This window comes from Drosophila nasuta, chromosome 3, assembly GCF_023558535.2.
Source record: "Drosophila nasuta strain 15112-1781.00 chromosome 3, ASM2355853v1, whole genome shotgun sequence".
NCBI lineage: Eukaryota > Metazoa > Arthropoda > Insecta > Diptera > Drosophilidae > Drosophila > Drosophila nasuta.
Window position 1 is genome coordinate 30,715,602 of NC_083457.1, and position 106,993 is coordinate 30,822,594.

General features: G+C 38.9%; 7 protein-coding genes across 12 annotated transcripts; 2 read left to right on the forward strand and 5 right to left on the reverse strand.

Moving 5' to 3' along the window:
* Positions 1-7,218: 7,218 nt before the first annotated feature.
* On the reverse strand, positions 7,219-11,080 carry LOC132788163 (uncharacterized). Its single transcript, XM_060795493.1, has 5 exons — positions 10,362-11,080; positions 9,893-10,300; positions 8,761-8,797; positions 7,699-8,450; positions 7,219-7,636 (listed from the first exon to the last, which is right to left on the reverse strand). Exons 1-5 carry the CDS (start codon positions 11,078-11,080, stop codon positions 7,219-7,221), a joined length of 2,334 nt encoding a protein of 777 aa, XP_060651476.1.
* LOC132790578 (uncharacterized) lies at positions 8,845-81,510 on the forward strand. Of its 6 annotated transcripts, none has more exons than XM_060799148.1 (14): positions 8,845-9,053; positions 32,001-34,201; positions 47,172-47,479; positions 54,352-54,526; positions 64,019-64,151; positions 64,237-64,380; positions 64,558-64,758; positions 72,408-72,476; positions 73,608-73,717; positions 73,820-74,034; positions 76,072-76,210; positions 76,286-76,391; positions 76,468-76,630; positions 79,099-81,510. In XM_060799148.1, the coding sequence occupies exons 2-14, from the start codon at positions 32,484-32,486 to the stop codon at positions 80,349-80,351; spliced, it is 4,734 nt and encodes a 1,577-aa protein (XP_060655131.1). In that variant the 5' UTR covers positions 8,845-9,053; positions 32,001-32,483; the 3' UTR covers positions 80,352-81,510. The 6 variants fall into 6 exon arrangements, with proteins under 6 accessions (XP_060655131.1, XP_060655130.1, XP_060655132.1 ...); XM_060799147.1 differs by lacking the exon at positions 8,845-9,053 and adding an exon at positions 17,459-17,796; XM_060799149.1 differs by lacking the exon at positions 8,845-9,053 and adding an exon at positions 17,460-17,796 and having other exon boundaries at positions 79,117-81,510.
* LOC132790580 (odorant receptor 59a-like) lies at positions 12,109-29,466 on the reverse strand. Its single transcript, XM_060799153.1, is given in 5 exon segments — positions 12,109-12,171; positions 12,173-12,524; positions 12,586-13,543; positions 29,123-29,211; positions 29,312-29,466. Coding segments are annotated over 3 exon segments (1,134 nt in total). The 5' UTR covers positions 13,305-13,543; positions 29,123-29,211; positions 29,312-29,466.
* Positions 50,279-52,876, reverse strand: LOC132792682 (odorant receptor 59b-like). Its single transcript, XM_060802129.1, is given in 4 exon segments — positions 50,279-51,296; positions 51,350-51,707; positions 52,102-52,547; positions 52,550-52,876. Coding segments are annotated over 4 exon segments (1,200 nt in total). The 3' UTR covers positions 50,279-51,227.
* Positions 57,465-57,940, reverse strand: LOC132793141 (uncharacterized). Its single transcript, XM_060802827.1, has 2 exons — positions 57,809-57,940; positions 57,465-57,752 (listed from the first exon to the last, which is right to left on the reverse strand). The coding sequence occupies exons 1-2, from the start codon at positions 57,924-57,926 to the stop codon at positions 57,574-57,576; spliced, it is 297 nt and encodes a 98-aa protein (XP_060658810.1). The 5' UTR covers positions 57,927-57,940; the 3' UTR covers positions 57,465-57,573.
* A 9,733-nt stretch (positions 81,511-91,243) lies between the features above and the next one.
* LOC132790854 (uncharacterized) lies at positions 91,244-92,190 on the forward strand. Its single transcript, XM_060799592.1, has one exon. The coding sequence runs from the start codon at positions 91,443-91,445 to the stop codon at positions 92,022-92,024; it is 582 nt and encodes a 193-aa protein (XP_060655575.1). The 5' UTR covers positions 91,244-91,442; the 3' UTR covers positions 92,025-92,190.
* A 13,414-nt stretch (positions 92,191-105,604) lies between these two features.
* LOC132790140 (uncharacterized) lies at positions 105,605-106,533 on the reverse strand. The gene is made up of 2 exons (XM_060798583.1): positions 105,856-106,533; positions 105,605-105,795 (listed from the first exon to the last, which is right to left on the reverse strand). Exons 1-2 carry the CDS (start codon positions 106,447-106,449, stop codon positions 105,697-105,699), a joined length of 693 nt encoding a protein of 230 aa, XP_060654566.1. The 5' UTR covers positions 106,450-106,533; the 3' UTR covers positions 105,605-105,696.
* Positions 106,534-106,993: the final 460 nt, after the last annotated feature.

A 106,993-nucleotide genomic window follows, 5' to 3' on the forward strand; every position in this document is an offset into this window, starting at 1 on the left:
ACTGTGCTGAACTGGCGAAAATGTCCCGCAACTTGTTGTTATTTATTACAATTGAGCCAACGAATTTATTGGGTCATTTGCACGGCGATTCATTTTAATTGCGAGCCCATTAAAATAGATGAGCCAAATGCGATTTAGAGCGCAACTATCAAGATGTTGTTCAACTGATTAAAGTCAAATTCAGATCCGAGATCCAGCTGCTGCTTTTGTTCTCACCTAAAATAGAGAAACGTTCTCGCTGTCGTCTTAAATCAAATTTGAGTTTAATTCACAGCATCCTGCATAATAAATTTCCGTCTTCTTACTCGTATTCTCTTCGCACTGCGTCTGTTTGTGTGTGTCACTAGGCAAGGACAATAATTGTTTGAAGGCGTACGTGATACTATTTGGGTAAAAAGAACGAACTACCACCTTAAGACAGAAGACAGAAGACACAAGACCCACTCGACCCAACCCGGAAATGTATGAATAAACGAATGATTTCCAGGCATTAAATTGCGAACGCAGATGAATGCGAATGCGCATGGAAATGGAATTGAGATTGGAATGGGAGAATGAGGCGCAGATTGTGAATGTGTATGCCACATGTCGCATGCCACATGCCGAGGTGCTTCCAAGGGTCGTGCACACGTGTAACCATTTTGCCAACTGAATTATGGTCACTTGTGTGTTAGCCACAATCAACATGGCATTACAACTGAGTGCCTCTCTCAGCCAGATCTTTGTCATCGTCTTGTCTTTTGCCCCGTTTTGCGATAAGCGCTCAATCTGCTTGATGTGACCACAGCACATCAAAACAACTGTGCAACTGTTCAATTTGGCCAAGCGGAAATATTGTGAAGTGTCTCGAAAGAAAGAAGCAGCAGCCGCAACAGCCACTTGGCTGATAAGATCACAGTCATCACACAGCATGGTAATCTCTCGTCTGCACGCTTCTTACGATTATTATTTTCATTTTTGTGTTGTTTTTTTTTTTGCAGTTTGTTTTATGCGGCACGCAATTTTTTATAATTTCCGCCAATGACCTTAACACAATCGCCAAGCAACAACAGCGTCATGTTTTTGACTTTGACTACGTGTAGCTGCGGTTTTGTTTGCTGGCTTCTCTGTCATCATCTCTGTGCAATCGACAGCCAGCACGCTGTTTACACTGGCATTGAAAATGCATTTTCATCGGCCAACGACATGCATGTAATTTGCAATTAATTGGCAAATCTGGTGGCTAAACATATACCAACAGTTGGTGGGCCTCTAATATTGATTGCAATAAGCTCTTCTACGAAATTTATAACTCAATAAACATTTCAAATACATAGTTGCAAAATGTATGCTTAAACGTGACTTAAAGTTGTACCACAAAAACTATGCTAATGAATATTAAATAATATTTTAAAGGTATTTTATTTGCTTATTAGCAGCTTTTCCTTCGCGAATCAATGCTGGTATACTTCTCTCCCTTTGCGCAGTGACGCAATATTTGTTAATATCAATTAAGAAGCACGAAAGTTGAATATGTTAGAACACTTTTCGTTCATTGTTTAGCGCCATTCGGAATTTGGCAAAAGAGGTGCGTGTGTGGCTTTGTTTTGTTGTTTGTTTATGAGCTCATCTGCTGGTGACATTTGATGATCACAAAATTGCTTTTAAATTACCCGCACGTTGACATTCAAGTAATTTAACGTCATTTTTGGTTTTTGGGGTGAACACAGCTTGCCGTCGAGTAATTTCCGAGTAGTTGTGGTACTCTCTGCCTCTATACAAAGTGTAATCAGAGACAACATCAGTGTCAAGGTTAGCAGGCTACGGTTGAGATTTATTGCAAAGTTTTCATGGTACTTTAATTGGATTTCATCAGAAATTGAATGTCAATTTTTATCAATGTATGCATATTGAAAAAAGTTGAAATGAAATTTCAATTCTACAGTTTTACAGATTTCAATAAATTGAGCTATTTAAATAATTCTACTAGTCGAGGGAATTTTCATCATTATTTGGTTGCAAGGAAAACAAAGCAAAAAAAAAGGTGCTGCCATTTCGATGGCAGCCCATGGCGATAATATAAATAAATGCACACAAAAATCAACAATACCTCATGGTTCATATGAGAATTTACCGCAACCGATGATGCATTCAATCGAACACACACTCACACACACACACACACACAGAGCATATTGAATTCAAATTGATAAAAATAAATGAATAGCGATAGAGGTATGTGAAGCATGGTTTTGGCCATTGGCCATTGATTGGCCACTATTTGGACAGAGGATGAACAATATAGTCACTCTTTAAGCCGATGGTGTGTGAAAACTTGATGATACAGGAAAGCAAATATATAACGAAAATGAAAATGGGAATACGAATTGCAACCGCAATTTATTGTGTGTGATTTACGAACATTTTTGTGCTGTGAGTATCACTTATTTCACTTAGATGTGCATTCATTCCAATTTAGATTCACATTTTGCTACTTTCATTTCCTTTACGCATAAAATGCTGCCTACTTTTAGGCAGCAATGTTTTTGCTACATTTTGCAAATTTCATTTCTGCTGAGCAAAAAATGTTGCATACTTCTATGCAGTCATACTTTGATACTTTTGTTTGCGCAAACAAATTATAGAAAATAAAGAATATCGAAGCATTTACACTGAATGAACGGCTCAACACATCGCATGTTGTTGATGGGCCAACAAATCAATGGGTGGCTCTATGGTTAGGCGCATGGGTTGAAAGGGCACGCCTCATTTAACTGAAAATCACATTAAAACGCGTTAAAAACACATTAAATCACACGTTATCAAATTCATGGGTGGCACCCATGTGTGTGTGTGTTGGCCGATGCGTGCACGCCTCCATTTCTGTGTGTGTATGTGGGTGCGAAACCCATGGGTCGAATTGTGCCTGCCAGCGGGGCTGACAATATGTTCAAATCCGTGTAAGCTACAGCAACGCCCGCCAGCTGGGAGAATCTTCGTCATCAACATAAACGGCTGTCATCGGCTGGCAACGTATTTGAAATTTCAATTGTAGCGTTTGCCTTACGCAAATCCGCCAATTTCAATGAAGGCGTGCATGTGAGCGCTGCGGCGACACGCCCTTACGCCTCCGCACTTGTTCCGTCCATTGAACCATTTAGCCATTCACTCATTCAGTCATGCAGGCGGCAGGCAGTAGACAGGCAGACAGTCAGTGTTTGACTCATTCATGGCCCCGTGGTACGTGTAATAATTGCCCCATGTGGCAGCCACAATGGCAACGCCTCGTATACGTAATTCTGTAATGCACGCAAGAGAGAGAAAGAGAGAGAGAGAACGAGTGGTGTATTTATTTTGATGTGATGTGCGTATTTGTTATTGACATTTGCATATGCCTTGGGCCACGTTTATTGTTTCTGGCTTTGTCTGGCTTCGCTCTCTCGCTCGCATCGTTACCGTTTTCGTTTTTTTGGCTTTTGTTTTTGTTGTTTTTTTTCTGCTTTATTTTTTATTATCATTTTTTACATGTGATCAACGGAAAGTGCAGTTGCCTCGTAATCACCACATTTAAGCAGGCGAAATTTATTGCAATCGTTTAACTGAACATTGTGTAAATCTGTTTGCAAAGTTTTTCACAAAAACAAGCTCAGATAAAAGCTCTTAAGTGTGGGCGTAATTATGTTTGCCTCTGCCCCGCCCACCCTTTGCCACTGCCACTGTGCTTTTGCCTGTAATCGTAATCCTCTGCCAAAGCCCAAAGTTGACATTCATTTGCCACAAGTGTATCTCTGTGCGACTGTGTGTAAATGTGAGTACTGGGAAAGAGTATGAGCGGGGAAGGAAGCAGGGGAGAGCTGAGGTTGTCTGTGCCGTCAAGTCAAACTAATTTCGACCTTTTGCCGCCAAAATCTGAAGCGAAAACGAGTCAAGTCAAGTCAAGTCCTGAGTAGAGTCTCATGCAAAATTGAGTTTGTTATGCGCCAGGCACAAATAACACTCATTAGACATAATGAGTTATACTCGTAACTGGTCGTTGGACTATATTTAGATGGCTCTTTAGCGGCCATTATGCGGATGGTGTTTTGGTTTTTATCGCCAACGCCCAGGAACAGGAACTGAATAACTACTACTGTCCTTGCCTCGTCTCGTATTCGCATAGTGTTCGTAAAGTTTTCAGCTATTAATACTCGGTCAAGTTGAAGAAGGAGAAGGAGGTGGAAGAGGAGGAGGGGCGCTTTAAATAGATTCTACCTCGTTGTAAGTAAATAATGGGAGAGGCGTTGGGGCACCACAAATTGTTTGACATTTGGCACTGGCATTGGCTGTCAAGCCTTTTTGCCTTTGCCTCCTGTTATTGTCACTTGCCAGCAGCAGTTTTCTGTTATTTTTGACGAAGTTTTCCGTCACAGCAGCAACAGCAGCAACAACAGCAGCGGCAGCATAAGCAGGACGAACTTTTGTTGTTAATTCGCTCAAGTTTCTGGCAAGTATTTACGTGCCCCAAGACCATCCAACAGAGATGGAGACTGACTGCGACTGAGACGAGCCGCATAACCAAGCAGGCGGTTACAAGTACCACGAAAGTTTTACATGTTAATGGCATAGTTTAGGAAAATGTTTTCACTGTCGCCGTGTCGCCCCACTTCGACTCCCACTCTTTAATCCTCATATGTATATGCTAGCATCTTGTATTTGTCTCTCTGGCTTACATTCCTCTCGTGCTCTCTCGTATTTCCTTAGAAATTAACTTTCACTCGCCACATTGAGTCGCAGCCACATAATGTGCCATTGCCGTCGCCAACGGCTACGTTAAGTGACTTTCTTATGCCGGTTGTAAAATTTCTCGCTTTATATGGGTTTCAGCCTACATTCGAAGCTATGTCTTCTGTCTCTGTCTCTGACTCTGACTCCCAACAACTGTGGTTAAATATTTTTGCTACTATCCAAATCTAGTAATTTACTTGAGTACATTTCTCTGCGCCGACGCCGAGGGCCATTCCGAAGGCCATCAAAGGCAATATCATCATGTGGAGGAGGAGCTAGAAGGAGGATGTCGCATATTATTGTAGATGGAGGGCCTTTGGCATCCCAAGTTAAGCCGTTGACAAAAAGTTTTCGGGGCAAATGCATAGTTTGCGTATTTTTCGATTTGCTTGAAATTTGACAATGTGCGCCAGAAAGTTTTTTGGATCCGCATCTTCCACAGTCATAAGGAAACTATTAATTCCATGCCAAAAAGTTGTAAACTATTTGCTTGTGCCCCAAAGGCGCTCGCTCTCCCGCTTGCTCGCTCAGCTTACATCGTTGCTTACTAATTTCATTCTATGTTAAGTGAAACCAAACAAATCTTTAAATTTAACTTCCCGGCTTATTTGCCTGTAATTTATTGGGTCTCACGTGTAGCTTCCCTTTGCTTTTGCAGACAACCTCATGTCCAAGTTAAGTCCCATCAGGTGAGAGTGGCCACTTGTGGCTGCCACAGCAACAGCATTAGCAACAGCGACGCTGCCACTTGCAGCAAAAGTGTATTAACATTTTTCCTAACAGAAAATTGCAAGAAAAGGAAAACAACTTCAAATAGGATGAGAAATTACCAGCCAGGAATACGACGAAGACAGGAGGAGGCTGAGTTGGGAAATGAGCTGTTGCACGTAGTCGATGCGATGGGAAGAGGATGAGAATGGGCCACTTGAGCTGAGTAAGTTTTGCAAACTAAATAAAGTGACTTGCTGGACTTTTTTTCTTCTTGTTGTTGCTGCTTTCGAGTAACAGTTGCATGACTTATACAGTTGGAGAGCGACAGATAAAGACGCTCATGATGATGATAATCATGTTGGCGATAATGATGCTCGTCTCGACAGAGTGGCGACAGAGTGTTGCAAGCTCAAATAAATGATACAAGTGGCAAAATACAATTTCTGAGTGGTTGGAAACAGCTGAGTCTGCTTAATGTTTCAGCACGGCCGGTGGACTATGGACTGGCAGCAGTCCAAGTCGGAGACGTCCTGGAAGACGGCATTGGCTTAAGCACAAAAGTAGTTTCATTGCTAATTTGTGCGTTGTGTGTGCAGCAGCAGCAGTTTTTGTGTGGCTTCCCTTGATTAAAAATTAAAAGAGCTCTCATATTTCCTTGAGCAAAATCAACTGCTCAAACTCCAGCCAAAGCAGAAGGCGGTGAATCTAAGCTACGTGCTTTGCATACGTCTACGCAATGCGAAATGTAGTTTTAGTTGAACGCGTTTCACTTTGCCTCGCCTTGTCTTGGTCTCTTCAGTTGTCTTGTCGGTCGATATGTGTGTGTGTGTATGTGTGTGTGTGAGCGCACTAAATGTTTGTTGTTATAAATTCAAATCAACTTAGTGCCGCCTGCTGCCGTTCAACATCATCAAATCGATTTACCCCAGAGAGTCCCACACTCTTAAGCTCTTCCATTCAGCGTGTTCTATGCTGACCATTGGCTATAAATTGGTAGATTGGTAGCTTGGCCCTTTTTGCCAGCTGCTGGGCTTTTGCCCATTTTACTGTTAGACACGCGCCTTTTGGACCGCCTTTTACAATGTTGGCTTTGCAGATTCAACATGACTTAGTGCCGACTTAAGCGCATTACGGCCAGCTAAGGCAGAGAAAGCCTTTTAATGTTTTATCGTTGTGCAAATAAATAAACGACCGCCAAGCCAAAAATGGCATAGCAACATAGCCACGCGCGCCTTCAGCGTCTTCAACATCAGATTCCCAGCGCAAAATTTGCATTTCCGACTCAATTAGCCCAAAACTCCAGCACACGTGGCGTATACGTATTGCCCTAAAGCATTGCGAGCGGCAGAAAAGCCATTTTCAAATCAATTATCATACAAAGCTCGTATTGTTCTGCTGCTGCTGCTGTTATGTTGTGTTGTGATGTTGGTTGTTGTGTTGCTCTTTGCTGCAGCATTTGAGCAATCTCCTCACGGACATACATAACATACAATACACCATTCGACGCACCGGAAGCTAATCGGTAGCCATTTTGTGTATGTGTGTAGCTGCAGGATGCTAATTGGCTTCCGCTGTGCCATTGTGCGCAGTCTAATAGCTCAAATTCGCTATATTCTCATATATCTAAGTGAGGTGCATTCGGCACTCCATGAAGTATTTTGGCTTTTAAGTGAGTGGATATATTATATGTGAAAGAAAGGTCGAAATATTTTTAGAAACATTAATACACATTATTTGAATAATGTACTTCCATAAAAATGTTCCTTACGGGTTTCGCATTTGCAGTAGGATTGTGAACAGAGAATAGGCAAATTTAAGAGTAGAGAAAAAGGTGTCCACATGGATGCGAAGCATTCCACCAGCCATGGCAGTGCTCCGCTTTAGTGAACGTTCGACAAACAGCATCAGATTCCTTTTGAAGCTGCGACTCTGATCCATCCAGTTGCAGCTAAAAGCTGCATACGGAAGCTTGCCAAACCAAATCTCATTGTCCGTGCCGTAATAGCAGGTGGGAAAGATTTCCAAAGGCATTGCCATGGCGTAAATGACAAAATAAGCACGAGTCATGGGAGCAGTTATAAAGAACAACACTCCTGCAATGCTCACGCAAACGTTTACGGCACTCACAACGATTTGGATAAGCATTGGCAAGGACATGAAGGACTCCAGGGTGTGGAACAGTCTGCAACAACAACGGTATCCATTAGAAGTGCGCAATTGCCATTGAATGCTGTAAATACCTACTCTAGCAAGTGTTTGTGATCCGCTATGCAGTTCTCCAACTCAATCTGAACCGCAGCATCCTCTGAATCATTCAATCCCAGTTGCTCCACGCGTATGTAGAGCATTTTGATGTGGGCTGAGATAAGACACAACATAACGACGGGATAACAATCGTTTACATAGTTTTGCATCAGTTGATAGACTGAACCAAGCATCTGATAAAAATTAGCAATGTAAAAATTGCGATTAGAATTTCGCCAATCGAATGGAAACCAAGCGGGATTCAAGAGTCCGCGTCCTTCTTGCATTAGGAATCCCAACTCAGCGGAGGCGGCACTAAATATACAAATGCCAATGAACACATAGAGAATTACATTCAATTGGATTTTCAGACGATGATATATCTTCATTTCAGCTGGGTGTTTAACATGCGAATCCAATTGCACAAGAAGCTTTTCCATTCTCGTCACTTTATCAAAGTTATACGTGTATATAATGAACTTCAAGGAGCAAGCAAGGCAAGTGGCAAAGAACGTGAGGTTTCTGATGTCATCCGTGAGATTGCCGTTACGAAAAAGGGTTATACCCAAATGCAGAGGATTTCCAATGGTGATTAAAAGGTGCATTATGCTGTTGTAGACTATATAGAGTTTTATCCATGTCACTTGACGATATGCTGGGCCAAGTATCCTCCAAACGGTCCAGTGACTCCGAAAGAAAATCAGACTGTCGATTGCCATGTCGTTGTCCTGCAGCTTTTGTTCTACTGTTAACTCAATTTGTGGTTGGCGTCAATTTATATACATCAGCCCCATGGTGTGCCTAATAATATTAGTGTTAAAAATTTAACACGTAATTGACCAAAGTGTTACATTGACACATTAATATTTAATATTGCTCATTATTAATACATATGGGTCGACCAATGATTTTCTCACGCTAATAATAACCGACATCAACTATGGCTGTGGTTTTAATTTAAATAACTAAGGAGTTACAACTATCTGTGAAGCCCTGGCTGTGAAATGTTCGATTAATAAATATTTATCGATGCGCCGATGAAAATGTATCAGTAGTGTTCACATCGAAATGCAGACGTGGTGCTCTCTGGCGTTGCCACCTGGATCATATAATAAAGAGTTGCCAGTACTTTTGGAATTTCTCGGCGTTGCTTGAAAATGTTGCCGCAGTAATTAATAATAACATCTGCTAATATTCGACAATTCAATACAACTTTTATTGATGCGGAACATTTTACCTGCCATCGGTGTGCTTCAATGAACACTCAACAAACAACATCAGCCCAATTGCAGCTGAGGGCTACACAATGAAGTTTCCGGATCCAAAGCTCAGGACCTGCTGTGCTGTAGTAACAGGTGAGATATACTTACAAACATACATATCATATGTATTTGAAAGAGAACACCCATTGGGAAGACAACACGTTTCACTCATCCACTCTTTGGCTAAGAAGACAACTGTCGGAATGCCATTCACGATTGGAATCAGCAGGGCATAGAAAATGAGAAATTGCAAAGCTTGAAGAAGCCTACAGTTGTTTAAAAATATTCTTTGTGCACCTTTAAAATGCTACAACTTTAACAATTGCTAAGGATTTCCTATCAACTCTGAATCGCCCATTGCATTAAATCTAAAAGATTATAAACTTTTATAGAGTAACTTGAACATTTTGCTAAGATTAGGCATAACATTATGAGCGTATAAAAATCAATTGCAAACTGATGTATCAGAGTACAACACATTTCGATAAATGGATAAACGTTTGCTATGTAAAAGGTAGATGTAAAATTGCGTCTATTAAATATAAAACAGACGAAATATTAAAGACCAAGCACAGACAGAAATATGAGCGATAGTTGGGAAATAACATTCAAAGCTATCAAATATAACATACATACAAATATAATATAACGTACATATACTAAGAATTCCAAAAAAATGTAGACAATAAGCACTGGTCTCCATAATGCCCCATGAGTTTTAAAGTAGCTTCAACTGTGGATGTCTCTAACTTTGTTCAACTTTCCGTATTTTATGAAGCTATTTTTCAATAATGCTTTCATCAATGATATCTCTTACGTGTTCCTATAGTTCAAAAGTGAGTTCAAGGTGAGGTTTCTATAATTTCGTAAGTTTGCTTCTAACATAGACATGTCTTAAATATCAGTAATAACATTAATAAGTTACAATCTACTTTTGCATTTGAAGTAGGATGGTTAAAAGAGAGTAAGCAAATTTAAGAGTTGAGAAAAATGTATCCACATGGATGCGAAGCATTCCACCAGCAAGAGCAGTGTTCTTTTTGAGTGAACATTCTACAAAAATTCGTAATTTCTGCTTGAAACTGCGACTCTGATTAATCCAATTACTGCTGAAGGCGGCATAAGGAAGTTCTTCAAACGATTGCTCAGTCTCCGTGCCGTAGTAGCAAGTAGGAAAGATCTGTATAGGAACACCCATTGCGTAGAATAAGAAATATGTCCGACCTATTGGTTCAGTGACAAAGAACCAAACAGCTGCGTTGGCAATGCAAAGGTTAATTCCCGTTACAGCAAACTGACATACATACAGTGACATAAAGGATTCCAAGGTTTGAAATAGTCTGCAATTATGAATTAATCCATTAAAATTATGCAATATGAGCATCATTTAACATATATTACTTAAGCAAGCGTTTATGGTCCGTAATGCAGTTCTCCAAATCCTTTTGAGCTTCAGCATCTGATGGATCATTGAATCCAATATTTTCCAATCGTCTGTAGAGCAACTTGATATGACCCGAGATCAGGCATAACATCATAGCGGGATAACAATCGTTGGCAAAGTTCTGTACGAGATGATAGCTAATTCCCGTAACCTGATAAACATTAGCGACGTAATAGTTGAGAGTAGAATTTTGCCAATCAAATGGAATCCAAGCGGGATACATGAGGCCTCGCTCTGTCTGAAACAAGAACGATAACTCCGCAAAAATTCCGACTATCAAATAAATACTAGCAAATCCATACAGGATATTTCGCAATTGTCGTCTCAACTTAATGTAAATGTCCGTTTCTTCCTCTCCGTTAATTCGCAAGTCTAATAGCTCGATTATTTGCTCCATTTGTCTAATTTTATAGAATTTGAGTACGTAAATTGCCGATTTTAGGGTTCCAGCGAAGCAAACGGCAAATGTCGTTAGGTTCTTTATATCATCCGTGAGATTTCCATTGCGAAACATTGACATGGCCAGATGGAATGGATATCCGATGTTGAATGCTAGATGCAAGGTGACAATGTTGATGATTACCATGGGTTTCCAATTCTTATATTGGGCGTCTAGTCCTAGTATCTTCCATACTATCCAGTGAATCTTAAAATAACTCAAACTGTTGATGTCCATGTTATTTTGCTGATGCCTTCTTAACGAATGAAAAGAATTACGTTAATCCCACTACTTTTATAGACACACAATTATATTTAGGCTGCGCTATTAAGTAATTAAATTTAAATGGAAGTCCTGCTCAATTATTGATACCGTCATTTCGAGGATATTTTCTCTTTCCAATCTAGGAACTTGCGAATTTAAAACGGTATTCTTGCAGATGGAGACATTCAGTTGGAAATAGAACTTGTTCTGTCTAAAATTATCCCAATTGCTAAAGCAATTATATTTATTAAGTTTGATAGCAAAGTTGGACAAAACAACAAAACATACATTTCTTATTGTGTACCTAAAGAGAAATTTAAAAAATTGCATTTTAAATTCACATTTTGCTTTATTTTTAAGCATTTTGTCGTAAATTTCAATTTAATTATTAATATAGTGTTTTTGTGGAAATTTTCCATTTGCCATATGGATGTTTATAAAAGCCAAATCGTGATATTAAAAGAAATATACAATTTTCGTATGAAATTATCGTGTTCTTGAAGAGCTTAAAAAGTCAATTATTTTTGATGACGAATTTATACATATGTACATATGTACATATGTATGTAGTATATGTATATGTGTATGTAGTATTTAGTTGTTTGAATATCTCAACATTATGCGTTTTCATTATATTTGTAATTAGTGAAGCAGATTCGTCATTCGATTCAATTGTTGATGAATAATACAAAGCTAATAATTAAAGTTGTTAAGATCTTGATTTCATACATGTATTTCAATGCAAGTTTGATATATTTTCTTAAATTCACTTGTCAATGTTCAATTGACTTTGCCTAACCATGTTGTATCCTCCTGAACCTATTTTGTTTAGTCAACAATTTTACACAATATTGCTAAAAAAAAAAAAATGACAATAATAAAAATTGAGTGCAGCAATTAACAATAATTTTTTTACCACCCGATTTTTTACATATTTAAATAGAAAATATTAAAACTTTCATTCAACATTCGGCTTTCAATTATTTCAACTTTATTGCAGTTTACTTTCCCATTCGTAGCAAAATTGTAAATAGAGAATAGGCGAATTTGAGGACCGAAAAAAAAGGTGGCCACATGAATGCGAACCATGCCACCAGCCATGGCTGTGTTTTGTTTCAGCGAACACTCCACAAAGAGCATCAATTTCTTCTTGAAGCTGCGACTTTGATTTACCCAATCGCAACTAAAGGCGGCATAGTGAATTTTTCCAAACCAAAGTTCAGTGTCCGTGCCGTAGTAGCAGGTGGGAAATATTTGTAAAGGCATCGCAATTCCATAGAAGAAAAAATAGGCACGATTCATTGGCTCAGTCACGAAGAAAATGAAGCCGGCAAAGCTGACGCAGATGCTTACGGCAGTCACAGCGATCTGAATGAGCATGGGCAAGGACATAAACGATTCCATTTTCCTGAAAAGTCTGAAAATATTTAAATCAAATATGAAAAATGTAACAAATATGGAAAGTATTTAAAACGCACTCTATCAATCGCTTGTGATCCGTGATGCAATCCTCAAGTTCACGTTGATTCGCAGCATCGTCAGTGTCTTTTACGCCAATCTTTTCGAAACGTTTGTAAAGCATCTTGGTGTGAGATGAGATGATGCACAGCATCACAGCGGGAAAGCAATCACTGCAATAGTTCTGCATCAGTTGATAGCTTACGCCAACAATTTGATAAATGTTCGCAATGTAATAATTCCGAGTCGAGTTTTTCCAATCCAATGGAAACCAGGCAGGATACATAAGACCACGTTCTTCTTGATAAATGAAGGACATCTCAGCGAAAATGGCAATGGGTATATAAAACGTAATAAAGATGATTAGAATGTTTCTCAACTGTGCTCTTAATTGACTATAGATGTAAGTCTCGTCCTTTCCACTGACTCGAGCATCCAATAGCTTCAACAATCCCTGCATTTCGTATACTTTGTCGAAATTGAAAGTGATAATTGTAACTTTGATGGAGCAGGCGAGGCAGGTGACAAAGGTCGTCAGATTCTTGAGGTCATCCGCAAGTGTGTCGTTTTTGAAAACCGACAAACCCAGATGCAGTGGATAGCCAATGCTGACGAGCAGGAATACCATCAAAGTGTTGATTAAGTAGAGTTTCTGCCATCGAGCCTCTTTATATGCCACTCCTAATATCGTCCATATTGTCCAGTGACTTCTGAAGTAGCTCAGACTGTTGATAATCATGGTGTCGTCTTTTTACTTATGAGTCCTATTACGATTTGTCTGCCTTATATACAGGTATAGTGTCCACTAATTTATTCAAGAAAATTACATAATTATAATTATGGTTTGCGTGGTCGCATCAATTATCCGTCCAATTATTTAATAGGCACCTGCGTTGACCACTCGGAATTCAAATTGTTTTTTCTTTATAAGTATGAGAGCATTATTGCTTCTATATTCCAAAAAGTTTTCTAGTTATTCTGCAAAATCAAAATTAGATTTTAATTGAGTTTGTTGAATATATTTTGAATTTTAAATACCCATTTTCCGTGCTATCAAACTGCATGTAGAATCGTTTGCTCTAAGCTTATTACTATACGTGTGTGTGTGTTGACAAAGTGGATATTAAGTGGTAGAGATATGTACATTTTGCTAAAAATTTGCATCCAAAGTGCATGGGAGTAGAAATGCATAAATAAAGCACATTTTACGGTTTTGCATTTTGGCGACGCGTGTCAAATGGCAGAAAAATTCTATTCATAATTGATATGATATGACATGGCAATATATCTAATACGAGTATGTCATGAATGAGCGCTTAGGCTTTGTTGCGCATTTTACGTATTTATTTTAACTGTATGGCAAATTTACGACTCGATGCTCGAAACTCTCCCCTATATGTTATATGTTAATAGTCGATATGTCCATGTCCAACGATGAAAAAGTAAAAAAGATAAAGTCGAATGTTCGCGACTGTGAGATGCCCGCTACATATTTTAAATAGAACCAAAACATTGCGGTATTCATTTTAAAATATACCGAATTGATATAACACAAAATACTAAAAATATATTTGGTATAGTACTAGATTTAAAATATACCATAGAGTGCGAAATATACCAGCTCTTTCTCTTATAGTCTCTGAGATCGAGGTGCGCATATGGACAGTCTCGGCTGTCGACGCTGATCAAGAATATATATTATATAACATACTTTATGGGATCGGAGATGCCTCCTTCTGCTTATTACATAATATCCTGGAAGCATATATACCCTTCTAACCTAGCGTAGCGGGTAAAAACATGTAAAAAGTTACGTTGCAGTTAATAACTCGATGGTGGAATTGCAAAACTAACGTATTGACTGACTGACTGACTGACTACTAAGCCCGGAAAAGTGAGGATGGGTCATGCAATTAGCACATCAGATACACAGACTATGCATGTAAAGTCACACAGTATGTGTGTGAGGCAAAAACATGATGCTATTTTCGCGACACAGTCATAAATTGTTGCATGCATATCAGAAATTGCCAGCAAAAATAGTTTTCGACTTTGTATTTTTGCGATTTTTAAATAGTATGTTGTTCGCTTTTTCATTTTCCCTTTAATTATTTACACATTTGCTTCATTTTATGTGAAATTTTAAGAACACTTTGCAACTTTGTTATCACAATGATGGAAATTTAATTCCCACTGCTAATGGTTTTATTTTTATTTAAATTATAATTTAACAACATAAAGTTTACTTGTTATTTTATGACAATTATTGTTTTTTTTTATATTAAAATATGATTATGGTTTTATCCGACACAAAAGCGAATGTATTTATTCCTGAGGTTCGTTGAGCTTTCTTCATATATTTATGTGTTTTTATAAGAAATATACATTTTTTTTAATACTAACAGTTCATTTATCAATTCTTTCCACTTTGCGCATTTGATAATCTTCATAATTAAATTTTGCTTTTACTTTTACGTCAGGGTTTTACTATGTCTATTTGATATTTTAGATAAGTTGCAAAAACTTAAAATTACCGATAACACTTCAATATACAATATTCTTACATTTCAATATTATTCTACTTATATTAAATGATAATTGTATAATCGTTATAGAGTAAGTAACCTTTTTTGGTAGTTTATTTGAGGAGAGGAATATAAAATTTTATTTTATTTAAAAAGAGTCGAAGCACATTTAATTCCAGTTATATATATATGTTAAACTTAAACAATTTTAAATATATCATAATCAATTGTAATCTCAAATAAATAAGAATTAATCTGTAACTCTTTAATACATTTTAAGGCTATTTAACTTATGTTAATTAAGAATTTTATAATCTAAGTTGAATAAGAACAGTTCTATCAACAGTTATCAAAAGTTGTACTGAAAGGAAATTGAAATTTATTTTTTAGAGACGTGGAATATTTAATACCCGTTTATAATAGATAAAACTTAAACAACTTGAAATAAATGTTATTACTTTTTAAAGTAAAATAAATATTAACTAAGCTGCAACTCTTAAAACAATGGCTCGCCTCCAGAACGTGCTTGGCCTGTGGAAGCATGCTGCAAGAAGATGGCAGCATTGAATGCGAAAAGTGTGCAGTGCATACTCAACTATGAAAATCGCAGCAGCAGATGCCACAGCGGCGTGTTTAAGGGAACGAGGGGAATGAGAGTGGGGGAGGGGCCGGACAGCTGTCAGCAAATGAGCTCGACAACAATGTAATTATCATAATTAAAAGGCTGCCCCTGTCCTTAGCTGGCCTTGTCTAACTTGCGCCAAAAAACAAACGGTCACAGCGGCCGCAAATTTGCTATTAAAAGTAACCCCCACACCGCAAACAACAACAACTGCAGCAACAACAACAACAAGGAGAACTGTGAGAATGGGGGCAAATATGAAGGGTCGCTTCTGCCGGCATCTGCGGGTCTGCAGGTGAGCTGCATAATTGAACTAGTTCGCTAATTGTACGACGTTGCTCATTAATTGCGACTGCAGTGAAGCTCATTTAGTTGTACTTTTCACCCTCTTCCTCCTCTCAACCATCTCTTTGGCTTCACCCTCGTGCATAGCTTTGTGCTACTTACTAAACTTGATGCAACTTGGGGCATTCACACTGATTAAATCATCGTTGCAATTATTCATTGCATTCGCACAAAGCGAATGCATATTTTTCTTTTGTTGTTGTTTGACTGGCTGCTGCTGCACTTGTGGACCATTCTTATCAGCTCTTATCAGTCGAATCCACTATTCACCACATTGGTTCATCCTTATCAGCTGCGACTTGTGTCGCCGACAGCTCTGCGCATGCTCTGGAAAAGAGAGTAAAAGCAGATTCCGAAAAACATCGCATTCGAATGTTTATTTAAACTCTTTACTTAGGCGAATTTATTTGAATTCAAGTTAATTCGGTTTAACATGCTAAGTGAGTAAATTATACGGAAATTGCGTTGGTTTTGTACCAAGAAATATTCTTTAAATATAGCTGAAAATATTTTCTTTGCTGGCTTTAATTCTTAGCTATTATAAAATTAATTAACGAATGTAAAATATTGAGTGGAACTTTATTTTAAATCTTCTAAAGAGCAGGGCTTATTTTAAGTTTAAATTAAATTTAATTAACTGTACAATATTTAGTTGACTTCTTTAAGAATATCGTAGTTTGTAATTCTCAGTATTTTGCACTGAAAAGTGCTTCTTGGAACCTTTATATTATTTAAGGAATTGTAATTAGTAATTTAGTAGAAAGTTTTCTTTTGAGAATCATTACTTTGTTTTATACTTTGCTTTGAAATCTTTATTTAAGTTGTAAATATATTTGTTCACTGTTTTAATAAGTTTTAAAAGCTACGCTTTTCTTAAAGATACTTCCTAAAAATGCCTAAAGTTCCTAAAATTCTTTCTTGTTTAGTAAAAGCTACGCAAGTTTATTTAATTTGATTTAATTTTCGACAAGTTTTCTTAAACTATAACTCAATAGAGCAGCCTATGGAAAGCTGAAGTTAAACGCACGCAACAGTTTATTTTAAAGCCTTTTGTTTGTTATCAGTAGCCAATAACATCGCACTTCCAGTGTAATCAGAAACATCGCCAAATCCTTGCGAGAGTGAGAGCGAGAGAGAGAGAGAGAGTCTGTGTCGAACTTACTAACCTGCCTCAATAACCTGCCCATTGCACGGGCTTTCACTTTTCGACTGTTCAGCATTCGCAGTTGCTCCACAGACCCAAATCGTCGTGTCCGACCGAGTGTTCGAGTTCGTGTCGTCGCCTCGTTGCTGCTCTTCGCCTTTCGCTGTGGTGAATTCAATCGCCCGAGTTTTGCCGTAAACGAATCTCGGACTTAGACTACGGTTTATGATTTGCAGTACGTTTCGAAACGCGTCGCGTTGTGGTTGTGTGCCACTCGAAAGGGATCCGAGAATCCAGCGTTTAAATCTGAATCAGCCTGAGGCTCAGGCCCCCTTAAAATAGACCAGATCAAAAGGGGCGAGCCTTTAAACTGGAAATCAAATCAAATCGAAACGCCGTGCCAGTGAATTAATTGAAATTAAAAATTGTGGAGATAAAACAAAAGAGAAAGTGTAAATGGCGATGACAATGCCTAAAGATCGATCGTGATAATTGAATTAGATGAAATCAATTCAAGTGTAGTTTCTCATTAAATACATGTTGCAAAAATAAATTCGAGTGCTGGCAAAATAAACGAGTTTAAATAAAATCAGTGGTAAGTAAAGATGCTCGATGGCAAGTTAAATAAACCGTGAAGAACATTTAAATGCTGAATAAATAGTGCTTTCTCAGATGGATGGAAATGCATACAGCATAATCTGCAAAAGTGTGAAGCACCTTTGTACTGCCTCGTTAGCTCTTTGATCCGTTTTGTAAAATGCTCTGCTATATTGATTGATCCATTTGCATAAGCAAATATTATGGTAGTATGTTATGTCCAACGCAATTCATTTTTGGACGCATCAAGGTATGAGTAATGCAATTATTCTGGCAATGCAATTAAATACGTTCTTTTGGCTTAAAGTGCGGACATGTGTTATGAATGGTTATTGCAACATACAAGAGGAAAATAACTGGTAATAAAATAATATCCTCCTTCTGGCATCTGAGCTGAACCCAATTCATTGAGCCGTACATTTTTAACGGAGCGTGCAAAAAGCGTTGTTGCTGTCCCCATCGGTTGATGGTGCTGCTGCTGTTGGTTGCTGCTGCATGTTGCATCCTGCTGATGCCTTTTTGCCGCACGCCTAGCTGAATAGCGTTGTTCAGGTTTCGATTCAATTCAATTACACTGAAAGCTTGTTCGCTTGTAAAAAAAAACATGTTGAAATCCCAGACAATATGATTTAAGAGAACACAAGTAAAAAAAAAATATATTTGTATGTGGAGGAAGCAATAATCTTGCTCTGTGTCAAGTAGAAACTAATTTATTATGAGTAGCAGTATTCATTTAAGGCATGGTGTTGATATCATTTATTAGTTATATTTCAAAATTAAGAGCAACACTTCTTTTGAACATTTTGCTGTATAAAATCCTTTGTACTTCAGAACCTTTCAGTGGCAAATAAGTTCTTTAATTAACTCAATTTTTGCGCAAGTGTTTTTATTTTTTTTAATTATATATGCGAGTGCTTGTGCTTGCATATTTGTGTGCAAAAATAAAGTTAATTACTTGCCAAGTAATTGTTCGAGCTCGAGTTAAAAGGAGAACTTGATACAATGGCCACTCTTCCAGCTGCACTTTGAGTGTCGCAACCGAGCGCCGAGGCACAAAGTGAAACGAAAACGCAGAGTTAATTTTCAAGAGGCTGGCAAAGCCAAAGTCAGGGCCAAAAAAATAAAACCCAGACCGGATTCTCTCTCTTTCTGGGTACAGCTCGAGCGTGGCAAGTCAATTAATTAGGCAGGCCCGAGACAAGCGAAAGGCATTCTCCCAAACAAAACGCAGTCAGTCAAAAAGTCAGCACATTAAACCGAAAGCAAAGTTGGCATCACAGCAGGCGATAGATACAGAAAACATGGAACATGAAGCATGGAATGAAAAAATATACCCCATACGCCACGTGGTCCCTAGGGCGAATCGAGAAGCTAACTGTGTTGTACCCACAATGGCACAATGGACGCTAGACGAAGTGTGAAATTGTATTTGGCTGCCGTTGAGTGCGTTGCCAACTTTTGCTCTGTCTTCGCATTCCGTTTCGTTGTTAGGTAAATTAATTAAACTCTTTTGTTTGCTCAAAATTACAATTAACGCCTAATTAATTCCGCAAATTCGCAAATTCTTTCGTCAGCCCGAAAGCAGTCGATTCCTCCACCAAAAAAGAATGAAGTTCTCGCGCTTTCTGGCTGCTAGCCAAAAGAAAAATGAACGACAAAAACAACAACGAGGAAGTCGGAAATGGTCATATTTAATGTCATTAAGCGGATTTGTCTAACTGTGCGTTTAATAAGTGTGTGCGTGTGTGACTCTGAGTGGGAATAGGAATAGGGATAGGAATAGAAACGAACATTCGCACAGAATAAATAATTATACGCTTCATTCGTCTTAATTGTTTCCGTTGTTGCTGTTGCTGCTGCCACTGATTCTGATTATGGTTTTAATTGCGAGCGTTTTGTTGCACGCACATCGTGAATGCGAACTATGCGGTACCTTAACATGCCCCGGGCCTAATTCTCCCCTCTCTTCCTTTGCATACAAATGAGTGGAGGGAGGAGGAAGAAACGCTTTAGCTTTAGCTTTATGCATGCAAATTCTGTCGAGCTGTGCAATTTCAGCAAGTGGCTGACCTCATCTTCACTCTGCGCTAAGCATTTGCATTTCCGCAGTTTTTTTTTTCCATCTTTTCCCAGTTTTAGCAAGACATTTCAGAGGTGGCTAACAGCAACATGAATTGGCAAGACAACAAACAGCTTTCCGAGAAAAGTTACTAGAAAATGTCCGAGCTGCCATTTGGCAGTTGTTTTCGGCTCCTCGCAAAATTGTGTAAAGTTTTGCTGTTGAGCTTAGCTTGAAGTCCGGCAATAAGTTATCGCTTTAATATGTTTAAAAACGTTCAACAATCTGACAAGCAGTCGAAAACTTTTTGAGCAAGCGCCTCAATGTAGGCAGCACTTCAGTTTTCAGTTTTCAGTCTTTAGTCCTCAGACTTCAGACTCCTCTCGGTAATTTGATGAGTTACCTGACCCTCTGCCCCCTACTTTTTGTTTTGCACCTGCTGCTGCCGGTCGAAAATTGTTTTGTATTTGTATTTGTGTATATTTTGCCTGTCAGGGTCAGTAGCAGAAGCAACAGCAGATTTGCATAATTATTTCATAACTACTTAATCGCACTAGGCAGAGGCATTACGTATACGCCACGTGGCGTTGCCACAATTTAATTATTATTTTATGTAAGCGCTTTATGCGTCGCAACTGTTTGCATAGGCAAATGTAATTAAAAACTCAGGTAAATCAGCTAGCCGAAGAACATGTTTAATTCAATTTAACTGGCCGCAAACATTTCGCAATTAACTTAATGCCCACTAATTACAGAAGAGAGAGAGAAAGAGACTTCTCCTGTGTGTTTCATTAGCGAATGAAAACTTCAGATTCGTTTTTTCGGATGTTGTTGTTGTTGTTGCTACTACATATTATGCTACTATGCAATTTACTGAGCCAAATCGGATTATGTGAACCGCAACCACTCTGCCACTTTCGCTGCCAACTTGTGGAATTATAATTTTTTGACGAATTTTCTGTGCAGATTACTGAACAAACAGCACACTAAGGACACACACGCACATAACATATATTGTTAATGGAAAGTGAAAAGCCGGACAGAAGTTGTCGTTATTCATCAATTAATTAGCAACAATTCGACGAATCATTTGATCCATCGACATTACCTGAATTGGCCTCGTTAATGTTTATGGTACGCGACAGCCGCAGAGTTTCGTGTAATCAATCTAATTGACTGAGTACATCGATTCAAGAGCCAGCCCCTGGCCACCAATTAAAAATCGTAAATTTCATTTAAAGAGCGCCGTAAAGTGGACTCGAAGGTTTGGTCAGCTGGCGGTTAGCTTGGCACGCCTTGATTGTTAAACGATTTAGTTATTTTGACGCCACCATCAATTCGGACTCGGTCTCGGTCTCCGCCTTTGTCCTCGTCACGCCACAACAAGCCCAATTAGCAGTATGCCTCAAAGTCCTTTTCACGTGTGTGTGGTTGCTCTTTGGCTTTACACTAAATTAGTTATGATTGCTGCGTGTTAATCATTAATTAACTGGCTTGATTGTAGCCCCTAGCAAAACATTTCTATTATTAAACGGCTCCAAATGCCATTGCGCCCAGTTGATGGACAGACCACGTTAAGTGGACGCCCATAAGCCCATCCATCAATTACAGCTACAAAACAGCTTCGTTTTGCTTTGCTTTGCTTTACTTTGGTTTGGTTTGGTTTGGCTTCGCTTTTGCTTTCGCTTTGATGTGGCCAATTGTTAGGTAATTACATGTACATCAAATGGCAACCTTCATCAATCATCTGCAGAAGATTGAGCCCGCAAAATTTCAATTCGAAATTATACTAGTTATGTCTGCAGAAATTGCCATTCATTTTTGATGTGTTCAAAATTAATAAATGTCGAAAGAAAAGAATGTGCCCACAACTTTTATCATTCATAAATTTGTCGTAGTTTTATATATTTTCTTTAAGAATAGTTAAACAAAATTATGCTTTAATTTTATCGTTTCAAATAAGTGCTAATAAGTTTTGGCAGTTAAATTGAAGTCAAAGAGAAATGTGGAAGCAAACATTGATTCATGGAATTTCCTGAGCTGTCGAACAAAACGAAGTTTGACCCTTAAATTATAGCTGAATTCTTTTATGTGGAATGTTTTTTTTTTTGTTTTGTTTGGTCCCCTTTCGAATAATTCTGCGAAAGGCATCCATTGTCGTCTGTTGAATGATTTTTACGTATTTTTTTAGGTGAGCTTTTCCTTTTGCCTTTTCTCCTTAGTTGTTTTTTTGGAGCAGGTGATTTGGGTTGCGTTGAGTATGTTTATGGCTTGGGACTTTTGTGGCAGCACTGTGATTGAACATCATGGCAAATAGCAACAGTTCCCACAGAGAGTCTTATGAAAACAAATGGCCAACAAACTAAGGGTAAGACAGAGACCGGGTAGAGCAGAGGAATGGGCTTTATTGCCCTGGCGTCGAAGGACGTGGATAGTTTCTATGGTTGCGGCTGCAGTTTTGGTCTGAAAGTTGTTTGGCCAAGTGTCGTTACCAAGTTTGATGCACGGAACACTGTTGTCGCTTTGTTCGCTGCTGCTGCTGCAAGAGTGAATTATGGCGACAGTTGTCAGTTGTGTTGGGTCGTGCTCTGTTGCTGTGTTGCTGTGTGTTGTGTTTGCTTTTTGAGGAGAGGCAGAACTTTTAAGCTGCCTCTGCCACTGCGAAGAAGAACAAAGTGCAGCATTGTCTGATGGCACGGTTGCTAAACTCTTGGCGGCTGCCAAGCATGTCATTTATCAACACACGGTGCGATGCCTTAAAGCCTTCGTCGCCATCGCTGTCAAGTGTCAAGGTTGAACTACAGACGGCAACAACTTAAACTTTCACTTATATATGAATGTAAATGCTTGGCCTGTGTGTGTGCGAGTATTGTGTGCAGTGCACAAAGAACAACAATAAATGTGACGCGACTGTAGCACAACGGCCTCACTGGCTGACAATTCATGCGTGTGCTTCTGCGGTGACAATGGAGCCCACAGGCCAAACACAGTGTCACCTTCTCCCCTCCCTTCCCTTGGCCGGCCCAAAAATGATTATTCCGTCAATTCTTGCGTGCATGACGAGCTGCTGCCTTTTGTGCTGTGGCTGCTGCTGTCCCAGTGTTTATATTATTTAACGTTTGCCTTGCCATTCAGTGAGCTCCGTAATGCTGTCATACTCGTAGTCGATGACATCCACGGTCTGTTTATTTTATGTCCTTATTGTCAGCGGAGTTTAGCATGGCCAACGATCGCGACCAGGCGGCTGTGTGTGTGTGTTAATTTACGACACGGCCGGGCGATAAAAGTGAATCCTAATGGACGCCAACTTTATCATGTTGAAACCATCCTTTTTTGGCTGTTAATGTGCTCAGCTCGGGGATGAGTCACATACATCAATATAATTGTGCTGCACTTGACACAAATACAACACAAACACACTCTCACTCTCTCTCCCTTCTATGCCTGCCACATTTGCTATGCATTTATGAATATTCAATTTACACTGACTTACACACATACCCACTTCCTCACACTCACTTGGCTGTTTCATGTTCAAGGTCTCACGCTGACGGCATGCCAGTCTACCAGTCTGCTTGCCTGTGCCTGCGCCTGCCTGGAGCATTGATTGACATGGGCAGGAAATTAAAATCAGCCATTTTGCATGCGCATCCAATTTGCGTTGCATACTTTAAGGCGCAGCAAAAGCGCTGCGACAACAAATTCATGGCGAAATGCTCAACATTTTCTATTAAATATCGAACACAAAGTTGCGCCAATTCACAGCGCGCAACAAAAGCCATTAACCAATTGGATACGATTATTTATACATGCTCTACAATGTGGTAGACAGCTAACACACACACACAAACACACACGCAGTTGGGCAGTGAACACAATTTAGTTGTGCGGCATGTAAAAAACTGTCAGAGCTACCGAAAAACGTTGCCATAAATCACGCCGGGGCACTGCGAGAGAGATCGAATATTTTGTGAGCGGAAGTGTTATTGATGAGCGTTTTACTTTTGTTATTTCCGCTGTCGTCTGCTTTAAAATTTTCATGCGGTTGTCGGAAAATGCTGGCGTCATCACACCAAACTCACACTCTAGCTATGTGTGTGTGTGTGTGTGTGTACTTAGAGTGTGTATGCGTTGTGTAGTCCTTAGCATTGTTTGCCGATAATTTACTTAATAGTTTGAGTTCGGCTATGTTTGTGCTTACGCGCGCTATTTGATTTTATTTCCATCACACACATACACATACAGACCACACATACACACACACATACATAAACCCAGGGGGTATTTTTGCATGTACACATTGGCCTTCAAATAAAAAGGCAGCCCGCTTTTGAAGGATTTGGTGGCTGCTGCTGATTTTGACTGTCGAAATACGCAATACGCATATCTGCTTGGTCAATAAAGTGCGACGTCATGTTTTATATTAGCCAAGTGCCGTTGTTGTTTGAGCCTCTCGAGCTCATCAGTTTCGCCAGCAGCAGCAGCGAACCAAGCGCGCGCCTGGTCTGCCATAAATTAAGCCGAAATTCCATTTCACTGGCTTTTGGGCATTTGATTTTATGCCATTTTGTAAACTTCGGCTGTTGGCTTTCGGCTGTCGGCAACGTTGCCGCCGACGCCGCCAATTTATGGCTACACACTTTCGACTTTAAGTATGGGCTTTGTTTTTGGCGACTTGGTAACATTTTAGACAACAAACGCCGCCTGCAGCTCAATAAAAGCTCAACTTGTGGTGTGTTCACATGGCGTATGAGTTATGTTCAAATGTCCAAACAATCAAGTGACGATACATTGCTAAAGCGTTTAGCTAATGTAAACTATTATTGAATAATTTAACATTTAATTATTTAATTGAATTGCAATTTCCTGCCAAGTTTAAAGCGTGATTCGTTGTTTGGTTTTGCCATTTATGCTCAATTTACAGCAGCCAGTGCAATGGACACAATTTGCAGGCCATAATGAGACATTAGGATGTTGCATGTGACAGCAACCGCAAAGCTCTCTTTGACAGCACCGCAACATTGAAGCGTGAATTTTTGCTCATTTTAGAATAATTATGTGCATAATAAATGAGTGGCGGTTGTGGTTCTTATGGTCTCTGCTCTGTTTATCGCGCAAATTTTCAAACATTTTTAAATTAATATTTGTTACTGCGGCCAATGCGACACAAATTGGACATGTGCCACAGACACAGCTTTTAGCAATACTGCACAGAAAAAAAAGAACTCAAATCAAAATTTTGGTCTAAAAAGTGCGTCAATAAGATGAAACTCCCTCTTAGAAACTATATCTTGAAAAACTGTATATCAATTTCTATGGATCTACATAAAAAGAAAAATAAAGAATAAAATCTTTAATCAAGATTGTTTGTATGGCAAAATTGAGGATTATTCTTAAATTAAGATCGAAAATCTACACAAACATGTAGATTGTCCAATTTTGAAATTCAAGATTAAAATTAAGTATCAAGATTGGAAAAACTTTAAAATTGAACGAAGAAGGCAAAAGCTTAAATCAAGATCAAACAATGCAAAGCTTAGATTGTTTAAAATAAATCAAAAAGTTTTTTTTTATATATTTTGTAAATACATTAATGTATGTTATTTATTTTTTTTCTTAATATTACTTTACAATCATAAAAACAGGTTAAATATTCAAACCGATCTTAAATCAAGATTTTTCCAATCTGAATTTTTTTCTCTTTGTGCATTTTGCAGACTAATGTGGTCTTATTTTAAGAACACAATTTTCAAGACAAATGGTCTTGATTTTAGAAATTGGTCTTTATCTTCAGTGAAATAATTTCAAAAATTACAATTCTGTTATCCGCAATCGGAAAACAAGCTTCGCAAACGTTTTGCCACATTTTCTAATGAGCTGCTTTGAGTTGGCCAAAGGCGAGCGCATCTAAGCTGCCTTACTCAATAATCTAGTGGCTGGACTAGAGAGTGTATGATAATAATAGCCAACAGCTGATTGCTTAGAGGCTGACTAATTGAATCTCTATGTGTCACACATGCTACAGCGACACGTGGCTTTTAGCGGGGAAAACCCTGAAGGATTGCCACCGCACGTTGCCCAAGCAACGCCGGAGGAGCAAGGCAAAGTCTCTGCTCTGTGTTGCTCTGTTGGCTGTGCCACGTGCAGAGGGGCAGAGGGGGGCGGTAGACATTGTTGTTGCGCTCTGGTAATGCCAGTACTAAATATCACTCGAAATAAACAGCTTGCCGCTGGCTTAGGCTTATGTTTAGCTTTGGCTTTCGCTTTCGCTTTGAGTTCCAGTTTGAGTTCGAGAGTTTGAGTTTGAGTTTCCGAGTATAGGTTTAGGTGTAGGTTCTGATTTAGGCGACTGCTCCATTTTATTGTCATTGCGCGTTTAACATGTGGCACGTTCCACTTGCCTCTGCCTCTGCTGCTGCTGCTGCTGCTGCTGGAGTCTGTAACGCAGGATACGGTTTGTGTATTTGTTTGTATGTGTGTGCTCACAATTTATGCGCTCACGTATAAATAGAATTGATTTTGCTTAAGCATCGCATATTTTACCTGCAGCCAGTGATTTAATGGCTGGCGACATAATCTGCCATTTGGCGCTCAGCTTCGTTGGCATCACGTACAACACACACCCACACACTCGTACACACATTTGCACACTCGCACACACATACATGAACATCGTTTTGTTCTTATCGCTTTGCCCGTAAGCTCTGCCAAAAATCCAAATCCATTTTCACCAAATTCCATTATGCGAATGCGGTACACGGTAACAAGAGAAAAGAAGCGAAACCTAGGCAGACATCACATCACCAAGTGTGTGTGTGGAGTACGGAGTAGTAGTATGCAATATGTTGTCCCCTGGAAAATTTTCTTTAGAAAACGGAAAGCAATTATGTAGAAATATTATCTCAGTCCCGGCACGCTCCTTAAGTGAATTGTCCGCGTTGAGTCGATTGTTTTTATTTCGCTCTCAAGTGTTCCCGCTAACATCTAGGCAAAAAAATAAAAGGACCTCTCAAGTACTCTTGTACTCTCATGTCTATAACGAGCTCTTTATCAAAGCTATTTCCCCACATCTTATTCAAAAGAAAAGACCTGCTGATGATGATTGATGGTTGGAGTTGACTTGGAATACATTCCAGCCAACAGTCGAAATATTATTGAGGTATATTAAATATGCGTGCGATGTTGTTGCTCGAACTTCAGGCAAATGCCAAACTTAAGCAAATAAATAGGAAATATTCGACAAGGGGAAACTCCCAAGTATTATTAAATTAAATAATGCTTTTAAGTTGCCAGCGATAAAAACAGAAAGCGCAAACAAATAAATAACTTCAAAATTGACATTTCAATCAGATGTTCTCAGATTTAAAAGACAGACAAGATTATGAATTGTTATGAAGTGAAATTTTTGGTTGAAATCTTAAGAATTTTTAATAAACTTTAAAACCAGCAAGCGAACTCAATTAGCAAAGAGCAACTTTAGAGCTTGAATGTCATGCTCTAATCAAAATGTATAAAATATAGTATATTTTATAGTATGTATGTAGTATATGTGTTTATACTGTGGCAGTTTATTCAGTTTATGCACACGTGCTTCTTTCCATTTTGCATTTTTGCGTTGCAAATATTTTGCAGAGCGTGGAAAACACGCTCATAAGAAAATCAACTCGAATCGCACTCTCTCTCTCTCTCTCTCTCTCTCTCTCTCTGGCTCGTTCGTCATACTAAAAGACTCGAGAATTGCCCAAGTGGCACATAATCTGTGCAATTTGTGTGCGTTTTATGCGATTTTTGTTACTAGCATTAGTGGCCATAAAGCACACCCCGTGGCACATACAACACACAGTGTGTGGCATGTGTGGCAGCATGTGTTTGTCGCACTGTTTGTGCAACATTTATATGCAAATTGAGAGCAGCCTTAAAGCACAACATGCAGTCGTCGATGTCGTCGTTTCCTTTTTGTTGTACGCTCAGGTATTACACACCTACACAAATACACACACATATAAACACATATGTATGTATGTATAAAAGTCGTAATTTAGTTGCAACATTTCTGACACCACACAAATCTCCATTAACTTTAATGCTGGCAAAGATGAATTGAAGAATTAATCATTTCTCTTGTTACAGCAAAATTAATAAATGTTGGCCAAACAAATTGGGCTTAAACAACATTAAATTCATTTCGCAAAGGTCTGCTTCATTCTCCCTGTCTGTCTGTCTGTTTGCTTCTCCGTCTGTCTATGTATCTCAAGGATGTTCCTATTTACCTGTATCTCTGTCTGCTGATTGGCAGTCAGCCATCAAGCATCAGCCATAAGGAAGGCGAAAGCAGCATCAGCAGCAGCAGCAAAAGCGAAAAAAATTATCCAATTTAAAAGTCAAATGTCATTTTTTGTTTGCCGCCATCGCCATCGCCATCACATTATGTGAGTTACCTAACAAAGGTGCTACTGATGCCGCTGATGCTACTCCACTCCACTGCCACTGCTGATGATGAGTTGACGAGGTCGAGAATGAGGATAAGTCTGAGGTATGCGTCAGCACATCTACGAGGGGCTGTCAAAAAAGTTCTCGTAGCAGCTTTGGCTGGCAAGAAACACAACTTTTCATACTCCCCTCGCATGTGCAGGTGACAAAAAAAGAGAAGAAGAAAAGCTGTGTGTAAAAGTGTGACTTTTCCCGACTGTCGACTGGCAAGAGACATTTCATTTCAATGGCAACGGCAGAAAAATTACGTGAATTTCATTTAACGTAGCAACTTTGTCACCAAAAACATCGTTCGGAAGGACGCGCGTTGCCTACCACGTAAATGCGTTGAGTTTGTTAATGTGTTTGCATAAATTTGAAGCAACAAGGAAAAGTAAAAACTTGTCTTGAACAACCAGAAAGACTATATGGAAGCTAAGAAGGTTGTCTCGCTGGGTAAAGTTTCGGTTTTGGCATGAAAAGCGCAAAGCAATCCGTTCCATGACAAACTTTTATGATTCAATTTGTTTTGCAGCTTATGCTTAAAGGGGTTCGCCCTTTTAAACCGTGCATAGACAGAGGCACTGAGGCATTAATCAGACCAAGCGATGTGAGACACACGTCATACTCAGGCTTGTCATGTTTGTTGCACGGCAAAGTCTAGTTTGTTGCAAGCTCTCAATTGTCGCACAGCTTGTGCTAAAAATGGACAGAAACGCAAAGGCAAAGGTTAAGTGCACGACTTGCCACCATTGGGCTTTTGGTTTTGTGTTTGCTGTTTGCTGTTTTTAGTTACGTTCGGATCAGCCACGTGTTGCCCTTGTCGCAGTTTTTCTTCCTTTCGCCTCGTCGTAATGCATTAGCGCTGTGTGTGTGGGATTTCCACTTAGCCAAGTCAAATCGATGGATGAGAGAGGCAGAGGTTTGCGAATGGGGAATTGTTAGCATCTGTTGCGCTGTCAATTGATACCGTTCATATACTTACCCAGAATCTCCACCTGATACTAATAAGCCACACGAGAGTGCCAAACTGATTCCTGCTGTCTTTGATTGTTTTGCAACTTTTGCTCTTTTCTTTGGGACTGACATATCCCTGGCTTTGGGCGAGTTGCTACTGCCGCTGGCTGCGTCATGAATATACGAGTATATCGAATAAGTCGAATTTCAATTTATTGTTTGATTTGTTTGTCTTTCAGCCAGTCAGCCAGCCAGGCAGCCTGAGAACATTTTGCTCTTTGCCGTGACAGTTGGCTTTGCCTTGTCGAGTTGAATGTTTGTGCTTGAAAACAAGTAGAAATCAAATATTTATTACTTTCTTTGTCTGCCACGGGAATTCGGACAAGATGTTTATGCGCTGTCAGTTCGCGATATTCGCAAATGTTAAAGGCAAATTCATTCCACAGTTGTTTTTATGTCTTAGTTCACAAGCTTTGTTTTGTCGCTGTAAATTTATATTTATAAAATGGGTAATATTTTGAACTTTTCTTGAAATGTCATATAAATATTTTATATATTGATTTCATTATTTATTAAATCTTTTAAAATTTTTGATTGTTATTTATGTGACCTTTGTTTTTCTTCTCCAAATTTATATTTATTAAATGCGCAACATTTTAAACTTTCCTTGAAATTTTATAGATTCTTATTTATGTATGTTATATGGCCATTATTTATCCCATCTAAATTTATATAATTTTATTTATATTTATATTTTTTTATCAAATTTACGGCAATATAAATTTTGCTTCATTGATTTATATATATTTTAAAACATATTACATTTTTTTTAATTCCTTATTGATATTTATATGATAATTGTTTTGCTGTTTTGTTTTTTTTTCTGTCAAATAAAATTTATAAAATTCGCAACACTTTTAACTTCTTTTATTGTAAATGTCACATAATATTATGTATATATTTCTTTATTTATTAAATTATTTCAAATTGTAAATGGAAGGTTCTTTAAACTTTTTTTTCGCTTATTCAAATGTTTATTTAGCGATTTCCGGTCTTTCATTAGAAGCGTTATCTAAATGTCTATGAACTTGTAGTACTTAAAGTTTGCTTACGCCTCTATTTGCTGTTGCTTTCACATAACTCGGACACTATGTTTTTTGTTGGATTTGTTGGGGATTAGCGAGTTTATACTGTATAAACTGAGCACACTCTTCAGCACTAAAATTGGGTGTCAATTTCTCATGTTGGTGCAAAGTCCCTTCTCTATTTATTCTACACACTCACACTCACACACACTTGTATGTGGAAATTGGTGTGTATGTGTATGGCATGTGTATTTCCGGCTGCTGTTGCTTGTGTCGTCTTGGCGCAATTTTTATGGTTCATAAAACCCGAAATTAGAAACTGCCGCCTTCCACTCACACAAACACTCACACACACACACAGACATGCACACAGAGACATACTTTTTATGCTGTGTTCATCCGACTAAAGCGTGAAAATCTGGCAAGTCCACTGTGAGCAAGCGAGATGTGGGGAGCAGCAGCAGCATCAGCCACGAAGTGGATTTTCTTATTAGTATTACATTTAAATGGCATATAATTTGTTTGCGTCATAATATTTATGTGAGTGCTACCCCAAAGGAGCATACTGCACACACACACACACATACACACACACAGAGCTCTACTTTGTATTTTGTATTTTGTTGTGCTGTGTACATATTTATGTTCACTTGGCTGCCGCTTCAGGGTCCCGCTGATGATGTCTGACAACGTCCGTCGGCCAAATTCGCATTTGTAACCATGGCTTTTGTGGGTTGGCGACGCAACGCAGCGCTGCGAAATCCCACCGCGAAGCAAAAATCACGATTTCGTCTTCTTAGAAATTGTATACAATTTGTAAGTGCCTCGCTGACTGCTTGCACTATGCAGCGCACACGCGGCGTATGCGCAATGTTGTATTCAAAGTCTGTCTGTGAGTGTGCTTGGGCGTGCACCAAGGGAAAATAACAACAACAACAACAGCTAAATCAACAGCAAGAACAATTTGCTATTTGTCTTAAACGGCGTTGCTCTTGTTTTCGCTGTGTTTGCGTGCGGAAATTTTTAATTGCCGCTTTAACGGGGAGTGGCCAAAATGGCTTTCGTTATTGTTGTCGTCGTTGCTGCTGCTGCTGCTGTTATTTTCGTACGTTTTGTTGTCCGCGTTTCCGTGTTGTTCTTTTCCCTTTGAAAATGCCACTTGTCCTGTGTGACTGCCCTTTGCACATAAAAAATACGTTTTCTTTACATTGCCATTTATTTTCACATACACACATACACAGGGTAGAAAAACGATAGACATAGAGATTGAAAGAGCGAGCAAGAGTGTGTGAGAGAAAGGGAGCAGACATAGTCACAAAGGAGCACGGCACGGAGATGTCCTTGAGCTCGTCTCCTTTCAGAATGCCAGCATAAGAACAAGTTAAGACCGAAAATAAAAAGAAGCAAAGGAAGAAATTCGCATAAATCAAAGCAAATATTTTGCTTACGTTTTGAAATCCAAATAGAGCTCCTTAGGCACAAACCCAGCTCCGCTTCACTCGCAGTACCTTAGGCTTAGTCCTTGGCCTGACTCACCCCTCATCATCATCATCATCATCGTCGCAACAAAAGCGCGCATTCAAAGTTATTCAAAGGCTAATCATTGGATTCTTGTTCTCTTCTTCATTGCAGCATCAAATTGACATTGCAGCAGCAGCAGGAGCGCCAAAGACAGAGATTGATATTGTGGAAACAACACGAATTTGACTTGTGCAGCTGAAGAACGATTGAAAAGGGAAGGAAATGAGCTCAGCAGCCACGAAACTGGTGCCCCAGGCTCCAAGTGGGCCTTTGCCTAGTAATGGCGGGCGCCAAGTTTACGCTTTGCTCTTTGAAGCTTGAAAATTCAACAGCGGCAACAACAAGAATCCCGAGCATAACTGCAACAGGAAGCAGAACAACAGCTGGCCAACAGTAATATGCGCTGGCAAAGGTAACCAAAATTCGTAGAAGAAAAACGAACGTAAATTGAAACGAAACGCAGATCACAAAAGAAAAGCGAAGAGAGCTGAAATTGATACCGTAATAGTCACTCAACCGTGAACAGCCCAGCTCCATCAAGCCATCGGCCAGCATCACAGCAGTCACAGTCGATAGTCGTCGACTGGCAGGGAGATGCCGCTGACAATGCGGCGGGCTTGGACCCATAGACTGTTGCTGTTGCTTGTGTTGCTGCAGCTGTTGTTGTGGCCGGCACGTTGCGAACTGGCAACGGAATCGAGTGTTGCACCGCAGCCGGCGAGAGCTCGAATCAAAACGAAAGCGGAAAGCATGGCATCAAACGTTGGCGACAGCTTCAACATACGCCATGGTCGCTCTAGGGCCCACATGCTGCACAGCAGCAGCCCCAACAGCAACAGCACACGCTTGACGCTGGTCAGTGATGCTGCAGCTGGAACTGGGGCTTTTCCCTTGCCATTGCCAGTGCCCACACAGCAATCGGGCACAGGCGGAGCGACAAGTCCGCCAGTCACGCATAAAATTCGCAAATTGCACAAGAAGAAAATCAACGAGGTGATACGTAAAAGCGTCGACAAGAGCCTGGGCGTGGTCAGGCCGGTGAAGAATCATCGCAGTCTCGCCGAGGCCGAACATCTGCAGGGCCGGCCCACAGATGTCGACGATGCGGACGATGATGAGACCGCGGCGGCACTCGATGAAGTAATGCAATTGGCGGATGAGATTGATTTGGAGAACTCATTAGTGTCAGCCTACCAGAATGTGGTTGCCGATGTGCCAGCTCAGTCCATGCTGCTGGCCACCGAGGCAACGGGACTCGGCATTGACATCGACACTGAACCCACAGCAACCAGAATGCGTGGGCAGAAGCGGAGTGACAGCGACAGCATCACAGCTCGACAATTTGTACGCGGTGTCAACGGTGATGATGCCAATTACGAGGATAGCGATGAGGATGATGAGCTGCTGCTGTCAACAACTACTGCTACGCAAATCGCAACATTCGCGCCTCGTCCGGCTGCGTGGCAGCTGCAGCAGCAAACTCGCAATGTGGCCAGAACACGTCTGCTGCCAGTTATGCAGAGCAACAGCAGCACTACAACTGCCAGCAGCAAAAACATTGCGGATGTCTCATTGAGAACACCTGTTCTTAATGTTAATGCGCCAGTTCATAGCGGAGACAGTTCACTCGATTACCGCCTCGATAAAATAGACTCTCGCAACGATGTCAGCAATGTGGACGACGACGAAGATGACGATGATGTGGATGCAGATGGCGATGAAGATTCGGATATAGATGCAGATTCAGCTGCAGATTCGCAGGCGGATGAAGATGTAACCGAGACGGAAACAAGCAATGCCGACAATAGCACAGACTTTGCCATTGGCCAGTGGCCAGCAGAGTCGGAGTCGGAGCCAGAGGCGAAGGCACGCTCGCAGGCCAGCACAAGCGAGGGCATTGAGATGAAACAGATCAACTTTAACTATGAGTCCGAAGCGGAAGCTGAAGCGGAAGTGGAGAACGATGCCGTGCAGGACACATCCGAGGTGACCATGGACGATGGCTATCCGCCGGAGGTGCTAATCGATGACAACAGCAAGCAGCTGGTGATTGGCGATGTCGAGAGCGATGCCGATGGCGACGATAGCGTTGATTCCAATCAAATAACAGCCGATGTGATTAATGCGCGCGATAGCAAAATTGACTTGGTATCCAAGTTTCTGCAATACATTGAACAGCAGCATTTGATGGGCTCGAACTGTGTGGCCGGGACTTCGCTCAATCTGGGCGAGGGTGTTGTTGACCGCTATGCCCAGGATCGATTTCGTGTCGAGGCCGAGGTGGCCGTCAATCGGGCCAATATGTTGACCAGGTGAGTCAAAAGTCAAACTTCCTTCACACACAGACACACAGACATACTTATTATTCACATGACAAACTTTTCCAATCGAAACTTGGCTGCTGGTCGAGTGTTCAGCCAAATGGAATGGCCACTGGCCATTCAAATTGTTTGGCATATGTATTCGGGCAATGTTTGTAGCGTGGGAGTCAGTGGAATCCATGGTCGTCGGTTTCATGATCCAAGCATCGATGTATTGAGCTTTAATCACAAGAGCAAATGTTGCAGGAGAAGGTTTTTTTGACGTTTGCTTCCATTTTAATTGAATGACAAATATCGTGGTAACTATTAGTACTTTTACTTTAATGTTTGCATATTTTGTTTAAACCAAACAAATTTCAAATATTAACAAGTAAGAAAGCTACAGTCGAGTGTGTTTGACTGTGAGATACCCATTTTAAATAAAATCAAAACAGTGCAGTATTATTTTTAAAATATACCAAATTAATATACCGAAAAAGTACTAAAATATACCAAAGGCCATATGTATATCGATATAGTACTATTTTAAATAAAAGCAAAACAGTGCGGTATTATTTTTTAAATATACCAAATTAACGTACCACACAATTACCAAAATATACCAAAGGCTATAGTTTATGTTTTTATATAATACTATTTTGAATAAAATATACCACATTAATATACCTCACAAATACCAAAATATATCAAAGGCCATAATTGGTTTTTGGATATAGTATGTTACTATTCAAAATATGCCTTAGAATGCAAATTGTACCAAATATACAGATAAAGAATATATAAAATATACATGGGGTCGGAGATGTCTCCTTCTGCCTGTTACATTCTACTCTTTGGATGGCAGGTATGCAAATCGTTAAAGTTGCTGCACAAAAAACTATGTTTAACTAATGATTTTTTATTTATTTTACATTTATAAAATCTAAAATAAAATGCATTTATTCAATAATGTGTTTACAAATAATGTAGAAAATTGTATTTATTAGCAAATACAAAACATTTTTTTTTTAATAGCATTAAGTTTCAATAGCAGCTGCAAACTTTATATGCAAAATATTTACATTAAAGCAAATGTTTCATCCAATTAAATATGGAATTTAAAAACGATACTTTTGAACAGTGGCAATTTTAGCTGCTGATTTTCCTGAATTTTGACAAACAGACTTTTATTATCCTTTTTGCTGCGTAATAGGAGCAACAAGTCCTGGGGGTGGACACTAGTTTTCACAACATTTGGCATTTTGCAGATTGGCAAAGCAAATACAAAGCAAAAAAAAGAATAAGCTAGAAAAAAGTTAATTGCGTATGCGTGATATACAAACAGGAGAAGAAAAGTTAGTTTGCGGACAATTAAGCAGAAGCACAAAGATAAGTAATTAGTTGTTTATATATTTAAGTTAGTTAGTTAGTGCAGACACAGAATAATTCCTTTTTATTTGTTCGTGCTCAAGTTAGCTCAGCGCACAGAGTGGACTACAATTTTGATAAAAGTTCAATTACTTAACCGAACTGTGTAACAGAAACCGAGCACCGACAACTGAGAACTAAAAGCTGAAAGCTGAGCGAATGGCCATTGGTCATCTAACCAACGAAAAAAAAAACAGCAAAAAGTTGGTCAAAACGAAAGCAAACGCAAACGCACGTCATGGGCCAAGGGCTTTGATTTACTTTGACAACCGCAACAATGGCAATTCTTCTGGTTTTTCTAGGAATTTGCAGCTGTCGCAGTGTGTGCGTTTAGTTTTTGTTCATTTCGCCAACGATTTCAGGCGTATCCCTGGCTCCGGCTCTGGCTCTCTCTTTGACAATCTCAAGGACATGCCATTTTCATCCACTCTCCGTCCCCCTTAATGCTCCACCTCTACCTCAACTGCTTGCTCTAGTCCAATATCAACCAGCAGGCAATGTTGAGGCGACATTTGTTCATCTCTCTTTTGGGCATTCAGCCACAATAAACACGAAAGTTTCAGCTATCCGTGCATAGACACAGACTCAGACACAGACAGAGACATTTTCACCACCGATACAGACGCAGACAGGACGCATATGTGGGCTACTGTCCATTACTTTGGAGCACTGTTGCTGTAGCCACCTGCATATAGCTCTAATTGTAAGTGTGTGTGTGTGTGTGTGCATGTGTGTGTGATCATATCGATGTGTGTGTTTGTTGGACATTGAATTTATGTCTCTGTGAAAAAGTGCTTCAACTTTTTTCTTCCTCTTTGGTTCGGTTAGCTTCGTTTCTGACAATATTAAAAAAAAAAATAGAAGGAAATACTATATATGGAGAGATGAAGAAAAATGTGAGCTAAAGAAAAGTCATGCATTGACATGTTTTTTCTTCGATTTGCCTTGATTGTTGCTACATAATTTTCTAGTGGCGACAAGAGCTTTTTTCGCTCTAACGATGAGAATCAACGTTGTTGGAGTCCAATAGCATTGATTAGAGGACGCTCAAATCATGGCCATTTGTTCGGCCAAAGTAAAAGTAATTTATTAAAAGCCGGTCGGATACAAACATCAGCAAATGCCGAAAGAAAAACGGAAAACATGACAACTTTCGTTAAGGTAAACGATATTTAAATACCCTAAGAAATTATCGAAATAGAATTGACTTCAATATCCTAATGGATTGTCCTAAGTTAGAGCAGTAAATTACCACGTAAATTTAAAATTAATCGGAATGTTTTCTTTTCAACAACAAGTAACATTTGAGGCGATGAAAACATAATAGCTTCGTCGGTCAAAGTACAAAGAATGTGCTGCAAAGACAAGCTGACAAATTTAATGTACATTTGCTGCCTGTCAATAAAACACAAATAAACAATTAACCACGCCGACAACATGACAAATTAAGTGGATCGTGAACAGAGGAACGACAAAAGCGACAGAACAGAACAAAACTCTGAATCGATTGGCCTGGAGAGCAATAAAATGGCAAAGTGCTGTTGCTAACGTCAAATGTCAATAAATTAAATTGTGTGCTGGCTTTCGGAACAGGATCAACATTATTGCATTTAGTGTCATATGTTAGACGTTTGTTTTCATTACAACTGAATACCCAACGCCGGTATTTGTTGTTGATGTTGTGTGTGTGTGTGTGTGTCTGTGTGTGTAAAATGTTGCCCTCGGGAGTTGTTGCTGATACTATGTACTATATTAGAGCGCATTTCTATTGACGTATATTAATGCCCAAGGCTGTCATGCGGCAGCTGTACTAGGATCAGGCAGCTGGGCAACTGATTTATTCACTCAGGGTGCGGGTCAATTTCAAATCCCTTGTTCATAATACGGAGCGTGGATATTCATCAGTTATTTTAATCAGTTCTCGATAGGTCGCCAACGCAATTTATTTCATGTGCAAACATAATCAAGGACTTCCTGCCTTGCTCTGCCCGGCTCAGCCCACGCGGCACTCGAAAGTTTTGTTCTTCGAAGGGCAAACTAGGGAAATCGCACCCCGCAAAAATGTTGCCGGAGATATGAGATATTGGAGTATACGTGTAGAGAGAGCCGACGGCTGCAAAGCATCCGGCGTAGACAACAGTCATTACGGAGCCAGACACCGTTTGGAGGAGGCGCTGCACAGTGGGCTAAAATACCGGGGTTTTTGCAAAGTAACTCAATTTGATTTAAATCGTGTTTATGATTTCCGCTCACACACAAAGTTTTCTCATTTCCTTTAATGCACACAAATAAATCTGATTACAAACTAAAATTTATTGCATATTAAGTTTTGTTATTTTTTTTAAATGTTTTGTTTTAGGATAAATTCATATATCATTGTAAATTAAATCATCATTCCTTGATTTCCAATTGAAATGTTTCCTTTTTATTATTTAGCAATTTCAATTCCACAAGTAAATGTACAATTTCTTAAAGAGATAAGCAAATTTATTTGAAATTTAAACATCATTTCTTATAGAGATGTTTTCTTTTTAGTGCTTTTCATTTCCTTTAACGCTTACAAATAATTTTGATTTTATTGCATTTAAAATTCTATTATATTTATTTTAAACAAAATAGGGTTTTGTATTTAAACAGCTTTGTGTAATTTTAAATAGAGATGTTCATTTTTGCTTACAATTTTAATTTTACAATTGAATGTCACCATTTAAGTTTCATATAGTTTCCAATAAACATGGCTTCCCTTTATTTTTGGCAAATACAATTCTCCAAATAAATGTCAAATTTAATTTTATTTATATCAAATAAAGTATGTAAATAATATATATACAAATTAGTGTATACTGCATTAAAATGTCATTATATTTAAACACGTTTTGTTTGATGTCGATTTAAATGTATCTAACATTGTGTAATTTCCAATAGACATGTTTTCCTTTTGTTTTTGTCTAATACAATTCCCCAAATAAATGTCAAATTTAATTTTATTTATGAGCTCAGGTCAACTCTAGTTACGAATGCATAATGAAATAATATTTTATAGATATTAATTAAATAGAACACCAGCGTTTGCCCTTTGGGCACCACGGTGCCTTCGATGGTGTGAGTTTAGTTGAATACACGTACCGACAAACTAATTGAAGTTATTGTTTTGTGATACATTGTTATTGTTGTTGTTGCTCGCCATTGTTGTTGGGCGTTCAGTTTTTGTGTCTAAGCATTTCCGTTTATTTGTTACGCAAACAAAAACAAGAACAGTTAACAAAGCAAAACAAAACCCAGCAAACAACAGCAAAGGGAAGACGAAGTGCAGACAACAAAGTAGAAAGAAAGGTGGCAAAAAACACCGAGAAGAGAACAGAAGAGGGAAAGAGAGAGGGACGCTGGCAGGAAAAACAATATCAATTCAAGTCGAAATTACGAGCTTCAATTGTTTTCTTGCCTTGGCCACTTTTCTTCTAGTTTTCCGTGAGCGCCGCAAAAGTGTTCGCCGTCAGCCAACTTGGCCAACAAAAACCAGCTAAACACGTACACATACACACTTACACACACCTTGAAGCCCAAAAACAAAGCGTTGAAAACGCGCAGAAAAGAGTTGGGCAAACTTTTAAGTACTTAAATGTGTTGTCGTCGAGCTTGAGCTAAAGTGTTGCCTTTCCTCTCTAAAAAAAAAAAAAACAGCCCCAACAACAATCTTTCCATTTCATTCCTTTGGCTGTACGACTTAACTGAAATTGAGTTTCCGGTTGCTTGTTGTTTGCCACACCATTTTGCTCAGCTACTGTTGCTTTTGCTGTTCTTCTTGTGTTGCTCTTTTGTCGGAACGTCAAAGTTGAAGGTGCCTTTTATGTTTTTTTGGTGGCATCTATCAGAACATTTCCCCGTCTCTGCGTTCGGTTTCACTTAAAGTTCGCCACCAGAGCGAAAGACAGAGATAGAGGATGATGCACACAAATCGCCTGTTGTACAATCGTTTTCAATTTGTCTTTGCAAGAGTTCTTGCCTTGCCTTGCCTCAAAAAGCTCATATATTGCACAGCGTTTCGCTTCTCGCGAATTTATTTGCCATACAAATCGAAATCTGCATAAGCGATGCGCATGCAACAACATCGCAAACAACAGCAACGATGTGCGATTGCCTGTGGCAATAAAACGCGACTTTGCCGCGAGTTGAAGAGCTGGCGACGCAGACATGATGACAACAACAAGGTCAAAACGGATGCCAACATCAGCTTTCGTTTCCCCTCCGACACCCCTTCGCTTTCGCTCCCGCTTTTAGCGCAATTGTGCCCATGTCATTGTCAACATCCTTCAAAGTTTGCCAGAGCAAACAAATAAATATGCAAGTGCGGACAGGAAAGAGACAAAGAGGGAGAGATTGACTCGAACAGACACACACAGAATCACAGATAGAGACACACAGCTCGAGATATACAACTAGATATATACATAGTGCAGATACTCATCAGAGAGGGCACATGGCTAACATCCGCGTTTGCTTTGGCTTTTTGTGCCGCTTGATTTGGCTCAGCGCCCAGCTCAGTTCACAGCTCAGCGGGTGGTGCTAATAACGCCCCCCGCCTCCGCCTTCGCTCCCGTTCGTCTGTTGCCACACCAAACCAAGGGCATCAGCATCCGTTTTGTTCCGGCGGCTCCCTTGGCTGCTCAGCTTAACTGACTGCGTTGTTGCGGTGCTCTTTTTCACAGAGCCGCAACAGTAGCAATTGCAGCAGCAGCAGCAACAGTGGCAGCAACAAAATGGAAATTGTTTTCATTTCGCACAAAACATTCCTAATGTGAATTTCAACTGGCTGCGTGGCTCGCCAATCCCCCGCCTCCGCCCCACCGCTTCGCATTGCTGTGCAACAATACTTACACAGTAGTACACAAGTGCAACTGAAGGGAACGTGCAACATGCAGCAGCGTGGCGCTGCGGTTACAGTGGCGACTGCAACCACTAAGCTCTAGCCACTCAACTGTGCCGCGGCCTTTTTCCACTCGGTTGGCTTTTGTAAGCGCATCTGACTTTGACTTTTCGGATACAATTGCAAGTGTAAATGTTATGGCTTTTGTTGCATACATCAACATCAAGCGTATAACCCAAACACTCAGCTCTTTCTCTCTCTCACTCTCTTTGTCTCTGCCTCGCTCTCTATTCAACTATTCCATCTTTTCTTTGCCTGCAAGCTGTCTCAATGGTGCAACACATGTTGCCATAACTTAACAGCTTAACAAACTTGTCGACCACTTGGCGTATGCGTTACATTTAAGCCAAGCTCTAGATGTAGCGCATACGCTATGGTGGCCAGTCTATTTTTACGCCATAAAAACCCCTGCCAGCCTGTCATTCTGCAGTTAATCCGCCGTCGAGTGAGAGGCCAAAAACAAGTCGAAAAATCATAGACATGCGCCGCATTGTGGCAGCAAAGTTTGCCCCGTAACTTTCGCTTGCCCCGCAGGGAGAGAGCGTCGTTGCCACAGTCGGCTCATTATGACCGGGCTGCGTGTTTGCTGCTTTAGTCTGGTCTACTCTCTACTGGTTTGGGAAGGGGGGAGGAAAGAAAATCAAAAGAAACTTTTTGCCCAAAAAAGCGCCGACCAAGTTTTTGCGTTGTTCCGCCGCAGCAATAATAATCATCAGGCGCGAGCAAAGAAGTTAGCAACTTGAAAGCAATTAACGGACTAAATCAAAAAAACATTTTTCAAAAAGCCAACACACAAAAGAAATACACAAAAGCGACACAAAATGGGCGTGTGGCAATGGGAGTGGGATTGTGTGTTCGAGTATGTGTATGTGTGTGTGTGTTTATGGGCTGCATAAACATGTCAACAGCAACTGCCGACTCCTGCTCCACAGCTTCTCGCTTCCGCCTCTGATTCATTTAGCCATTTGGCATGAGCCACAAGCGTGTGGTAACCACCGCCATATCCTTTTGCTTCCTTGGGCCAATTGAACGGGGCAAACAATTTTTAATTAATTTAACTCCTCATACCCCTCGGCTAATTGGGCACATATTGCACAGCTAATAAGGGGTATCCATAGGGGAACGCATATTAAGGAAAAGGTCACGGTTCGCATGTTACGCTTAAAAGCGTTGAGAGCTGTAGGAGGCTTAAGCTGACTTTTTACTTTATTTGACGGAAATAGACCAAGGTAATTCAATATTCGAGATATTCATATAAACAAAAAAAGAAAGTCGAGTTTGCTCGACTGTGATTAAAAGAAAAACATGACGGTATTATTCTAAAAATATACCAAAATACCATAACACCAAAATACTACAATATACCAAAGACTATGTTATTTATAGTACTACATTCTAAATATACCATAGAGGTCAAAGACCCACAGTAAGTAGGCGTTTTTTTTCCATACAAAAGTATTTTTTAAAAGACTTACGATTTTTATTTGATAGCAAAATTTCAGGAATTATAAAGACCAAATTTTTTATTGTGGGCGTGGCATAAATTTTCAACAAACTTAATCTGCATGCAAACATAACAAATGCTGTCAAAAAAACTATATCTCTGTTTTTTATAATCTGTGACTTAAAGGTGTTCAGAAGGACGGACAGACAGACAAACGGATAGGGATATATCATCTCGGAATATATATACTTTATAGGGTCAGAGATGCGTCCTTCTGTCTGTTACCATTCTACCCTATGATTAGCGGTTGTAAAAAGTGTCTTTTTTATAAATCAATTACTTTAATTGTTTGTTTTTAATTTATTTTCTTTGACCTTAAATGAAGTATGAAGCATTAAATTTATCCCTAATCGTGCCATTTGTTGATCCATACGACCTTTTTATAATGAAGTGCAAATCTGCATTAAATGTCGATTTTAATGATGAAATGAATTAACTGAATTCATTAATCTCTTTGAATGCGTTTTATGGCTATTCGAAGATTCCATTAGCCGCCTGGCACGATTTCCATATCCATCTCATCAAGCCGATCTTTAATTTAAAATGAGGAAAAAGCAATTAGCATTGAATCACATTTCAATCAGATACGGCATTTTATCGGCACATGGCTGGCATTTTGTGTTTGATCATTTAATTATGGCCTAATTAAAATTGACAAAGTCCTTGCTGCTTATGGGCCATTAAAAAGCGAGCGGCAAAATAAACATTTGCCTGGCCTGCGCCAAAAGAAAGCCCAAGCTGGCCACACCAACAAAAGCCAAGCAACTTTGGGGACAAAAGGCGCTGTGTTTCAACCAAAAAGGTCGACGACGATAGACATTCAGTTACGCTATCTTCTTCTCTGCCTTCTCTCCATGCCGGCAGGTGTAGAACCCCTTCAGTGATGATTTGCAGGGTGTTGAACATGCGTTGCAACGTTGTGCTTTGAATAATTAAAGTGGAACATTTTCGCATTCAATTAAGACGTCGACAGCAACACACAAAACACTCACACACACACACACACACACACACACAACAGTTACAAAGTAAGGTGCTTGAATAATGCCGAAGGACAAGTTGTGTGGCCTTGTGAAAGTTGAAGAAAGTTTGTGTATGATATTTGCATGCTGAAAATGGCCTGCAGTCCCCGTCGATTCGTCGATTTGATTTGATGTTGTTATTCTTGTTGTTGTTGTTATTCCCTTTTTTGTTTGTAGACCTTTTTTTTAGGTGCCGCAATGAGAATTTAATTTGCCAATTTCGCTTTTAACTCGATTTTCGTGCATAATTAATTGATTCTGACGCACAAAATGCCAAAGTATATTTAGTTTTCTTTTTTATTTTTGGAATTCCTTTAATGATATTTGTTATTTGTTGTTCCCTAAAAATCAATCTTTACTGCGGCAGCTCAAGTCGACGGCGACGGCCTTGTCATCGGCTTTAAGGCAAATTGGCATTTGTAAATTACACTCGCTAATACTCGGGGACCAGTTCAGCTCTCAGTTTCTCAGTTTCCGTCAGATCTTCTGTGTGTCAGCTGTGTGTCAGCCTTCACAAGTCAAATAAAAAGCGGCTTAAAAGCCAGCTCACTGATGATGCTTTGGCTGTTTCTTTGCTCCACCTCACTTCTTTCGCTCTCGCCTGGCTCACATTGTTATTTGTTTCTTGCCCCTACTTATCCCCGACTTTCACAAGTTTGTATTATGTATTTCACATGCTGCTGTCGCTGCTGCTGTTACTGCTGCAGGGGAAAGGCGGACACCATATGCAAAACAAATAAGCAGCCTGGCCCGCGGCTCACAGCGGCTTAGGCGCCGCTGTGACTGTCATGGAGATTCACACAACTCACACAGCCACAAACATACACGCATAGGAGTGTGTGGCAAGTGGGACAATGGGGAAGAAAGTCTTGAGGCATGACAGACAAGCGTTGTTATTAGGTAGCATCTCTTCTCGGCCTTGGTCAACGATTTTTAATTAAATGTCAGCGGCTTCAAGTGTACACAACAAACAACAAAAGATGCGGCAACTTTATGTAATTATCACCACACACACACATACATATACATACTCTTACACTTACACTCACGCACACCGTTATAAGAACACATAATCTGGTCATTAAAAATTCTCACTCCGCAACATTAATACTCTTAATGTGTGTGCTAGTGCTTCCATATTTCTTTTCACTGAAGTGCAATGCCATACAGACACTCTCTTTTGTATACACTTCCTTGTGAAATAAGTAAACGGCAAAACTTGTATTGAAATAGAAATTATTAAAAAGCAAATTAAACAATATTTTCATTCTACCAAAATAAAAGTGTTTAATAAGTAGTCGATTCATTATCTGTCGACATAAAAAGAATTGAAATCTTAAATTCAAAATTAGAGAGAAAAGATTAGATAAAGTTGTCGATTAGATAATTAGTGAAGTCGATAAATCAAAGACTTTGATCAAGTAAAAATACAAACAAATTAATTGAAATATTAATTAATTAGTAAATTTAGTTTCCTAAATCCAAAAAATAATAAGATACATCTTCATATTGTATAATAACTCATTTAAGGAATAAAATTGAGAAAATGTCTACCATATGTATATATATCCTCAAAAGTTTGCATAATAGTTGTGCTATGCTTATTTGTGGAAGCAAAGTTAAGCTAATTTTATAACATTTTGTTTCAATTTTTTTTTTATTATGTTTATTATTAAGTAGTTAAACCAGTACAGTAATAAAGTTCCACAACAACATTACATTTTAGGGAAAACTTATTCAGTTCAAACCTCATACACATCTTTAATAAAAAGTAACAGCTATCCACATATTAAGTAAATACTCAAAAGCTGTCCCAATAAGTATGCTATGGTTTTTTTCTAGGGGAAAACTCTCAAGGTGCCTGTCGCTGTCGCCGTTGCAATTAGCAAGGGTATTTCATTTGTGGCATCCCCCAATGCCAGCTGTTCTTTTAGTTGTTGTTGTTTACTCTTTTTCGCATGATACACACGCACAGTGGGGCAACAACAGAACGGTTGCACTCGACTCTACTTACAGAGTTACTTACTCATGAGTGCACCAACAACTTCAGCTCCTGCTGTTCACCTGTCCTCAGTCTTTGCCCCTTTCTCTCGCTCTCTCTGTCTGTCTGTTTGTTGTCTCCGTCTAACTACCTGAATGGTTGACGCACCTGGAGGAGCTTTCTGCTTGTTTTTACCCTTTTCAGCACTTAAGTGAGGAAAAGTGTCTTTAACACACTTTGCTGAGGCGTCACACAAGAGGATGCAACGGGGTGGAGCTCTGGTGAATGCTGTGCGTAAGTGCACAGTTGCAGTTCTACGAAATTGCCGCATTTTGAGAATTTGCAAACTAAGAGTTCAAGTGGTCTGGCTGGGGAACCGAATACAGTTTGCCAGAGAGTGAGAACGAGAGAGCTATAAAGTGCAAGAAATAGTGTTCACTTAGCTGAGGATAGCTAATTAAAGAGTCTACAGCCAAACCACACACAGACCACACTGCTCAGCAATTTTGACTACTTATGTATGTACTTGTGTCCCATTCGCACTTGAGAGGACATCCATTATATACTTATCATATTAGTAATTGCCCAAGCGAATTGTCTGGCCGTAAATCACATGTGAGTGTGGAAGCTGTTGCAAGATTACTTGCAAAGTCAGCAACACCATCATCATCATTACCCAGCCTCAAGTTTCGATCTTTTTTTCTCTGTTTGGCTTTCTTAAGTCTGCAAGCGACTTTTGAGCCATGAGACGAGACTGGGGCCTGGCCAAGTCGACTGACAAAATGCCGCTGACATTTACAAATGAAGCTCGAGTAAATCAACTAATTAATGTGCCACGCCCCGAGCGAGCGAACTTGTCAAATGCACACTTAACTCCGCTCGCTGTGTGTGTGGCGTTGACTTTATCCGCTCTATTGGAAAATAAAGTCAACCAAGCAGCCGCCTAATGTGTGGACAAACAAATACAAAAAAAAAAACGAAATACCAAGGACATCTCTCTTCATGTAAAACAATGTGTACCATGAGTAAACCAATGCAGCACTGGCAAGCACTAGGTGAAAATGGATGAGCATTAATATCTCTGGAGATATGAATTTGGGGCACAGTGAGACAATGAATAATGAGGCTTGTCAGATATTCGGCATTCTTAATGGAATCTACATTTACAAATTGTTTCATAATGGATCACAAATTAAACCATTGAGTTTAATACCTCAATTCGTAAATTTAATATGGCAAAAATATTTTTTTTCTACCATCTTTTACAAGTTTAAGATCAGAATGTGATATGAGCAAATAAAGTGCAGCACTCTCATTGCTTTTTGCATATTTATATGCACTTTCAGCAGCTATTTTCATTTATATACTGTGCCAACCTTGACCATCGCACAGAGAATCAAAAGTTATCTGTAGAAATAATAAATGAAGCAAACAGCAAGCACACAAAACTCATGCAGGGACATTCAATGGTTTTTTGTTAATGCCCAAAGTAACTATTATGTTAAAGCGACATTTTAATTAATGCTGGCCAGAGGAGACATCAACCAAACAGAGAGAGAGAGAGAGAGGGAGACTAAAGGCAAAGGAAGAGGAGAAACGGACGCCACTCAAGGCAATATCTTGAACATAATTTTCTCATTTCCTTACACTTGTACAATATAGTACACATGTATATATATAGCACACCTACATACAACAGCCGGAGAGCTGAGACGGCACAATAGCCATAGCCGACAGGCAGCAAGAAGCACACTTGAGCACAGCTTGAAGCAGCATAATGCGCTGCGCCTATAAGTGCACTTGTGTTTGTGCCCCAGTCCCGAGTTGTTGCAATCGCTTGCTGTAATGGGGACACCAGCAGGGGGTGGCCAAGGAAGGGGCGGGGCAGTTGACAAGCGGTTATAAAAATATAAATGACAGCCCAACACAAAATGAGTGGAAGAACCCGGGCAAACAATAATAAGTCTCGTATGCCTTTCACTTGACACCAACCCAGCCCAAAGCCACTTTTGGCCTGTCTATTATAGTATATGGGTTTCGCCATGGATTTTTAATGCAATTTCAGTTCGTAAATTCAATTGCATTCTCTCATGCATTCATTCATTCTCTCTGTCTGCTTGCAGAATCTTCAAGACAACAGCGCATTCGGTGCAGGAGGATGTCAATTTGCTGCACGCCTCGGTATTATCCATGGTGGAGTTCGACGATGATATATTCGCCGCCGGGAATTGTTTCGATTGGAATGAACATCCATCGCAACCGGGACTCTTTTGTCCATTCGCATATCGGTTGCCGCCACCCAATCTGGGCGCCATATTCGCCAAGGATCTGGCCATGGAGTATCATTACCTGGGCAACACATCCGAATGGTTCTTTCTGGCGCGCAAAAATGCCGAGAAAGTGATAGCACGGAACGAGCAGTACCTGAAATGTAAGTGCCAACCTGATTTATGCTCAACTTGCGAATTGGCTGAGGTCTGTCCTCGACTTATATTTATGAGCCGATAACAATATGGGGGTTTGGGTTTGGGTATGAGTATGACATTGAATATTTATATTTGCTGCGTGCTTTAATCTCTGACTTCATTAGTCACTGTCCAGACAGCGGGGAAGAAGTTTTGTCACAAGGAATCGGCCATAAAAGCAGAAGCTTCTGCCTAATTGCGTCGCCATTTCATGGCAAATATTTTACGGCTGCTTTATCATTGCCCTGCTCTCCAAGTTGGGAAAATTTCTATCATAGCCCAACAATTAAGCAAATAAATAAGAGGCAAAATGCCGGCGCACACGGACTCTAAATACTTATGCGAGACAACGACGCCACTTAAAATGTAAATGAACGGCTCGCAATCTTGGCAGCGTCTTTCTAATTAGTCCTGATTCCAAACGTGCGCAATCACCTGCCGAGCGAGAAAGGAAGGAAGAAATGTTTAATTTATGCATATGTCACAGTTGCTGGGCAGCCGCTTTCAATTTCCGGTCTGCACTCTGTATTCATATGCGTTCAAGCCAATTAAACACACACGCAGAAACGATTCACATTCGCAGCATATTTAATCGGCATATGCTTCAGGGCTTATTGCTTGAATTAACAGGCAATGCAGAAACAATCAACGCATTAAATGCAACTGGAAACGAAATAACATTTAATTATGCATTTACAGACTACCGATTTTCTCACTCACATTCGCTGTCAGCCAATCCTTCAATTTGTTTGACAGCTGCCACAATGTACGATATGCATAATTTGCAGAATTAAAGGTTACGTATACGCCACGTGTGTGTGGGGTGTGGTGTGCCATCGTGTGTTTAGCACACGAGCATGCAAATGGACTTGTTTGTTCAACTGCTGGCCCAACTAATATACACTATCCATGCTTCGTCGTATATTCCACATTTGATGAACGCTATTACGTTGGGAGTGAAAGAGGAGCTTTGGCTTTTTTGTAGCCTCTGGTTGCACGGCAAATTGCATGTGAGTCACAAACATACAAATTCCAAAATGACAAACGGAATCGAAAACAAACACGCAGACTCGAAGGATCCCAGAACTTCCGTAACCGGACTCCCCACCGCTTCTAAACACACATAGTAGAACACAGTGTTCGAATTCATGCATACTAATGTCGTTTTTTTCGTTTTTTTGGAAGCGGGGCAAACGGCACAAAATTGCAGCCTGTTTCGGGAGGCAAACAAAGGCCTCTCTTGCCGGCCAACTATTTGCCACAGATAAAAATTCATTTGTTCGTTGCTCGTTCGCCTTGTTTGTTTGTTAGAAGAGGAAGAAATTGGGAACGATTTTAGTGTGTATGTGGGATATTGAATTTGATGGAGATGAACAAAAAAACAAACTGACGATATATTATTTTTGCAGCTCAAATAATGAACATAGCCGCTTGAACTTTTGCATGTGTGTGTATCTGTATGTATGTCAGTGTGTGTGTGGGGGGCTGACCACCATTTGACAAGGAGTCATTTATCTGTGGAAAACAACGACCTCGACTTGCATAAAACTAAGTTGAAAGATGCCTCACGGAATAACCGCAACTATGAACTATGATTTACGGTCCTCGACGTGTGTGTGTGGCAAATATAGTGTTTTAGGCTAGCGATGATTGCGTGCTACATGACAGCACAACTCGTGTTTGAGCCACAAATGTCAGAAGGCTAATAAAACCTAAATGAATAACAGCAAGAACAAACATGGCAAGCGCGAGTTTCCTATCAATTTATCATGGAATGTTAGATAAATATTGCTTCATTTCATCAAAATTGCCTTTTCATTTATTACAGAGTGATTTAATCGTGTTGCTCGTGACTAAGAAAGCCAATTCTTGCTTGGCCCATCTCTAGAACGAAGCGTGTTAGAATGCGCCTTAAGGTCGCCGTCGCCATCGCTGCTGGGATATCTGCAATGGCGTCGCTGACTTTCAATTTATATGCATTTGCATAGTTGCATCCTTCGCCTTCCTTTGACTTCGTCCTTAGTGGCTGGTGAAACTTTCTACTACAGAAATTGCTGGAAACTTTATTAAATTTTCAGCATTTTGTGCACGTCAACTGTGAACACATTCATGTATAATTTTGTAACCGCAATTAATTGGCGAGCAATTCACGTGCAATTAATTTGATTATACATTTGCGGTGCACTCGATTCAATTACAAATGTTTTTTTAATACCAGCCAATGTCCATGACTTTTTGCCAAAAAAAATAGAGGAAAAAAATAAAAATTTTACAGTATAATACATTTTTTTTCGTAAGTTTCATTAAATTTGCCGAGTCTGCAATAAATTGAACAATTATGGCCGCAATTTATTTAATGTTGTTACCAAAAATATGACTGAAAAATAATGAAACAAATCATTTGTGTATAATTGCCAAAATACAAAAAGAAAAAACCGAAAATCTGCATCAATTGGGAATTGAATTTTAATTCCACTGAAATGGAAAAATATTTATTAAGTATCGAAATACAAATTGCAGCACACAAATTAGCAATTAAAATACAATTAACACATTTTCGGTACGTTTCAATTAATTTTAGAGTATTCAATTTAAATGGCAAATATTGGTCATGCTGATTTAATGAGGAATGCATAAATTCAACTGGTTAAATTAAGCGAAATATTCTGAGCTACTTTATGATGTCTGTTATCACACATATAGATTTTAGCAAGTCAATTCAATTTATTTGCACAATCATTTTTATTAAAGAAAAGCTTGTTTGACAATAAATTCAAAAGCAATCTGAAATTAGCTGCACTATCGCTGTCAGCGCACAGAGCAATTGTTGTGAGCAAACCGAAGGACAATGGCAATAAATGTGTGTGAGTGTGTGTGTTTGTGGGCGACTGTGTGCGTGCACATGTGCGAGTGTGGTAAGTAAACCGCAAAAATATGTCATAATATTTGTTTTTAGTTCAAACACAGCGACTTGTCCATTGTTATCCTTTGCCGCCGTCATTGTGGCTGCCTCAGTTGATGCCATTCAGCTTCAACATACTCGTACATATAGAACACTCTCCTATCGTGTGTTTGTGTATGATATTTTTTTTGTGTCTACCCCGTCACGTGTTTAACATAAAATTTAAATAAAAATCACATACAATATGTAAACAGTAATATGTGTATGTACGTACTTCCTGCGTTTCCTTCGGATTCGTTACGGATCTGTTGTGCCTCATGGCGCATGCCTCATGCCGCGTCTTGTGTCAATGCTTTAGGCGTCTTTAGAGTCTGCTCTTTTTATGCGTTCTGATTATTTCTGCTTGGCTGTTGTTCTTCTTGCTATTGTAATTTCCGTCTGTTAACACAATTTGCGCAAATTCTCGAGAGAGGCAGAGGAGAACGTCGAATTCCGTCCGCTTGCGGCTTTTCATTTCCATTGCCATTTTGGGGACTCGCAATTGCGAGGCACAACTAAATCAGCTAAATCTTATGAGATAAACTATAACATATACAAATTCTATGCAAATGCCAGCCACAAACAATGTCGAGCGTGTGTATGTGTGGGGTAGATTTTTTACTGGGTCTCTGGCTCTATAAAACAAAGGCAATTGTAGACGGGCACTTGGCACGCGCCGAGCACATTTGGGCCACAATAAATAAAGATGGAAATTCACGTTAATATAAAAGCGGATAAGCCACTAAAATGGGACGCTACACAATTTTTGCATTTCACTGAAATTGTTCGGCCAGATTCATTTGCCGCACTATGGTGATGATGCTGAATGCAAACTTGGCCACCTGCGAAATGTGTAAGTGTGATTCAGAGAGTACTCAATAAGTCGCATACTTACGCTGATATTGCTGTTCATTGAGATGGGAAATATGCCACCAGCAATGAATATAATCGGCTGCTGCACATGGTGCATAAAGTGAACCAGTGTCGATTTATAGCCCGGCTCCGCATCGGCCCAGTTCGATTGGAAAATTGTGTTAGCCAAGTCGTCGCAGTCGTCAATTAGCAAATTGCACGTGTAGCAAAAGGGAAATGTCTGCATCAAGATCGTAATAACGAACATAAAGGAGGCAAGACCACGCCAAAAGTTCGAGAAGAAAAACACGTTGATTAGCGTCAATCCCAGCACGGAACCAATCAGCAAAAATTGCACAAATATAGTGCGTGATATTATAGGACGTATTAAGTTGCAGCATCTGGCAAAGAAAAGAAATAATTATGAAAGCTACAGCACCAAATTAATATACGGGGAAAAACCTAAAATATACCGAAAGCTATATTTGAGATATCGATATACTGTTTCATACAAAATATATCATAGAAAACAAAATATACCTTATTGTCAATTAAACAGCACCTAAGGCTACTTTTGTAATATGAAACGATTTCTTCAATAACTTCTGAAATTTGTATATACATTTACTAAAGTTAATATTGTATACACCAGAAGTCATGAATCTAGTTTAAAAAAATACGCTTGCTATTAGCTTTTTCGAAATTTATGTATATATATACTTTCTGGAGTTCGAGATGCCCCTTTTACAAAGTATAAATATTAACCCGAGCAACAGCCAACAACTCAAACATTACCTCAATATCAGTTTATGATCCATGATGCAGTTGACCAAATCCTGATAGTTGTCCTTCTCCGATCTCGTGGGATCCATGCGCAGATTTCGCACATGATCTTTCAGCACATCGAAGTGCGCGCGAAATATGATCATGAACATCAAGGGATACGTGTCCGAAAGTTGATCCTGCAGCACGGCAAAGGACATAGTAATATACTCAAAGATCGACTGTATCCACAAGCTACCGAGACCATCATGCCAGTCGACAAATGGATTGTAGACAGACCAAGGCGGACGACCACTGAGTACATACGAGAGAAATGTTGAGCCCGCATAGCCGCAGTAGATGAAGCTGTAGATGAGAAAAGCATAGTTGCAACGTGCCACCATCTCATGTATTTTCTGCCGATCGCTATCGTTGTGCAACCGCTCATCGAGTCTGTCCAGCAGATTCTCAGTTTTTTTCGCAGACGCCAGAGAAAAATGTATGTGATGGTTGATTTCACAGAGGCGCCATACACATTAATTGCCACTTGCAGCGAGGTGAGAAACTCGCCCGGTGTAAAATTCTTAAACTCTTTCACGTAGCTGATGATGAAGCCCACGGGCAAGTAAAATACGCCAAATGCGAATGGCACACATGTCCAGAAGAGGTAAACATAGCGCCAGACCCCTTGCTTTGGAGGAATCCAACCAATTAATGTCATCGCCCGATACATATAGATGTTGCCCTCGCGGGAACGCACGTGCTCCGTAAGAGGAGCCGGTTTGATCAGCTTGAACATCGAATCCATGGCGAATTGTTGACCCAACAATGACTGCGTTTTGCTTTTATAGTCGCGATTTGAATTTGCAACATGCACATGCAGCTGTTTGTATTCACGCGGCACGTTACAACTGTTATTAGGGTCAAAAAGTTTTTGGCAATGCAGGTGTTGTGGCAGGAATTAATTTTTTGAAGTGTAAGCGACCGTCGACAGACCATTCAAATATTCAACACGAATGTTTCAATTGTAAATATTAGTTGGAAAGTCACGAGGTTCTATCAATAACATGCAAAACGCCTCCAGCTGATTGCATTAATTAAACATTTGGTGTTTTACTAGCACAATAATCATTTGCTTAACTGCCTCGAGTAGTTTAGTTTGGTCAGGTTTAAGGGGCTGCACCTTATGATATGACGGGCAGTAAATAAGCAAATCTGTACATTAATAAATATTGATTCATTTACACATTAATAAATCATTATCAACATTGAGGGAAAGAGCAGCTCATATCTATTTAATTGCGAATATTTTATCAATAAACCATTTTCTGCAACTCAAACCGAAATCAAACTGTAATCTAACAAACGTCGGATGCATGGTTGTGAAGTTAAATTATTACTTAGTAATTACCTTAGGCAATGCATATCAATCTCAGTTGTACATTTCTCTATGCTATTTACACACATTTAAAAATGCTATTAAAAAGATAAAATTTCAGTCATATACAGATTCACATTCCTCAGATACTTTAGAATTTAATGAAGGCTGCAGTATATATGTATTTTCCTTAAGTGAATTGTTCTTGGTAAATTTAAGTTCAGAATGGACTTTAAATACATTCTCTATGATACCTTTTAAAATAAACTTGAAAGTTATTCAAGAAATAATTTTCTAATTTAGGCTTCGCCCACTTTTGCCCCCAACAATCGATAAGAATAGAATAGCGAGCGAAAATTTAAAGCCAGAGCCGCAATTTTTAGTACTTACAAGAATAACTACAGTAATTATGATTCCTGGAATCCTATAAGTATATTAAGAAATACTTTTGTATATCATATTTGGGTATTTTTCGGTATATTCATTTAGTATAATTTAACGGTGTTTTATTCAAATATCTATGACAAACTTTTACAATAGCCAAGAACAAAACATCAGCTAAACTTGAGTTTTAAATTGGAATTGATAAAGTCAATTTAAATTTTCTTGCAATTTTTCGCTAGCTGCAGTCGTTGGTTTCATTATCAAACCGTAAGCAAGTTGTAGTCATTAGCGGAAGCTGCTATCACATCCATTTTGACTTTGGCCGTACCCAGAAGTGCACTTAAAAAGTCATTAGCTTAGTTTAAGAACGAAAGACAATGAAACCTGAAGGTCGGAAGGCCAAAAGTTGTCACTGATCGCCTTTTGAATTCATATTGATTTATCGACCAATTGCATTTGCAGCTGACACAATAGAAAGCAACCATATTCAAAGATATATTCTCTCTGTTTTCCCATTGTAGCTTTCCATTTGTACTCAAACCGCACCGAGGAGCGCATCGAAGTCGACACACTGGCAGTTAAGTACGAGGATGGCAGATGGTCGAAACCGTATTACGACTGCGGTGGCGGAAATATATGGATGCTAACGTATACGGTGCCTTTCTTTGGCTACGAGAATGGCAGCTATCACTTCAAGTAAGTCGAACGAAGCACCACACAAAGTCAAAAACAATTGCCATACAAAAGTCGCCAGGGAAATCACTAGGGAAAAGGCAATACGACAGTGGGTGTGGGTGTTGGCGGCGTTGTGGGCGTTGCAAGAGAGCCCAACCCAAGGAGCAAACAGACAGCAAGCCGTTCTATAAATAATTTGCACAAAAAGCGCCCAGAGAAACTGCAATGGCCTGTAAAGTGCCAGCGTGCAGCTTTATTCTGTCGTTTCAATACCTCGCACACATTTCAAATGTACAACAAGGGGCATGCCACACTTGGCTCAAGGCAAGCGCTTACATTTCTTGACCGATTGTACCAGAAATTTGAAATTTGTTGATGCGGAAATGAGTTTCATTTTAAACAATTTTTTACTTCCGTTTACTTTACATCATACTTTGATAAAGCTTGAAGAAGTTAGTGAGCAAAAATTATTCTCTAAATATTGTTTCGTTTGCTTCTACTTTTTTTTGCTTGTTTTCTCTTTTTCCATTTGTATAGCGCATATAAATACTCACTATTCTTTCCATTAAAAATATTTATTTCATCTTGAAAGTAGGCAACATTTTATGAATAGTTTCGTTTTCTTTCGGGACAGAACTAAATTTGAGCACTTTAAGAAATAGTATGTATGTATATGATGTGGTATAATACCTAAGCTATGCAACAATTTGACAATACAAAAACGTAGACAATTAAATAGTTTGCTAAACTAAAGAGTATATCAAAAATCTACATGTGTTTAAATCTACATTTTTTTTATTGTAACAACAATGTTGCCTACGAGAGTCTTTCTTCCCGAAAGGGTAAAGTTAAGTAACAGTAAGCACTATTAAAGCACTAACATTTTACAGTATTTCTCGCAATATAAAAAAAAGTTTCTACAAAAAAAAAAGAAGTTTCCTCGCATTGACAGATTTACAGCAACAGAAAACCTGGACTATAGACAAATTTAGTAAAACGCATTTTATAGAAAGAAAAAAAATAGAATAAAAATTCAAAAGGCATTCATTCTTAACTATTTTTTCTACAGACTATTTGCTAGTCGTGCAATTTCGCTTCAAGCTTGATAACTTGTTGTACTTATTTTTTATTGTTTCTGCATTTTTTCGTTGTTGTTGTGTTTATAGTTGCTTTTTGTGTTGTTGTTGATGCCGTGGAGCGGCGTTCAGCTGTCAGCGACAGTCGCATCCTTCGAATGACTAAAAATGAAATGTAAGCAACATTTTTTTGGGTGTGGCAATGCTTTGGCTTTTGTCTCACCATGACCACGCCACATGCCCCAACTAAGCAAGAACAGTGTGCTGTAAACAGTGTCAGTAATTGAATAGCGTTGCTTTACGCAGTGAAATGAGTGCCACAAGGCTGCACGTGCAACATCACAGCATCAGAAGCAACTTTTTCTTCTTTAAGTTAAAAGCTGTTAGCAAATTTTTCTCACGCACACCGACAAACGGAATACGTTAACATGGATACGGACCATTCTTATGAAACTTTATGACGCCTTTCCCCCTTCCCTACCCAAAAAAAAAGAAAACCTCTTTCAGTTCACTCGTCTCTCCCGCTGTTTTGGGGCCTTTTAGTGAAATTTTTAATTTTTCTCGTTCGCCTCATTTCTTTTATTTTTTCAGACATAGTTCGCCTTTTCGAAAACTTTTCCGATTGAATGTTGAGGCGAAAAGTTTGCCAAACTGTGCGAAAAACTCTGAATGGACTCGGGACTCGTGGACTTCTGCCTTCAAAACTGACTCAGCGCGTGCAACGCGAAATAAGTTACACAGTTTAATGAAAATTTCATTGATCTTCCCCCGAGACGGTTGACCAAATCAATAAATTTCGAAAAACACTTGGCTTCGGCATCGCCTTGATTTTGTTGGGGCCACTTTTGGAGATTTGGGAAGCGTGCAGTTTTGGCCATATTTAATTAATGTAGTCGACAGCACAAAAAGGGGGATGCGGCATTTCATTAAATTTGCCAAATCAACTGTGAGTGTTAAGCAAAATTTATTAGAAATATTTGTGAACCCAAATCTAAGAAAGCAGATTTTAGCATTAACGAGGGCATAACACAAATGCAAAAACAACAACAAAACAGCAATGACGATGGCAACAACTACAAGCAGTTAGTTACAACATCAAACTGAGTGCCTCAATGTTGCATAATGACAGCTGAAAGCCATTCCATGTTTACGACCAAACGTGGGCGGCGGCAATTGCTGAAGCCAAAGCCAAAGACACAGAAGGTTTGGGGCATGTGGCACTTAGTTCTCTCTCTCTCTCTCTGTCGAGCTCTCCAGTTCTCTGCCACCACATTGCTCTGCGCAATTAGCCAGTCGACGTTGCTGCTGTCCGCATTTCCACTTCGTTTCATGCATAATTTGTAATTATTGCTTGGCATCCAAGTAACAAGCAGCATACAGACAGAAAACAGCAAAAATAGACAGACATCAACTGCAAAACTACTGCCAACAAGCTGTTTTTTAATCAGTGGCTTTTAATAAACTCATTACCGTTAGAACGAACAACTGAATTAGCCACAAAGTGATAAGAAGATATAAATAGTCAACACATTATTTGCGTGTCTTTGTGGTTGTACTCTGTCTATAAATATGCAAGTTATTATTTTCCATAATGATGTTTCTTCAATTAGTTAAAGTAAATGATTAAATCGCACTCAATTAAATCAATTGATTGATTTTCTCATCCACTAAAAATACAGTTAATATGCGACATATAAGTTATACCTTTTTATGAAAGGTATAAACTGAAATTTAGCTTTTTTTCGAATTTCTTACAATGCATGCTAATTTGGTAAATAAGTAAGGTTATTGCGAATTATCCATTTTGTATAAACTTATTTTATCACATTTTTCTCATTCTAATTGATATAAGGGAAAAAAATATTACACAAAACATATTGATTGATATCTATAATTGATAATTGAAAATCAACAAAGACAAACAAAAAGTAAAAAAATATATCATTAACGTGACGTAAATCTTTTCCGCACTACGAATATATATTATATATATTATTTATTTAAGAAAAAAAGATCCTTCGTCTCTGTCATATACTTTTCATATTTTGGTGTGGAGTGACCTTCCTTTTGTGGTTTCGGTTTGTAGCAGTAGCAAGGATACACCTTACGTACTTCTTCCATAATCCTCATTTTCTTGTTCGTCGGTTTTGTGAAATGTTTACGTTGCTGCCCTGGGAAAAATTGGCTTTTAAGTATTGATTAAAACTAAACGATTTGTTGAACGCACAGTGAGACTGATAGAAATTGCTCTGCCACCAAGATATATCCTGTTGTCGCGGATCTTCTATTTCTTGCAAAGCGAATACAAATTCAAGTGCCAAGAGAATCGTCAGCCATTGCAACATTGTGACTAAAATGAAATTGAAAGCAAAGCTCTTGCCCTGAACTTGGCTAATGGCTTGCGTAATTATAACATGTTCCGGGCACTTTACTTGTCAAGCATTGAAAATTTCATTAACTTCGCCACCTGCTGCCGCCCAGCGACTGTCAAGTCGCAGTCTCAGTTCGTATTCTCTACAGGTGGGTGGCAGGCAGAGTATTTAATGAAAGCAATCAATTATAAAAACTTCCAAATACACACACACACCCACACACACACATGCACACATACGATAGATAGACGCCAATTGATGTTCAATGACTTTGCACGCTCGATAAATTTCGCACATTAGAAACTCAAATGCTCTTATGTGTATATACAAACATAGCATATATAGAGCATATTTATGGCCCAGAGCGAAGCCGCTTTCCACTCGCCGCTTTTGTCTTGTTCAAAAACGGAAGCCTGGCAAACTGCCTGCAATTAGTTGCAACATTAATTTTCCGCCATCTAATGGACGGATGCAACAAAATTAATGTCGAAATGTTGCAGCTTCCCTTAGTTCACTTGCCCCATGAGGCGGGAGGCATCAAACTGCAGCAGCCACAGAGCTGGAGGCAGAGCCAAAAACAAAGCTCATTTATTACTGCAAGTTGCTGTGGAAAATAATATAAAAGCACGAGTAAGTAAAGGAAGTAAAAAACCGACTAACAAGTGCACTATAATACAAAGATATAATAAAAAGAAATACATCGTTCCTTACTTATTATTTCGTTCAATTTCGGTCAGCGATCATTTTCGATCAGTTTTTTTGTTGACGTTCTTCGTTTAATTATTTCAAATTCTATTTGTTTAATTATACTATTTAAAAAATTACATAAGGTACAAAATAAATTTACATAATATAAAGTTAACTATAATTTTATTTTATTTTAAACACCACATTAAAAATACGATATCATTTTCTAAATAATAATCAATGAGAGAGAAAAATACCACGAATGAACAAAAGCTAAAAAAAAAGGTGAAACGAAAAAAAGGAACAAGTGAACTGAATTGCGACATCAGTGCGAAAGGTTCACTTAACTAAAAAGTTTATTTTTATTTTATAGAATGAGAAATATTATCTCAAATATTAAAGAGTCGTTTTTCATTATTCTCTTTAATCACAATTCATTATTGCTTTCTTCTCTTTATTTCCACTTACTACGGTGATCAACCTCGCATTATCACTGACTAACTTTCTAAAAGGGCAAGTCGAAATTGCAGCCAAAAAGTTGGCCACTGTGGCTACTGCATAACAACGATGGACGAGAGGCGTTTGTTGGGTCGTGTTAATAATGTGCTGCTATCAGTATGCCATTAGTTGTGGAACAGACCGAAAAATTAATTTGTTTACGTCGTGGCAGCTAACTGGCGGCAAGCAGGCAAACTGCCTGGAACAACTGCCAAGTCGGACTCATCGAGGAAGTTGATGCGGCGAAACAAGGCAGCACAGAAAAGTTGCTAATTGATTTAATTTATGTATTACGCTGCGTTATACAATGATGAATGCTGGCTGGACAAAAGGGACAATTAGGGGGGGGACAAAACAGAGCGGCGGCTAACCGGCAGCAAACATTAACTTAATAATATTAAAAATTATTTGGCACTTTGGATGCCAGCACTGAAATGGGCATTAGCAGCTGCCGGAACAGAAAAAACAGTAACTGGAAGACGGCCAGAAACTCAGCCCACAAAATGGGCCAAAAAAGGCAAAACGCAAATATATATATATATATAGAAAGCACAAATCACATTAACCGCCCGCTGTGTGCCCAGAGAGAGCGAGAGAAAGGACACGACGTCTGGCTGAGCCGCTTGGTCTGTACTGAATTGCCTCTGGGCTGCCTGCTGGGGCAATAATTTTATTTGATTTCATTTAAGTTTCGCTTAGCGTTCGCGCTGCGTGCAACAAATTTTCAATATTAGAGAGCCAAGCATAAGTGTGGGAATGTGAGAACGAGCATTCAAATAATCCTGCCGTTGTATTTATTTGACTTTCTGTTGCTTCGTAAGTTTTCCACACACACACACTTAAAGCGCACTCACAGCTTGAGCAAAAGCGGGGCACAGCATAATGAGGCAAACGGAAACGGAAATATCAAATATGGCAATAAGCATTGCTTTGTGTCAGAATCAAGACATGGCCAGGAGGTGGGAGGGAGAAAGTGGCTTGTTAGACTGTCGAGTTGCACATTGTGAATATACATGATTATGGATTACATGACAGTGGCAAGAGTCAGTCAGCGTTGCGTTGCATGCTCACAAGTTGCTTACAAGTCATCATCTCTCGTATTTACGCTCCGTTTACAAGCTGGATTTGTGTCAGTCCGGCATGCAACTCGAAACTGCTGCTTGACGTGCACACACACACACACACAAGCACATATATGTATTTAGAAATACACACAAAACGTTTTGACCCAGGTTGGATCGTATCGGATTTCACCGTGATGATAGATGCTGCTGCCAATCATGCGGCAGAAAGTGCATGCAACATGACGATTGACATTCCATGTGGCTGCAACAATGTCAATGCCTTGTCGACAGCCAATTACATGCAACATTGCAGCATCGACATCGACGTTGACATCAGCATCGACATCGACATCGGCAACGACAGCAGCATCGACATCGGCAACGACAGCAGCAACAACAACAATAGAACTCTGAAATACCAAGTGCTGCATTTCAATCTATCGCCAATAGTTAAATGACAATACCCAAGGTCAGATGGCTTCCATTTCTCTTAATATAAAAAGCACTTCTGCAGCAGAAACAATTATTTATAGTTTCTTTTCAATGGTCCAAGTCCAAGTGAAAAGTGTAAATGAAGAAAACAATTTGTATGTTTGTATTTTAATCAAACACGAGTAACAAAAATTGTTTTTAATTGATTCTTGCAAAATGAATGCGAGAAACAAATTGATGCTTTAGAGAAAAACAACATTGCAGATTAAATAATGTATTTAAGTAATGGTCATACTCAAATATATTAGTAAATATTCGTAACAACATGTCAAGCTGAAGTACTTTAGGGTATTGAGATTTTCTAGAGCATAGCAAATGCAAATCCTTCAAATGTTAAATTACACATTTTTGCCAGACTTAAATGGCTCGCTAGAGGTATTAACATGAAACGAAGTTCATCTGCACAATTTGACATTATGTGACCTCAATTTTGACCACACACGCAGTGAAATTTTGGTATTACATTTGTGGCATGTTGGCGCAGTTTGCTGGCTTATGCCGACTCTATCTCTCTCCTTCTCTCTCGGTGTGTCAGCGAGGTGAAAATTGCAAGCATAAAGCTGATTACGTACATTAGCAGTAACCTTCATGTGATATTAGTAGTGAGATGCGAGTGCGAGTGCGAGTGCATTGGAAACGTGTTGTTTGCTGTCCATTGGCAAATAGAGGAGCGCATACATGGCGTATGTGTAATGCGACAACAAATCCAGCCAGGCATGTTATTTACAAACTGATTCCCCGCGTGCGTGCCTTTAGTTTTTTGTTGGCCAAAATACGCACTAACACTAGCTTAATGTGACAACAAGAACGGCAGCAACAGCTGCAGCAGTCACATACCACATTGCGTATACGTATTAGCCATTTTTAAATGACGCGCACGTGCTGTAATATCTGTATCAAAGTATGTGTGTGTGTGTGCTGTGAAAATGCATTCCATCTATGCACGTAGGAGTATTCCGTTAGCTGGAGAGTTGCGCACGTGCCTTGACTGGGTTAAAGTATTTGTTGCAAAGCTCAATGTTAGCCACTTTGTGTAGCATCTAGCGTATAGCACTTTCCGGCATTTTGGCTTGACAAATATTTACTTTAAAGTCAGTTCCAAACACTTGCAACCCCGTTTAGAAATTGCAAATTATATTTCCCCCGCAGTTTGTGTGTTTGCCTTGAAGTTTGCTTGAGATTTGAAGCAGCTGCTCGCAGACAGGCAGCTTTAGCCATCATTTAATTAGATGGCGCAGAGTGTTGGGTTAGAGAAGCGAAAAGAAAACCAATTATGCTAATCAGCTGAAGGCCAAACGCGACTCAAACGCTTGCAGCTCATTCCAGAGGCGAGAAAAGCTCAATAAAATCCGACAACCCCAACTCCAAGCTGTGGCCGCGAGTGCTGTGGTTTTTGCTTTTTTGGACAACGAAATTGAAAATCAACAGGCGCAGCAGCGAGCGGCCATTGAAATTGAATTGGAAATGGAAATGGTGACGACAAATCTCACGACGAGGACGACAAACGATTAATTGGCAGCTCATTTGTAGGCATTGGGCGACACTTAATCAAAGGCGCATCAAGTATACGCCACCAGGCACAACACATTGTGCCGCATCAGCAATGCGACGAAGGACTATTAAACGGTTCGAACAGACAGAAACACATGCAGTCAGTCAGTGCTAAAGGCGGCAAACTAATAAATCAATATGAGAGCCAGCACCGAAATTCATTGGGACAGAGATAAGCTTATTTCTCGATATCCGTTTACAAATTATCTTCAAAACTGTCAACAACAACAGCAACAGCAAGAAAAGGGCGCTGACAAAATGAAACCACAGCACAAATAAAAGGCAAGCAAATACGAAAAAGGATCCCAGGAAGAGAGCATACATACAGACACAAAGGCGTTGGGATCAACTGCAGGAGAATTAACATAATCATTATTATAATGTAATATGGCCATTGTGTAGTCCTGCTACGTCCTGCCCAGTCCCAGTCGATATCCCTTTTTTTTTTCTTTGCAATCAATAAGTTGTCAGAAACAATCAAATAAATACAAACTGATATGTCAATATTAACTGACAGGCGGACGAAACTCGAGACCGGATAAGCACGGCACACACGCTGCGGACATGTATGTGTGTGCCTGTGTGTGTGTGTGTGCATTAAGGAAAAAAGGTCTGCCAATTGATGTCAGACAGTCTGGCAGTCGGAGATGCGTGAAGTTTTATAGCTGAGCCCAAAACACACACACACACATACATTGGATACAACTTTTGTTTTACGTTTTCAATTTCAATTTGATGAACAAATTGGCTGAAACTTTCTTAAGAAAATGTAGATTAAAAGTTAGCTAGATTATGCATAGAAAAAGGTCAAACAAACACACTAGATATAGAGATAAATAATAAAAATAAATAGCTTTCAATTATCTATCAAGCAAATTTTTTTAAAATTTTCAATTTGCCAGAAAGTTAAATTCCTTTGAATTTGTAAAATAATTATTTTTTGAAATGCACCTTCTTTTCCCACATTTAATAGCGAGAAATATAATTGTGACTCACTGTGCTTGGGGCCTTGGATTATGCGTAAAATTTCTACATGTGTTCCGGCTGCCTGAGCGGGGTGAAAGCCCGGTCTCGACTGTAGCTGCTTAGGAATGCGTGTAATTGGGTGTTTGCCAGCTGCCCTTGCCAGCTCTATTTCCAGTTCCAGAGACCAGATCATATAGAATATCTGAGATGGCAGAGTGGGTCAATGAGGGGTCCGCTTGGCGGCTTTGTCTGTGCGTACCCTTTTCATGGTTTTATGTCTTTGTAAAACGACAAGGCGGCCGTCCATTCGTCCGGCAAGTCAACCAAACGACAACGGAAGGACAAGAAAATAATTTTCTACTAGCTAGTTTTTTTTTCTCTTTTTTTTGCATTCATTTCCATTTGTGAAAGCGGAACCATAACACGCTTGTTAGTTTCCGCATGGTCTTTATCCTTTATCCCTTCCATTTCCGACGCTGTCGTCGTCGTCGTCGACTGCTGCGATTCACACAGTAATCAAAGGCGGAATTTATTGTATGTTATCGCTGGCTGTACACAAGCAGCAACAACAACAAGATGGTCTCTGTTTTGTCTGGACTAACAAGCAGACATACACAAACACCCAGCTGACATACATATAGTATTGTAGATACATAAATATCAGCCGCTGGCACGTTTTATTGAATTGATTTTATAAATGGCGCCATTTGGCTTAAGTGCCGCCCAGTTGATTGTTAAACTGACAAATTAATAACATAAATTTTTAACGCCTTGCAACGCTCTCCTTCTGTATCTGCTCTCTTACAGAGGCACATCTGGCATCGATATTGACTTGCGGCGCGTGGACATCGACCAGTGCCCGCAGCGTCATACGCCGGGCACAAAGCGACCGCTGAACATCTTTGCCGGCACCGACAAGTGCAAGCAGCGCACCACCATGGTGGGTACTTAAAATATATATATACACACAGCAATCAGCAGTCAATTGCTTTCACTTTCACTTTCTCTCACCTTTCTTCTCGCAGTGTGAAGCCATTATGGGACTTGGCTTTCGTCGTGGCTCCTACAAATGCCTGTGCCGCAAGGGCTTTTACTTTCCGGATGTTGTATCGCAACACAAGTTCTTCAACGGCAGCCTGCTAGAGGAGGAGTACGAAAAGTTGATGCTGGTAGGTTTGCTGTTCTTTTCTCCTCGTTTTTTTCGACTGTGGTATAAATTACCATTATCACGGCGAGAAACCGCTGTGTCAGGTGGTTTCAATAATTGCCAACGCTTAACCAAAAGCTCTCATTAAATATGTATGTTGATATTGTCTGTCCAACGCTGTGTGTCTATGTCTTCGCAGGGTAAGAACTCCACGTACAACAGCAACAGCGAGTACGAGTGCCTTCCCTGCGCCGAGGGCTGTGACTCCTGTGAGGATGCCTCGCCGTGCATTGCGGCCCTCAATTGGCCCATGCGCACCAGCATTCTGGCATTGGCCTGCATTGTCATTGGTCTGCTGCCCCCAGCCGCCTGGTTCACATTCCGCTATCAACAAGTCAAGGTAAGTGACCACAGCACACACAAAGCACATACTCTCTGACCAAATAAAATATACTTGACACTGTGCCCTAGACTTTCTCACTTTCCATTCTTTGAAATGGCAACATAACTTTTATTTCCCCAAGCCAAAGGTCGGAAGCAGAGTGCTGACTGCCTAGCTAGCTAGCTAGCTGGCTGGTTGGCTGTCAAATGCCTTAGATCCTGCGCAAGGCCGACCTAAGCTGCTGTCATTGGGATGCTAAGCCGCTTAGCATTGTTAGTTTCAAGTTAATTTTCTACGTGCTGCGTACTGCCTCCATCTCTAGTGTCACAATCGCCGGAGTCAAAGTCCACAACGCCAGCGGATATAGTCGTGTATAAACGGAAGTGCAAACATTCACACAGTTTTCCACGAACTTCCTGTTAGCTTTACACATAGAGAAAAAAGCTTTAAGTTCTCCAATCATTGCTCAAACTGTATATATTATATATGGAAACCATAAACCATATCCTTTATTAATTTTAAGAAAAATTCTATTAATTTAAATTCTTAATTCAAGATAATTCTTTTTGCATAAATGAAAACAAAACTGAGCCACAAAAAATGATATGAAATGAAGAACAATCCCGATTTATCAATAATGCTGTGGTAGTTATACACACACGTAATAAAACAATACGAATTGCAGCTTAGCGTCCGATTTATTCTGCTGCTCGATCAAGACTGACCGTATAGCTTAATTATGTATAACATAGAATGTGAAATAGAATGAGAGGAATGTAAAGAGAGCCAATATCGAGAGAGAGTTCGGATAGCCGAGAGAGCGTCACGTTAATATATATGTGTGTATGTGTGTGTAGGCACACGTCCTACTACAACTCGGCCATCCTGCGAACTAGATCTCCTGATCTTGACTTTACAAAGAATAATTATTTTCAGTCTTATGTCTATATAAATATAAATAAATCTTATTTGCTACATTTACTACTATTTTGTTTATTAATTGCACATTTACTTAATAGTATATCATTTTTACTTATTATTAATTTCTTTCTTTTATATTTATTTCCAAGCCATGGTCTTATGTTTTGTATACTCCAAACGCCCTTGTAAGGATTTCGCGAAACTTGAAAATTTTCTACATCTTTAATTAGGAATCTATCATTTCGCATAACTTTCGCAATCACGTATGGCCCTTTGTTTTTTGGAATCAGTTTCCTGGCAGCTCCTACTGTTGCGTCAAAATTTTTGACCATTACATAGTCCCCTTTTTTGTACTTTTTACCTTCTCTCTTGCTTTTGTTGTAATATGTTTCATTGTAATTTTGTGCCTTTCTTTGCACCTCCTTTGCTTTACTTCTGATGAGTTTTAAATCTCTCGTGTCACTTACTGTATCCATCTCTTCTAGTTTTTCTCTAAGTTCGTCTTTAATGTTACCCTTTTGATTTATTCCAAACAACATTTTGCTAGGAGCCTGTTTTATGCTTCGATGTATGGTGTTGTTTAGTGCATATTCGACCGTCTCTATTATCGAATCCCAATGAATCCCTTTTTCTGGTTCTGAAAGCTTTGCTAACATTGGCCCAATGCTCCTGTTTATTCTTTCTACTTGGCCGTTTGCCTGTGGCGAACCTGTGGCAATTTTCATGTGTTTAATATTGTATTCATTCATAAAATCTTCAAATTCGGTAGATGTGAAACAGCTGCCTCTGTCGGATACGATGCATTTTGGTCTACTGTATGCTCTAAAGTAATCCTTCAGTGCTTTAACTACTTCTTTGGTCTTCGTAGTCTTTGTTGTGTATAATCTCACAAACTTTGTAAACCCATCTATAATTAAAAATATGTGTTTATTTGCTCTATTAGCTGCTACTGGCCCATAATGATCGATGTGTAATAATTCAAAAGGTCGATCTCCTTTCGGTATACTATGTAAAAATCCCTCTGTCTTTCCGGATTTTGGAGAAAATGCGATACATTTAAGACAATTTTCTATGTGTCTAGAACATTTTTCTTTAAGATTCGCGATCCAATACGATTTTGAAATGATGTCCATCATTTTGTCCCTACCTATGTGTCCAAGCTCATTGTGATATTTGTGCAAAACTTGATCCTCCATGTCTACTGGTACATAGAAAAGCAGTCGATTGTCATTGGTTTTTCTGTATACGATTCCGTTTCTCATTTCGAATAGTTTGTCCTCGGTATGTTCTAAACGTTTACTGATTTTTTGAATATTTGCATCTTTCGTCTGACAAATCACTAAATTGTCTTCAAAACTGGTCGTCTCCACTATCATAATGTTTGTACACCTACTCAAAGCGTCTACGTGTTGCATTTTTTCGCCACCCCTGTGAATAAGTTTACAATCGTAGTCCTGCAATTCCAGCGCCCACCTAGCTATTCTAGGATTTAAATCAATTTTGCTAAGTGTAAGAATCAATGAGTTGCAATCCGTAACAATATTGAATGGTTTTCCGTGCAAGTAAATTCGAAATCTGCGAAGAGCATAAATGATTGCTAGCGCCTCCAGTTCAAAACTGTGATATTTACTCTCTTGTTCGGTAGTTCGTTTAGAGAAATAAAATATTGGGTGCAATTTTCCATCATCTTTCTTCTGTAACAAAACTGCTCCGAAACCGTGAGAGCTTGCGTCACAATGTAGTTCGATTTCATCTTTATGACTATAGATAGCTAACACCGGTGCTTCTATTAGCTTTTCTTTGAGCATTAAAAAGCAGTCCAACTCGTTTTTTCCAAATACAAATGCAGTGTCTTTTCTCAAAAGATCATAAAGAGGTTTAGCTAACACGGAAAAATTTTGTATGAAACGCCGAAAATAAGAACATAAACCTAAAAAACTGTGCACCGCATGAACTTTGTCTGGAATCGGGAAATTTTTTACTGCTTCAATACCTTTCTCATCTGCCTGAATGCCTTCCTTTGTTATCAAAAATCCTAAATACTCTATGCTTGATCTTAAAAATTCGCATTTATCCATCCTTAATTCTAATCTATTTTGAACCAGCCTATGTAACACTTCTTGCAACGTATCTAAATGCTCTTCCATATCTTTGCTCGCAATCATAATGTCATCCATATATATTATTACTTTATCTTGCCTGATTAAGTCATCGAAAATTTTATTCATAAATCGTTGAAACACTGCTGATGCGTTTTTAATCCCCATGGGCATCCTTTTAAATTCAAATTGTCCTAAAGGAGTGACAAATGATGTGTATTTGATTGAAGTTTCTTCCACGTAAACATGGAAGTAACCATTTTTTAAGTCTAACTTTGTGAATATTGCTTTGTTTACTAATTTGTCTAGCAAGTCATCAATTAAAGGTAGTGGATAGTCCTTTATTAATACTTTGTTTAGTTTCCGAAAGTCTATACATAAACGTAAATCTCCTGTCTTCTTTTTAACTAATACAATTGGCGAGGCAAACTGTGAGTCACTTGGTCTTATTATTCCGTTTTCCATATACTCGTCTAACATCTTGAGAAGTTTTTCTTTTTCAGTGTATGACAATCGTCTAGGCGAACAACTGAAAGGCTTATCATCGCTTAATGATATTTTCATTTCGCACCTAATCATTGGAACATCTGGCCTTTTAGTCTTTACATATGTGTCCTCGAACATCTTTACAAATTGACAACGTGTTTTAAAATCTATATCTTCTCCATAATTATAAACTTGTTCTTGATCTTCTACAATCTGAATATTGAATATGTCTTTGTCAAAACTATCTACCAATTCCGGCCCATCATATCGTTTTATATGCAGTCTATCGTAATCTTGTTTAATATGCTTAATTATATTTTGCCCGTTTTCCGTTGATAAATCTTTTTCGCTCTTAACTATTTTCTTATCCGTAGAAACTCCTGGATTCCTTTTTACAATTTCCGCTTCAGCTAATAATTCCATAACGGTTTTTTCATTTAATTTATCGCTCTTAATAAATGGATCGTCTAACAGTTGTGATTCGACATCAATATCATCTAACAGTTGTGATTCACTATCATCGTCTCTTAATAATTGTGGTTTAGCATAATTATCTCCTAACAGTTGTGATTTATCATAAACATTTCCTAACAGTTGTGATTCATTGTTCATTCTGTTATCGTTAACAGGATGTGTCTCTAACAGTTGTTGCTTAACAGTCGCAGTCGGTCCCTTAAAAGTTTCATTGCTTAACATCGGACAGTTAACAGTTTCTGTTCTTAACAGTGGTTGCAAACTAATGTTTATAGGGGTTTCTGTTTTCCGTTGACTAACCATACGTGATTGTTTAGAATTCTTTGCGTCATTTCCTTTTTTTATAACATCAAAATATTTCAGGATCTCTAAATTGAAATTTATGCCGCATGTATGCATGAAATCCCGACCCAACACTGCTTCATAACTCATAGACTCATCGTCGACTATTAGTAATTCAAAACTAAATTTTATTTTTTTCTTCAATACGAAACAAGATACTTTTCCAACCGTATTTAATTTACTTTTGTTAATTCCAACATAGAGATTATTGACTGGTTTATCCAGTGGTATATTTAATGGAAATAATGACTTTTTCAGAAATGAAATAGGGCTTCCTGAGTCTATGAGGCATTCCGCAGTGATAAACAAATTAGGTTGGCTTGAAAAATAAATATTAAAGTGTCTTACATAACTGTTGTCGAACCCGGTGCTTTTGCTGAGTACACCAACACTCTTCTTCTTTTTGCATTCTGCTATGAAATGGCCCATCTCTCCGCAAGCATAACATGATCCAGGCTCCCTTTTTCGCTTGCGGCATTCCTTAGCAAAATGACCCTTGGAGTTGCAGTTGTAGCATCGCTTGTCGTTGTTCTCCGTCGTCCTCTTAGTACCTTCCATCGCACCGTACTTCGGAAGGCGTATGTGTGCAAAGGCTTGTAACATCTGCTCTGGATCCCCAAATCTTTGAATGCGCGCTTGGTTGCGCAAGTTCAGCGACGGTATACCTTCGATGATTTGCTCCAAAAAACTCATCGTTGTCCAATTTAATTGATTGTGCTAAAACGACCTTCTCCTCGAAGTACATTGCAAAACGCTCATTTTGATGCCACTTCCGTTGTTCAAACTTTCGTCGTAGTTCTGCCTTCGAAGCTCCAGTGCCGAATGCTAATATCAATTGATCGCAAAGCGTTTGAAAAGGCTCACGCAAGCGAGTTGAAATTGCATGCAGCCATTGCTGAGCGTTTCCTTTTTAACTTTATAGCCAATAGCATGCGAAGCGATTCTTCATCAAGTTTACACATGGCTGCGACGCTTTTGAGTTGGCTTACCCAAATGCGTGCACATGATTTTCCGTCGAACTCCAGCGTAGCTTCCTTTGCGAGTGCGAGCGAGAACGTTGATCCACCTTTTATTTCGTTTAGCTCATTCTTTTCTTCTCCAGTACTGTCCGTTACATTTCCAGTGCTGCCCATAGCTTGCAATACAGAACTGCTGACGTTGTTGTTGTCGTTGCTGTCGCCCAAATTTGCGACTTCTGACGCCGAACGTCGCGCAGCTGTGCTCAAATCGAGTAAGTGTGTGGCGCCGTTGTTGTTGGTGTCGATCCCGTTGCTGTTGTTGTTGTCGCCGAAATTCGCGACTTCTGGCGCCGAACGCTGTGCAGCTGCGCGCAAAAACTGTGTGGCGCCGTTGTTGTTGTTTATTTCTGTTGTAGACATCTGATGTGCAGCTGCGTTGTTCTGCGAATTTCGCAATTCCTCTTTGCTTAAACGTAATTCTTCTTGCAGCTTTTGAATTGTGTTTTGCAAATCCTGGTGAAACTCTCCTAGGTCAGAATTTTCGCGAACATTTTGAGTCTGATCATGACGCTCGTTGTTGTTGGGCAATTCGTTTTCTTGGCCAGACAAAATGTTGGCCAAACTTAATAAATCGTTGCTTCCTGTTGGTACTTCTTGAAACATCTCTGGTGAAACATTGAGCAACCGTTTTATTAATTCCGCCTTATTGCCCGTCGAGGGCAAACATAGCGCTGTTAGCCACTTCTTTAAATGTGCCGTAGTGTATTTATCAAATGTAGACGTGTTCATATTTTTTTTTAGTCGATCCCACTTCTGAATTTGTGGTAGTTATACACACACGTAATAAAACAATACGAATTGCAGCTTAGCGTCCGATTTATTCTGCTGCTCGATCAAGACTGACCGTATAGCTTAATTATGTATAACATAGAATGTGAAATAGAATGAGAGGAATGTAAAGAGAGCCAATATCGAGAGAGAGTTCGGATAGCCGAGAGAGCGTCACGTTAATATATATGTGTGTATGTGTGTGTAGGCACACGTCCTACTACAATGCCTTATTCTTGGATGCAAAAAAGATTATTCCAGTAATTTTTCCCAATCAGAATTAAATTTACTTTTTTGATATTCTTATGTTAAAATCGCATTTCTATATTTTAATTCGTAAAACAATTTTTTTTCAATAAAATTCTAGTCAATTTTCTAAATTAGCATTGAATTTTGTATTTTAAAATTATTGTTTTGGAATCGAATATTGTATTTAAAAGATTACTTTTTCAAAATTCATAAAAGAAATTTAAAAGGGTTAAAAATAAAAAATCTTGCCAAAAATATTTTAGTTAGTTTTACTAATCAGAATTTATCATATTTTAGGACTAGTTTATATTTCAAGAAATGATCTTAAAGATAATATTCAAGTAGATTTTAACATTTTTTAATTGAATTTCCTATTGCAAGATTATTGTTTTGTATGAAATATCGTTTTTCAAGATTAGTTCTTAATTCAACATAATTTATTAAAGAAAGTAAAAAAATTAAATAACATATTTCTACCCAATAATATATTTGTAAATTTTCCAATTCAGAATTTTATTTTCTATTCTACGATTGTTTTGTTTGTGTTGGTTTGAAATAAGGTATTTAAAGATGGAAATTCCAAATACTAATGTAAAATTCTAGAATGAAGTAATTTCTTCCGCCTTTTTGCAGTGCATCGACATGAACTTAACTGCATTCTGTCCAATCCGAGTACTCTGACTCTCTCACTTGTGCACTCATTAAGTTAGTCCATAGACCAAGTGTCTCTGGCGTATAGTTTTAAACCGTTTTGAACTTTTCCGTTGCCATGCGAGTGCATTCCTGAATCATGGATGCGCAACTCCTATGTTACGTTTTACTATATACATATACATATATATATATATATATATATGTAAGCATTGTGAATTATTCCATTTCCCATGGGGGACTTGCCCCTGCCAACTGCTGCTTTATCCTCGAACGAATCAGCGCAGTCAACCAACTAAACTGTTTTCATTTCTAATGCGATTCTGTCGCATTTGTGTCTACGTCTCTACAACCGAGAGTCGAGGTCGATGCGGACGTCGACAAGCATGTCGAGTTTCATTCTCATCTCTCAACTCGTCTTCGCGTTCCAAACTAATTAAATGGCAGTAAAGAGTCGCCAAGTGTGACGCTCTCTCTCTTTCTCTCCCTAGACCTCTTCCACTTTGTTCTCTACTCTCTGCGCAATTGTGCAGATGAGACAATTTTAATTTGAATTTCAACTAAGCCACGCCACGTGCACAACACTTTTCCTAAAACATGAATCTAGTTTAGGCCGGAAATATATCCCATTCTCATATACATATTTTGACATTTGCAGGTTGTTCGTGCCGCCAGCCCAGCTTTGCTGCGGGTCATTGCACTTGGGGCGTTCTTCATCTACTGCACGGTAAGCTAATCATTCATCCTTTCGCTTCCTTAAGCTTTATGCAAAGCAGCGGGCTTTTCGCAACAGGATTACAGCTTAACAGGCTTTACCCAAAATGGTCGAAAATGCTCCAAATTGTTCTTTGATTTATTAAATTTCAATGCCATATCTATGGCAGGAAGCACATTGAGCCTCCACTTCCGGAGTCAAATAGTTTTCAACAATGCCTGACAATAACAATATTTTTATTTTCAAAAGTCACGTCTAGCCGTTCTTTTTTTTTTGGGTGTGTGTGAACAGTCTGTCATTTAGAGGTAGGCATATTTATTTGGGACAAAATGGATCCGTTTTTAGCCTTAGATCAGACTTTGTGTCAATCATATAACACAATTTGCATAGTTAACGGAAGCAGGCTGAGAGGAAACCACAAAATTCAGAGCCGACAAAATGAAAATAGATTCCTCCTGCCATAGACTATATGGCAAAAATGACCAAACTCAATTCAAATCGATTTCTACGCAATTTAATTTGATTGATTTATGGTTCGTGACGAAAAATAATGGCAAACTGGCCAAATAAAGAACTTTAAACGAAAGTTCATCGCACACACATACACACACACTCTTTGGCAGACAATGCAAGAGAAAAAGATATATTGTGGCACTTATCTGAAGCGTCAAGCTTGCCACTTGGCAACACACAATGATTGAGCTCAGCTGAGGACCAAAAAAGATACACTCAACTCGACTTGAAAGATGTGTTGTGTGGGCCAAGTAGGGAGAAGTATTTTATGGCAACAGCAATTTTTGGCCCTCTTTATGATTTTTTAATATGTGTGCTCACAATGTGGCAGGGTGAATGAGCCAAAGCCGAAGCTATTGTTACTGCTGCTGTCTTGATTTATTAATATTTGAGACCTAGGCAAATACTCATACTTCGAGTACAATATAAAGAAAATACTACTTAAAACACGCTGTTTAAAATATTCGCATAAACTTGGTCGAAATTGTGGGCGATTGTCGTGTCGCAATGTTTGTGTCTGTCAGCGAAAGATGCTCGACTAATTTGCAATTCTAAGTGGCCGGACAACGTTTTCAACACAAAATTATTTGCATTTTTCTCTTGTCATTCCACTCACACACACACTCGCAGAACATTGTGATGTATCCGAATCCAAATCTGTATACATGCACCGCTCGCATTTGGCTGCGCGAAATTGGATTCTCTCTGACCTACGGTGCACTCATGCTGAAGACCTGGCGGTAAGTTCCCGACTTCCTCTCTCTCTCTCTTTTGATTAGATTTCGCAATCGCTATGCAATGTTTTTTACATACATATATACTTCTACATATATCACGTGCAGCATTTCGGTGATATTCAGAGTGCGCTCGGCAAAAGCTGTCAAAATCACAGATGCGGCTCTACTCAAGCGTTTGGGCATCATCTGTGGAGCCATCGGTACTTGTTTGTTGGTGCGGACCTTGGTATCGCCACCGGATGTCGTTGTTGGACGCACCGCCGATGATCTCAAAGCGTTTCTATGCAAAACCGATTGGTGGGACTACACATTCACCTCGAGTAAGTAAAGAGCAAAGAGAGAATGAAAGATGTGAAATAATTTGATAGGACACACATACGCATCTATAGAGCTCCACTTGATTGGTCTTGAAGCCACTCAAAAGCAAGCAACTCAAATGCATACTGCAAAGCGATGCAGTAAAAAATAACTGCAGTCCATATATATTCCTTGCCACGTTATGTATACGCACCGTGTATGTGTGAGCGAACTGAATGTACGAAAAAAAACAAAAAATAAAGCGCAAAAATATTGGAATCGCAATGTCGCCACGGGCAACACGCAACAGGCCCGTGGACAGGACAAAAGGACAGCAGGCAACGGATGTCCTCTTGGCTTAAACTCAAATCCAGTCAGAAGGCCACAGGCGCACTTCATGCGACCATATGTGCTCTGCAGCAGCTAAATGCCACTTTTTTGTGTGTGTGCGCAGCTCTCGGAGCACAGTGAATGGCATTCAGTGACTTTCTGAAGCTTATTTGCAAATTGCAAGCCATCCATGTATCGTACAACATTTTTGCGCTATTCACCAAATTGTTCCATTGATGCGCTTTGCTCGTCAGTTTCAGCGGCCATTTCCAAGTATTATTGTTCTATTATTAAACTGATGGATAAAAATATTGCTTAATTGATTTTTAAGTAAGAAGACCGATTCGCTTTATCGCTAAATTTATTGCAGTTGAAAAAACTGTAAGAGTTTTCTAGCTACACAGAAAAGAAAAATGTGTTAAAATCAAAAATAAAATGTTGAAACAAGATTACATTCATTATTCTTACATTATTCTTAAATCAAGATCAAAATTCTACAAAAAATCTTGTTTGCTCAATCTTGAAATTCAAGATTATAATCTTGTTTCAAGCATGGAAAAATCTAAAAATTGAGCCAAGAAGACAAAATCTTCAATCAAGATCAAACCTTCTAAAATTTAAGGGAATCCAACATTATAGGAAACCAGACAAAAATTCTTTAATTTGAGATCTTTTCTATCTTAAACGCAGACTTTTAAATCTCAAATGCTTGAAGAAAAAAAAATGTTGTTTAAGATTTTTAAGCCAGAAATCTTATTTTAATATTTTGTTTCAAGGTCAAAAGCATCTTAAATGAAAATTGGCAATCTACTTCTAAATCTTAAATAGAACATTCTTGAAGCAAGACTTAAATCTTATAATAATATGTTATTAATTTTAAATTTGTTTACACCAAAAATCTCATTTCAAGATTGTTTTTTGTTTAAAATCGTTAAAATTTTAAATTAAGATTTGCAAACTACTTTTAAATCTTGATTTTTTCTCTCTGTGGCATTATTAAATTAGTAAAGTTAAGCGCTAGCATTTGTTTGCTGTTGACAATTCGTATGCTGCACCCAATATTTGTTCGTTGCAAGAACCTGTCAACGCATGGACGCGAGAGGGAGAGAAACAGTTGAAAAAGAGTAGCTGTCACGAAACGTGAGACATACACAACACAACACACAGATGTGAGAGCTGTGCATATGTATGCGTATTGTCAGCTGTTGACTTTATTAAACTTTAACTGGGATATATATTTGCAGAAGCATTCTCTAAATAACTTAATTTGCGCTACAGTGCAAAACTATTTTATTTTACTCACTCTTTTGTTTTTTGTGCTCTGTGAAATATTCAACGTTCTTTTTATTTGAACTGCAGCAGGTTTTTTGTGTTGTTCATATGGAAATTTATACGTATTTGACTTGCACTCGTGCTGTGCTGTGTGCAGTGTATAATTTTTGCGCTCCCCTTCATTTTAATTGCACGCGCTGCTGTAGTAATATTACCCGAAATAATACATAATACATAATTATAATGCTCGCAGGCATTGGCAATTCAATTGGGCCAAGCGCACACGTCAAGTGCTGAAGTTTTTAATTAAAATTCAAACCAAAAACCAAAGTTCAAAAACCAAACAAATGCACAAAGGATCCAACTTACCAGACAAAAATGTTCTGCTCTTTCTCCATTCTCCATTCTCCTTCTCCTTCTACACTTTATCTGCTCAACTGATTCAACCGCATGCACAGTGGAGGTATTATTCTTGGCTTGGGGCGTGCGACTCTGCATCATGGTGAGAAAGGCGCCCTCCGAGTTCAACGAGAGCCGCTTCATATCAATGGCCATCTACAATGAGTTCCTGCTCACCTGTTTCCTCAACGTGTCCATGTAAGTGCCTAAGATTCGCTCTCTCTTTTTGAATGTGTGTCTGTACTTTGTTTATTGTTCTTCTGTTGTTGCCAGGCTCTTTCTGCAGTCGCCAGCCAATCCAGATCTGCTCTACATCATATTCTTCTGCCACACACAGCTGACGGTGACGCTGCTTCTCGCCCTTATCTTTGGCAGCAAGGTGTGTACGATATATAAATGCTTTTAACTTCGCAGACTTTGTAAAATATCTAAGTTGTTGTCTTCGTTATTCGCAGGTTTATATTGTGCTGCGTAGTGGGAAGTCGCATCAGGAGAACATCGGCCTGGGGGCAAAGGCATCGGGAGCCAAATTCAATTTTCGCCCGCAGGTGCGCACCTTTGCCCATCCCAGTTCGGTGACAACATCGACGGCGCCTGCAGCTGGCACCACCTCGGCAGGTAACTAATTGCATCATTATATCCCTAATATCGACTGCATATCGTCGCCGCTTATGACAAACGAGCGAACAAACATTCGCATCATTTGAATCGCAGACAGGCAACAGTTGCTGCCAACAGAACGTTTGACAAATGATGCATGATGTACAACGCGCCTGTGGACAGAGAGACAATTTATGCAGGACAACGTAGCAAGCGTCCAAGGATGCTGATTAAGTCATCTGTTTTGGCTGCGGCGTTTTGACTTTTATTTATGGCACTTTATTTGCCAAATTAAAAAATAAACTGCCAGCGACTCGAAGTGGTGGCGTCAGCTTATCGCTGACATCGTTGTCTAGTCCCTACATACGAATTGTATATATACTCGACTCGACAGGACTCGACTCGACTCTACACTTGACTCTGGTCGTGGATATCTTGTGTCAACCCCAGCTTTGATTTATGTGTGTTCCCCCTTGACGTCCATGCTTGATGCGGTTAACCTATGAATGTTCGCCAAGCTGAGACTGAGTTGGAATCTAAGCGTGATTGTATGTGTGTGTGAGTGGGAGAATGTGCGTGTTTTCTATGTATGTGTATCTCGCTGGCAACATTAGCGAAGCGAAAACTTCCGAGAAGACCTCCAGCCACATTCACTCGTATTCGTAGTCGTAGATGTTTATTTGGTTATCTCAAAACGTAGGCAGTGAACCAACAAGAAATTTGTTGAGGATTTATTCCCAGAAGCAACTCCTTTTGATAGGAACTACGCAAAACATAACTGCTTGGATGCCAGAGCAGAGCAAATCACGGACTTTATGCGGACTTGTCGAAATTTTGATAGAAACAAAAGTTTTTCCTAATAACTTTTAGCAGTTGCTGCAAAACACGTGTCGCACGGACCGACAGCATTTGACTGAGGCAACATTTTTGCTTGCTTTCTGCTAAAAAAGAGATGGCTGCCATCACAGCGGAGGTGTGAGTTAATAGGAAGTACCCGGCGTATACGCGATATCGTTGGCGGCATTTTAATTTGACTTTATCACCAAAAGCTGCGACGCTTTATGTTTTAATGCTTTATGAGCGAACAAGCGAGCGACCTTTTTTCTCATTGGCGCGCTGTTTTTCTATGTATTTTTTTTTATTTAATTTTTTATTGCTCGTATTTCTATTTTGACGCTTTGTCTGCCGCGTACTGTCGACTGTATGTGTGCGCAAGGGCAAGACGCCTTTGCGGTTGCCTAAATTGTGCGTTAAATTTTCAAATCTTTCTGTGGGGGTGTGTGAGTGTGTGGTTGAGAGGGCAGCTCATTCATTGTGATGCGCTGCGTGCGTTTTTTAAGCGGTCTTCCTTCAATTTGCATATTTAAATTAAACAATAACAACGCAGGAGCAGCAGCAAATACACACTCTACCACACACTCACCACTGGAGACGAAGTTGTTAGATTACTCGTATATTCATGTGCATTTGTATTTGTGCGGTGAATTTTAAATATTCTTTTTATACCCTGCAAGCATTTGATAATGAGGTATAAGTAGTTTTGTGTGCTGAGCTGCGTATACTTAATATTTCATCAACATAAATTCATACAAATTTTCAGCCCGCAAATTGTTTGCTCAGTTGATTAAATTTATGTTTTTGTGTAAATTATATTTTATATTATATTTTTTCCAAGGGTATCGAAAATTTCATTGCTTCCTTTTAATTGTTTCGCTTTTGGCTCGTTGCAAATGTGTAGCATACTTACAGGGGCGCACATAATAAATTCAATTCTGTGGCGGGTGCTGCTGCTGCTGCGCTCGCTTAATTTCACAGCCATAAATCTAAATCCAGCGCTGCCAAACAGCAGCAACAGCAACAACAACAACAAGAACAACAGTAAAAAGTTGCTGGTTTTTTATTTGAAAGTCGCGTCAAGTGGCGCTGAGTGGACTCACTTAAATCACACTGACAGGCTTTCAGTTGAATTGAACAGCCATTTATCATCGTGCAGACCCCATTCCCTCCATATATATGTATATGAATGTTATGTGGGTTGTCTGCCTTCTAGTTAACGAGAAAGGGAGTAAAATAAAAGCCACAACACCGCGTCCATTTTCATTTTCATTTTCATGTTGCTGCTGTTGGCCGCAACTACAGGAATACGCATTTAAATTGTCCTTGTTGGGTTTTGCGAACAGCGAACAACCAAGCAAGCAGCAGGGGAGTGAGCTGGGGGCAAATTACTTATGCCAGCCAACTTTTGACATGAACGCAACTTTTTTAGTGTAAAAGTTGCAAGGGGTTTGGTTGTGACTGAGACCGAGGACTGAGATTGGCAGGCAGCGCCATCAACTTTTCAACTCGAAAGTTGCTGTAAAAAGCACCGCAAACGCGACGCTGCGACGCGACGCGACACGGCGTGTAAATGATGCTCATTGTATAGGTGTCACAGTCACAGCGCAATTGCAATTGATGTGGGCTGCAGCTCTCACGACTTCATCAAGCATACATTTCCTTTGCAGAGAATAAACTGTCCGACCAAGAAGCACTCGAAGAGATACGCCAGCTGAGCATGCAACTGAAACGCATACAGGAAATGGCACCGCCCAAAGGTGTTGCCGTGATGACCATTTCGAGTCTGTTGGATGGCCTTAAGACACCCGGTGGCATGATGGTGGTGGCTGCCGCAGCGACACATGCAGCCAGCGCGGGGCATGCGGCAGGTGGTGCAGGTGCCACACGGCAAAGTGCGTTGCCATTGCTGGCACTTAACGCCGAGATGCAGAAATACAATCAACAGCTGCAGCAGAACAACAACGCGAACAATGCGAATGGTCGAGCTGCTTCAGTTACTGCTGCCTCACGTGGCAGCATTCCCACCATGGTGCTGGAGACGCCACCCTCATCGGCAACGCCAACGCCCACCACTGCCTACGAGGAGCGCGCCATCAACACAGAGCTGAGCGGCGATGATTTTCGCGAGCAGCTGCTGCGTCGCACCGCCGATGGGCACATCATCTGCAGTCGGTGCCTCGATGCGTCCAAGGAGCACTACTACTGCTGTCCGCCGCGCAGCACCTGCGAGCAGCTGGGCTCGCCCCAGCAGGAGGGCAGCTTGAGTTTTGCGAACATCAAGCTTGACTGCATGTGCTCGCAGTCAGAGGATCTGGACCAGACGCCGCAGCAGCAGCGTCAGCGACGCCCCACAGTACGCACGGCTGCCACAAATACGCCACCGGCGAGCTGTAAACGCGGTGCACGCAATTTACTGGAGGCCGAGGTCAGCATTTCGTATCAAATTTGTGATAATTGTAGAAGTAAGTATAAGCTTAGCGACAGCAAGCCAACCGATGTGGCGACCACAGTTGGCCGTCGACGAAGCGGCAGTTGCACTCAGACCGCGACACAGTCGCTGCCCAGCCAGGCAAGAAGTAGCGAGCTGTTGCAAGAACACACAGATGCCACTACTGCTGCAGCTAAAGTGGCACGCTCCACAGATGACTTAGCGCTCTATACGCAGAGCACAGCAAGGCAAGCGACGGATGAGGCGGCGGCGGCAACTGCTGATGTTGGTGCTGGGGCTGAGGCACAGGCTGTGTCGCTGGGCAATGTGTCCAACACATCGAATAATTCCACTAGCCAAACGGATAAGACAGCAAGTAGCAGCGGGGGCGGGGCGGGGCGTGCCAAGCGACCCGATAAGTTGGTGCTCGATCTGAACGATCGCTCGAAGTACACGAAGGAGGTTTCTGTATAGATCGATAAAGATAAAAGTGTTAAAGTGTTAGCAAAAAAAGATATATATGTATACACAGATAATGATACGGATTTGTTTAATGTTATGCAAAGTGACTCGTCAAAATAACAAAAGACTTTATCAACAAAATGTATTTGTATTATTGTATTAAACAAAAACAGAAAAGAAAAAACAATAAGGCAACAATAAGTTCAGCGAGGCGATTAAAACGCCTGATTACAGCGAAATCGAAAAGCCGTTTCGTCGATTTGTGATTTGCATTGCTAAATCGAAAGCCAAAAAACAAGCGAAATCATTTGCAACTATAATGAGCCCCATGTTGTGAATATTTTGCACTTGGCAAACACAAACATAAACAAAGCAGCGTACACACGCACACGTAAACACACACACACACACACCCGCACACAAGTAAACAAAGCAAACGTTGCCATTTTGCTGTAATTCATGTGTTTTATTAACTAGAAAGAGATAGAGACAAAGAGAGGGAGCGATGATAGATAGATAGAGAAAGAGCTATAATTAACTAAAGCAACTAATTGAAACCGCCAGCAAACTTAAAGAGCTGCTTTCATGTAATTAATTAATTAACTCGTAAGTTTGCAGTCTTAAGTGCCCCTATTGAAAATGGTCTTAAGTCTAAGCATAAAATACTACATTTGTATAGGTAAATAATTAATACAATTAAATGATAATACCTAAGTACTAATATTATTACTCTTAGCTCTAAAATTGTAAATTAAACATATCTCTGCCAAAATAAAAATTTCATAAAAACTTCAACTAAAACAAAAACAAAAGCAAACAACAGAAATGCTCGCACTTCCAGAGCTTAGTTAAATATGTAGCTACTTATAAAAATGTCAAAAATTCAAAGAAAACTGTGGAAACAACAAACAGAAAATACAATTATTTACAGCTAAATTACGAATTAGCTCTGTAGAGATGGCTGCGTGTTGAATAAATGAAATATGATTTAAAGAACTGTAATTTTCATTCAATTTTATAAATACTTTAATATTTTTATCACACAGCCATCTCTATAAATCCTTGTTCCACGCATTTAGTTGAGAACTAAATATATATTACCGATAATTATAAATAAAACATTTTGACATGCATTAAATGTACGAGAGATGGAAAATTGTTATTTAACGATATATATATATTATGAATAAAGGTTTATTATGAATGTGTAAAGAGAGAACAACAAGGTGCACAGTGAACAATTGGCTGGCCAACAACTGCAGCTGACAAACAATCAACTGGGATTGACAACAAAATTACGTATACGCACAGTATGCACAGCGTGTGTGTACAGCTTCTAATATTGTTTTCAGTTGGCTCGCCGCCCGCTTTTCGGTAAGTATCAGGCCATCATCAGCAACAGTAGCGAGTGAAAGGAGCAAAACATACACTTGAAGACTCTTTCGTTTTATGGCCACGTTATGGTCTTTATCTTTATGGACATGCTGTGCGCCTCTGTGTGTGTGAGTGTGTTGTGTGACCCTTTTGCCATTTATGGGCACATTTTATGAATGCCTTTTCCAACGAAGCAACCAGGCAACCAACCCACATGTACGCACAATGTCAACAGCTCTGAAGGAGACGTTAATTTAAATGTTTTTACAGCATTTTCCTGTCGATGTTTGCTGTGCCGCCTCATCTGATGTTTGTTGTTTGCCTTTCAAATTAAAATTCCCAGCCGGCTGACAGTTTTTGTTAAAGAGCTCTCATCTTCAGGCACCCACACACATCGTACGTATGACAGCGGGGCAAAGGTTGCCGAAGTGTTATCAAGTGTATAAAGGACTGCTGTCAGGAAGCGCGTGTATTGAATTTTAAGCATCTTACGCACGCTAGCTAACAAAAATGTTTCGTTCGCTTAAATTAATTTAAAGCTGCCGCCGACCTTTCGATTGAAATTTAAGTTTTATACATACAGTACACTTCAGCAATGTCATTCATTCATTATTTATTTCGTATTTTCTCTCTGGGCTTGGCGCGTGACAATCTTAATGAAACTTTTACTTTCCATTCAATATCGAGACATGGCAAAAGACAGGCAGTCAATGCAAAAGTTCATCTGCATACATTTGCTTGCATTGTTATCATTGAGAGCGAAAAATTTCACTTTAAGCAGATTTAATTAAAATTATTCATGTGTGTTTGTATAATATCTCTCTGCCTCGACAATTATTTACATTATTGCAATTATTGTCACTCGATTCTTTGTAATGAAATTATAGAATTTTAACTGCACTGTGAAATTTATCTGTCGAAATCATGCAAATAAGTGTAGCGAAATGAAAGTTAAATATTCATTTAATTGCAGTTAATTACATGATTTCAAGAAAATGCTTTATGCAACTAAAAACTTGAGAACATCTTATGTTACAATGGTTTGAGTCTTTTGGTAGAAAATTCCTTTAAACAGATTGTGCAATTCGACCAGAACATGTTTTTGTTTTCAGCTATATTTTACTCTTTTATGATAAACAATGTTTAACAGTGTTCGTTATGTTTTTGCTTGCTCAGTCATGATTTTAACTGCAATGTGGAGACTAACAAAATGAAAGTGTAATATGCATTTAATTGCAGTTAATTTTGCAGAAGAATTTGGCAATGATTGCAAACAGCTTAAGAACGTTTTCTGTGAATGTGGTTTAAGTCTTTTAATAGCTAAATGCATTTAAACAGTTTGTGTAATACGACTGCAATGGATTCTGGTTTTCAGCTATATTTTCCTCTTTCAGGATAACAATGTTTCGTTGTGTTTTTGTTTGCACTGAGAAGTTTATCTGACAAAATTATATGAATAATATATTCAATCGTAGTTAATCACATAATTTTATTAGGAAATTTTATGGCAAGAATTTTGTAATGTTTGTAAACAGCTTGAGCATAATTTATGTTAATTTATATCTCCCTTTTACTCGATTAATATATTTTCATACATTATCTCCCTTTTAATGCCAATCCATTTTGGAAATTTTTCGTTTTGTTTTTGTTGGCTATGTCAAAATTTTAACTGCAATGGAAAGTCAAAAGAAATTCAAATGAAATATGCATATAATTTTGAGAAAATACCTTATTGCAGATTGCAAAAATTTCGGTTAATCAGTTTTAAATCTTTTGATGGACAAATTCGTTTAAACAGTTTGTGTAATTCGACTACAAACAGCTTCTTGTTTTCAACTATTATTTTCCTCTTTAACGTCCAACAATTTTTATGCATTTTTCGTTGTGTTTTTGTTTGCATTATGAGAGCTTAAAAAGTTATAAAAACATGTACGGAAAGTAAAAAAAAATATAAAAAATGCAGCATACAGCAAAATAATACCCTAACCATAGTTTATTACAAGTGTATGAATAGTTGGTAGCAATTACACTTATGAATAGAGTCAGACACATGAATAGAAAATAGCTTTTTTCTGCTGGCAATTTAGCTAACATTGTAAACGAAAATATTTGTAAGCGGCTCTTTTGTTTAGCATACCCATTGGACGTTGTTGACTAAGTGGTATCCGGATGTGAGGTGAAAAAAGCATTGGTTTCATATGTCAGCGAATTTTATATGGTTGACAACGGAAGTCAAACTTTTGAATCCTGTAAAACTATTAAAAGTGAGCGCATATCAGAGCTTAAATCTATTGTTAGTCAGCACACACGAAATTTAATTTGCAGTTGCTTTGTATTTACATTTTTTCACTTATTTTTTGTGGTCTTTGTGTTAAGGCAGACAATAAAGATTTAATTAAGCGCCTGTTGCAATCGCTGCAAGAGTCAGAAACTTAATTTCTGAGCTGCTCATAAATTTTGTTGCTGTTTGCTGAATTCGTTAACTTGGCAAAAAAAGAATTTCCAGCACTAAAAACGAAGGCACTTAAGAAAAGAGATATACGAATTGTTCTCTCTTTCTCTGTGAGTAAATTTATAACCATGTCGATGCTGATGACCTTTGATGGCAAAGGGGAAGCGGCTGTTGGCTTAATGCGAGTGTCGACTGTCGAGTGCTGAGTCTTCCAAGGATTGGGCTGAATGACTTGGGCTGAATTTGAAACATTTTTCATCACTTAATTACGGCAATAAATGCCAGTGGCAATTTCTTTGCGCCACATCATAATGGCATTAAATAAAAACATGTTAACGACTTGCAGGCCAAAAATTGCAAAAACCAAACCAAACACACAAAAAGAGGCAAAACAGCTTCCTTTCAAACCAGACCAGCACAAATTTATGTGCTAAACAATAAAGGGCCGAGAGCAGCACAAACGGCGCAGATACAAAGACACACACACACACACGCACACATATTAAGAACACAATTACATTGTAATGTGATAGAGGAACATGTCGACAGTCCAAAACAGCAATTGAAAGAGCAGCGACAATGAGCAGAAACAACATTTTTGGATCACGTGCGTTGGCCGTAAAGCCAATTAAAACCAGCATGAAATCAACATTGGAGTGTGCTCGACTTTGAGATACTTGCCACATATTTTTAAAAAAGAGGAAAGTTAGTGAGCTTTAAAGTGCGAAGATAAAATTTAAAATTGACATAAAAGAATAATATAATATAAGTTAAAGTGTCTTCAAAAATGTTCACTTTAGTGATCAATGCTATCTAAGATTTCTGTGCAGAGTGTCCTTCATTCAAGCAGATTAGTATACTAATGCACAGCTATATTGGCGACTATTTGTCCGTATGTATGCTCGTTCAAACGCCAAAAATAAGTACAATAAAATTAAATTGCTCAACACCTTATTAACAGCAGCTGTCTCTGGGAGAGAAACTCAAACCCAAACTCAAACACAAGCCCAAGCACAGGGATGAAAGGAAGGAACTCAACAGTTGAACTCACTTGTTTCGATACCTAGTCGAAGTCGTTGCCTCTTTTTGTTGCCATTTCGCTTTTATTTCACCAAGAAAACAAAAAGAAGACGAACAAAACAGGCCGCTCAGCTTCAAGGCGAAGCCTGCACACCCTTGGCTATGGCAACAAGAGTTGAGCGTGAATGACATAAATCGATCGATAAGCGATATCAAGCCTTGAGCATATTCATATATGACTCAATCAATGTTGCAAGTAAGGGTATAGAAAATGAAAAACAATCAGCAGCTGGGCGATAGGCTCTCTCCTCCAGCCACTTTCCATTTTGCACTTCCTTTGTGCTCGCACCTCTCGCTTCCTTCTTCCTTTTAAACAGCACTCAATAAAGACTCGAGTTACGAACACTTGTGCCCATGTGACTTAAAGTTGACTTTAACAATTTTCACTCTCTGAGAAAATGTACTTGTTAATTGCTTGAGGATTACAACAGACGGAGGCAGAGACAGAGACAGTCAAGAGCTTTTGTAAATATTCTGTTCAGATAAAAACTAATCTGCAGTTCTGTTTACACTTTTCGTAACTCATATGCTTCTCCATCTCCATATGCATAACAGGCTGCCAGCTTTAGCCTGCTAGGGGACAGATGATAATAAGAAACTAACGAAGGATAGAGACAAAGTGAGTTTCACCCGCACTTCAGGAGGAAATTCCATGACGCAAATGAAATATACACATCGTCCATGAAACATAACTTATAGTCAGAGCTCGTTTACATTTGTGTGGAACTTTTTCTCACTCTTCTCTCTCTGTGTTTCATGAAATGTCCAGTAAGATATCAAATGAATGCAATATGAATACAGCATAAAAAGAGAACAGAAAATGGACTCGCACAACTGCATTTGAGTGTGCACGTGAATTGCATTAGAAAGTTAGCAGAATTTACATACAAATGTGTATAAAATAAATCTGCCTCGAGTGTAAACTTTGTAGTCCTACACACAGGTGGAAGACACACATGCAGCACACACACACACACACACACACATACACTCTCGCACACCTTTCAAATACAGACATTGGTGAATGTTCGAAATGCGTTCCTTGTGTTCACATCCCTTTTTTTTCTTTGCTGCTTGCCACCCGAATAACTTTCAGATTGGCTACCTATGTGAGCCAACATTGCCAGCCAACATTGACTGCTGACTGCCTGACTGGCTGACGTGTCAGTAACAAGCAATTGTGCAAATGTGTCGGTTGCTATTTGGCTGCGATGCGGATGCGCGATAAGCGCCAAATGCAAAAATTGAGTATAAGCTTGCCGAGTGTGCGATGCGGATAAAGATAAAGAGTGTAAATAGTTTCCCTTCCCCTTTCCCTTGCCATGGCTTTCAAGATACAAAAAAGTGTGTGCAAAACAAAGCAAATCTCAAAAACAACAAGTCAAACTGCATGGAAAAGAGTTGACTGTGTTTATACCCTATAAATTTTAAAAGTCTCAAAGAAATTTGTTTAATTAAAATAAAATTGAAACATTTCTATACACAGTCAAAAAACGTGCTAAATTCAAGAAAAATTTCGTAAATCATCAAATTATGATGTCAAAACCAAGACGACACATTCGGAAATCAATATAAAAATTCTGCTATTACTCTAAATCGGCCATTCTTGAAATTCAGAAATAAATTCTTTAAAGAATCCTCGTATTTCAAAATTGTGCAAAGAAGGCAAAATCTCAAATTGAGATCAAAAATTCTTTAATAAATTATTTTCCTAGTTTGGATATGACGTTTAACCTGAATTGAGCCTTCCCTGTACAGCTTCAATTGCTTGATAAATATTAAATCTAAGAATGAACTTCACTCTTTTTCTTTTCCAAAAATACAATACGGCACCTCAAGTTTCTGTGATAATTTACTGAGCTAAATTTAGAGAAAGGACATGATTCGCTCCACTCAGTTTGTGAATTCTTCTTTTAAAAAATAAAACAAAATTTCAATGTGAGAAATTTCCAATCTTTAAATAGGATTTCTTAATCGAATAGAGAAAAGGAAATTCTCAATCTAGAATTCTGGTTTAAAGTTGTTTTCAAGTTCATAAACTAAAGATTGAGATTCATATTTTTAGAAAGTAATTTTTACTCCTTGTATGCCTACAGGGTATTCAGAAAAAAATAGTCGGCAACTGTGTTTTAGTGCCAAACACTTCAACTTCTGGTCGTGTGTGGCATTTGTGACGCCACGTCGTTGCCATGACTCTGATGGTTGAATTTTGGGCTGATTTCCCCGCCTCACTTAATAGAACATCTGCATGCTGAGCAGTGACTCGACTTTTATGCTGGCATTTACTGTACGGCGGCGCCGGATTTAGACTGCCTCAATTGAGCGTGCAACTGTAACAGAAGCGAATAGCTTAAATGATGGAAAACAGAAAATCACCTAGACAAGAAATACGTGGAAAGTGAGAGGAAAAACTTTTGCTTTTAAGCCTTGTACATCAAATGCATTGCGCCTTCAGCTAAATCCATTTGTGAAACGTAAGAAGCGTGAGTGGCATTAGAGTTTTATATAAAGTGCATCACAGAGAGAGAGAGAGAGGCGACAAAAGAGGTGAATGTGGATTGAATTAAGCTGGCATCAAAAATATATATATTCTCATGGGAGTTGAGTTTTCAATTATATCATTGGATTAATGGCGATGCATAAAAATGTGTTTATCAAAGAGAGAAATTAAATGGAATTATCTAACTCATAACTAATAAAAACACACATTCCCTTTAACTACAATTTATTTTCAATTAAAAATTATTTTTCAATCAAATGGATGAATTTTTGCAATTGATTGGATTACACTTAACATATTGAGCACACACACAAAGTGAATTGCGATTTGTATTTGCCATAATCACCTCAAAGGCAATGTTTTAGATTTGCTGCACATTTATTTTAATTCCTAATTACATGAATCTTGTTCAATTTCATGCGTCAAATTAATGATAATATGATATTTCACTAAGTGTGGGCTCTTGATAATGCACTATAAGGCTAATGGAGTATATTTCACTTCAAATTATGCACACAAACACGTAAAATTGTATATGCACAAACTTAAGGATATTATATAAAAAAATCAAGAACATTTTTTAATTTCTTTATTCTTTTTTTTTAAATATATACAACTTTATTAGAATACGTGAAAGAAGAAATAAAATAAAGTACAGGCGTATTTAGTCTTTTCCACTCAAATGGATTAGCCTGAACATAAAATAAGTAGAAAGCTTTAGTCGAGTGTGCTCGACTATTGAATACCCGCTACCAATAAAAATATACCAAATACTATTGCGCGAAAATACTAAAATATACCGATACCGATGGCAAAACGATGAATACACTGAAAATATACCATAGAGGTAAAAATATACAAGATAGTCATAATACAAAATTTGTAGAGCAAACACATGTTTATAAATGCAGACTTAGAACAGGAAATTAAATTAAATTTATTTCTAAAATTGAAATGCAAGAAAAAAGTAATTACTTCATCTATCTACAAAATTTGCATGAAGCTTAGAATGTTGATTTCAGCTTAATTATGGAAAATGTAGTAACAATTTAAACATTTATACAGCATTGTCGAAAAGTCTATATTTCCTCTGCACTTATTTATAATTAGAGTATGAATAAAATCCAGTCTTAAATGTGCAACAGAATGATCCACAAAGCACACAGAAGACAGGCAGCAGGATTAAGCGATGTTTTGGGTGCACTTATGTATGAAGTTTTGAGATAGTATCTGGAAACATCATAAGTGTGTGTGCAATATGTATTTGTATCTGTAAGCTTGTATCCAAGACCGTGTGTGAGTGTTTTTGGACAGAGGATATAACCAACAGCTAATTCCCTGCTTTATGGAGCATCGCATTCAACAATAAAACCTGAAATGTTTGTAATGAAAAGCGCAAAGCGGCAATAAAGCTCACACACATACACACATACATACATAACAGGCAATCATCTTTGAGCGTGTGTGTGTATTGTTGTTGTTGTTGTTCTGAGCTACTTTTACCTAATTGCTGCACTCAGTTTACGCTTAAGCACAATTGACGTCTACGGCCAGCCAGAGTAAAGGACAGAGAGAAAGAGAGGGAAGGATAGAGAGAGAGAGAGCTATGCGGTGGGCCAATAATGCATTTGTGGCCGTTTCCAAGGCAAAGGCAATTTCATGTGGGTTTGCACTTAAATTAGATGTGCAAACAGTTTCACAAAGCACTCGAAATCAAGAGATACAAATACAAATCTCAAGATTCGCATCCTCTTGCCTCTTGACTCTCGACTCTCCGTGTTTGCCGCAGAAGTAAAATATAATTGAAGCGTTAATTACCGCATTGAGAAACACATAAGAGAAACCTAAGCAAATTTCCCAAAGTTAGCAGCAATGATACATTGTGGCATGCATCAAGCATAATTGTGTCACCGCCGCTGTTGCTGTTGCCGTTGCTGTTGCACGCTGTGCCGAATACTGTAATTGCTATTGTGTTACGCATCATAAATACGCCAAGAGAGAGAACGACTTTAATTAATTTCAACACACAAAAGGAATAACGCACGCATGTAGGTAATTTGTGGCTTATTGTCAACTGCAATGCATCTGCAGTTAATCAGTTGAAGATTCACACTTTGCCATTGACTGACTTCACAAATTTGACAACGCATAGAAAATTTAATTAAGCAGCTGCCACTTTAAGCTCAAAACTTCTTGAACTTAATTGCATGAAAAGTAACTACATCGATGCCACTTAAATTCACCTTCATCTTATATTCACTTCTTTATCAAAAGATACCATTCAAGTCTTCAGACTTATTCGCATTTCTCTTTCCCCTGTCAGTTAAAGTGAGCAGCGTCTGCTTTTTGCCGAGTGCAAAAGGATTTTAAAATAACATTTTTGTCTGGCAAAGGTCACGAGTAGCGAAAATTGCCATAAATCAGAATACCTAAAAGTGCTCACTTTGACTCTAAGTAAATTGATAATGCACGAAAAGAAATTCATCAATACGTTGTATGTGAAAGTTCTTTTCTAATAGCTGAATTTCAAAATACATTATAGTGTAAATAAAAATATATCTATTTATTTTTATTTCGTACAAACTTGTATGTACTGAACTGTTATTTATTAAACTTTTCTTTTATTATTTACAACCGCTACCCGAGCACACTCGACGGCAGTTTTCTTAGTTGTTTTTATTGTAAACGGACTTATATATGACAGTCGTACATATCGCTCAAGACATTTTATTTATTTTTTTTATTATTTACATTTTTTATATTCAACAAGCAAAAACAATGTTTATCTTGTGAAAATTGTTTCTACCAAATCGAATACCTTAAAAAATTTTGCAACAATCTGATATGTGTAATAATCTGAATAGCATTTAAGATTACAGAACTTTTATTTATTTCTTTCTTATTTGTTATTTACTATATAGAAGATGTCTATTGAATGCTTTAAAAAAAATTATTCAATAATCTGAAATGCGTAACTGCATACAATAAGCATTTAAGCTCACAGATTTTAAATAAATTAAACAACATTTAGCGAAATACAATAGCAAGCTAAAACCCGTATAATAAAGTACATTTGACATTCAATTTAGTGAAGAAAAATATAAATACTTTTATCGACATTGTTATCTATTGTATTTAAAAACTTACCATAAAAAAAAAACATAGACTAGATAGTGAGCTAAAGTTAGCTGTAAAATTGTATGAAAATTCAATAGAGTTTAGGCAAATTACTGTCAATTTAAAGGGAGACAAATGGCCAACTTTAACGGGTTGTCGACTTGCAACTCGAGTCTCTCATCAATATGCTGATTAAGTGTGATGCCGTTTAGCATAGAAGTGGCTGCACGAAGGAATCGACATTTTCAATTCCACTCAGAGAACTCGAAAGAAATGCGCTTGACAATGCTGAAGGCGATTTGCATTTGCCTAATCGAGTTTGCCGGATAGTTTCGATAACGTAGCAGTCGCTGCTCTGTACTCGTATTTGTGTGAAAGTGTGCGACGAAAAAAGCTAAAAGCTAAAATCGAAAACCAAAAACTAAAAGCAAACAAATCGACAAAACACACGACAGACTTTCGTCTGTTTGCCAACTGTGAACTGCGTACTTTGATTGACATTTCAATTAAATTATAGCAAAAGTCGTTGCGAGACAAGCGAAGACAAACTGTCGATAGATTTGTAATTTTAGTTGACGGCATGTTTCGAGTGCAGAAACTTTTGCTCGCCGAATACGAGGAGATCTATGAGCCGGTAATGATCGAAAGTCCTTTCACGCTGGTCGATGCCAATGGCCAAGGATTGTGTCAGTATCAAATCGCGCTCACGGGCAGCAAGCTGCTTTTTGGCAGCGATAATTTCGACAAGCATGAAGAACAGGACGAAGAATATGATTTCAACAATCGAGGTCTCGATCCTGAAATCGAATGTTTCGATCTGATCAGCATGATGCCGCTGGAGTATGTTCGCTTTAACTTCTATCGCAAGCGAGATCGTTGCCAAATGATGCTGAGTGTGCAGCACTTGGAGTCGCAGCTCAGACTCGAGCATCCCATGATCTTTGAGTTCGGCGGTCACATTCACAAGCAATACTATTGGCACACCTGGCGGGAACGTGTTGCCATGCTGCGTTGCTATCAGAAGCGTTTCAGCCACATCACTGGTGCCTCGCCCTTCTCCAGCAGCGATGTCCAGCTGGAGCAGGAGCTGCATCATGCCCAAGTTCATGTGCCCTACAAGCCGCAATCCGTTTACAGTCTCTGCCATAGCTCGGCTGGCTAAGAAATCTGTAAATACTTGTAGTATAAGTATCTTGGCCGAAAGCCGCTTAACTTTGTCGGCTGTTCGCAATTTGATTAATGCAAAGTTGGCCAACTACTTTTCGGCCGCAAGTTCTTTATTTATTTATTAAAAGCATCTTAAAGCACCTTTTTGTGGGGTGTGGGGTGAGTGAGGGGTCAAGCAAGACGCGTGAAATTAAGACTGAAGCGCATTTGTTGTTCATTTATTTTGATTGTTTTTGTTTTGCTGTTGTGCTTTGTTGTTGGATTGCTTTGTTGCAGCTGGCGGCCAAAAGTCTCTGGTTTGGCTGGCGGCTTTGTGGTTTTCCATTACAAATTTTTTTTTTTTTTTTGCTTTTTTGTTTTTCTTGGCCAATGAAAAAGTTTTCAATTTGTCGACAAACTTAAGCCGCAGCCGCAACACTTGTCGAGTCTGCGAGTCCGAGGTTCGTATCTGTTTTCGTCTGTCTCTGTTCGTTGTGTCTTTTCAATCGGTCTGAGCGTGCAGCTGACACCGAAAATCAATTGCAATAAAATGCCCGGCAAATAAACACACACAAATGCCAACCAAACACAAACCGAGCGACCAACATTTGTTGCTTTTGTGGGCATAGTGAATTATCAGGCCAAAGCACATAAATGGGTGGGCATTGGCATCATGATTGGCTTCAGTTTGTTTAAAGGAATTTAATGGTCAAAGTTTTTGTCGGCCACAGTATTCGGTCGAGTATTCTGCGTACTCTGTAATTTATTTGATTTGCTTTCGCATCGCTGTGCTTCAATGATAAATTGCAATTTATTTAATAAAATGTATAAAATGTTCGCATTAATCATACGCCATGTGTTGCGTGCGTACAAGCACGCATTTTATAAAATTTTCATCATCCACATCCATCTGCTACATAACCACTTCATTTTTTTCGGCCGAACATGGCTAATTAATGCGCTGCTTCGTAACGATTTGCCGCAATCGGTCCATGGCAACAGCAATGCCAAAAGTTAATTAAAAACTCATCGACTGCCATTCACCACTTCACTTCACTTCTCTTCTCTTCGTTACGTTTCTTGGCGCCACACTCAATAAAATCAGTTCAATAATGGCCACATTTAAAGCGAGGCGACACGCACGGCAGCCTGACTGTTGTCCAACAACAACAACAGTCGCTTCGCCGTCGTCATTCCTTTGAACTTAATACACCTGCTCTCGTTCTCTCGCTCGCTTTGTGCCACATTGCTATTGACGGGCAGGTGAAAAAAAACGAACCCCTTCTCCGGCCCCTGTTTAATTAGCCATGAAATGTTACCTTCTTTCCCTTTTTTCTGACGCTGATGTATTTTTTGTCTTTAAAATGTTATGCTTGCGCTTTAAGTGAAATTTTCAGCATATTACACATTTTTTGACTGGTTATTTACTTATTTATGCCATGTCATGGCCGAAGTCAAGTTCAAAGCCAAAGCTAAAGCAGAAGCCACATCAAAGCCACAGCGTAATTGCTAACCAGAAATTTGAATTTGAAATTTAGGAAATCTGTCGGTTGTGCCATTGCGTTGTGGCTCGCCAAATAATTTCTATTTAAGCCCCCAAATAAATATACGCGTACATAAATTTGCGAGAATATTCTACGATTTCGTGGTCAGAGAGCGGCTCTCTCTCTCTCTCTCTCTGTCTCTCCTTCGATACGAACGATAAATCGGAATTTCGAATTCTTTTTTTAGCTTTTTCAATCTTAAATTTTAAGTGTAATTAAACTTTAAAATTGTATTGAACAGTATTTAGTTGAATATTTGACAACTCCATTAACAAAGAGCATTTCAATTCATGTGAAGTTGGCCAGAAACATGTTTGATTAGCGAAGCAAACGGTAAATTGGTGAAAGCATTTCTTGTCGATTGACATCCTGATGGCACATTAAACCTCATGCGCGATTTGAGGACGCACCAGGAGCGTTAAATTAAAGTACGAGTGTGTAAGCTGACAGTGATGAATGTGTTTTATATTTATTGAATGCCGACACGCTGCCGACGCGCTGCCTGCCATGAACTTTGTGTCTGTCTGCGTGAATCTATGTGTAAGTGTAAGTACGTGTGCCTATGTATTTGTCTGCGTAAACGGCTGACATCCCCATGAACATGAGCAAATTTACACAATGCTTACGCACTTTACAGGGCAATCCAATTTGATGTATCTCTGCACATTGTTTACGATCCAATTAATTAAGTTATTTTGTGACTCCTAATTATCTAATATAATTATTTATTCAACAAATGACATTTACTCAGTAAACGAGTGTTAAATGAATCGTTTTTTTACAAAAAAAAAACAATAATTGAATATCGACTATAAATATCAAGTATACGTCACATTGCTTGTGACACCCTGTCGAAATGTACATTCCAGCACATCACATACAGGTTTACATTGGCTGGAAAGTTGCCCAATTGAAGGTCGAATACCCGGTGAAGCATATTGCCTTTTGATTTGCATTAAGTGTGTGAAGCCAGAGCCCAGCTGCCTAGTGTTTAAAGCAGCTCTATATTCTCATTTCCACTTAGTGTTTGGCTTTAGTTTGTATTTGCGTAAATCGTTTTCTGAATGTGTGTACTTAAAATGCTTGAATCCATTCACCGACTGGTTTCAATTCGATCCAGCATTTGTGGTTGTGGTTTCATACGAATTGTACCTAGCGCAAATTGAAAACAATTTTCCAACGCTTTCACACACACACTCGACGCGTCTTGGGCTAATTTTATTTGATTTTTACTCGTTTGCCGGCCAAAACTTTTAAATGAAATGGAACGTGCACGGCATACTAAGGCCAACGACGTGGCCAAGGCGGCCTTTGACCGCAGCTCAAAGATATGGCCAAGAAACCACATTAAAAGTTGGCAAGCAAACAGAGTACCTAGTACCTAGGCTATGCCTTTTGCCAGAGATGCTTTTATGTGGCCATACAGCTTGCGAGTAAGTGCCAAAAGGCTACCTTTCTCTGGTAGTTTATGCGCGCTCGCTCGCTCGCTCGTTCGCTTGCTTGAATTCAACTTTTGCAATAACAAATAGACGCTTTTAAAGTGCCAACGGAACTTATAAAGCACGACAGCGACAACATTTTGTCGCCTGTTTTTTTTTATTACCAGCTCTGCCCTTTGCCCCGCTCGGGGTTAAAGTTTTGCGTGCCTGACGTGCCTCACATGCTCGCCTGCGCTTCTGCTCAGCCAGAGCCAGAGCCAGAGCGAGAGTTGAAAAATCGCAGGAGACGCGCTGAAAAGTATGCTACATAAAAATGAATCCAGCTGCTTGCCTACATTTTGCTTTTGTGTCAAGTGGAAAAGTGACTGCCAGCCACGAACTACGAGTAAGTAAAAGCCGTTAATGTTTATGATAGTGATGGTTTCACACACACACATACACATGCACCGCACACACACACATGCAGGTATATGTCAAATTTATTGCATACTTGGCAGAGCGTGTATCAGGCCCAGGCAACTGGGGCCAAGGCGTTCGCAATTCAGCCACAATGACTCGCCTCTACTCGTATTATAATGGAGCCCCAGCCAAGTGAGTACGTGACTAAGCGTTGTGACGACGCCCGGGAATGGGGCACACTGAGGTTAGCCAGCGTTGACAGCGTCATTAATCTTTAACTCAATAGACAATGCACACACAAGTCGAAAGATGCAGCCGTAAACATAATTATGTACCCTCAGCTTCCCATTCCTATTAAATTTGAGGGTCACTGAACTTCAAGGCATAATTATGTCGAACATTTTGCAGGTACAGGTCGAAAATACGCAGCAGGATCAATGACATGTTGAAACCAAAGTTGAATAGTCCTTCTCACTGAAATATTCCATGATGACTTGGCTTTAATTTTGTATTTTTTATTTATTGAAAAAGTAGTATAACAAAGGTTTGGCATCAATTTGTTAAAAAAAACTTGCTGTTGACAGTTATTTAAAAATGTATAACTCTGTAAATTTTAAATTGAATTTACATTCAGGGAAAATTTCAATTCATATTTTTTATTTAGTCGCTTAATAATAACATGTATACATGATTTCAATTAACATGAGTTGTTTGTCACTTTGCAGCGCTGTGCACTAAGCCCTATTTTAAACGAATAAATTTAATATTTATTTATATAAATCCCAGGCTCTTCTTTATTTATTTGTTGTGCATTAAACTACAACTTTTTCACGACTGACAAAATTCTGTATAAATTTTATATATGCTGGAATAAATATTCACAGAGCTACAATAAATTATAATAAATATTTGTTTAGTATTTTTATTTACGTGACAGCTGAGTTTCTTGCTCTCTGCATTAATTCTTTAATTTGTCAATACATGCCATTTGCTCATTTCTTAACGCCTTCGAGTCAATTAGAGCACACTGCTGGTCGACTAATGGAGCCGAATTGGCCTTGAGGATTACAGTAAATCTTCTTTGTCTACACCCCGCCTGACGCAGGAAAAGCTAAAAACATAAACAAGCAGACTGCAATGGATGGCATTTAGATCCCATTAAAATGCAAAACGTTGCCTTTGTCTCAATAGTACCAGACGCAACTCAACTCACCCAGCGAGAGGTCAACAATGCGTGAGAATGCAACAGAGCGTTGCAAGCACCCAACGAAGAAGCAGAAGCAGACTCCCCCGTCCAAAGTTTGGGCAAACGGTCTGCAAAACGCACTCGAAGATACGACAGGCAAACAATTGTCCAGAGTGCTACGACTACATGTTGGTATTTTCCTTTTGCAAATTGCATTGGCCATTCGAATTGCAGCAGCAGCACCTCAATTTGAATAGCTATTAGAGAGAGACAGAGAGAGAGTAAGTGTGTGTGTGTGTGCGTTGCAAGTTCATGTGGCCTATTAAATGCCTACCATTTTCGTATTCGATTTTCAGTGGTGTTTATCAGCAGAGGCTCCGGCTGCTTTGGGGCTCTGGCTTTTATGGACTTTAGCCAATCGTAAATTTTAATGGCTTACAACAAGTCGCTTTAAAGGCCAAAAATGGTGCCGTTAACACTCTGTGGATGGGGGGAGCCATTAATAAGTCCTTAGCTTGCGAACGCAGAAATCCATTAAGCCTTTTAGTCCTTGACATTGGCCAAGAGTAGGTCAGCCATCGCGATACTCGGATGTTTGCAAGTGGTGGCGTTTTAAAGCAATAGGAAAATGCGTTCTGAATTGTGTGACAAGATAATAAAAAACAGAATTAGGGAGTGTCCTCCTTGTCCTTCTGAACTAAACGACATCTGTCTACAAATGCCAGTTGAGATTTACAAGTCGCCATTCGTCATAATTCTTTGCGGCAGCGAACGCTGCAAGTTGACACGATTTGCCGTCACGTACAACACTTCTTGATAAATCTTGGCCAAGCTGCCCCAGCACTCAACACCATTCCCATTGCCATCGCCATCGCCCATTGTAATAGCCTCAGCCTTAGTCATGGCCATAGCTGAAGCTCGTCACCACCTTTTGTCCTAACCGTGCGCTGACGAGCACGTGCATGCTGTTAACCTCAAAAAAGAAAAAAGAAAACGCGCTGCTAAAACATTTTTTAACGCGCTCGCGGCTTGCCCCTTTTTCGGCGCCTAGACGAAGGTTCCAGACAGCGGGTCAGGTCAGCGCATTGCCGGCCGCAAAACGAGACCGCAGAGAACGCCAGCAGACCACAACATCAAATCAAGTTGATGGCCAGGACAAACTCTAACAATGCTGACCAAAAGCCTCGACAATCCCAATCCTTTACTGGCGGCATACGTGCCACGTACGTGCGCTGTGTGACAAAGTAGCTTTACATATATACGCTCAAAAACAGGGTGACAGACTTGTGGTAGAAACAATTAAAATTAAAAATGGGAAAATAAACTAATATAAGTGTATCTCTGGAGATCTTAAAATAATAAATTTAACATTTAAGCAAAATTTTTTATTTATTCAAATTGATTAATGTCGCACCCTGTTTTTGCCTGTGGGGAAGTGTGTCGAAAGGCGTTTTAGTTATACCCCCAAAACGGCTTAGCCTTCGAACTAATGACCAACAATGGGGAAATGTTCTTGTGGCCAGGGCATCGAGCATTGAGAATATAGCGCGAAGTTGTTTGAGGCGCCAAAGTCACGTACGCTGCGCTGCTGTCGAAACAGCCGCGAAACAATGTCCGGTGCGCCATATTGGACCCGCCTAAAAGTATGCAACACGCAATTTTGCATGCAAAATACATGTCTTTAAGCGTCGACAGGCGCTTTAATTTCATCATCATCGTCAGCAGCAACAGCAGTAGCAGTAGTAGAAAAAATAAGAGAAAGAGATATGGCACACAAAGCGCCAGTTTATCTCGAGCGCATTTATTTACTTGCTGCTCCGCTGCTTCTGATTCTGTTGCTTCTGATGCTGCTGCTGCTGCTGCTTTCGCTGTAGGTTAAAATATTTGCGCTGGTTAAGAAGCAGCGCCCGCATGGCAACTTTTGGCCGTTAAGCAGCAAAACAGAGCAAAGCAAAAGCATCTGACATAGTTGTAGTTGTGGCTGCAAAAGGCGGGCCAAGATAAGCGGCAGCAGCAACAGCAGCACAAAACAGCAAACAAAGCTTGACCAGGGCAAAAAAAAAAAGAATAAATGCTGGCACTTGGTCTCACTGCAAATAACCGAAAAGTATGCCACATGCTGTGTGTTACAACACATGACGTGTGTGCTGCAAACGGCTGCAATTTTCAATTGCAACTATATATATGTATGTAACTGAACAATTGCAATTGCAATTGCAATATTTGCCACGCGCTCTCGAATTTCATTATAATTGCATGGCAATGCATCGACGCATTGACCTTGCAACAACATATCCAATTGCCAGTTTCAGTTTGTTTTTTTCTCTTTTTCGTTTTTTTGTTCTGGCAGTTTGCCCATTTTTTTTTTTTTGTGTTGCCCACTACTATATGAGAATGTTTTTCTTTCTTTTGTGGTGCTGAGCTGCCATGCTCATTAAAATGCCAACACTTTTGGCCATCGCATATTTCATTGTGCGAACCGTGTGAGCTGCAGATGGAATTAATTTATGTGCTGTTGGCATACCACAAATTGCACTTAAAATCCATTCATGGGCCAGTTGTGTAATGAAATCTTGTAGCGTTATATTTTATTTATCAATTACTGACTGGCGCCTCGGCGACGAAGAGTGCGAGATTACCAATCGAATAGCCAACGAGCCAGGCAGCCAGTGAAAATCCTCAATTCCAGCCGCAAGCTGAGCATTGAAAGTTGAAGAAGTTCGAAAAGATAAGCAGCTTCTGAGTCCGGGGCACAAATCATAACTGGTCATAATGAGATTTGTCAACTGATACTCAAATGGCATCCATTGCTTGAGCTTTGCCCAGCATCAGCATTTATTTATAGACATTGCGCTTCGTTTCACTTACTTACTTACAGCGTGAATGCGAATGCCTGCCTGGTAACTGGTAACTGGTAACTGGTAACTACCAGCAACTGATAGCAATGACCATAAATCTCTGGCATTACGAGTATTGAGCAATAGCTGTTGCTTTATCAACAAAACGCATAACATAACATTTTGGGCCAAAACAGATAGAGACATCGACAACAACAACAGCACAAACGCCGAAAGGGCCAAAATGGCAGTCGCAAAATGAGGGGAGCTGCTCCAACTTGAATGTCCAGCTTGAAACTGTGCTTCGGGCAAACAAATCCAAAGTCGACACGGCAACATCAAACACACACACACACACACACACACACACACAGACACACACAGCTCAAAGCAAAAACCCTGTGGGTCAGTGTGAGCTTTTGATGCTGATGACCTTTCCCATTGCCATTCAAAGAATTCTGTTGTTGTTACTTTGACAACTTTAAAGATATCTTAAGCATTACGTATACGTAATGAAACAGCTTTAAAGCAACGGTTACGCATTGACTGAAAATCTGTTAGTACTCTGTGTATATTTTCAATCTAGTATTATATGTATTAATATACCAAATATAGCCTTCGGTAAATTTTAGTATTTTTGCAAAAAATATATTTAGTATATTTAAAAAAAAAATTTAATTTAATTTAATTTAATTTAATTTAATTTAAAATTTAAGTATTCATGTGTTGAATTGATTTGGTATATTTTTAGAATAATGCTCTTATTAATTATTCTTATTATTTTAAATTGCCATTCATCGAATACTCTTTTTGTTACTTTAACAACTTTAAATACATCTTAAATATTACGTATACGTAATGAACCCGCTTTAAAGCAATGATTACGTTTTGACTGAGAATTTTGATAGTAATCCTTGTTTATTTCGAAAGCAGTACTAGGAATATATACCAAATATATCCTTCGGTATATTATAGTATCATTTTGTTAAATTTATTTATTATATTTTAAGATTAATACTGCACGGTTTTGCTCTTATTCATTATTTTTATCAATTCCCTATTGCCATTCATATAATACTGTTTTGTTACTTTGACAAATTTAAAGACATCTTAAAAATTACGTATACGTATACGTTATGAAACCGTTTTTATGGAACGTTTACGCATTGACTGAGATAGTACTATATATTTTTTTAATGTAATAATATATTAATATACCAAATAAAGCTTTCGGTATATTTTAGCATTTTTGTGGTAAAATTACTTGGTACATTTTAAGAATAATATTGTTTTTCTCTTATACATTTCCCTTTGCCAATCATCGAATACTCTTTTTGTTACTTTGACAACTTTAAAGACATCTTAAATATTACGTATACGTAATGAAACCGCTTTAAAGCAACGGTTACAGTTGGCGGAAATTGTGGGGTTTGCCTCTTCAATTTTGTAGACGAAAGAAACCAAAATTACAGACCGGCAAACTCAATTTATTGCAATGTGCTGTAGGAAATTGAACAACAGTAAGGCATTTGGGTATTGCAACTGTCTAAAATCGCATTTAGCACAACAACAACAACAACAACAACGAAGTGCAGCTACCGTATGGGGCAGGCCTTGGAGCGACCGCAACTCGAGCAACACATTTTCTGTTGATTCCATTGCAGCAATGGCCCCCCAGATCGTTACCGTAATGCAATTGTAGAACAAATCAAGCCCACAAATTGTTGCATTTCCCCCACAGATGCAACGGCAAATGAAAAATTGTAGTCGATTGTTTTAGTTTAGCTTCTTCGAAGGAAAGAGATGATTCCTCAGCAAAATCTGTGGCAAATTTTCGTACTAGCGAGAGAAGGAGACACAGATTGGAAATTGCTAGGCAAATATTGTATTAGGCGTAATGATGTCACAATATGATGTCACATAATGAGATGACAACGCTCAAATGCTGAGCAAAATTATCTCAATCCGCATTCTCAGCTTAACTAGCGAACCAAAAGCAATTAAGTCTTTCTGTCTATACTTTAACACTCGAAAACTTTATTCCAATAATATGCAAATACATTTAATGAAAATGCAAGCACGTGCTCTGACTGTTAATATCACAAAAAACGAGAGAGAAAATAAATGAATTGTGAAATACTCGAGTCCAAGAAATGAATGAAAATGCCTTCGACTTCAAGTCAAACAAACACTGGCACAACGATGACCTCAGCTCTGTTGTTTAAATTGCAATTGAAGCATTACCAAATCGAATCGTTAGCAAAATGCAATTTCGAAACAAATCAAGTTCGCAAATTGTGCGAAATGTTCAACAAAAAAATGACAGTTTGTGGTAAATTTTTCCGTACAGCAAAGGTCATTAAATCAAGAGATGCAATCGATTTTTATTTGTGTAAATAGTCTTTATGTTTATTAATTGAATTGTCCTCAATTAAATTGTTTTCTCTTTTTTCAGTATGACTAATTAATTTATACTCAGCCAGGATAATATTTAGCACATAATCAATTATCCAATTGCATTTGTAATACACTCCTAAAGTCATTTGGTCAAATTAAATTGAAATCAATTAAATAAAACAAGTTTTTGTGTGTTGGTTTATTGTTTTTTTGCACAAATAAATAAGTAAATAAGAGAAAAGAATAAAAACAAAATTGTAAATTCAATTCGCCCAACCACGAATTCATTTGTAACCATTTGGCGAGCAGACAAAAATGCCGAGAATGTAAGCTGCAGATTAAATGGCAGCAAACAAGAGATGCGCTAATTAATTAATTAATTGCCAATGCATATTTTTTAATCTGTTGCATGGAACACGCCACACTTATATCTATGTTTTTGTGGTGTTGCTCCGAGCATCGCATCGTGCCTGGCACTTGCAACGCAAACGTGGCAAGCTAACAACGCTAACACGCTGACAGCATAACGAATCCAATGACACGTATTGTCCGGCGAAAGTAACGAGCGAACTCAAACGAAAGCGCCAAGCGAGAGTGAAAATGAAAATAAAAGTGAGTGCGAATGCGAATGCGACTGTGAAAGCGAAAGCCAAACTTAAATGTAAACGTAAGAAGCGGCAAAATTGTTTGCGCACATAAGTATGCTACGATTTATTTCGCTTCTGTTCGCTGACAGGCGAAACACTCGTATTCTCACTCCTGGACACACTTCTGGCGCCGCACAGTGGGGTGTTTAACTCCTGACCTAGAGCTTAGAGGAATATGCTTTAATTGATACAATTCCACGCTGAAATTTTTTGAACTTATCATTTTAGGTTTCACACAAACTGCACAAAGCAATTTCAAGAATTTGATTGCACTATTTTTAAGATTTGAGGTGTTATTCGATTACTACTTGTTATGCACAGCGAGTTGCTTCTTATGATGAACAAAAAAGTAAAATTTATATAATCTTATTTGAATACCTTCAGTTTCGCATAATTTTTTAAATTACTCATTTTCGTTTGATTTGCTTTTTCTCCGTTGATGTTCTTTTATTCATTCTTATTATTTATCAGTAAAATGCTGTTTAATAGAAAACCAAATATTATTGTTGTTTTCACAAGTTAAAATATTTCTCGTTTTTAATATAAAATTTAATAAATAGAAAAATATTCATAATATTCATTATATGAATATTTTCCAAGGAATAATGATTTTCCAAAAAATAATATTGTTATTTTCTAAATCTTCGAATACTTCTCTATGCTAACGAAGATTTTAAGTAAGTAAAAGTAGAATAAACTCATTCCTTAGAATACAAATCATGTCGTAAGAGAAAGTGAAACTGCTGAAATTTAGGTTATTTTTTAGGGATAAAGAACAAAAATCATTGTGCAACATGATATTAAAAAAATACAGCATTCTTAGAATGATTATATTACTCTTTAAATGGATTAATTAAACATATTTGAATGCATAAAAAATATTTTTCTTATTTATTCACTCGACTTATACAGTGATGTGTTATTTGGCCGCAATAAATATAATTCCCATCCCTAAAATTTATAAAAGGAATTACACTAAGTATATAAATTTATATAAAATACGCTTTAAACTTAATTAATCTGCAGTTTAGTTTTCGAATTGCCCACTGTGCAATGTCCGCAAAGCAAACAATAAAGCGAAAACTAGGAGAAGCCAACCACAAGAGCGCTAAGAACATGGCAACCAAGAACAACTTGTCAGTGTCGACAGCGTCCTGTGCTGTCAGCATGTCCTTTGCTCGATGCCGAGTAATTCATTAACATTTAACTTGATTGACACACGAACGCAAGGCAAAGAGACTGTGTATAACACACACACAAACACACACTTCTCTTGAGCATGGGACTCCGCACGTGTGCGTCCCTCTCTCTTACTCTCACTCTCCCTCTCTCTCTCTCTTTCTCTGTGTGTGTAATTTTGGCAACGCACGTACGCACGTTGGCAACCTGGCAGATGGGCGTACGATTTGTTTATACAGTTATAATGCATAATGGCATTGAATTTGTCTGGCTCACAATCACAAGCGCAGACAGCGAAAGAGATCGTTACTTTGTTAATTTAATAAGCGCGCTGGGCGACAACAGCAACAACAGTAACAACAACAACAACAACAGGTGCCACACGCCTCTGACACGCCCATGCATCAACACGACCAACGCTACCGCCGCCTAAAAATGAAGTCACGTCGCGCACATAAATCAATTGCCATGAGAAGGCCCCCAGCGACGTGAAAACTGCACGATTGCATGCGCATTATACAAGCCCAGGACAATGACAAGGATAACCGACAACATTATGTCGAGCGGCAGCAACAGCAACAGCAGCCTCTGCAACTTGCCAACCATTGTTGCTTGCCTCGTTGTATAATTGTTATTGTCGCCTGGTTGGCACAGCGTCAACTGGCACGCAGAGGAAACTACATAAGTAACAACTGCCAACTGTGTGGATCGTAAATTGAGCGCATGCAATGAAAGTGTAACGAGCGTTAATTTCTTTGTCAATTGGCCAAAAACACTTGCCGACTCCAATTTTTTCTCTTTTCCTTTTTTTTTTGGCATTCGCCATAAGTGCAAACTCAGCAAGCAATGCCAACTGATATGGACAATAAATGCATTATTTGCGTTTATTGATTATTATAATGTGCAATGCAATTTTCATTTTGCAAAGATTTGCGAAATTAAATACAAATTTAATAACAAATTTTTCAAAAGAATATTCTTTTCCATCAAATCAAATAAACCGTTCCGCTGGCTGGTTTACATTATATTAAATGTGATTGTATTACACATGAACATGGTTAAAACAAAAGAAAAATCTTTGAAAAATATAAAACAAACTTTTTTGCAAAAATAATGTAATCACAAAATCGTCGTATCCTAGTTTCCATAAATAATAATCGTTAAAATATATCAAATGAATTGTATTGTACTAAAATACCTATAACACATTAAATGTTTTGTTTGGTATATCATAATATAACTTCGGAAAAAAAACATAGATTACAACATATGCCAGACTGTTTATCATATTTTTCATATACTTATCATTTCTTAAGTAATTTCCACAATTTTGTTTATCTGATCTACGGTGTTGATGATTCTGCTTGTTACACACATTTTCTATTGGCACAAAAATGTAATACTCTTCCACACTATATAGATATCGATTTTAAAAATGACAGTATTGAGCTTGCATTATTTATTTGATACCCGCTCTCCATAGGGTAAAAAGGTATGAACACCAAAATCTCAGAGAGTATATCCTTTAGTATGTTGTATATTGATATAACAATACATTAAAAAAATACTATAGAATAATAAAAATATACCATGGAGTGTAAAGAAGATATATTTATATATAATTTATTTACCACAAAGAATTAATTTGATATATTTAAGGAATAATACCACACTGTTTTGGTTTTTTTCAAAATAGGTAGAGGGTATTTAACAGTCAAACACACTCCACTGTAGCATTCTTACTTGTTTTAAATATAACTCAATACGAATGTGAGTGGAAGAACTGCGCATTGATTGAAAGGTGAAATTGTTTGCTTATGTCACTTTAAGATAAGTTAAATGCTTTAAAACAACAGCGTTAATAATTACTGTCATATAAATCCAAGTAAAATGTAAACGAAAAGCTGTAAAGTTGACGAGAAGCTTAAATGAATGAATAAATCAATCCTACATGAAAACAATGTAACATTTACGACACGACAACAAACCAATTGACAATTTTAATAGACATTCTGATATATTTTGTATACATTATTTGCATGTTAATCCTCATGCTGTGGTCACCAGGACAACATGGACATGGTGCCTCGGAGCAACTCCGGCAAATCCCAGCCATTGCGTCGCAGCACACGCAGAGCACGAACCACATCGCGTTTCAGCTGTGAAATATGAAGTGTTAAGAGTTTAGCATACTCGAGTAGCTAGATGTTAATGCTTACCAAATTGCTGCGCAGTTTGGCCTGGAATTGGGGCGAGGTGATAGTTTCCCTGAAGATGCCAAAGTTCGTGTTCCTCACGCTGGAGGTGTACGAATAATCGCTCACTTGCTGATGCGGCATCGCGGCCAAGACATCGCCGATGAACGAGTGACCACGCACCGCTCTGCAATCGCATTTCTCGATCGTCGTCGTGTTCAGGGGCAGCACAATGCAATCAAAGATGTCGGCAATTTTATCGATGGCCGAAGTATTCACGCCCGCTGTGCGCAACTCATCGAGCAGCGTGGCATAGGCTTCGCTCTGCTGCAGCTGCTCGATGACCAAATGGAAACGTGATGTGTTGTAGTAGCACAAAGCTTTGCGGAACTTGGAGTCGCATTGATAGTGCGACTGTATCAAATTCGCCAACACTTCCGGATCGATGAGATCGCGTATTAATTGAAAATTCTCACACAGATCGCCATCGCGATCTGGACCATCATCATCACTATTCGGACACACAGTGGTGGTTACGGGCTCCTCCTGAGCTGCCAACTGGCAGGCTAATATTGCCAGAAATCCGCAGTAAAGTGCCAAATGTTTTAGTTGTAACATACTTGGTTTACAATTTGGCCTCGCGATTCGGTTACTTAATGTGTTCAATGCAAGCTTACCACTTCGAATGTTTTGTGTTTGTGACTCGCAAAGAAAACGCTCTTTTATAGCCAAAGCATTTCCACTTAGTACATGTATTTGCTCTTAACTGATTTAGCTGCGTCAGTGCGGCTTATCAGACGACATACCGCAAGCGACGAGACACAATTAGTCTAATTAGCCAGCAGCAACACAAAGACTGCAAAGTTGCTTATCTCTTCTGTGTTCTGTGTTCGTTGTTCTGTGGAAACACAAGAAACCCGCCGAACATACGGCGCCCAAATATTGCCCCGCTGTTGAGCAACAAGTACAAGTGGGAAACATGACTTGTTGCATGTCGAACAAGCAGTAAAAATTAGCAACATAATTGAATTTAAAGCGTTTTGCTTTCGTTTTTTTCTTTGCCCAGCTCATATAAGCATTTATTAATTGCTTACTACGACTATTGCCCAAAAATGTTTCAAACGCACTTAAATTGGGGTAGGGGAATCGATAAAATGATTTA

Coding starts and splice junctions, on each gene's coding strand:
- LOC132790578 (XM_060799148.1), top strand. CDS start 32,484: ATGCCGCTGACAATGCGGCGGGCTTGGACCCATAGACTGTTGCTGTTG. Junction 64,152..64,236: donor GCAAGCAGCGCACCACCATG/GTGGGTACTTAA, acceptor TTCTTCTCGCAG/TGTGAAGCCATTATGGGACT. Junction 76,211..76,285: donor TGTTTCCTCAACGTGTCCAT/GTAAGTGCCTAA, acceptor TGTTGTTGCCAG/GCTCTTTCTGCAGTCGCCAG.
- LOC132788163 (XM_060795493.1), bottom strand. CDS start 11,080: ATGGACATCAACAGTTTGAGTTATTTTAAGATTCACTGGATAGTATGG. Junction 8,798..9,892: donor ATCCTACTTCAAATGCAAAA/GTAGATTGTAAC, acceptor TATATGATCCAG/GTGGCAACGCCAGAGAGCAC. Junction 8,451..8,760: donor CACCACGTCTGCATTTCGAT/GTGAACACTACT, acceptor CCACAAATTGAG/TTAACAGTAGAACAAAAGCT.
- LOC132793141 (XM_060802827.1), bottom strand. CDS start 57,926: ATGTTGCAATGGCTGACGATTCTCTTGGCACTTGAATTTGTATTCGCT. Junction 57,753..57,808: donor CAATTTCTATCAGTCTCACT/GTGCGTTCAACA, acceptor AATTTTTCCCAG/GGCAGCAACGTAAACATTTC.
- LOC132790854 (XM_060799592.1), top strand. CDS start 91,443: ATGTTTCGAGTGCAGAAACTTTTGCTCGCCGAATACGAGGAGATCTAT.
- LOC132790140 (XM_060798583.1), bottom strand. CDS start 106,449: ATGTTACAACTAAAACATTTGGCACTTTACTGCGGATTTCTGGCAATA. Junction 105,796..105,855: donor CCAAACTGCGCAGCAATTTG/GTAAGCATTAAC, acceptor CATATTTCACAG/CTGAAACGCGATGTGGTTCG.